Here is a 144,179-nt window from a genome sequence, read left to right as displayed (position 1 = left end):
TTCGCACATCCAACCAATCACATAAACAAACAGTGATTGGCATTCGCACAATCGGGTTTACACCGTTCATCTCGTATAGCGCCATCCCCTTTTATCCGCGGTGAAGCTGTTTATTTCTAGGTGCGACGAGGATTCCCCTGGTACAGACATTACGTACACTCTGCGCGCATTCAAAATTGAACTTATGATTCGTTCAGAAATCAAGTTAGAACGTGTTAAAAATTTTCAAAAAACAATAGGGATGCGTTTCAAAATCATATGAATAATCGATAGACCAACGTGCGCTGGATGCTAGGCGCTTTGTGAAACAAGATGACCGATTTCAGCACTCTGAAGGTGCCATCATAGGATCTGTGAAGGTATAACATAACAGGTTTGAGGGAGGGCTTACATGAGTTAACTATATACATTACAATTATTACAGAACCACATACCTGAAACGTGGATTAACATTGATAAAACCATATGGACATCATGGCACAAGAGGCAGACCAATAAAAAATAACAAAACTGCTCTCATGGTCGTTCTTTCCATAAAATATAAAACTTTATCCTGTGCCCTTAGGTTTGCCTCTGACCTGGCATTCCTTAATTCCGTGTACCTATGCAGGTTTTCGTAGTTGATTCTTACCTTGCTCATAACCAATGTATAGATGGTGAGAGACTTTATAGTCAGTTAATACGTTCTTTTTTAGCGCTTAGAATACCTAAGACCATAGTGCATAGACAGGTAACAGCCCAGCATACAGATTTTAATCGCTCGTCGCATTTTACGTAAGTCGTGTTATGAACAGCTTTCTGTGTGCATATTCCTGACGTCCTTAAATGAACAAAGGCAAATTATAATATGTAGTTTTGTAAGGCGCTAATGGATAATGTCTGTGTCTCAGATGCTTTTACTTTGTAATTGACGTACTTTATAGTGATTATAGTATGTACAGGAAATGTATGCGCAAATGTGGGCTTTGCATGGTTTGTGACAAGCAGTTATAGTAAAGTCGTGTTTTAGTAGTAATGAGTGGTCATACCGTGGGACTGTGTGTGCGCTGCTTGGACAGCGCTATCTGGTGACCGGTTGTGAACCGCTAGAATCACAGCAGGTAAGTCTGCGCGGAATAGGGCAGTGATGATGCCGACCGGTGTTAGTCGAGCAGTGGTAGTTTCACCTGGTGACTTCAGTTTTTATATTTTATGGAAAGAACGACCATGAGAGCAGTTTTTTTTCCTGTTGTGACAATGACTTGTATCAGATGGTCTGCCTCATGTGCAATGATGTCCATATGGTTTTATCAATGTTAATCCACGTTTCAGGTATGTGGTTCTGTAATAATTCTAATGTATATAGTTAACTCATCTAAGCCCTCCCTCAAACCTTTTCTGTTATACCTTCACAGATCCGATGATGGCACCTTCAGAGTGCTGAAACCGGTCATCTAGTAAACGATAGTGAAGCGATCGTGGCTTTTCAATTATTTTAGATTTATTTTTGTGGCCGACGTAATTTTGTTGGCATTAATCGTGGATATCGTGTAGATGTGGTTGGCTTGGTTGTTGATCCGAGTTGCTGTCGGTGTCCATGTGTTGGTGCTGTGTTATATCGGGCCAGTTTTGTGTAGGCCCGCTTCCGCTTTTTTCTTGTGAGGGGATGGAGTCTTTATTCCTCCTCTCGCTCTTATTTCCACTTCTGTTACCGATCGTTTCTTTGGCGTCGTTTTGTGTCCTGTCCATTTGTACCTGTGTCTGTTTCCGTTTGTTTTTCTCATCGCTTCTCCTATTAATTGGTTTGGCGGTGACGTCATTATCTTTGCTTGATTACAGGAGTTTCTTGAGCGGGTCGGTTCTGTCTTTTATGGTTAGCTCTCTGGTCATCTGTGTTAGTGTGATGCTCGAGTTTTCCGTCAGTGTCTCCTGGCATTCCACCTTTTCTTCGACTGGCCGCGCCGTTGTAGCTCTCAGCTGCAACTCAGATTCCTCGCAGCTGTTGTCGCTAATCGTTCTTTTGTTGTCGCTGGCCAGTGCCGGAGCGGGCGCTGGGGCGGGGGCCGTTTCCGTCGCAGGTAGCAGCGCGGCCTTGATGACCTTGGCTGCCGCCTCCTCCGCGGCCTCATGCTGTGTGTTCGGCGGCTGTTGCTCCTCCGTGTCTCTCACTGTGAGCGCGGCGAAATCAGCGTTTCAGGTTCGTTTAAGCCCCAGAATATGTTTTCTCTTGGCAGCTGTAGAGGTCGTTTGCGCGAGCAATTGCTACTCGTGTAGCCCGTGGCGTGACATACAGAGTGAAAAGTATTTAAACCGACAAACTCTGGGAGGTTGTAGGGGACATCAAAACAAATAGTTTTCCCTAATGTCTTTTTTTTTTCCTATAAGGATTATTTAAACCGGTGGAGGGCGTGTTACGCTCTTCAGTTGTTAGAGGCCGTATTAGGATCTTCAGCTGTAGGCAACTGCTGTCCACCAGTTTAGTAGTGCATTGTCTCTGTTTACTAATGGAGCGATACACCTGGAGTAAGTACACTGATATGGTTGGTGCGTACTACGTAGCGCACCACAACGGACAAGCTACACAGCGGGTTTATCAACAACGATATCCTAATCGCCGTATCCCGCATCATACGACCTTTGCTGCTGTGTACCAACGTCTGCGTGAGATCGGGTCATTTAGCAGATTGCCTGGACAGCGACGCCGTCGCACGGTAAGAACGCTGCAACTTGAGGAAGCTGTCTTGCAGCATGTGGAGCGGGATCCTTCAATCCGCACTTGTGCAATTGCACGTAACATGGGGACGAATCAGATGAATGTAAGAACAGTCCTTCGAGAGCAGTTACAGCGTGTCCACAACCTGGATCCAGTTGGTTATCCAACCAGAGCACAGTTTTCGCAGTGGTACCTGGAACAGTGTGAAATGCATCCTACATTTCCATCCTCTGTGTTGTTTACCGATGAAGCAACGTTCGGGAGTGATGGAGTCTTCAACATGCACAATTCGCATGTTTGGAGTGAGGATAACCCACATGCCACAGTTACTAGCGCTCATCAAGTGCGGTTCTTCGTTAATGTGTGGGTCAATGTTGTTGGGGACTGTTTAATTGGGCCGTATCTGCTACCTAGGCCATTAAATGGCAGGCACTATTACAATTTTCTCGTCAGAGCGTTGCCAGAATTGCTGGAAGACGTCCCGCTCCCTACAAGACAACGCATGTGGTTCCAACATGACGGGGCGCCGGCACATTTCAGTCGTCGTGTGCGTCGATTCCTGGACCGAAGGTTCCCAGATGCGTGGATTGGCAGAGGTGCTCATGTACCATGGCCCCAGATATGTCCCCTCTGGAATTTTTTGTGTGGGGAGAGATGCGCAACCTTGTTTACGCAACTCCTCTTGCATCAGAAGAGGATCTGGTTGCCCGGATAGTAGCAGCAGCAAGAACAATTCAGCGTACTCCTGGGGTTTTTCTCCGTGTCAGACAGAACATGATCCGACGGTGTAACCTTTGTTTATGTGTCAATGGAGGTATTTTTGAAAATCTACTGCAATTGAAATTGTCTTAATGTGTTGTCTCTTGGTCATAAAAAAATGGAAAAGTGTTTGTTGGTTCAATTAATTTGCCGCCAGAGAAATTTTCCTCTACCGGTTTAAATACCCCTCATAGGAAAAAATGACATTAGGGAAAAATATTTGTTTTGATGTCCACTACAGCCTCCCAGATTTTGTCGCTTTAAATACTTTTCACCCTGTATAGAGTAAGTCTGGGGCTGCCCGTTGTACGTCACGAAAGCTCTGTGTCCGCAGACTGTGACCAACGACTGAATATTTGTTTTCGTAGGTAGAGTTTTCATGATTTCTTCGTCTAGCACTTCAAACGGTGGGTTGTAAACTCTTGCGAACCAGACGCCGTACCCAGAATGCTGTATCGTTACGCTGCTGGTGCTCCCGTCCCTGTGACGGGATTTTCATATTCCGTTGTTTGTTTCCGGTATTATTTCTCCATATTTGTCAGTTTTTACGGAAAGTGAGTTCAGAATAAAGTCTAGCTGTAATCCTGTGATATTTTCCAAAGCAATTTCACGCAGTCTAATATCCAGTCGTTGATTTAAAGCGCCTTTGGTCGTTCAAAATTTCGATCAACCGTACACAGTATATTTTAACTGCGATTAACTGAAGCCATGATTTGCCAAGAAAATACTACAAACAGAGGTCAAAACTAAAGGTTAGTATTCGTCAAGGCAAAGCTTGGAGCGCTCGCTCGGGGTCCACCTCAGATTGAGGGGGAGGGTGTGATAGCGGTCGATCCGTTGGCGACCGGTGAGGGCTCGGCGGCTGGAAAGTCCTCCCGACCTGCGGTCAGACAATAGAGCAGCGGCACACGTGCTCACCTGCGAGAGCCTAACCCACAACTATCTGTAGGTGAAGCTACTATCGTACCCATAACACTATGCAACCAGACTATCCGATGTAACTTTTTTGACGCTGTTGAGTGTCACACAAAGTTCCGAAACTTTTTCGTCAGGGCCCACCAAGATGAATGGCTGCAATGGTGTGGTACCTGGTATCTTAACCTACAAAACGGTAACGATGGTTATAAACAGTGGGCAACACTGCAAGGGACTCCTCCTTGTAAGAAGATTACAAAGCTTCCATCGCAATTGTTAAAACGCAGTTCCGCATATCTAGAGAATTCCAGCTCTTAACTTCCTCCCACACAATGTGTGTTTACTTTCGATGCAAATCATGGCTCAATATCCTGACGATCGAATATGAATACACAGTATTCAAAGTACTTTGTTCGCATTACGGACGAGGTCTGACGTAAGCGGTCATTCCGTCCACTAACAGTGCCAGAGTGTTTGTTACCACTCAGCAGATTGACGCTTCGTTTCATGACTTAAAAATGGCATCCATGTCTCATTCTTTGTCACAGTCGATGAAAGGGAAGTCCAGTTCATGTTGTTCAAATGTTCAAATGGCTCTGAGCACAATGGGACTTAACATCTGCGGTCATCAGTCCCCTAGAACATAGAACTACTTAAACCTAACTAACCTAAGGACATCACACACATCCATGCCCGAGGCAGGATTCGAACCTGCGACCGCAGCAGTCGCGCGGCTCCGGACTGGAATGCCTAGAACCGCTCGGCCACCGCGGCCGGCTTTAACTAGCAGAAAACTACCGATTAGAAAGAAATCTAAATCACAGACCTTTAAAAATTTATTCAAGCAAAGCTATGTCAATCCATTTGCAATGAACAGTTTTCTTTTTTAGACGAGTCTGAGGGAGCAACCAAACCGAGTTCTAAAGGAAAATTTTCAGCAGTGGATGGGGCTCATGTTGAATTTTATGGCAAAGAATTTCACATTTTAGGATAAATTTTACTAAATATTGGTAATGAAATCCGGAATGCTGTTGACATACAGGAAGAACTTTTAAGAGGTTGCATCACAATAACACCAGAAACTAAAGAAATACCAAATTCACAGAGGCTACGTCAGATCACATTACTCAGCGCTGATTATAAAATAATCACCCCGTGCATCGCTGGAACATTGAAGCAAACAATGAAAAACTGATTGGTCAGAATCGGATGTGTGCCCTTCCGGAGTGAAGTATCCTGGTTGACTCAGACCTTTTGGGCCACAGGTGGCAGTGGATACACAACCTGTTATACTGAGATAGGGAACCAGTGGCCGGAAATACAAATATTTATTGTGTCATGGACATAGCATACATCGAATGACACCATAATTCATAGTATGTCACTGACGATAGCCAGAATCAATTATATTTACAAAATAATAATAATTGACTAGCACTAGACTACCCCACAATGAATTAATAACACTTATGTAATCATGTATCGATATGTTTCTTTTTACGTACTATTATCAAGCTGTTCCGACTCGTCTATCTTAAGAAAATCTGCATATCAGTTCTTTGACGCCCTGGCACAGCCCAGCGTCCGTAAATATTGCAAATTTCGGTTTCTTACCTTTTAATTTCTTGTGACGCTTAACAGCTCTGTAATGTTGTCACTACTTTCAATAGTTATTCCCGTGTTAGCCATAATGGACGCGCAGCGGACATTTGCGTTGCTAAGTCTTCTTGAGTTAAAGTAGGCTTGTATTGTTGTATGTAATGATTAATACCTCAACATTTGATTACGTCATAATGTATATTTTGCATGTGATTTATATTTCACATACAAATCAAGAGTTTTGCTCAGCTCACACATTCGCTAGTACAAACGAGAATTCCATCTCCGAAAAGAGTAACAGAAAAAGGACCGTAAAGATTAACTTTTTTTCTAGTCATGTTTCTCTGACTTTTTAATGATTGTTTTATAAAATCGCAGCTATGTTTCTCCAATTGATACGTACTTTCTCTTACAAATTTTCAGAATGACAACATTTTTCATCAGCTACAAAGTACCATCAGATGAGTCCCACTGTTTGCTGGAAGGGAATGACAGCAGAAAATAATACATGTTGCCATCATTATGATCGAGAATAATGGTTTTTGAAAACCACAGTTTTTTAACTATGAGTAACGTGTGTTTATGGGCCGGGAAGTACATTTTGTAATGAGACCTGAGGATGGGAAAGAGTGTGGGGGTCTTACTCCATTTTTCTTCTCAGGAGAACCGCGTGTTTGCTCATTTGAAAACTAAAACTTACTTAATATTGTACATATAATTGCTTTCAGTGAAAGAAAATACTTAATACTAGGTAATCATAATTGCTCTTACTTATAATTCGGCTTATAACAGGCTTTTTTTTATTAATCGATGTTCTTTTTCATGTTTGACGAATTGGACGTATTTATGTTTTGGTCGGTTCATGTGAGTCAGACCTCTCCGATAAGAATTTTTAGCCGCAAGGTCGGTCTTAACGTCGCTGGACTGGTGACCATTCCTCTGGAACTCTCAGCGCTGTTAATCCAAGTCTACACTGAGTGAACGCGTGCAGTAGTCCCATCAAGCCGAATACCGTACTTTGTCTCGTATCCTTAAGTCAGATCCACAGGATACCAAGACTGTTGACTTGTGACACAGTGAAACCGAAGATGACACAAGACATGGTGTGTGTGGGAAAGCCATCAATTCAGTAAGTTCGCCACACGATTGTAATACACTATAAAATAGACCGCCTTATAGCATTGACCATCGTCCTCTTGATGCATCGCTTACACTCGGCCTCACTTCCGTCTTCTAATACCTCCTCACAATTTCCCTTTATTACATGAATAAAAGTTCTTTAAATTTGTTCTAAAACATACGTCATAACTCTAACACCTTCTCTTTTCTTATGAGTTGCCTTGTACTTAGATCTTGTTTCCGTATCAGTTAAGTTTGTCACTAGTAGAGAAGTTTGCATTTATTTTTATACATACACTAATTTAATTTGCTCTTAAAAGTTACAATAAGATTTTATCGTGCATTAAATACGCTTCGAGCATTTTCTTTCATTTACATTGGGCATAACAAGTGACCAAAACATGTTACTGACAATTATATTCAACGACGCCTATAGAATAATTCGCTGTGAAGCTACTTCTAAGCTGTGCTTTAATAGGAGATGATTAACAGAAAACCAACATAAGGCAGATGGATGTATTACTATTACATAAAGACTTTGCTCAAGTAGTATGGAAATGTACCATCGTAGACGAACATTCAAGTTGCAATTAACACTTACCTAGGTATTATTCACACTCTGTGCAGGTTTACATACATGTGTGCCCAATAGGAAGCGACACTGTAACCCATATCGGTGTGTCAAAAAAAAAAAAAAATGTTTTTCTCCACTTCTGGTACTGTTTGCACCTCCTGACATAAATATTTCCAATAAATGTGATTGTATGATTCTGACTGCAAGGGTCATTCTATATTTTCAATTACGACAGCAAAAATTTCCCTACTTTTACTTATTCTTTATCAATTATTCTTGTAACAACGAAAATTCATCTCGCTGGTTCATCTTCCTTGTATAACGATTACTGATGCATATATGCAACACTGAATATTTTACTTGATAACTGCTTTGTAAAAATACTTAAAATGTAATTTTACGTAAATATTTCACCATGTGTTAAAGTTTTGTGAAATGTTTATGTCTACATCATTCATACGGAAATGTGAAATGTAACTCTTTTCTTTACAGGCAAATGTGTTTTGCTGCTAATAAGTAAAAGCATAAATTGTGAAACACTGTGTAACTAGATGCTTCAGTTATTGGTACGCAACTCACTGTACACATTTCAGAACTAGTCAGTTTCCTTACGTTCATGGCTAATTTCCTATTCACAGTAATGAGTATTTATGCGTGTTTCACTACTCTACATATCTAATGACATCACACACGTCTTACACATTTATACACAATTGTATTCTCACGGTACCTGCCGTTGCGTTCATATATCCTCTCTTATCAGCAGGGATGTGCACTAGGATCAGTCCCATGTAACTAATACCAAATAAACTATTTAAACGACAGACTAATCGAAGTACAATCAGCTCGCCACTCACGCTTCAGCACAACATTTGCAGAGCAGTTTAAGAGCGCACTATTCTCCATTTTTACGAAACATTATTCTCATGACTTGTACAGTTCAAAGGTACTAAAACTGAGTTCATTCAGAAGCAGTTCTGTCTAGTGAAACTAGTATTTGTCTTTTGTGTGATGGTAGCTTTGCATTAAACACGTTGCGCATGCAGCCAATAAAAACTTAGCTTTTAAGCATTTTACTTTTTGGGTAGCATAACGAGCGTTTCAAGAGAGTTTCAGTTGATGTTAACTTCTTGAAAATCTCTCTTATTTATCCCCACTTCACTTTTAGTATTTAGTCATATTACATTTTGTTGATCGTAATTACTCATTAGTGGTTAGTGTGAATATTGTAAATCGTAATATTTTAGATAGGTAGTAGTGAAACGAAGTTACTCTCTTGTAGATGCTTGTTTTTCTTCTTTCTTTCTTTCTCGTTTACTTCCTTAAACTAAGTCTAAAATTAATATTTATATACGTAAAAAAAATTTTCCTTTTGTAATTACTAATTTTTTATTATTTGAACCAGGGAATAGAATATTGTGTCCAACCTCCGTTGGCTTTATCGTACAAACTTCTTTACGTCTTTGTGTGGGTGTAAAACCCGTACTTTTTCCTGAGTTAAGTTTTCCTCGTAACATCCAGGGTAAGGTACGTCAACCATCATGTATACTCCTGCATGTAGTAGTTGCCACTTATGGTTTACTTTCGTTAATTTGATGATTTGGGAAGCGCGTGCATGAGTGCCTCCACTCTGACTTGAAAAGTGCACTTACATCCTAATCTTTTATCATACGTTTCTTTTCTCTTTTCTGCTCGTGCGTTAAGGGTTGTTAATGTCTGCCTTATCTTTTCTTCTAAATTTCGTTTTGGGGCACTCACGGTTGTGGTTTGACCCACTCGTCAATTTGAGTGTTTCCAGATGTCAAATCGGCCGGTGTGAATCCCATGGAGGCATGTCGAAGATCATTTACTATTTGCTGAAATGGTGTCAAATATTTCATCCACTTTCTTTTGTCTGTGAAGAGCAAGTGTCCTAATGAACCAGTTGAACTCTTCAAATACTCTCTCCACCGGAACTGCTTCTGGGATGAAGCGTGAAACTGGAATCTGTTTTAGCTTTTGTTCCTTCATAAAATCTCTTCTCTTAGTGGTCGTAAGTTTGGAAGCGTTATCAGTTAATATTGCTACCGGCTTACCAACTCTCGGCTAATAATCATATGTAATTCTTCTGATACCAGGTGTGGAAGACACATCTTTAATCGCATAATGGAAAGGTACCTAGCAAAATCATCATATAATACAATTATATACTTTGCCCCATCCCTAGTTTGTAGCAGAGGACAGCCTAGTAACACCAACTACAGTTGCATAGTAGAAACTGGATGCACACAGAGATGACAAAAGTCAAGGGTCATCTGTTATCGTGTCGGACCTGCTTTTAGTGCAACAGCTCGACGTGGCATGGACTCAACAAGTCGTCGCAAGGCCCTGCAGAAAAATTGAGCCTACACAGTCTTCCATAACTGCGAAAGTGTTGACAGTGCAGGATTTTGTGCACGAACAGACCTCTCGATCCTGTGCTATGTTCGATGGGTAGCCATGTCACTCGCTCGAACTGTCCAGAATGTTCTTCAAAACAATAACAAACAATTGTGGCCCAGTGAGATGACGCACCGCCTTTCTCAATAATTCCTTCGTTGTTAGGGAACAAGAAGTCCGTGAATGGCTGCATAAAGTCTCCAAGTAGCCAAACATAGTCATTTCCAGTCAGTGATCGGTTCAGACGGCCCAGCGGACCCAATTGCATTTAAACACGGCACACACCGCTGTGGAGCCGCCACGTTAGACTCCAACCGTACTAGCACCTCCTACCAACTGAAACAAGGTCTCATTTGATCAGTCCACCGTTTTCATGTCGTCTGGGGTCCAACCGATGTGGTCACGAGCCCAGGACAGGCGGTGCTGACGATGTAGTGCTGTTAGCAAAGGCATTCGCATCCGTCGTCGGCTGCAGTAGCCCATTAACGCCAAATTTCGCCGCAGTGCTCTGACGGATACGCTCGCTGTACGTCTCCCATGATTCCTGCGGTTATTTCACGTAGTGATTCTCGTCTGTTAGCACTGACGGCTCTGAATGCTCTCGGCCACTGCGTTGTCCGTGGTGAATCTGCTATTCTTGGTGCACTATTGATGCTGTCGGTCTTGGTGTATAGAATTCCTAACGATTTCCGAAATGCAATGATCCACGCGTCTAGCTCCAGCTACCGTTCCGCGACCATAGTCTGCTCCGACAATGCATTGCCCTTTTTTTATACCTTATGTACGCGATTATACCGAGATCTGTGTATGTACATATTGCTATCTTATGACGCAAGTCACCTCAGTATAGTTCTAATAATCTGTATCGATTTGGATGTTACACCTTTTGACGAATGACACATTTTCTGATGTCTCCGTGTACCCTGCGTCGTACGTTAGGAAAATGACAGCACGGAATGATCTTGTCCGTGCACCTTGACACCCCACAATGCCCTCAAGCGTGCTGGGTGTATTTGATAAAGTCATCGATGTATACTTCAGGTGGACATACGCACCACAGGGGCGAAACTTGTGTGCGATGATAAAACAGCACTCCTTGATGCTGAGTGTAATACTTATTCAGTTCACCACTGTTGTCTTCTTGGCGCCTCCGTTTTGTTATATTGTGTGTCGGGAAGAGGGACTTAGAAATACGGAAAAGCCACAAAATAATAACACAGGGCATTTCGGAAATTATTAAAGAAATTGACAAGGTGCACCGAATTTTGAGATGGAACCACCGACACGACGTAACAATGACCGATATGCGACTCGCCACACGAAGACTTTGACTATAAGCTGTTCATTACTACACGTAAATTAAAAACATTTAAGAATCCTGGCAGGATCGACATATGAAATATCCCCTGACTGTGCTGGTAAACCTCTACGTTATTTGATTTTCAAACAGCTGAGCAAAACTGAACGTACTCAGACATTTCTCTCTTTTCTTATTCTGATCAACACTAAACTGACACACACTATTTTTAGCGAAACGTAATCTTACTTTCAATAATCCCTACAAAAGAATGGCCCTGACTAAAATAACCTATACCTTTCATGAATCACTTACCTCACAAAAATCTTCGTTACTCGAACTACTGCAATGCAGCGAGCGCCAATACTGCCAGCTAAATAAAAGATTCTAACTACTGAAGGCACTAAGAACTGATAGGCATAGTTAACAAATGAAAGATTTTGATGGAGAACAAACAATGTATTTACCTTAATAGTGTTCAAAAGTCAACATACACTCCTGGAAATTGAAATAAGAACACCGTGAATTCATTGTCCCAGGAAGGGGAAACTTTATTGACACATTCCTGGGGTCAGATACATCACATGATCACACTGACAGAACCACAGGCACATAGACACAGGCAACAGAGCATGCACGATGTCGGCACTAGTACAGTGTATATCCACCTTTCGCAGCAATGCAGGCTGCTATTCTCTCATGGAGACGATCGTAGAGATGCTGGATGTAGTCCTGTGGAACGGCTTGCCATGCCATTTCCACCTGGCGCCTCAGTTGGACCAGCGTTCGTGCTGGACGTGCAGACCACGTGAGACGACGCTTCATCCAGTCCCAAACATGCTCAATGGGGGACAGATCCGGAGATCTTGCTGGCCAGGGTAGTTGACTTACACCTAGAGCACGTTGGGTGGCACGGGATACATGCGGACGTGCATTGTCCTGTTGGAACAGCAAGTTCCCTTGCCGGTCTAGGAATGGTAGAACGATGGGTTCGATGACGGTTTGGATGTACCGTGCACTATTCAGTGTCCCCTCGACGATCACCAGTGGTGTACGGCCAGTGTAGGAGATCGCTCCCCACACCATGATGCCGGGTGTTGGCCCTGTGTGCCTCGGTCGTATGCAGTCCTGATTGTGGCGCTCACCTGCACGGCGCCAAACACGCATACGACCATCATTGGCACTAAGGCAGAAGCGACTCTCATCGCTGAAGACGACACGTCTCCATTCGTCCCTCCATTCACGCCTGTCGCGACACCACTGGAGGCGGGCTGCACGATGTTGGGGCGTGAGCGGAAGACGGCCTAACGGTGTGCGGGACCGTAGCCCAGCTTCATGGAGACTGTTGCGAATGGTCCTCGCCGATACCCCAGGAGCAACAGTGTCCCTAATTTGCTGGGAAGTGGCGGTGCGGTCCCCTACGGCACTGCGTAGGATCCTACGGTCTTGGCGTGCATCCGTGCGTCGCTGCGGTCCGGTCCCAGGTCGACGGGCACGTGCACCTTCCGCCGACCACTGGCGACAACATCGATGTACTGTGGAGACCTCACGCCCCACGTGTTGAGCAATTCGGCGGTACGTCCACGCGGCCTCCCGCATGCCCACTATACGCCCTCGCTCAAAGTCCGTCAACTGCACATACGGTTCACGTCCACGCTGTCGCGGCATGCTACCAGTGTTAAAGACTGCGATGGAGCTCCGTATGCCACGGCAAACTGTTTGACACTGACGGCGGCGGTGCACAAATGCTGCGCAGCTAGCGCCATTCGACGGCCAACACCGCGGTTCCTGGTGTGTCCGCTGTGCCGTGCGTGTGATCATTGCTTGTACAGCCCTCTCGCAGTGTCCGGAGCAAGTATGGTGGGTCTGACACACCGGTGTCAATGTGTTATTTTTTCCATTTCCAGGAGTGTATATATATATCAGTTCATGACACCCAGACTTAAAAATTTCCTTTTTCTGACGGACACACGTCAAGATCGTCCGCTCTCAAAACTTTGCCATCTCTCTCCCCACATCCACCACTGCTGGCGGCTCACCTCCAACTGCGCAACGCTACGCGCTGTTCACATCCAACTGCCCAACACTACAATAGCGAATATTCCAACAATGCCAACCAGCCACAGATTGCACACAGTAGTCAGTGATTTTCATACAGAGCCCTATGTGGCGTTACCAACACAAAAAGCTAAACAGCCTACTTACACTTGTAGTCAGTATTTATCTTTCACCTAGTGGTATTTGGTTCTAATTCCTTACATCTGACCTCCAGCCACTCTTGCTTAGTCAGTTTGCACTTTCTGTCAGTCTCAGGTTGTAGATGTTTCTATTCTCTTTCGAATTTTTTATTTACTGCATTTTTATATCTTCTCCCTTCATCAGTTAAATTCAATACATAGTGTGTTATCCAAGGATTTCTACTAGGCCTTGTCTGTTAACCTGTTTGATCTTCTGGTGCCTTCACTATTTCATTTCTCAAAGCTACCCATTCGTCTTTTTTTTATTCCTTTCTTCTAGTCAATCGTTGTGTAATGCTCGCTCGAAACTCTCAGCAACCTCTGGTTCTTTCAACTTATCCAGGTCCCATCTCCTTAATTTCTTACGTTTTTGCGATTTCTTCGGTTTTAATCTACAGTTCGTAAGGAATAAAATGTGCTCCGAATCCATAACTGCCCCTGGAAATATCTTACAATGTAAAATCTGGTTCAACGACCTCTGACTTACAATCAAATAATCAACCTGAAACCATTCTGTGTCTCTAGGTCTCTTCTGCGTATACAACCTTCAACCTTCTTTCATGATTCTTAAACTATTATTGATGGTTAAATTATGCTCTGCACAAAAATTTATCAATCTGTTCCCTCTTTCATTCCTTGCCCCCCCCCCATACCACCGTCCATAGTCTGTTGCTATTTTTCCTTACCTTCCTCTTGGTACTATCGAATTCTAAGCGCTTTCTCAAGACCCCCCAAGAAAGAACACTGGACGAAGTTCTGCGAATGGCCATCTGTGCACACTTCACACGGACATATTTATTCGATGGTGAATTTTCTCAATCGGAAACCGGTACCCCCAAGCGGTTGAAGATCTTGGTAGATGAGTGTGCCACCATTGTCGTACAGCCCCGTATCTACGATATATCCGAACTGAGGCAAAAATTTGATGGTGCGGCCCCTTCCCCCGCTTCTAGCGTTTGAGACAGGACATCAAAAATTTAAAAAAAATTCATTTTTCAAAAATAATTGTTTTTGTATAGCTCATTTTTCTGAAGAGTTTCATATATTAAACCCTTTATGTTCGAGGAAATGTAAGACATGTTACTTGGTCTTAAGTGTGCCAAAGTGTAGTACCATGTCTCTTCACACAGCATTATTCTATCGCACGTCACTGCGTTTCACTCTGTGGAATTCAAATGTGTATATTTTTTAAGGGAAACCATCAAACCTATATTCAGGACAATGGAAATTGAAATGTCTTGTGATGCCTCTCCTACTCCCAGTCGGTCAGTTTGACATCCCACTGCCTTAAGAAAAAAACTCACAGTTAATACTGGGAGGGGGGGGGGTATTTAAAACCATTATGAACTCTTCAGAAATTTTGCACTCTTTTTTGCCTATTAGCTAATAACTTTACGTTTTGTGTGACATATAAGTTAAATATAAGAAACATAAACCAAGTAAAGACAAGAGACTAGCAAGACAGTACACACTTCTTCAATTCTTCGTTCCCTGCATTTTTTCCGTCTAATCTTGCTACAGCTTTACACGGCGTGCTTTTCTTTCTGTGAAAGAATTTATCAAATTTTGTCAAACGTTTTAACGTTATGCTACATGAAAAGTCAAAATGTCGTTGTCTAATACCGAAAAAACTGTTAATACGAATAGTACCCAAGATTGGTGTGGTTTCACGAATTGATTAAATCTATTTTGTCACTGTCCGCTGAATAAAACGAACAGGCCTTTCTAATATTGCAGCAGTTGCAACACATGCCAAATAAGCGAGACTGCTTTGGCACAAATGGTCATTTTTTATCCACCTCATTTACATAAGTAACACGACAAAATATAACTCATGAAGTATCAATACCAAATGCCTATTAGGCTACTGCAACCAACAAGTTTTGTGTTAGAAAATGGTTTCACATTTCATTCACACGCTCCAATTTCTCAAGCATGAGATCGAAAAATAGTAGTACTAAATGTTTATATAAATTTGGAATGGTCATATTGTTTCAAATAATTTTTGTGATGCCCCTGTTTCTTCTCCTTCCTCGTTCTAACAAACAATCTTGTCGTCACTAATTTTGTACCTATTCCTGCCATTGTCAAAACTTATTCTACATTTAGCTTCGCTGACCCTGCCACAACCACCAGTTTAGTTATCCCGCGTTTATTCTCTAGTCAGGTGATATTATGTGCTCGTAAAACTCGTTTTCCGCGCTATTGCGAGAATAGAACTAAAGCGGCTGCAAAACAGGGTCTGTACAACTGGCCCTTAACGATCTGGCAAAAATTTTCCGTCAAGCTTTAATTCTCTTGGATACACAGAGAAGATTAATATGCAATCTTTCTTACCTGTTTTTCCTGTTAGTCGTTTATTTCCACTGTAGCAGTCTGAATCTACGGATTTTTCTAATAATTATAAGAACGCTGATCATTCGCACATCCAACCAATCACATAAACAAACAGTAATTGGCATTCGCACAATAGGGTTTACACCGTTCATCTCGTATAGCCTCATCCCGTTTTATCCGCGGTGAAGTTGTTTATTTCTAGGTGCGACGAGGATTCCCCTGGTAAAGACATTACGTACACTCTGCACTCATTCAAAACTGAACTTATGATTCGTTCAGAAATCAAGTTAGAATGTGTTAAAAATTTTCAAAAAACAATAGGGATGCGTTTCAAAATCATATGAATAATCGATAGACCAACGTGCGCTGGATGCTAGGCGCTTTGTGAAAGAAGTTTTTTTTTTTTTTTTCATTAAGTACCTACCAAAGCGAAACGACTGATCAATAGAAAGTATATATGCAAAGTAGAAGCCCTTAACGCCATGAAACCTGAATGGAAGCTGTTTCCCCAAGGAAAGCGATTCGCAGCAACGTGAATCGTGGCACAAACAGTTTAAACAACTAACGGAAAAACTCTAGTATCTGCTATAGTCATGTGATGAACACGAGAAACTAAATCATCATCCAAAATTACGGGATTAAATAAGCGAATTTTCTCAAAATTCCAGTTCGTAAAGTTTATGAGAATATTTTTCATTAAACCATACGTAAAAAGAAAGAGCTGTGATGTGCGTTATACAAGAGCCTCACCTAAGAAATAAACTGATGCACCGAAGTCACGTAATAATTCCTAATACCGTTTCGGACCTTCTTTGGCCGTTCTTAGTGCAGCAACTGGATGTGGCATGGGCTTAACAAGTCCTGCCTCGTGATGGCTGGGTGTTGTGTGCTGTCCTTAGGTTAGTTAGGTTTAAGTAGTTCTAAGTTCTAGGGGAATGATGACCATAGATGTTAAGTCCCGTAGTGCTCAGAGCCATTTGAACCATTTGAACTTAAAAAGTGGTTGGAAGTCCCCTGCAGAAATATTGAGCCATGCTGCATCTATAGCCGTCCATAGTTGCGCTAGTTTTGCCGGTGCAGGATAATGTGAAGGAACTGATCCCTCGATTATGTCCCGTAAATGTTCGATGAGATCCATGTCGGGTGATCTGAGTGGCCAAACCACTTGCTATAATTGTCCAGAATGTTCTCAAAACGAACAATTGTGGCCTAGTGACAGGGTGCAACGTGATCTGTAAAAGTTTCAGCGTTCTTTGGGAACATGAAGCCCATGAAAGGTTGCAAATGATCTTCAAGTAATCGACGTCCAGGGGCACCAGTCCATTCCGTGTAAACACAGCCTACACCAATATGGAACCACCACCAGCTTGCGCAGAGCCTTGTTGACAACTTGGCTCCATGGCTTCGTGGGGTCTTCGCCACACTCGCAACCTACCATTAGCTCTTACGAACTGAAATGGTAATTCATCTGATCAGATTCCGGTCGTTTTAGCTCCAACTGCTGTGCTCACGAGCCCAGGAGAAACGCTGCAGGCGGTGTCGTGCTTTTATCAAAGACACCTGCGTCGGTCGTCTCTGCAGCAGCATGGATTATCAGCTTGGAGACCATGGCTGTGGTTACCCTTGACGCTGCATCACAGACAGGAGCGCCTGCAATGGTGTACTTGAAAGGGTACAGTACTGCCCGACATTGAAAATAGGTTCAACATTCTTCGTTATTCTTGTCAGAACAACATTTTTTTTCTAATAATAACTCAATTTCAATTAATACAGCGAAGCCAGATACCAGTGTGGGAAAGAATGACAATTTATTTATTTAATTGATCACATGTGCACTCCCACAAAATAAATACCTACATCCAGTTTGGTGAGATCTGTGAAATGAATGAATGTATGGTCGTCTGATAACTGCAGATAGTGAATGTGAATATATGATCATCTTTGAGATGGTACTTGAGTCACTTTTGGTGGGACCAAAGAGATGAAATTTACCTGAGCTTTGAGCGCCTGAAATGTGGCTGATCAATACGGTAGCAAGGTGCTCCCCCATTTCGGCAGAGGTGCGAGAGGACCTGAAGAACGGCCATGTTTCAGCACTCTGCCGCTGGATCTAGTGTTGGTAAGACTTGTCTTAGGCGTGCTCTGTAAGGACAAGAGTGGAGACATGGCATGCATGTGAAATACTTAAGAGTAGTTTAGAATAATAATATCTCTATTTCAGGAACTTTTGTGGGGAGAATTAAATGTCAGGCAGGTAGTAATAATGGGATCGTAGTAATCTTCGGAAGTGACCAACGGTCACAATGAAACCATGTGTAGCAATAAGTTGAAATACTTCCAAGTGCTTAAGTTAAGCTGAATTACTAGCGTGTGTACTATAAGTTGGGGATATTTAAGAAATGGCGTGTGCAGGACTTGAAATTAGAGACGAGTACTTCCACGTGGTGAGTACTGTGTGAGTCTCAGTCTGTGTATGAGACAAAGGATAAAGAGAAGTACTCGTGCATGGTATCAGTTGAGGACTCGCGTGTGTGACGAATATGTTCTTAATATTGCTTTGCGTGTTATGTTTCCGTGTGGCGCTTGATTCAAACTATAATACTCTGAGAGAGAAGCAAGGTGAGTCAGCCGTCTATCCAGCAACGCCACTTGGCTTGCATTGCATAGGAAGACGTGCATATATCGTCCAGAGTTCGTAGTAGGAAAGAAAAGTTACGAAGTGGGGCAGTGTCGTGTGAAACTGGGATGAATACTAATTGAAGTGGGAAAGCTGAAAGTGATGTGATTATAATGTTGTGACTATTCCTTATGTTGTATTCCATGTTGCAGTGTGGTGTATGCCATGTAATTTAAGTATGTGTGGTTTGCATGGGAGAGTAGCAAGGTAGTTTCAGAGATAGTGGGTTATGCATGTTCCTTTTGTACCGCTCGGTCTGGAGGAAAGTTTCGTGATGATGGTTGTGAGAGTCGAAGTGTGATAGATATATATATAAAGATCCACCATCCTATCCAGAAAGTGCACTGTAGCAATAAATAATTACGAGACCAATGTAAATCCATGCCCACTGGGCGGAATTTCTCATGTGTTACTGTTGTAGGTTATAGAATTTGTGTGTTTAGGTTAGCCGGCCGAAGTGGCCGTGCGGTTAAAGGCGCTGCAGTCTGGAACCGCATGACCGCTACGGTCGCAGGTTCGAATCCTGCCTCGGGCATGGATGTTTGTGATGTCCTTAGGTTCGTTAGGTTTAACTAGTTCTAAGTTCTAGGGGACTAATGACCTCAGCAGTTGAGTCCCATAGTGCTCAGAGCCATTTGAACCATTTTTTTTTTTTGTGTTTAGGTTATAGAATTTATCGGAATAAATAAGATAGTGAAAAGAAAAAGTTTGGTGGCCTTTTCCTTCGAATAGTGTGTTGCCATGATACCCAGAATTTATAATGTGTGCGCCATTCATATTCAGTGCGATGGCCACGTGCTGATCAAAGCCGTTAAATAAAAAAGAAAATGTGGTATTGCCAGTGTGTAGTGAACGGTCAGAGTTGTGTAAATTACTAATAGTCAGATGTGCGTTTCCGTTGCGTAATATTCATACAGAAGAATAATTTGTAACTTAATTGTGAGTACTAGAGTTCATGTTACTCGATAAATAAGAATGAATCCACTCGCATGGCAGACCACTCATCTTGCAGGCCTGACTGCTTGATGCCACAGTATGAGCAAGGCATGTGGGTGCCTCTCATACTCAACGACGAACCTGGGTGCACGAATGGTAAAACGTCAATTTTTTCGAATGAATCCAGGTTCTGTTTACAGCATCATGATGATCGCATCCGTGTTTGGCGACATCACGGTAAACGCACATTGGAAGCGTGTATTCGTCATCGTCATACTGGCGTATCACCCGGCGGGATGGTATGGGGTGCCATTGGTTACACGTCTCGGTCACATCTTGTTCGCATTAACGGCACTTTGAACAGTGGACATTACATTTCAGATGTGTTACGACCCGTGGTTCTACCCTTCATTCAATCCCTGCGAAACCCTACATTTCTGCAGGATAATGCACGACCGCATATTGCAGGTCTTGTACTGGCCTTTCTGGGTACATAAAATGTTCGAGTGCTGCCCTGGCCAGCACATTCTCCAGATCTCTCACCAATTGAAACGTCTGGTCAATGGTGGCCTAGCAACTGGCTCATCACAATGCGCCAGTCACTACTCTTGATGAGCTGTGGTATCGTGTTGAAGCTGCATGGGCAGCTGTACCTGTACACACCATCCAAGATCTGTTTGACTCAATGCCCAGGCGTATCAAGACCGTTATTACGGCCAGACGTAGTTGTTCTGGGTACTGATTTCTCAGGATCTATGCACGCAAATTGCGTCAAAATGTAATCACATGTCAGTTCCAGTATAATATATTTGTCCAATGAGCACCCGTTTATCATCCGCATTTCTTCTTAGTGTAGCTATTTTAACGGCCAGTAGTGTACATTCAAGGTGTGGAATAGTCGTAAAAATTCGTCTAAACTCTCCAGCCCGTTTGTCTGCGGCATAATAATTGTATTCATCTGCCTGGAGTCTAAGACTAGTAATGCAGGTACATATCATTTCAGAACTACCAACAGAGCAACGGAGATGAATTATAAGAACCCACTGCCCAGTTTATTATGCCTTGATCCAGTATATACCCTACCTATTTTTCCATTTGTACCTTGTATGCCATAGGAATGGGGTACCGACAAAAAATTCCTGGTGCTCTCATGCCCTAAACTGATAGACAAAGCCTTTAATAGCACCAGGCCTGTCCAAAAACAGCTGTACGTTATACCTAAGAATGTGGATTAATCTCATTCTGACGGTATCCGACGTTCCAAAACCAGTAGTGCTATTTTTTCAATATCAGTGAAGATAGCATCTCTGTAACGCTCGTCAGGCGAAGAAATCAACTCACTAGCCCAGTTAACAAGGACTTCAAGTTTAGGTCACTACCAGGGTCGAGTATGAAACTTCAAGCGGCTCACTTCCGACTCATCGTGCAAAATACATTAATCAATTATTAGTTTTACAAGGTTTCCTTCGACTTTCAGCTTCATGATTCCTCCAGGAAAGTCAATCACCACCTGGTCACTCATAACGTTGGTCCCCACTGGAGCCTCTGTATTCATCAGGGGAACTAAAAAAAAAAAGAATATTAAATTCATATTCACTTCCCTGGCATTTAAAAACAATGCAAGCCTGCCTTCCAATTCAACATTCTTCCGTGCACTTTCGTTTCTCGCATCTGGAAGGTGGGCCATGTCCCTATCTCGTCACATCTTTAAAATGCCGCCTCACTGAAAGTACCAAGAGGATTCCCAACGTCCAGAACACAATTAATAAAATGTTCCGTGCTATTATACCGTGGTCGAATGGATTTCACCCTAAAACTCAACGGTTCGTCGCCATCTGCGGAGGACATTTTCATGATGGATCGTGACCATCAATCCTGATAAGTTTCTCGCTGTTCTCATTTCCACTACTTCTCATTACCTTCGTCTTTCTCCGATTTATTCTCAAACCATACTGTGTACTCATTAGACTGTTCATTCCGTTCAGCGGATCATTTAATTCTTCTTCACTTTCACTCAGGATAGCAATGTCATCAGCGAATCGTATCATTGATATCCTTTCACCTTGTATTTTAATTCCACTCCTGAACCTTTCTTTTATTTCCATCATTGCTTCCTCGATGTACAGATTGAAGAGTAGGGGCGAAAGGCTACAGCCTTGTCTTACACCCTTCTTAATATGAGCACTTCGTTCTCGATCGTCCACTCTTATTATTCCCTCTTGGTTGTTGTACATATTGTATATGACCCGTCTCTCCCTATAGCTTACCCCTACTTTTTTCAGAATCTCGAACAGCTTGCACCATTTTATATTGTCGAACGCTTTTTCCAGGTCGACAAATCCTATGAAAGTGTCTTGATTTTTCTTTAGCCTTGCTTCCATTATTAGCCGCAACGTCAGAATTGCCTCTCTCGTCCCTTTACTTCTCCTAAAGCCAAACTGATCGTCACCTAGCGCATTCTCAATTTTCTTTTCCATTCTTCTGTATATTATTCTTGTAAGCAGCTTCGATGCATGAGCTGTTAAGCTGATTGTGCGATAATTCTCGCACTTGTCAGCTCTTGCCGTCTTCGGAATTGTGTGGATGATGCTTTTCCGAAAGTCAGATGGTATATCGCCAGACTCATATATTCTACACACCAACGTGAATAGTCGTTTTGTTGCCACTTCCCCCAATGATTTTAGAAATTCTGATGGAATGTTATCCATCCCTTCTGTCTTATTTGACCGTAAGTCCTCCAAAGCTCTTTTAAATTCCGATTCTAATACTGGATCCCCTATCTCTTCTAAATCGACTCCTGTTTCTTCTTCTATCACATCAGGCAAATCTTCACCCTCATAGAGGCTTTCAATGTATTCTTTCCACCTATCTGCTCTTTCCTCTGCATTTAACAGTAGAATTCCCGTTGCACTCTTAATTTTACCACCGTTGCTTTTAATGTCACCAAAGGTTGTTTTGACTTTCCTGTATGCTGAGCCTGTCCTTCCGACAATCATATCTTTTTCGATGTCTTCAAATTTTTCCTGCAGCCATTTCGTCTTAGCTTCCCTGCACTTCCTATTTATTTCATTCCTCAGCGACGTATTTCTGTATTCCTGATTTTCCCGGAACATGTTTGTACTTCCTCCTTTCATCAATCAACTGAAGTATTTCTTCTGTTACCCATGGTTTCTTCGCAGCTACCTTCTTTGTACCTATGTTTTTCTTCCCAACTTCTGTGATGGCCCTTTTTAGAGATGTCTATTCTCTTCCACTGTACTGCCTACTGCGCTATTCCTTATTGCTGTATCTATAGCGTTAGAGAACTTCAAACGTATCTCGTCATTCCTTAGTACTTCCGTATCCCACTTCTTTGCGTATTGATTCTTCCTGACTAATGTCTTGAACTTCAGCCTACTCTTCATCACTACTATATTGTGATCTGAGTCTATATCTGCTCCTGGGTACGCCTTACAATCCAGTATCTGATTTCGGAATCTCTGTCTGACCATGATGTAATCTAATTGAAATCTTCCCGTATCTCCCGGCCTTTTCCAAGTATACCTCCTCCTCTTGTGATTGTTGAACAGGGTATTCGCTATTACTAGCTGAAACTTGTTACACAACTCAATTAGTCTTTCTCCTCTTTCATTCCTTGTCCCAAGCCCATATTCTCCTGTAACCTTTTCTTCTACTCCTTCCCCTACAACTACATTCCAGTCGCCCATGACTATTAGATTTTCGTCCCCCTTTACATACTGCATTACCCTTTCAATATCCTCATACACTTTCTCTATCTGTTCATCTTCCGCTTGCGACGTCGGCATGTATACCTGAACTATCGTTGTCGGTGTTGGTCTGCTGTCGATTCTGATTACAACAACCCGGTTACTGAAATGTTCACAGTAACACACCCTCTGCCCTACCTTCCTATTCATAACGTATGTCATACGAAACTAATTATTTGTATTTGGCGGATCTCATTCAAAAAAGTACGCTTTTAACGGTATTTCTAAAGTTCTAATACAAAAAAATGGTTCAAATGGCTCTGAGCACTATGGGACTTAACTTCTAAGGTCATCAGTCCCCTAGAACTTAGAACTACTTAAACCTAACTAACCTAAGGACATCACACACATCCATGCCCGAGGCAGGATTCGAACCTGCGACCGTAGCGGTCGCGCGGTTCCAGACTGTAGCGCCTTTAACCGCTTGGCCACCACGGCCGGCGTTCTAATACACAATCTGCTTTTTATTGAATTGTTATCTCAAAATAATTGATTTTAACTTCGTAAATTTCTTACATAACATGGTCATTCGTCCTGTGAAGCTTCCAGAATTTTTGGTGAGGAAGGCGGAATGAGGACTGAAGACAGCTGGTTGCCCACTTTTCTGTCAGAGACTTTTAAACACGATCATGTTTGTCTTTATTGTGCTCCAACAGGAGCATTTTTCAGCTGATTATTATGTAGTTCATTTTATAAAGATGAAATTCCAACTTCGGTGGAGTCATCTACATTAAGCAACGAATTTTATCATCTGTAGACATCAAGGACAACACTCTAGTTATCGAGACTTCATGCGCCGCATCTAACCATAGGGAAATATTCTGTAATTTCTTTCAGATGAACACGCCCATTGTCGCGTAAATCTTTATCTAATTACTAACTGTAAACCCGGCGTTGCCCGGATACTTATTCATCCCAGTTTTATGTCAGTTCATCCCCTCTTCCCTCATCTCTCTTGTCCATTTAGTCCTATCTCGTTTCTCTATCTACCTCCTCCTTCCGCCCATCCGTCTCTCTTTCCATCTTCTCCCTCTCTCACTTCATCCTCCTCTCCATCCTTCTTCCCGTCTCTGTCCACCTCCTCCTCCGCTTTTTCTAATAGTACAACAACTTCACAATAACACCCCTAATTTATGTATTTATTACAGTGTTCCATTAGTCATTCGTCACCTTCCACCTTTCTCTGTTTACCTGCTGCTCCCTCTCGTTTTTAATCTGCTTCTCTCAGTTCTCTGGATGCACCTCCTCCCCCCTCCCCGCCCCCATCACGTTCTCCTCTCTCCGTAAATCTCCTCCTCCGCCTCCATCATGCCATCTCCTCTTTCCCCGTCTATGAAAAAATACGTATGTCTGTCAACTTTCATGCTGATTGACGAGACGATGCTGACTTTATTTCAAGGTAGGCCAACCATCAGCCATCCAGCATACGTTGGTTTGTCTAAATGCCTACACCACGAAAACATACATACATGAGCCAACTCCCAAGCTGATCAGTCAAATGGTGTGTAATTCTGTTGTAAGGCACCCTCCGCCATACACCGTATGAAATTTCACGTAGACGGTGAGGTTCCCCTTGTTTTGAAGGTCAAATGTACAAAATTTCATCAAGATCGGTGCAACACTGTGGCTTTTGTTGAAATCCGTAAGTAAAGTACCCTCCACCACGCACTGAACGAAGTTTTATGTAGACACTGACCTTCCTCTTGGTTTGAGAAATAGGAATTCATTTTTATACACCCCGCTCTCTCTATGCCGACATAGTTGCGAAACATAAATAATAGATTCGAACAACAGTATAAGGGGCAACATAGCTATTAAATAATAGTAACGAGATTACGAGAGCAGTCACTTTCAGTGTTACGTTCAAAATGGTTCTGAGCACTATGGGACTTAACATCCATGGGCATCAGTCCCCTAGAACTTCTTAAACCTAACTAACCTAAGGACATCACACAACACCCAGCCATCACGAGGCAGAGAAAATCCCTGACCCCGCCGGGAATCGAATCCAGGAACCCGGGCGTGGGAAGCGATAACGCTACCGCACGACCACGAGATGCGGGCAGTGTTACGTAAAATAACGTTATACCTTGTAAATTCTCAAGACACAAAATGAAGATGATAAGTAATGTGGGACTTCCTTCCGTTTGCGTTTCAACCTCTCGGAGAAATCCTGTGTGGTGAGGAGGGAGGGAGTGGGCAGCAAGGTGAGCCTCGATTTGTTTTGCCGGCCCCGACCTCTGACAGGTATAGTGTGCCACTGCTCGTAGGGAACCACACGGTAGGAAACCCCACGGTAGGAAACCCCACGACACCGTTCTGTATACGCGAGCGCAATTGGTCATTGTCGACTGCCGTTATCCGCTGTTGCTATCATTCCATGGTGGAAGACTAGTACACATCATCTTCAGCACTGGAATCCAAATGTCCTTCAGTTTCGCACTGTCCTCCTTCCTACTGATATTTGTGAGGTGTTTTGCAATCTCTATGTTCTCTCTGTATAGCCTTTCATGGTATCCGCTTGTGTCCTGCTTGAGTCTTATCAAATAAGATGTGTCTGTCTCATGGCTGCAAAGCATGTTCCGCAACAGCTGATCTCTCAGTCATTCCTCTTCTGCAATTGCCGTTGTGCTTCTCTAGTCGATTTTTGACTGTCCTTTTTGTAGTACCCACAACTACGCGGAATCCTACAAAATCCAGTTTTTTCCATTGGTTGGCGGGCATCCTTGGCCGATCACGTATCTTCGGTGTGGCTGTGTAGATTACCGCGATGTTCTGCTTCCTCAAGATTTTTCCTACGCGGTCAGTGACGTCCTTAATGAATGGCAGGAAATCTTTCGATTTCGCAGGCGCCTGAGCATCGATATGATTTCCATGCGGTGGTCTTCACGATGTTTTCACCTCAGCGAACAAATAACCATTCTTCAGCAATGCATTGGTGGGACGTTACAGTTCTGCATCAAGATGATCTGGTTCGCAGATTTTCCTTTGCTCTAATCGCCAATTCTTATGACGCCTCGCTTTTCTTGTGGGTGGTATTTCGAATCCCGATGTAGCTAACGGACTGTTGCGTGAGCTTTCGGTAAACCGTGTGGACCAAACTAGTATCTGCTTTCTTGAAAAGTAGCTCATCAAAAAAATTTAATCTTCCATCTGCCTCCTCCTCCATGGTAAACTTGAATCTTCGGATTGATCCCGTTCTGGTCGCGGCGGAGGTTCGAGTCCTCTCACGGGCATGGGTGTGTGTGTGTTTGTCCTTAGGATAATTTAGGGACTGATAACCTTAGCATTTAAGTCCCATAAGATTTCACACACATTCGAATATTTTTTGATCCCGTTCAGATGTTCGTGTAAACGATCCAGTTCCTCCCTGCCATGCCGCCATAAATCCAACGTATCATCCACGTACCGGATAAAGAAGTTCGCTATAACAGGGCTTAAGTTGTTCGCCATAGCGACGCCATCCGTCTGTTCATAGAGCTCATCGTTCCATTTGAATTACGTCGTTCTGAGGCATTATTTAAACAGTTCTGCAACATCGGGGAGAAAAAATCGATTCGGCAATTTCAACACTTTGAGTGGAACCATAGTGAATAGCGACACCACATCAAAACTAACTGATATGTCCTGCTGTTCGACTATGGCATTTACTTTAGAAATAAAATGCGCCGGGTTCTTGATACACGAATCCAATTGGCCCACATACTATCGTAATAATGCTGTCAAGATCTTGGCAATCGAATAGATGGGCGAATAGGTAGCACTCACTTCTTATAGGAATATGTTACTTTGTGCACCTTCGGCAATCCATGGAGTCTTGGTGCTAGCGCAACTGAACTGAGCAGACTTTTCTGAACACTCTGTCCGGTAAAAAGACTTCCATATCAACCGCAAACAGTTCTAAAAACTTTATCAGTGGGTTCTTTACTTACTTCCCTATATGTTTGCAAATCTAATAAGTCGGTAATCTTATTATAATAGTCGGTCACATTCAAAACAACGGTTGCATTTCCCTTGTCAGAGGGGAGAATGATAATACTATTGTCCTCATTCAGGCGTTTTATAGCATTCCTCTCACCCTCAGTTACATTATGTTTTGCTTGCTTTGTGCGAGACAATATTGTTACAGTTTCTATACGGATTTTATAGCTGTAACGTGTCCACGCTAGGAATGCCTGCTTCTACACTGGATATTATTTCTTCCGTGGGCATCCCGGTGGCTAATTTCAAAATTTCCACCCGTGGTAGTCACAGATCACTCATCGGCAGACAACGATGCGTCTGTTTCCTCTGCACAGGTGATGATCTCAGAGAAAACCGATTACTGTACAGTTAGCAATAAGGTAAGCACCCGGAAACTGTATGCACTCACTGCAAGGATGTGACATTTCAGACATGAAGTGTAGACAGCTGAACCATCAAGATGTCTGCAGGATAGGCTACCTGTGATGTTGGTGATGTTGGCCTGTTGTCCGTCCTGCAGCCCTTGTGGAACTGTACTGTTCACTAGCATTCAGCGAATTTTGCTGTAACATAACGGTGTACTGCGTAATTTGTTGCACTCTTGCTGTAACATAAGGCACTTTGTTAATATTTCACGGTATTTTCGACAACTGTCATTGCGGAAACATTAACAAGCCTTTACATCAGTTCAAGAGCCTCGGAATGTGTTTTGGAGTAAATGGTGTATTTGTTGTATGGAGCCATGAAGTAATCATACATTATTTCATCCGCAGCGAGAGCCTTGTCTACAATGTTTTCAATGATGTTTCACGAATGTAGGTCCGTACCATGTCAGTGTACATACGTAATGGTACCACAGCATGTCTAGTGATCCCCCGAAAGTTCTTGGCGCTGAGGCTCTGTGCTTGCCATGGCTCGACAATCAAACCCGTTCAAATGGCTCTGAGCACTATGGGACTTAACTTCTGAGGTCATCAGTCCCCTAGAACTTAGAACTACTTAAACCTAACTAACCTAAGGACATCACAAACATCCATGCCCGAGGCAGGATTCGAACCTGCGACCGTACCGGTCGCGTGGTTCCAGACTGTAGCGCCTATAACCGCTCGGCCAACCCGAAACTCACCCGTCAGTGCACTGACGTGGACCATGTAGACGATACATTCGCCTGGCTGGCAAGCTGCTCTCGTGTCATTTCCCATTACTTAGCTGCTACTATGGTCTCATGGCTACATCTAACATCCACTAGATAGTTTTGTAATATTCTGATGATGATGGGAAGGTTACTTCGTCTCGAAAGATGGTGCAAAAATACGGTATTCTCATCTTCACGTACAATTGTGCTGCTCTTTCCGTAGCAATATCTCTACCACTTTTGGTGATTGCAATTCACTTGCACACTTCGTATAAACTCGTTTAGCTCTCAAACATTGTTGATAAATGTCTAGTGCCTATAAATTGTCGTGTTTTAGGATATCTGTGGGGAGTTGCCGATGATCAAAGTAGATTACTGCTTATTGGTGTCACCCATTCCACACGTCAATTTTTGTGGTGAATTTTATAAACTTTTTTCTTCCTGATCCATTGGCCCACTGTCTTCCAAAGAACAAGTGTGCTTTAACTGTCGAATTTCCCTGTAGAAGTCTGTGTGGGCAATTAGACATTTTCTACTCAGGACAATTTCGTTTTAAACACTATTCTACAATCTGGATTAAAGCTTAAGTGTGCTGCTTGCATTTTCAAACTTTCTCCTCATTCTAAGTTACGTCTGTGAGATGTGACTCAGCACTTTCACAAATAACATACTAATGGTGGAAATCTTGACCACTATCCTGCACTTCGAATCACGTGATGTAGTTAGCAGCACATGCCCAGTGTCCTTCACTGGTGTGATGAGGCAGTTGATGGAGAGGCAGCTGCCGGCGGCTGGCCCTTCCCTGTCTGGCCAATGGCTCTGTGCATCTGAGGTGGCTGGAGACCCTGCTGCAGACAATACCACTTGTGAATACATCACTGGAGAGTATCTTGCACACATACCACTGAAGGGACTCTCCACACTTCTTTGCCTTAAACAAAAATGAAGCTGTCTCCAGTCTATCGTAAATGTTTAAACGTTAAATATGAGTATAGCACAAGTGGCTTAAAACTTAGGGAAAGTTATCTTTCAGGTCCCAAACGTAGGGTGGTAACCTGTTATAACAGAAAGGTGTGGGATATAGTTTAAATATGATAGTTACATGTTTTTAAGTTACATTGAATTTCCTGACATTTCATAGTTTAGATTGGATTCTAAACTTCTAACACATTAAATCTGACAACCATGCAGTGTATGTCCGTATCCGACTAGTAAATCATCTTAAATTCTGCCATCATAGGTCTGGGTAACGTCTGGCAACAAAACAGCTTTTCCAGTATCCTCACGTCCACCACTGAAAATTTTGACGACATGTGGCTGGAAAAAACCCTGTTGGTCAAGTTGTGGCTTAAATAGGCTATCTTGCATTAAATATTTAGTATAATGGGCTCAGATCAACCATCTTGGATTTTTTAAAATTTACAGCCAGTTTATACATACAGGGCAACGTCCTTGCCACAGTGGATACACCGGTTCCCGTCAGATCAACGAAGTTAAGCGCTGTCGGGCGTGGCCGGCACTTGGATGGGTGACCATCCTGGCCGCCATGAGCTGTTGCCATTTTTCGGGGTGCACTCAACCTCGTGATGCCAACTGAAGAGTTACTCGACAGTAGTGGCTCCGGTCAAATAAAACCATCGTAACGAATGAGAGAGTGGTGTGCTGACCACACGCCCCTCCTATCCTCATCCTCACCTGAGGAAGACACGGCGGTCGGATGGTCCCGATGGGCCACTTGTGGCCTGAAGGCTGAGTGCTTATACATAAAGCAGTCCATTTATGTCAGAGGCGGCCTACTCTGGCAACCATACATGATGGCGCCGTTGAAGGTGCCATAGGAAACCTGTCAACAATGCAGGCTGTCCCAGACATTTCGTAGCCCCACTATTCTTTTAATTTCCCGCCATTCCATTCTTAGCGCAACTTGGGACAGGTCTGCTGTGACCCCTGATGATGTGGTGGGTGCTGATCATTAAAATTGCTACCACACCGTTGCCCTTACGATACAGTTGTCCTTAGCTTGTAGTGAAGGTTGGTTACCAACATTGTCCCTGTGCCTGTGCTACTATTAATGTCCCCGAAAATGTGTCTGTATACTTTTGATCACGTAGCATACAGCCACCAATAAACCAACACCAGTTGAAATGATTCATTGTTTTCCAATGATTGTTTGTAGCAGTTTTACAAAAAAAGGTAAAACTGCTCTGAAGTTTCAACAATCACTTTTCTTCAGTAATATGTTTATTTACATGTTCAGATCCATATTGAGCAGAGAGTCAAGTGGATTAACTAAAAACTTCCGGGCTGACAGGTTGCGGTCGATGCATAAAACCACGGCCTATCAGCTCGGAAATTTTAATTGAAGATAATATCGGCCGGCGAAGCCTACATTTTATAATCAAGTGGATTTAGTTTGACAGCATAAACTAGATGACTGGGATCCAATAAACGAGCACAAAAAGCTTTTTGCCATAAATTACAGTTTTTTAACCGTTGCAACATAACAGCACATCTTTTCAGAATGATGAGTATTTATTGGATACAGTTCTCTAGTTCTCAAGATCACTGATGATTATTTAGCTGACGAAACGTTTGAGTGTTTCAGTGGCACACAAGCCGAAAATATGTGCGCACTCACATTTTATAAAATTGTACACAGGCAAAGGAAATTCATGAAACCAACAGTGAAGGAAGATTATGGCTTAACGCCTCGCCGACAAAATCGTTACAATCTGTCAAATGAACAAGGATATGTGAGAGAAAGGTTCTGCTTTTTAAGAAACATTTTAGCGATTTCCATCTTGTTCAGTATGCATAGGTGACGTTGTTGTAGGTGACCGCCAATAAGTACGTATCACAATTGTCCCATCGTCAGTTAAAATACAGTGATGGACTCTAGTTCATTGTAATCCATCACTCTTCCCAAAGATAAAAGGTTACCCACTACACTGAAAACATCAATTAAATCCATATTCCCTACCGATGATAGCTTGACACGGTTCTTCCGTCGATGTGAAAGCTCTGCAGTGAACATAAACCCTTTCACAGACGTTCCCTTTTTCCAGTATCGCTCGTTGGAAGGAGGAATAACGTGGCAGATCAGATTCATTCACCTCTTCCAGCTTGTTGTATCCCTTCGATCACTTTCCCTCCCACTCAAATGAGACTTTGGCAATCAGCAGACAGTTAAATATTCACCGTTTGGCATTACATTCTTTAACAGTGTAACTGGTCCAAAATCTCGTAAACGGAGAGCAAATGACTGCAACAATGTTGCTTCGTAAACAGAAATACTGTACTGTAAAAGGAATAAGGGCAGAATTTAACGTTATGTTGACACAAGAATAAAAACAGGCTATCAGTCTCAAGCGATTTATGATAAGAAATGAACACCAAAACTACTCTAATTGGACGAGAGCCAGAAGTCTGCTTCTCCAGTGGCATAGAGTTGTTACATGCGACCAGCCATGATGCTAATCGAACCGTTTCAGAGAATTACTGCTGTCGATAATTTTCAGCCTCTCTTGAGCTGTGCATACCGTTGCTACAAGGGTCTTCCGTCCTTCTTTTGCTGATAACATGGGCCATTCATCGTAATCTGTGCCTACGAAAAACAGGTGTTTTTGAATAGTCTTTCAAGTATCTGATTTTCCCAGTGATTATCAGTGATAGTCAAGTTTGTTTGCTCAGCGCTGAGTACTGTGAGGAGGTACTTTACAGCCTATGTCTATATACATACACACACATAAGTTAAAAAGGCTGCGAGTCATTACTGACCTTCCGAAACGCTGCAAGTATCACTTTTGGCAGCACTATTTGCTGTTGCTAAGGTACAGTTAGCAGTCAACCACTTCCCGGGAGGTTTCCTTCTAGGAACCGCCACCGTGTCTTCCCGGTTCGAAGGGGCGTGGAATGAGGATGGTGTTCTAAATAAATTTCATTCGAGGACAGAAAGTAGTCTGGAAGAAAAATTTGTGAATTCACTTCATTATAAGTGTGCTCAGTTCCTATTCTCATTTCATCTACAAGGACCGCTCACGCTGAATGGATCTTATTTAACAGTGTCTCCGAACACACGCGTATTATCTGGACTGTCGTCCAAATGTTGGGTTCAATACAAATTAACAACTGCTAAAATGAATGCAGATTTGATTAAAGCCGATAGCAGACTCCTTTCACTAGGAGCGTTCGCATCTTCTTAAGGGGGGGCATTGATAAAAAACACACATTATTTCAAAAATGCACCAAATCCAAAGTTTTGGAGATATGGCAATGAAATTTTGTACCACGCTTTACATGAAAGTAACACATTTACATATAAAATCCTTTGATTATATATATTCAACTAATTTTTGAATGAAATTTGAAGTTTTATTTTCAAAAAATAATCTATTTTCCAGTTTCTCAGAAAGTATTCAAAAGATTTCTACAAAAATTGCTCTGTTTCATCTCTTTATATGTTGTAAGCTTCTCTCATGAGGTTTTTGGAATAGGTCAAATAGGAGAATTTTCAAAATTTTTTTTAATTTTAATTACACAAGTACAATTCATGCAAAATTACAAGCACTTTGCCCCATATCTCACCTTGCAATCAGAATTTATCCTCCCTACATTTCCATCATTAAATATAATAACGCCATCATAAGGTGCAATTTTAACAACTGTAGATGATGCAAATGTGTTTTTAGGGTATCGTTTCCATACGAGTGAATGTAGAGACTCATTTGGATTTGGGTTTTGCCATGAATACACTTTTTGGAGAAGTGCAAGGTCGACCAAAGATGATCTATAAAACCAAAGAGTATGTATCACGGCCTTCTAGATGCATCCCGCACACGTTTTGTTGAAGGTAATACACAGAATCGTTGTTCACTGAACTGGTATTGAAGTGCTGCTTCAAATATGGGCGTGGCAGGGAGGCCGCGTCAAACGTTTAGTTAATTTTCAGGCACCTCGGATGCGATTTCAACATTGAAACTTTGGGAACTTATTGTCCATGAGCTGTACTAACAAATAAAAAATAAATCAAAAATTGACATTTTTGGTCAATTTCATCAACCCCTTAAACTTACCCTGCCATGTAGCGGGAAAGATATTCCAACATGACAATATTTTCTTTCGAAATGCGTTACCTAATACTTAACTACTAATTTATTAGAAATATTTTAATCATCATCATCATCATCATCATCATCATTTAAGACTGATTATGCCTTTCAGCGTTCAGTCTGGAGCATAGTCCCCTTATAAAATTCCTCCATGATCCCATATTCAGTGCTAACATTGGTGCCTCTTCTGATGTTAAACCTATTACTTCAAAATCATTCTTAACCGAATCCAGGTACCTTCTCCTTGGTCTGCCTCGACTCCTCCTACCCTCTACTGCTGAACCCATGAGTCTCTTGGGTAACCTTGCTTCTCCCATGCGTGTAACATGACCCCACCATCTAAGCCTGTTCGCCCTGACTGCTACATCTATAGAGTTCATTCCCAGTTTTTCTTTGATTTCCTCATTGTGGACACCCTCCCGCCATTCTTCCCATCTACTAGTACCCGCAATCATCCTAGCTACTTTCATATCCGTAACCTCAACCTTGTTGATAAGGTAACCTGAATCCACCCAGCTTTCGCTCCCATACAACAATGTTGGTCGAAAGACTGAACGGTGCACAGATAACTTAGTCTTGGTACTGACTTCCTTCTCGCAGAAGAGAGTAGATCGTAGCTGAGCGCTCACTGCATTAGCTTTACTACACCTCGCTTCCAGTTCTTTCACTATGTTGCCATCCTGTGAGAATGTGCATCCTAAGTACTTGAAACTGTCCACCTGTTCTAACTTTGTTCCTCCTATTTGGCACTCAATCCGTTTATATTTCTTTCCCACTGACATTACTTTCGTTTTGGAGATGCTAATCTTCATACCATAGTCCTTACATTTCTGATCTAGCTATGAAATATTACTTTGCAAACTTTCAGTCGATTCTGCCATCACAACTAAGTCATCCGCATATGCAAGACTGCTTATTTTGTGTTCACATATCTTGATCTCACCCAGCCAGTCTATTGTTTTCAACATATGATCCATAAACAATATGAACAACAGTGGAGACAGGTTGCAGCCTTGTCTTACACCTGAAACTACTCTGAACCATGAACTCAATTTACCGTCAACTCTAACTGCTGCCTGACTATCCATGTAAAGACCTTTAATTGCTTGCAAAAGTTTGCCTCCTATTCCATAATCTCGTAGAACAGACAATAACTTCCTCCTAGGAACCCGGTCATATGCCTTTTCTGGATCTATAAAGCATAGATACAATTCCCTGTTCCACTCATAACACATCTCCATTATTTGCCGTAAGCTAAAGATCTGGCCCTGACAACCTCTAAGGGGCCTAAACCCACACTGATTTTTATCCAATTGGTCCTCAACTAGTACTCGCACATTCCGTTCAACAATACCTGAGAAGATTTTACCCACAACGCTGATTAAAGAGATACCTCTGTAGTTGTCACAATCTTTACTGTTTCCATGTTTAAAGATTGGTGTGATTACTGCTTTTGTCCAGTCTGATGGAACCTGTCCCGACTCCCAGGCCGTTTCAATTATCCTGTGTAGCCATTTAAGACCTGACATTCCACTGTATTTGATGAGTTCCGACTTACTTTCATCCACCCCAACTCTTTATTGCACTGCAATTGACCATTTTCTCCACTTCCTCAAATGTGATCCTATTTCCATCATCATTCCTATCCCATTCTACCTCGAAATCTGAAACATTGCTGATCGTATTTTCACCTACTTCTACTCTTCAACAGCAACTCTTCAAAATATTCCCTCCATCTGCCCAAGTCATGAGCCGTTTAGGAAAGCTGATCCAGTTGCTGTAGAGACATTTGTAAACCTCATCAAGGAACAAGAGTGGCAAGATGTTTATAGCGCTGATACAGTAGACAATAAATATAACGCTTTTCTCAAGACTTTTATCATGTTCTTTGAAAGTTGCTTTCCGTTAGAACGTTCAAAACAGGGTACTAGCACAAACAGGCAGCCTGGGTGGCTGACTAGAGGGATAAGAATATCTTGTAGAACAAAGTGGCAATTATATCAAAACGTTAGAAACAGTCAAAATCTAAATACAGCAGCCCATTACAAACAGTATTGTAAGGTGCTTAAAAATGTTATTAGGAAGGCAAAAAGTATGTGGTATGCAGATAGAATAGCTAAGTCTCAGGATAAAATTAAAACCATATGGTCAGTCGTAAAGGAAGCGGCTGGTCTGCAGAGACAGGTAGAGGATATAGAATCAGTGCATAGTGGGAATGTCCGTGTTACTGGTAAGTCGCATATATGTACAGTATTTAATAATCATTTTCTGAATATAGCAGGTGAACTAAATAGAAACCTAGTCCCAACAGGGAATCATATAGCGCTCTTAGAAAAAAGTGTTCCGAGACTGTTACCTGAAATGCTCCTCCATGATACTGACAAGAGGGAGATTGAGTTAATAATTAAATCACTAAAGACCAAGAACTCTCATGGATATGACGTGGTATCTAGCAGAATACTGAAGTATTGTTCTATGTATGTTAGCCCAGTACTTAGCCATATCTGTAACTTTTCCTTTAGGAGTGGTCGGTTTCCTGACCGATTAAAGTACTCGGTAGTGAAGCCACTTTATAAAAAGGGAGGCAGGGACAATGCTGACAATTTTAGACCTATTTCTATGCCATCGGTGTTTGCTAAAGTTATCGAGAAGGTTGTATATACAAGGTTACTGGAGCATTTAAATTCACATAATTTGCTGTCAAATGTAAAGTTTGGTTTTAGAAATGGTTTAACAACTGAAAATGCTATATTCTCTTTTCTCTGTGAGGTTTTGGACGGATTAAATAAGACGTTGCGAACGCTAGGTGTTTTCTTTGATTTAACGAAGGCTTTTGACTGTGTTGACCACAAAATATTACTGCAGAAGTTGGACCATTATGGAATAAGGGGAGTAGCTTACAATTGGTTCGCCTCTTACTTTAAGAACAGAAAGCAGAAGGTAATTCTCCGCAATATTGAGAGTGGTAGTGATGTTCAGTCCCAATGGGGCACTGTTAAGTGGGGCGTTCCCCAAGGGTCGGTGCTGGGGCCACTGCTGTTTCCTATTTTTATAAATGATATGCCTTCTAGTATTACAGGTGATTCAAAAATATTTCTGTTTGCTGATGACACCAGCTTGATAGTGAAGGATCTTGTGTGTAATATTGAAACAGTATCAAATAATGTAGTTCATGAAATAAGTTCGTGGCTTGTGGAAAAGAATTTGATGCTAAATCACAGTAAGACTCAGTTTTTACAGTTTCTAACTCACAATTCAACAAGAACCGATATTTTGATCAGACTGGATGGGCATATTATAAGCGAGACGGAACAGTTCAAGTTCCTAGGCGTTCGGATAGATAGTAAGCTGTTGTGGAAAGCCCATGTCCAGGATCTTGTTCAGAAACTAAATGCTGCTTTATTTACCATTAGAACAGTATCTGAAATAAATGACAGTTCAACACGAAAAGTAGTCTACGTCGCATATTTTCATACGCTTATGTCGTATGGTATTATTTTTTGGGGTAATTCTTCTGATTCATAAAGGGTATTTTTGGCTCAAAAACGGGCTGTTCGAGCTATATGTGGTGTAAATTCGAGAACCTCTTGTCGACCCCTATACAATAGTCTGGGAATTCTGACATTGCCCTCACAGTATATATTTTCTTTAATGTCGTTTGTTGTTAGCAATATTAGCCTATTCCCAAGAGTTAGCAGCTTTCACTCAGTTAATACTCGGCAGAAATCCAGTCTACATGTGGAATGCACTTCCTTGACTCTTGTGCAGAAAGGAGTGCAGTATTCTGCTGCATCCATTTTAAATAAGCTACCACAAGAACTCAAAAATCTTAGCAGTAGCCCAAACTCTTTTAAGTCGAAACTGAAGAGTTTCCTCATGGCTCACTCCTTCTATTCTGTCGAGGAGCTCCTGGAAGAGCTAAAAAATTAAGCAAATTCCAGTATTACATTGTTGATTTTCTTTATTTAAACATACGACTTGTCACCTGAATATGTTTTTTTTTATATTTCATTTTATCTGTTTCTGACATCGTGTTATAATTTCATGTATTGACTCGTTCCATGACCATGGAGACTTCTCCTTAATTTGGTTCCACGGGACAATAAATAAATAAATAAAAATAAAGGCATCCACAGGATTCACCAGCAGTTTTCCTGACCTGTCCAAAATACTTGTCATTTCCTTCTTACCTCCCTTTCGAAGACTGCTAATTACACTCCAGAATGGTTTTCCAGCAGCTTGACCATAGTCTCCAACCTGTTTCCAAAGTCTTCCCAGGATTTCTTCTTGGATGCTGCAATTATCTGTTTGGCTTTGTTTCTTTCTTCAACATAACTTTCTCTGTCTACCTGAGTTCTGGTATGTAGCCATTTTTGATACGCCTTCTTTTTCCTTTTACAGGCTGCCTTGACTGTGTCATTCCACCAAGCTGTTTGCTTCATCCTACTTTTACACACTACTGTTCCAAGACATTCTTTAGCTACTTCTAGTACTGTGTCCCTGTACCTTGTCCATTCCTTTTCCAATGACTGTAATTGACTACATTCAACTAACTGGTACCTTTCTGAGATCTCTGTTATGTACTTGTGCCTGATTTCCTTATCCTGAAGTTTCTCCACTCTTATCCTCCTACATATGGACCTGACCTCCTGCACTTTCCGCCTCACAATCCCAATTTCACTGCAGATTAAATAATGATCAGTGTCATCAAAGAATCCCCTGAATACACGTGTGTCCCTCACAGCCTTCCTGAATTCCTGATCTGTTATTATATAGTCAATGACAGATCTAGTTCCCCTGTCTTCCTAAGTATACCGGTGAATGTTCTAATGTTTAAATAAGGAGTTTGTGATTACTAAGCCCATACTGGCACAGAAATCCAAGAGTTGTTTCCCGTTCCTGTTGGCCTCTATATACTCTCCAAATTTACCCATAACCTTTTCATACCCTTCTGTTCGATTTCCAATCCTGGCATTAAAATCACCCATGAGCAGAACACTGTCCTTGTCCTTTACTCTAACAACTACATCACTGAGTGCCTCATAAAAACTATCCATCTTATTTTGATCTGTCCCTTCACAATGCGAATATACTGACACAATCCTAATTTTCTTGCTAGACACTGTCAAATCTATCCACATCAGTCGTTCGTTTACATACCTTATTGCAACTAAACTGGGTTCCATTTCTTTCCTGATGTAAAGCCCTACACCCCATTGTGCTATTCCTGCTTTGACTCCTGACAGGTAGACCTTGTATTCTCCCACTTCCTCTTCTTTCTCACCCCTTACCCGAATGTCACTAACAGCTAAAACGTCCAGCCCCATCTTACTTGCAGCCTCTGCCAGCTCTACCTTCTTCCCAGAGTAGCCCCCATTGATATTAATAGCTCCCCATCTCATTACAATTTGTTTGCCAAGTCGTATCTTAGGAGTCCATGGTTTGTCAGTTAGAGGTGGGACTCCGTCACCTCCAAAGGTCCGAGGCATTTTGCTCTGATTGTTGCCAGCATCATATTTAACGTACCAGGGAAGCAGGTTGCTAGCCTTACTTGCCCCGAGTCCCATTGAGTTTTACCCCTAACGGTTGAGGGACTAACCGGTGGATTTGGTAGTCTGTGCCGTATGAGCACAAAGGTGACCACGACTCAGAATATGTCCGAGATGCCCAGCCTTATTCCAAAGTAACTGGTATCCACTTACTTGGCCACTCATACGTTGCCCGTGGTTCATGAACTAGGACATGACTACAGGAACCCACACCATGAACCATCATGTAATATTATCTACTAACAACAGATTTCAGCGAAGTAGGTTCATTCAGTAAACAAGTTTTTATTCAGAACACTTAAACCACTAACTGTAACACTTTGTGGTGTATTTCCCACTTTTCTCTCTAAATTATAAAGTAGATATTAGGAATGTTCGGATTAAAACGTGATATAAATTTTGACGTGATGTCAAAGCTTTTGTGAGGACATTGTAGCACTTTGTGGAGGTAAAAAGAGAAGAAAAATGGCTACAGTATATGAATGTAAAAATTTACAGCAATTTGGATTATTAAATTTCTGAGATAAGAGGCAATAAAAAGAGTTTACAGTAATTATGAGCACCTTTTCAGAAAGTTTAGCGCATTTACTTCTGACAAACACATTTGATTTTAGTACACCATTTTTTAAATGCGAGTTCCTGTGTATTCATTCCTGTTCTGACAACATTTTATCAGTACTGGAAGCTGTTAAATATACTTTACAAGATATAGATTACTCTGGCACTTCTATGCATATTCAGCGCTCTTTCTTAAGATGGAAAGGCCTGTGACAGCAAGAGTACATTTCCTGTCATACAAGGTTTTCAAGCAGGTGCTCGTCTCTCTGGTACTTCTGTTGTTGGCGCAGTCTACTCGCAGTACACAACGCTTTCATGGCCACTGGCAGTGCGATCGTTCCTCGTCATGCCTTGAAGTCATGGAAGCTATCTTACAGTCTGTATTTCGATGATCAGTCGTCGCCTGCAGTCATCTGGACCTATAGTGACCTCTTCATAACCCCATGCACACCACCACTCATTTATGAAATCGAAGTTCAGTGCAAATCGTTCAGCTGCCAACATGACTCGAATAGTTTTCAGTTTGGTACATTAGCAGAACAGGACTGTTTCTGAGACAAACATGCTGTGACAAGTGAATCCTAGGGCCTCAAATTCGGCAAAGCAAATATAATGTAGTTATAAGAAACTGTTATGTAGTGTATTTTCAGTGCTTCATTTTGCGCAAGCTAAACGTGGGGCACATAATAGAATGGGGACTGCACTTGTGTAGCTGGGAAATAATAATAGTAATAATTTCGTGTTTCTGAATAGCCTGGTGCAAGTCTTTCAATTGGACGCCATTTCTGCTTTTTGCCTGTCGATAATCTACCCCAGTTATCAAACCGGGGGAAGGAGACCTACAGTTCAACGAGGAAATCGAACGACATGTTTTTGTCTTTTCCGCACATCGACGAGAATTGAAGGCGACTTTAAAACGGTTTCCATGCGCGATCTTTACTGCTAGCAGCACCAGACCCGAGGCTGCAACTTCATAATGAGGTGCTGTCAATGTGGTCTCTCACACAAGAGTTCCTGCTACGAGAAGAACTGGAAACCCACAACGTCGGTCGTGATAATACCAAATCCACTGCTAACAACGCTCCTGAGCTGACAGCGATCGTGTCAGGAGCGAATACAAAGAGTGGGGTCCTCTGACGTGCACTTGTTCCTCACTCGACCCAAGAACACTGTATGTGCTCCAACCTGAGTCTGGGGAATACTACATTAGCACGCACAGTTTCGGCTCACTTTCATAGGAGGGCGATGGAACGACATGGCCACATTTAAAATACTGATAGCTCCGCTTGTTCACAACAAACCCTAATAGCGGTGAAAGGCTGTATCCCATGCGTCAGATTGTTCTTACTCCTCGCGCTCTCCACATTAAGCAAACAAGCGACCCGCTGCCTAAAATTCTGCCTTTCATTGTCATAACTTTGGATCGTTCTCCATCAATAGTAACTGCCCCTATTTACACCACTAGCCATTAAAATTGCTACTTCACTAAGATGACGTGCTACAGACGCTAAATTTAATCGACAGGAAGAAGATGCTTTGATTAGCTTTTCAGAGCACACAAGGTTGGCGCCGGTGGCGACACTTACAACGTGCTGACATCACGAAAGATTCCAACCGATTTCTCATACACAAACAGCAGTTGACCAGCGTTGCCTAGTGAAACGTTGATGTGATGCCTCGTATAAGGAGGAGAAATGAGTACCATCACGTTGCCGACTTAGATAAAGGTCCAATTATAGTCTATCGCGATTGCGGTGTATCGTATCGCGACATTGCTGCTCGCTTTGATCGAGATCCAATGACTGTTAGCAGAATATGGAATCGGTGGGTTCAGAAGGGTTATACGGAACGCCGTGCTCGATCCCAACGGCCTAGTATCACTAGCAGTCGAGATGACAGACATCTTATCCGCATGGCTGTAACGGATCGTGCAGCCACGTCTCGATGAAAATGGTTCAAATGGCTCTGAGCACTATGGGACTTAACTTCTCAGGTCATCAGTCCCCTAGAACTTAGAACTACTTAAACCTAACTAACCTAAGGACATCACACACATCCATGCCCGAGGCAGCATTAGAACCTGCGACCGTAGCTGTCACGCGGCTCCAGACTGTAGCGCCTAGAACCGCTCGGCCACTCCGGCCGGCACGTCTCGATCCCTGAGTCAACAGACAACAACCATCTGCACGAACAGTTCGATGACGTTTGCAGCAGCAAGGACTATCAGCTCGGAGACCATGGCTGCGGTTACCCTTGACGCTGCATCACAGGCAGGACCGCCTGCGATGGTGCACGAATGGCAAAACGTCATTTTTTCGGATGAATCCAGGTTCTGTTTACAGCATGATGATGGTCGCATCCGTGTTTGGCGACATCGGGTGAACGCACATTGGAAGCGTGTATTCGTCATCGCCATACTAACGTCTCACCAGGCGTGGTGGTATGGGGTGCCATTGGTTACACGTCTCGGTTACCTCTTGTTCGCATTGACGGCACTTTGAACAGTGGACGTTACATTTCAGATGTGTTACGACCCGTGGCTCTACCCTTCATTCGATCCCTGCGAAACCCTACATTTCAGCAGGATAATGCACCACCACATGTTGCAGATCCTGTACGGGCCTTTCTGGATACAGAAAATGTTCGACTGCTGCCTTGGCCAGCACATTCTCCAGATCTCTCACCAATTGAAAACGTCTGGTCAATGGTGGCCGAGCAACTGGCTCGTCACAATACGCCAGTCACTACTCTTGATGAACTGTGGTATCGTGTTGAAGCTGCATGGGCCATCCAAGCTCTGTTTGACTCAATGCCCAGGCGTATTAAGGCCGTCATTACGGCCAGAGGTGGTTGTTCTGGGTACTGATTTCTCAGGATCTATGCACCCAAATTGTGTGAAAATGTAATCACATGTCAGTTCTAGTATAATATATTTGTCCAATGAGTACCCGTTTATCATCTGCATTTCTTCTTAGTGTAGCAATTTTAATGGCCAGTAGTGTATATATGAGGCTGTTGCCTCCCACTTTCTGTACCTGTCAATGTTCGGTCCCCTTGATGTGGCTGATTTGTTTAGAAACTTCCGCAAAATCCACTGGCCTCAGCCTGTTATTTTACATCTACTTTCCAGCTGTGTTCGAGTGCATTTCCGAAAGGACAGTGTAGGTAGAGAACTTCGTCGTCCAACGGGTCTTCTGTCATTTCATGCAAAACTGCACCACTTCTTGCCATGACACACCGCTGTGTATGCACGCAAGGGCGAGAACATCTGGGACCACATTCTGCACGAACACCCAGAGTGCGGCACGAATGGCGACAACGGCAACGTGGCCTGCGACTCGTACCACAAGTATCAGGAAGACGTGCAGATGCCGAAGGCGCTCAACGTCAGTACTCGTTGGCGTTACGCAGGTGTGGTACTCGGTGAATCTACCGTGTTATGACGTAACTCACATGTAGCACAGATTTTGCTGTCTCACATCAATGAAGTACACAGTTTCTCAGAAAAACTGCAACATCAGAACAAGGCATGCAACAAACCGCAAACTTCCTGGCAGATTAAAACTGTGTGCCCGACCGAGACTCGAACTCGGGACCTCTGCCTTTCGCGGGCAAGTGCTCTACCAACTGAGCTACCGAAGTACGACTCACGCCCGGTACTCACAGCTTTACTTCTGCCAGTATCTCGTCTCCTACCTTCCAAACTTTACAGAAGCTCTCCTGCGAACCTTGCAGAACTAGCACTCCTGAAAGAAAGGATATAGCGGAGACATGGCTGAGCCACAGCCTGGGGGATGTTTCCAGAATGAGATTTTCACTCTGCAGCGGAGTGTGCGCTGATATGAAACTTCCTGGCAGATTAAAACTGTGTGCCCGACGGAGACTCGAACTCGGGACCTCTGCCTTTTGCGGGCAAGTGCTAGTTCTGCATGGTTCGCAGGAGAGCTTCTGTAAAGTTTGGAAGGTAGGAGACGAGATACTGGCAGAAGTAAAGTTGTGAGTACCGGGCGTGAGTCGTGCTTCGGTAGCTCAGATGGTAGAGCACTTGCCCGCGAAAGGCAGAGGTCCCGAGTTCGAGTCTCGGTCGGGCACACAGTTTTAATCTGCCAGGAAGTTTCATATCAGCGCACACTCCGCTGCAGAGTGAAAATCTCATTCAACAAACCTCAAATTTGCGTGAAGTGTACTACGGGTTGGGCACAATAGAACGCCAGGAAAACGTATCATGCGCCTAAGGATAAGCAAAGCAGTTAACATTATTTGTCGCCAGGTGCGTTTTGATTAAGATGGATTATCTGCCTTATGGTGCATGAAGTATCTTCCCGGCCAGTTTCACTTTGCCCACCCTGTACATTTTTGGATATTCAAATGATTAGAATTTAAAAGCAACTACACAAAACAGGTAAAAGTAACACCATCTACATTCTGTATATAACTAAGAAATACACAGGACGTCTCTCATTTGAAAGTTATTTGCTTGTGAGGAAATTATGATGTTTGGTTTTGTAGGGGGGCTCAACTGCGCTATCATCAATGCCGATAGACAGTCCCAGTTTTAACACAGTCCAATTTTTACACAACCCAATCCAGCCACTGTCACGAATGATGATGATCATGATGATAAAATGACGAGGAGAACACAAACACCCAGACCCTGTGCAGAGAAAATCCCCAGTCCGGCAGGGAATCGAACCCGAGACCCCGTGATCCTGAGGTAGCAATGTTAGCCACTAGATCATGGGCTGCGGACTTGGTGAGTAAATGATCTCGTGCGTCGTTCAAGGACGGATGTCTACCGTTTCCTGACTGTGACACGATCTAGGCTGTTTAGACTGTGGAGTGTGGTTTGTAGTCTGCAATATCCCTGCTCTCATCGACTGAATCCTTCGATTGTCAAGCGAATGGGGAATGTACGAGTTCAGGTGCACCGTCGCAACTGGAGTCCCAGAGGAGAGAGATACAGTTTACGAGGGCGTACTGGATCGTACAGCCATTTAGCATATCTTGATTCAGGAAATGGGACCGTTTCTAGCAGGACAAGTATCCACGACGGCAGTGTGACGACGTCGGGAATACCGTAGAGTGATGGTACAGCGACCATATTGTAGCTTCCCATGACTCTAAAGCAAAGAGAAGTGGCCCTATAGCAGTGCGAGCAACGACAAGACTAGGTACATGACGAGCGTCAGTTCGTCTTTTCAAACAAATCCAAGCTATGTATATAAAATCACGATGGACGCATCCCTGTGTGGAGTCCCTGACTAGAATGAACGTTTCTAGACTGCATTCATAATCGTTTTATCAACCCCGCACCTAGTATGACGGTTTGAGGTATTGGTACACGATCACTTCTGGTTTGCATAGGTGCTATGGATAGTAGCCTTTACATGCCGACGTGTTAGGACATTAGTTTTGGGCTGTTTTTGAGGACCATGTGACATATTTCAACTAGATAATACAGGACTGCATGTTCCTCAAACTATCATTACTTACCTCCTGTTGCAGCAACTACCCTCTAGACAGCTTTGAAAGCCATGATCAGGTTGGAATTCTACCTGCTAATCTAAATTCGCTGGAAACCACAGTGGCGAGCATAATTACCTCAGGCTGTGGTCTGATGTCGCATTGCTGTGACCTCTACGTACTAAAACAGGTGGGGATTGACCATAATAAATTTGGGAAAACCTACCACAAACCCTCGCAGCCCACACCTAGCAGTATGTTGCCTTCGACTGCTACCAACTCCAGGACATACTCTGTACCAGCTGATAGATCACCCAGCATCGTCTACATATACCGTCTCTGCAACCTGCTGGTTTATGGGCTGCAGCTAGATGTGGTACTGTGGGGCTTGCACTAGTACCATCAAGCCGAGGACACCTAACGAGTGACACCAGCTGACCTCTGTGTGTCTTCATGGATCTTGGGTGTGGGTCCATTGCACCAAACATGTGATTTCCCACAGAAGGGTCCGGCTGTGCTGCGCCAGTGCCTGCGGTTTGGCAGGTGCCTGATATCAGTCAAGACACAGCAAGGCTTCTTGCTACTGTTCTTCACTGAGGTAGCGCACAGGCATGCCGTCTTCATCTGCAGCATGCCAGTCACCTGGCATCGTAGTTTTCTGTTGTTACCTTGGCCACCTGGGCTTAAGCACATGAGTTCAAGTTACCACCAGCTGCCATTGTGCAAGAGTCACAGTGAATAATGACTTTAATTCCTAATGGAGTATTTCCGAGAAACGTAGTACGTACCTTACATCTTGCATGGTGTCCTTAGTCCAACATCCTCCAAAAAAACAGCGTCCACAACTCTGACACAACAACAGTGCTTCCAGAAATAGCCAGTTACTGCCAGCAACATGTGCGTCAGCATTCACCATCATTGTCTCAGTGGAGTGAATGAAAGCAAACTGATTTTCTTTGCACCAGTGATTGACAATGGAGAAGCAATTACATGGGAGAGTTGTCTTGAAGGAGCAATTCGTGAAATTTTGCTCAGCGTTGATTTGAATGGGTGGATAATACTAGATGAATGTTTAATGGTATGTGCCTAGATAAGTGTGGAAATGAAATTTGCTGGAGCATAATGCCCCATGCACTCAACCTCCACCATTGTCCTGTTTTAAATGTAAAGGCCTGGCCAGTTTGCTGGAGAATGCAGAGAGTGTGCATGATTAACACACACACATGTAAGGATTAAGAAACATTAGTAGGAAAAATTATGATATGATATTAGTTTAAGTCTTTTTCTGTGTTTTTCTTTTTATTTTGTCCAGGCCACCACGCCTGGTGAGTCGCCAGTATGGCGATGACGTACATTCAGGCTTTGCAATGAGTAAACCTGGGGAACGATACGTTACACTACAGACGCGGTTCATTCTTTACTTTTGCAGTGGCTCACATGAGGAAAGATAACGCGGACAGCATAAGCTGTTAGAGCAATTACGAGAAACCAGAGCCTTGTCCAAATTATCAGGATCCATCCCAGAAACTAATGCACCTACGTCAGTTTTTTGTGTAAACCAGGAGAGGCCATGATGACTTTTGTGGACAACATTTTGACAGCTCTGAAGCTGAGTTGTTGATCAGAGGTACAGTTGTTACGTACGGCTAAATTACGTTACAAAGGAGATGCAAAAACGTACGTGATGTATCATGCAGAATGAAGGAATGTTCATACATCTGACAGCCTGGGGAGAGTCTTATTGCAGCGTTATAGGAGAAAGAATAGCTGTGGATAATCGTATTATTGGGTGAATATAAACAGTGTGTGAGAAAGATAGGGTGAGTCCATCCGCATCTGCATGGAGAGAAATAGGAAACTTAATGTCAATACATATGACTTGTGTTATGAAAGATATGGCCAAAATTTCCGAAAGACTTAACAAGAGTCACATGAATGTCATTACTATCAGAAGAGTTGCCTGCAGTTATCCAATCCCGTGAAAGAAAGCGTTTCTTTTTTCCGTCGACGTCAGATGTTAGTGATGTAGCTGATCGGGCCACATATAGAGGTATTGTTGTAAGATGGCTACCTATTGTTAAACGATAGTCCCTACAAAATTCCGAGTGGAGCTTCTAGTTAACTTTAGCCTAACAGAAACACGTTGTCAGGCAGAATTTTGCTTAACTGGTTTCGTAGGTGGAGGGAAACACCAGTTTTTTTGGATACAAGAGTGCACTTGTTTTTCGTAAGTTTAACGACAGTATTATGGAAATGATAGATTGCTATTCACCATATAGAGAAGAAGTTGACTCGCAGACAGGGGCGAAAAGCAAGTACTACACACGTGAGCTCGCAATCAAAAGGTCTTCTACTAACATAGAAACACACACAATCACGAAAGCACAGCTCACACTCACATAACAACTGTATCTCGCCTCTGACGGCGTTTTAACCTGGAGAAAACTGTTGTGAGTGGTATGTTTCCACAAGGTTCATCCTTGGTGCAAGGGGGAGCAACTGAACTGTATTTAAAACCACTGAGAATTAATTTGCCTGATAAAGCACTGAAAGCTATGGGAAAACTGCTGTGGATGTGTGTAGGAGCTCATCTGTTGGCAAACAGGTTATGTGTTATTGATGCACTGAGAGAAAAATGACGAATTAGGTAAACCATGAAGTTTTGTACAGAGGAATATTGTATATGTGCAGCAGGTGGAGGATGAACAGGTGGTGCCCTTCAGAATAGATAACTTGGGGTCTGAAGACATTAACGTGTCTACGGATTTGTTGTTCACCAGTTAGGAGATTCTGGAGAGAGATTTTCTTGATAAGATGAGCTCGGACCCTACATATAAACAAGCCACCAGTATATAATTATAGGAGAAGATAAAACATTCAGAAGGAACGGAAAAATTATCCAAGGAGGAATTGTTGTTGGAGTTTGAAGACCAGTTTAATCTTTCTTGGGCTTTCCTAGCACACCCTGTAGCACAACACAGATTCCGAATTGGGAATGGGCCAATGTGTATCAGGGTAATGTCTGGACTTCATAATGTGCAGCTGGTGACTTCGTTAAACAACATTTATGGAACAGCATTATTGAGGAAAGTAGCAGTCTTTAGCGAACACCAACAGAAAAGGTATTGATCGAACCAAAGCTTATCGTTTTTGCTGTCACTACAGATATCTTACCAGTCATCTGATTATAGTACCAAACATAAGTGAAAGTTTGCACAATTTGGGGACAGTGCTGATACTTTTCGGGCATGAATCTAGTGAGTTGGAAGTAGCAGTGGAGGAATGACGTAAAACGGCATTTATACATCTTTGAGCACCACCAAAACCACCATATGCTGTTTGGTTTGGAAAATGCGTCAGTCACATTTCAACCGTCAGATGAAGTTTCGCAAGAGTTAAGACCAAGGCATTATATTGGATGGCGTAGCGGTCTTTGCAAAGGATATAGAGGAGCATGTGCAATGACTAAAATAGATGTCCCGGAGGCTGCATGCAGCACACTTAACACTAAAGTAGTCTTGCTTCACACTACAAGAGGTATAGTATTTGGGTCACATTTTTAGTTGTAATGGAGTCTGGACAAATCCAACATTAATGAAGACCATATGAGATTTTCGTACATTTTGTAGAGAGAAAATTTTACAGTCATGTTTGGGTTTAGCGAATTACTAAACAAAGCTTATCCCAAAATTTGCAGAAATAGCATGACATCTCACTTACTTATTGAAAAATGGTGAAAGAATTAAAAGAACTGTTGACAGCCAGTCAGGTGTAAATTATTACAAACTGTGGAAAAAATCGATAATGTTTTGTGATGCAAATAACTGCATGGTTGCTATGTATTAAGAAGCAAACGTGGAATGGAAACCGACATCCTGTGCCACACACTAGCTACATAGAATGGAAAAGAAGAATCCGCCCATGAAGAAGCCAACTGTTAAGCCCCATTTGTGTTGTACCAAATTTATGATGATCTCTATATCGTAGCAAATTTATTATAGTAACGCATCATGTCACACAAAAGTGGCTACTGCGGTTGCAAGATCTATCAGGCAAAAACACATAGAGCACTGAAGCATAGCGAATACGAGTTTTGAGGTAATCCATCGACCTGGAAAGATCCACAGGAATGCAAAATATCATCAGTAGGAAGGATTATTTATTACAAAGATTGGGTCACACCAGTACTGAACGTCTGGCGGAGAAAACAGCTGACGAAGACTGTAAACTATCTACAATGCAACGACAATTTCACAGTGTGTTAAGTGAGAAGACAAAACTTAAGCCACATGTTATGGTTCCAGCAATGATGGATGGGGAAGCTTTGAGTGAGGCACGTGATCAAGGCCTATCAAGGCATGGGGGTCGGAGCAGCATGGAAATGGAGGTAGCCAAACAGTACTGGTACTGTACTTGTTAACAGGATGTGGCAAAGTGTGCGAGGACCTGTGAGTACATTGAGCTGAGTTGAGCTACCAACTATTCCACTTCAGAGGTTAATGGAGGCAAATAACCTTTTGAAATTATTCGCAGGGAAATGCTATGTGCTGACTATAGCGGAACATTTTTCGTGCAATGTGCAACTGGTGGCTATCCCAAAACAGCAAGGTGACACTGTAGCTCACACCACGGTAAATAATTTCTTGTTCAAGTTTGGCGTTCCTGAAACGTTAATATTGGACGAGGGCACTAATTTTATGGCAGAACTGATGAAACACCTTTGCCATTTATTGTGTATTCGTTATTTAAGTACCACACCCAGTTTGATGAATAGTGGTGTGAGCGTAGTACAGGTCTGGTTAGACCTGTTAAATACTTGTTTGGCCCTGGCAAGGCTGTTCTGCACTTGTCCCGTCCGTATAGGGGATACATTCATATTGGCTGATTTACAGACCATGGACAGCTAACTTCTACCCTGTTACCACCGACTCATTTTCTGGGTGGTCTACAATAAGCGTGGGAGGAGCTGTCAACTAGAGTGGGAATGATTATACCTCTCGAGGTAAATATCTAGTCAAGATACCACCAGATATGCCAGATATGAGTGTCCTGCAATCCCATAAAACGGAGTAATTTTGGAAAGCTTGTGAAGGTCAGGATGAATAAATTTCGGTAAGAGCACCAGATGAGAAGAAACATTTAGTAATGTGAAGAGACAATGTGCAGCGATTCCAAAGAGAGGAAATTACAGCGTGCCCATCCACAGCAGTCCAAACTGTCAAAGAGACAAATGAGTCACTTCTAGAAGAACAGTTGCATTACGATGCCCACGATATATACCTGCAACACGACCTTATTTTCAGAAGGCTGGACACGACTTGGTGTACTCTGTATATGGTACAGTTATAATAAAGTGTTTTGAACAAGAGCAATCAAAGGAAACAGAATGTGTAAATCTGTGATACAACGGATTACTACCAAATGGTACGCGAAGTGCTATCTCAGTAACTACTTCTCGGCTTCTGGCAACAACAACCAGGGTCATAGCTCCAAACCGAATATATCCACTACTTTACATGTTTGACAATCCTTTGGAAGTATTACTACAAACCTTACCTTCCTGAATGCTACCTTAAATAATACCTTACTCAGCTCTCGGCATGGGCTCATAGCCATTCAAGCAGGGAGCATTATCACCAAACGAATGTTCCAACATCTTCAGCATTATCACAGTACATACCAACGCCAAGCCATAGGATCCGCGTCTTCAGGTACCATCATAATCGTTGTCCTCACATAGAACCATCAGCCATTTTATACCAACTGCGTTGTGGGGGAGGGGCACGGGGGGAGGTACACTCCCCTAGCATTTATGTAGACTTGAGTGTACATGTGCCCATAGAATATTAGCTTTATTGGACTAAGAGGAAGGTTATATGCTATGAAAGTGTCAATAAGTACTTGAAAAAATGTAAATAGTATACATTTTTCAAATAGATCCACAGGTTTAGCAACTAATTTGGTATTTGATGGACCCGATCTTCTAAAGGAGGGAGGGATGTTGTACGAACACGCCTGACATACTTCACAACTCGTGGCCACATGGGTCAGCTACCTGCCTGAGTAATTTCGCTGCCATGGCTGGAAAATTGCTGAGGCGGCATGGTACAATTTCAGGCCACTCGTGAGGTCACACTGCCTCGGTCCCTTTGTACCAGAAGAGGGATGTAGTCTTAGTAGAACTGGGCAAACTCACCTTATATACTCCAGCCCAGTCCTAGCAGTATGTTGTCGCCGACCGCTATCGACACTGAGACATACTTCACACCAGCTGAAAAGTCACCCAGCCTCATTTACATCTAGCCACTCGCTCCTCTAGTTGCTGGTTTACATGCCGCTGCGTGATCCCGTGCTACCAGCGCTTCAACTAATGCCTCCCGGGTGATTCCAGCTGGTCTATGGGCATCTACAAGGTGTTTCAAAAATGACCGGTATATTTGAAACGGCAATAAAAACTAAACGAGCAGCGATAGAAATACACCGTTTGTTGCAATATGCTTGGGACAACAGTACATTTTCAGGCAGACAAACTTTCGAAATTACAGTAGTTACAATTTTCAACAACAGATGCCGCTGCGGTCTGGGAAACTCTATAGTACGATATTTTCCACATATCCACCATGCGTAGCAATAATATAGCGTAGTCTCTGAATGAAATTACCCGAAACCTTTGACAACGTGTCTGGCGGAATGGCTTCACGTGCAAATGAGATGTACTGCTTCAGCTGTTCAGCTGTTTCTGGATTCTGGCGGTACACCTGGTCTTTCAAGTGTCCCCACAGAAAGAAGTCACAGGGGTTCATGTCTGGCGAATAGGGAGGCCAATCCACGCCGCCTCCTGTATGTTTCGGATAGCCCAAAGCAATCACACGATCATCGAAATATTCATTCAGGAAATTAAAGACGTCGGCCGTGCGATGTGGCCGGGCACCATCTTGCATAAACCACGAGGTGTTCGCAGTGTCGTCTAAGGCAGTTTGTACCGCCACAAATTCACGAAGGATGTCCAGATAGCGTGATGCAGTAATCGTTTCGGATCTGAAAAATGGGCCAATGATTCCTTTGGAAGACATGGCGGCCCAGACCAGTACTTTTTGAGGATCCAGGGACGATGGGACTGCAACATGGGGCTTTTCGGTTCCCCATATGCGCCAGTTCTGTTTATTGACGAAGCCGTCCAGGTAAAAATAAGCTTCGTCAGTAAACCAAATGCTGCCCACATGCATATCGCCGTCATCAATCCTGTGCACTATATCGTTAGCGAATGTCTCTCGTGCAGCAATGGTAGCGGCGCTGAGGGGTTGCCGCGTTTGAATTTTGTATGGATAGAGGTGTAAACTCTGGCGCATGAGACGATACGTGGACGTTGGCGTCATTTGGACCGCAGCTGCAACACGGCGAACGGAAACCCGAGGCCGCTGTTGGATCACCTGCTGCACTAGCTGCGCGTTGTCCTCTGTGGTTGCCGTACGCGGTCGCCCTACCTTTCCAGCACGTTCATCCGTCACGTTCCCAGTCCGTTGAAATTTTTCAAACAGATCCTTTATTGTATCGCTTTTCGGGCCTTTGGTTACATTAAACCTCCGTTGAAAACGTCGTCTTGTTGCAACAACACTGTGTTCTAGGCGGTGGAATTCCAACACCAGAAAAATCCTCTGTTCTAAGGAATAAACCATGTTGTCTACAGCACACTTGCACGTTGTGAACAGCACACGCTTACAGCAGAAAGATGACGTACAGAATGGCGCACCCACAGACTGCGTTGTCTTCTATATCTTTCACATCACTTGCAGCGCCATCTGTTGTTGAAAATTGTAACTACTGTAATTTCGAAAGTTTGTCCGCCTGAAAATGTACTGTTGTCCCAAGCATATTGCAACAAACGGTGTATTTCTATCGCTGCTCGTTTAGTTTTTATTGCCGTTTCAAATATACCGGTCATTTTTGAAACACCCTGTATAAGCAGTCATTAGTTCGAGACCAGCGCACCATGTGCCTGACTGTCCAAGTATCAACTGGTTGTTCCATACCTGAGCATGCAGCTTATCTGGCACCTGATCTGACTTCGCTCGTGATTCAGCAAGGTTTCTTGCCACTGTTCTTCACTGAGTCCTCGCCCAGCACAAGCCGAGCATACTACTTGCTGGGGATCAATGCATGAATTCGACTCACTACCAGTAGCCGTTGCACAAGAGCCTCTGACCATAGCTCTGACACTATTACATTCCATACAGACGTTGTTCAATTTTGCCCTGGTCAGCACATTCCTAACATCTCTCACTCGCTGAAAACACCTCATCTTGCGTTACTGAGAAACTCTCGAACCACTATGATTGATGAAATGGAGCATAAGGTTGGGACATTATGGAATGACGTCATCCAAACTCTTTTCAGCTGGATGCCCAACCAGGCTAGAAGTAATGTTGCTGGCTGAATGTCAGCTTAGCGAACAAATTTTCGCGTACTGTGGTCCTCCAGTTCACCTGCGTAATACCATTTCTCTTAATATTACTGTAGAATTTTGAAAAATTCTTTTCATTTTTGGAAAAAATAGCTCAGTTTCGTGAAATTTCGACAAATTTACTACTCGAATTCAAACTACGCCCATTCACTAAAAACCTCTACACGACACTTTCACATTCATATAATGTTTATCTGTTAGTCTCATTACAGTATTTGTTGTACTTTTCACTTATTATGGTTTGTTCTGAAAATAGTAAATCATTGTAGAAGAACTCTTCAAGAAGACTTACAATGTAGTTAACACACCGTTCCCGTACGCTTATAATTCAGTATTCAAGAAGAGAGATACTGGTTTCACAATGTGGCTTACATGATTCTCCTTGTTTTCGAACAACGGGCATGTACCGTTTCTCCATCTCTGGATACCTTGACGTCATCAACCAGCCAGGCATCGAGTACAACAACCTCGTCGACGAGCTGTTCGCAAGCGGAATCCAGCCCATGGTAAGAGACAATGTGTAGGTCCGAGCAAATAAAACGTTATCGATGTGTGAATACGAATTGATAAATGGAGCAGAATGTTTCTTTCTTCATGCAGAGGCATGAGTCACCTTGCACTGAAAATGAAAGACGGTTACTTCAGTTTCGTAAGCAACTAGTCTCAGCAACTCTTACATGAAGTGTCGAGGGAAGTCATGCAAACAAAGTAATAAATAAGTTAACTTATATTTCGTTTTTTTATTTGCTGGTCATTCGTGACATGTCGGGATATCTATAAGCACTAAAGTCATTCCACAAAACCTAGTCCTAAAAGTAATACAATACCCTCAAGCTGTAGAAACAGTTGGGCATTTTAGTAATAGTTCGACAGTAAAAAAATTTCGATGCCATTTTTTCTTAATAAATTAGCACCGATCAAAGGATGTAATAATATGATTAATTACAAAGATGTACCTAAAGAGACGTTTGTTAGTGTTCACTGCAGATGATTTTAGTTCATAATCGCGCTGATAACAATGGGTTTTATTTACGTTATATAATGGTAATACAGAGATTTCTAAACCAGATTTTAAAATATAAAACAGTTTCAGCGGAACGTGACGATTCCGATCATAAATGTTGCAGATTTAATTTGGAAAACTATAAAGTTAAACCTGGACGAATTGAAAGATACGGTTTGTTTCTAGTTTCAAAGGGAGCACTGCGCAACGATCAGTTTAAATAGGGGAAATAAATATAATATAAAACTAATTGGTAGCTCTGAGCAATGATATTTTGCCTGAAGGTGAGAACCAAAAAGAGAAAAATGACCCAGCATAACGCACGAAGTGTTGAATTTCATAGGGAAAAGTTGAGATATAAAAATGCAGTCTCTGAAGTCGACAGATGGGAGAGTGCAAGAAATATGATCGATAGTTGAAAAAGACAAATTGGGAATGGAAAGAGGAAAATGCAAGGCAGAAGCATGCATGACCATAGAAAAGATAGGTGCGCCTGAAGAAAAATCAAAGAAATCCTTGAAGGAAAGGTAAAGCTGCAACAGCATCAAGAGCTCGGATGGCACTCGAGTAGTAAGGGAAGAAGGGAAAACAGGAAGGTGGCATAAATATACGCAAAGGCTACACGGAGGAAACGAGATGCAAGGCAATACTGTGGAAAAGGAAATGGCAGGAAATAATGATGCAGGTGATATGATATTGCGAGAAAAAAAAAGTGACCGAACACTGAAATACGTAAGTCGAAACAAGGCACTTTAAGGTAACGGCATTAGCTCAGAATTACTGAGATCCTTGAGAAAACACGTTTCAAGACTGTTTCATTTGTGATGCAAAATATATGAGACGGATGAGATCCCCTCGGACTTACAGACGTATGTAATAATAGCACTTCCAGAGAAAGCAGGTGGCGACGTGTTTGAGTATTACAGATTAATCGGTTTAGTAAAGTAAAGCAGCAAAATTTCACAATTATTTAATTATTTACTAAAGCATAAGAAACATTGTTGAAGCTGACGAAGGGGAAGGTCGGTTTGGGTTCGGGAGAAATGTATGAATACGCAGCGTTAAATTTACTGTACAGTTCATCTTAGACGGTGGAATGAAGTAAAGCGAACCTACGATTATAGTCCTTGTAAATTTGGAGAAAATTGAACAATGTTGACTGGAATACACGATTTTAATTAATGTACGAGCGGTCTAAGGCGCTGCAGTCATGGGCTGTGCGCCTGGTCCCGGCGGAGGTTCGAGTCCTCCCTCGGGCATGGGTGTGCATGTTTGTCCTTAGGATAATTTAGGTTAAGTAGTGTGTAAGCTTGGGGACTGATGACCTTAGCAGTTAAGTCCAATAATATTTCACACACATTTGAACAATTAATGTAGAATCCTGGAATAACATACCGAGGATGGAACCTATAAGAACCGAATGACGTGAAAGAAAGACATTAGTTGAGAATGGTGTCAGACAGGATTTTACCATATCCGCGTTGTTATTCAGTGTGTACATTGACCATCATTAATGGAATTCAAGGAGAAATTTGGGAATGGAATGAAACTACGGGAAGAGGAAGTGAATAATTTGGCGTGTGCCGATAACCTTGTAATTGTGTTAGAGACGGCGTAGTACCTGCAAGAGCAGTCGAAAATGATGAATAGTGATTTGAAAACATGTTATAAGAAGCCTCCGACAAAAGTGAAGAAGGGTAATGTGATGCAGTCGAATGGAATCAGGCGACGCTGTGGGAATTAAATTAGAAAATCTGATACAAAAAGTAGTAGACAAGTATTGCTGTATTGGCCGCAAAACATATGACGATAGTCGAAGTAGAGCGGATATGAAACGCATACTGGCATCAGTGAGAAAAGCCTTTCTGAAAAACATAGATACAAATATAAGTGATAGTAATGTTTTTCTGAGTGTATTAGTCTGAACTGTAAACTCATACTGAAGTGTAAAGTTGTTAATACTTCCTACAACAGGAACAGAAGCATCTGAAACGAGGTACCAGAGAAGGATGCTGAAGAATACATTTGTAGAGTTAATAATTAATGAAGAGGTACTAAGCTGGTTTTGGGAGATGAGTAACGTACGGCGTAACTTGATTGAAAGCTGAGTTGGTAGAACACATCCTGATACGTGAAGGAATAGTCATTTTGGTAATGGGAGAGTCGGACAAACTGTCGAGAGGGAAAAATTATGGAGTCACACCAAGGCTTGACTACTGCAAGCAGGTTCAAATGGATGTAGATTGCGGTAGTTAAGTGAACAAACAGGTTTGCACAGCATAGACTAACGCTGGAAACTGTAGCAAAACACACTTCGAACTGAAGAACAAAACAACAAAGCAACGATAAAGCTATTTTTCTCCGCAGATGAATGTGTAAGTCAGAGAAGTTATGAGTGACATAAGAGAAATCCTCGGAGGTATGATTCAAATTGTGGGTGAATGGAGACCAATGGTAGGATTCATTGATAACGTTGCCACCCGTAGCGAATCGGCGGATAAATCAGGACCTTTTGCAAGGAATAACAGGCAACTGATCACAGATATTGATTGTGTGTAAGTCAAAGAAAGCCAATAGTTTTAAGAAGCAACAGAATTGAGATAAGTAACTAAATTATCATCAGAACTAGAGACTATTTCACAGGCGACATGAAGGTGAAATACCTTGGAAACAAAGCTACGTATGATGGACGGAGAAAGAGGCGGGTTACCGTAGGCAAAGGCAGTACTCAGTCCTTAAGCAAGGCTACTGCAGAGAAGAACAGCCATTACTTAACAAAGAAATTTCTGAGAATGCCGGTTTGGGAGTGAAACATGGGTTGTGAAGAAACTGGAAAAGAATAGAATCAAAGAGTGTTGAAATGTCACGTTGGAAAAGGCCGTTGAAAATTAAGTGTGGTGATAATCAATGTGAATGATTACTGTAGAATCGGCGACAAAGAAGAATACGTAGAACAGTAACTAGGAGGACAGACAGGAGAAGTGTTACGACATTTGTTAATAACTCCAGTGGCACTAGAAGGATTTATAAACCGAAAAATAGCAGGGTAAAGCAAAAGACAACATATATTTGACGTTGTTGAGTTACGTGTTGCTCTGATAGGAGGAGATTGGCACGAGAGAGGAATCCATCACGTGCCTCATCAGACCAGTCAGGAGTTTAGGTAAGCGTCAGATACAGACAAATGAAAAAGATCGCATGCATGCAGTATCTAGTAAATGAACAGTCACAAATGCCAGTAGATTTCCAATTCATGAGGTAAGCACATAGTGGGTTAGCAATAAAACACGTCGATAATAAATCTAGTCTGTAGCACAAGTTACTCTCAATAATCGTAAAACACGCTGTAGAAAAGGCACTGAATTATACAGCGTGAAGTTGAGGACCACTGCAATCCAGCATTAAGGCCCATATCCGAGTCTCTGAACTGGCTATGCGACCACATCGTGTGGCATTGCCCTCATTACACAATGCTAACCTCGTATCTTTTTTGCTGGGAAATCGAAATATCTGCCATGCCATAACACAATAGCAACGGTAGCATGATCAGCCAGTCTGTCTTGAGACACGATCATTTCGTTACATTCCATGGACTGTATAATTCCCGCTGTGAGACATTTGTGTAGAATGCATGATTTTAGTTTTAACAGAGAATCGTCAAATTTATGACTGGGAAAACATAATCAAAGTAAGATACGGTATGAGACTGAGAATATGGGGACCCACCTCAAGCACTGCAGTACATCGGCAGATGGCCCAACCCAATCCTCGCCGACTACCTCGTGGAGTACGTTAGGGTGTTGTTTGAGAACTTTGGTGTCAGAGTGAGTACAGATGCCTCCACTATTTCTCACATGGGTTTCTGTCAGCCGTGGTCTTTCAGGTGAAGCGATGGATCACTTTCAACGAGCCAGCAGCCTCTGCTGGTGGTCGGGCGCCCTCGCAGAATGCGTCAGGCATCGGCGACTACCTGGCCTCCCACACCGTGATCAGGGCCCATGGACTCGTCTATCGCCTGTACGACGAACAGTACAGGGCCACGCAAAATGGTATGCTTTTAAACATCGCTATACTTTACCTGATACATTCAATTAGGTTAGATGAACATTTTGTTTCAATACATCCATACCGAGGGGATCCTTCAGCATGCAGAACATGTCAGAAAACAATATTACACAATAAATATTTTCGAATTCACCTAAAAAACATCGCAAGTTAAACAGTCCTCATGGATGTGGAATAGGTCAAAAATCATCATTATCATGGTACGCTCCACTGTATAGTGAAAGTTTTACTCTATAAAGGGGAACGTCTTTACCAAAAAAATCGGAAGACCCTCATTGAGGGAAATGGCGACCCCACATTCATCATTGTCTTTAAAAATTCCAGTCTCCCACAGTCAAGTTTGAGACATGAGATTTACACCAGCTTCCAACTCAGAATCCGTCACAGACATGAGGACCGGTAAAGTGGTTTCTATGTAGTGGAAAATATGTGTGGTTAAAGTGCAGTCGAATAGTAGTAGGAATCCTTGACAGGTTCAAGTGTGTGCCCGCAAGTAATGGGCTTGAAGAAATTTGAGGTTCTAACGCTGCATTACATCCACCTTAAGTTTGTTCGAACATATTCCATTCCCAGTTGGTCATTTTCAACTGTCGATCACATTTCTTGGACACTCCCCTCTGTCGACTTCCGCGCTTGCAGTTTTATATCTCGCCTTTTCCCAATGAAATTCAGTACTTCGTGCGCTATGTAGGGATTTCCACAGGGCCACGCAAAATGGTATGCTTTTAAACATCGCTACACTTTACCTGATACATTCAATTAGGTTAGATGAACATTTTGTTTCAATACATCCATACCGAGGGGATCCTTCAGCATGCAGAACATGTCAGAAAACAATATTACACAATAAATATTTTCGAATTCACCTAAAAAACATCGCAAGTTAAACAGTCCTCATGGATGTGGAATAGGTCAAAAATCATCATTATCATGGTACGCTCCACTGTATAGTGAAAGTTTTACTCTATAAAGGGGAACGTCTTTACCAAAAAAATCGGAAGACCCTCATTGAGGGAAATGGCGACCCCACATTCATCATTGTCTTTAAAAATTCCAGTCTCCCACAGTCAAGTTTGAGACATGAGATTTACACCAGCTTCCAACTCAGAATCCGTCATAGACATGAGGACCGGTAAAGTGGTTTCTATGTAGTGGAAAATATGTGTGGTTAAAGTGCAGTCGAATAGTAGTAGGAATCCTTGACAGGTTCAAGTGTGTGCCCGCAAGTAATGGGCTTGAAGAAATTTGAGGTTCTAACGCTGCATTACATCCACCTTAAGTTTGTTCGAACATATTCCATTCCCAGTTGGTCATTTTCAACTGTCGATCACATTTCTTGGACACTCCCCTCTGTCGACTTCCGCGCTTGCAGTTTTATATCTCGCCTTTTCCCAATGAAATTCAGTACTTCGTGCGCTATGTAGGGATTTCCACAGGGCCACGCAAAATGGTATGCTTTTAAACATCGCTACACTTTACCTGATACATTCAATTAGGTTAGATGAACATTTTGTTTCAATACATCCATACCGAGGGGATCCTTCAGCATGCAGAACATGTCAGAAAACAATATTACACAATAAATATTTTCGAATTCACCTAAAAAACATCGCAAGTTAAACAGTCCTCATGGATGTGGAATAGGTCAAAAATCATCATTATCATGGTACGCTCCACTGTATAGTGAAAGTTTTACTCTATAAAGGGGAACGTCTTTACCAAAAAAATCGGAAGACCCTCATTGAGGGAAATGGCGACCCCACATTCATCATTGTCTTTAAAAATTCCAGTCTCCCACAGTCAAGTTTGAGACATGAGATTTACACCAGCTTCCAACTCAGAATCCGTCACAGACATGAGGACCGGTAAAGTGGTTTCTATGTAGTGGAAAATATGTGTGGTTAAAGTGCAGTCGAATAGTAGTAGGAATCCTTGACAGGTTCAAGTGTGTGCCCGCAAGTAATGGGCTTGAAGAAATTTGAGGTTCTAATGCTGCATTACATCCACCTTAAGTTTGTTCGAACATATTCCATTCCCAGTTGGTCATTTTCAACTGTCGATCACATTTCTTGGACACTCCCCTCTGTCGACTTCCGCGCTTGCAGTTTTATATCTCGCCTTTTCCCAATGAAATTCAGTACTTCGTGCGCTATGTAGGGATTTCCACAGGGCCATTTTTCTCTTTTTCGTTCTCACCTGCCGGCAGAATATCATTTGTCAGAGCCATCAATTAGTTTTATATTATATTTCTTTCCCCTGTTTAAACTGATCGTTGCACAATGCTCTCTTTGAAACTAGAAACAAACTGTATCTTTCAATCTGTCCAAGTTTTATTTTCTACTTTTACAAATTAAATTTGCAACATTTATGATCGGAATCGATACGTGCCCCTGAGACTGCTTTATATTTTAAAATCTGGTTTAGAAATCTCTGTATCACTATTATATAATGTCAATGAAACCCAGTGTTATTAGCGCGATTATGATCTAAAGTCATCTGCAATGAAAACTAACAAACGTGTCTTTAGGTATATCTTCCATGGCTTCTGACATCACAAGCCATCAAGTAGTTCGTATATGGAAATTTCAAATCGAAGGCAGTTCCTATATCACAATTTCCAATCGAAGACAGTTCCTACAGATACAACTGAACATATTCCATCAACACTGTAAGCGAGGGTTGGTGGTGAAGGTCTCTGGGAGCCGAACTGCATTAACGTCTTTTAAAAAGGGAGTTGAAGATGCACACCCTAGTGCTTGCCTCTGTCTCTGCCGTAAGAAGCGAAGCGTGTATTGGTAGTGTGAAGGCTTTATTGATTTGTATCTGAGGGCCTACAAAAGCAGATTCAGTATACTCCTAATAGGTAATTTGAATCCAAATCTATATATTTATATTTAAACAGACCACTGAGCGTCAATGAGAAGGTTAAATCTGCAATTTATATTTATAGTTTCTGATCTTTTCGCTTTAAAATAATAGTCTGGGATCTGGAAGCTGAGTGGGTAGAGGTCACATTGGACTAAAGGATGCATCTTAAGGATGCAAGATAGGAGGCAATAGCTGTTGGAGGCAGTCCGTGATTGGTGAATGCAGCCAACACTTTTACAAACAGGACTATACATGAAATCCATGCCATGGATAAAAAAAATTGTGTGTTCTTCCACCTTGGACCATATGTCGACGTGTTCTGCACAAGTCTAAGCTTTACTCGGAGCACCGGATAGTGGATTCGTCTATTGAGCTCGTAAAGAGTAAATTGCGTTTCTAGCCAGTGGGACACAAAATATGCCGTTGACTTCCTCCGATTCTTGAACTGACAAACCCAATCAGTTGTAGGGAGACTTATATTTTATTGTGGAATCTAGCCGCCACACAGCTGGGCATTTTTCAGTATTAAAAATACTGAGAGATGAGAAAGGGCAGGATAAAAAATCCTGGTATTAACCCGAGATCGAAGCCGACTCTTTCTGCATAGTACATTTAAGTGATGATCTGTTTGAGGCAGCGTAGGAATCACGCTGAGTATGCTGGGAAGTGAACCACATCAAATTCGACAGAAGACTTGGAAGGTGCTGAGTGACAGCTACTGTTTACTGTAAGTGCGGTAACTACAGCAGCTTATTGCTAACTTTTAACCTCTACCAGTCAAATTCTAACTATGGACTACCATATGATACATCTACACTTCGCAAGCCACCTTGGGATGTGTACGTTGTTTACTACTATCGGTGACCACTCTCCCCCTTCACCACCTTTCATCAAATTGCGAATGTTTCATCGAAGGAACGATTATTGAAAATGTTGTGTCTAGACCATACAGCCTAGACACAATGCTGTAGCCGATAGGGCACGCAATGCTAACGCAGACGGGCGTGAAGTCTGGAACATGAGACTTATAAATGAATAAGAAGAAAAGTACGTAGATGCTTGTTACTTAACTTTTAATTAGTCCTTGGAATACATCTCTCTTGAATATTAGTAAGCTATAGGCACTGATACAAATGGCGCCTTGCTAGGTGGTCGCCAGTTAACTTAGCAGAGGGCTATTCTACTGTCTCTCGGCAAATGAGAGCAAGGCTTAGCACGTCCAATCGCTAGCTATGTTGTCCGTACAACTGGGGCTGAGGTCTCCTCAGTCTCTCGAGACCTGCCTTGTGGTGGCGCTAGGTTTGCGATCCCACAGTGGCGACACGCGGGTCCGACATGTACTACAGGACCGCGACCGATTTAAGTTACCACCTAGCAAGTGTGGTGTCTAGCGGTGACACCACAGAAAAGACTTCGTCTGAGCTTGAATCTCTTTTCGCGACATACACGTGGGAGGATCGATATATTGGTTAACTCTTCTAGGAATAGCATACCTGAAAACACTCCGAAGTACCAAGCAAAGATAACCAAGAGTCTCGAATCAGAAGACCCTGTTGGCCGCCGTCTTGCTGAGCCTCTACCTATCCATCTGCAGGTGAATCTTTTATTTAGGTACTCGCTTACAGTGAGAGCAAAATAAGGGGTTGCTGCATCCTATTGGAACACAACCATGTTAGCAATGCTTTCTTGCTGAAACTGTGGTTCCAGGAGTTGTTACAGCGTATCAAGATAAATGAATCCCGTAACTGTCTCTTGTGCAAAAATGAATGCTTCGTAAATTCAAACCACGCGTTCACTTTCCTTGTGACACTTTGCCGTTTACTGGTAATGTGAGGTGGCTCGTTACACATTAGCTTCAGTTATATTTGTTACCTGTTCCGGAGATGTGGAATGTGGCATAATTAGTAAACGAACTTTGAACCATGAGACGTTCATTGTGTGCAGCTTTGTGGGCTGCATAATCTTCACAATCTAATTTGTGAAGCACTTGAATGTTGTACGCATTTTTCTTTGGGTGTAAAACTTCCGAATTCCTTGAATATGACATGTTTAACTAGTTGCTTAAACGAGGACTTATTTCGATTGCTTTTCACATTATCTTCAGTACATCGGAGTCTGAGCCATTGGGAAAGTTTCCATTTCTTTGGAATTTACTGACAAGTAACTGGATGTTTGCTCTTGTTTTTGTGTCCTTAAACCTCCAGCTAAGATAAACTGCACAATCAAAAATGTCACAGTCATGCACTAAAAACAGCCACACGTTGTTCAATCGTAAGTAGTCTCCTTGATTAGCCTGTAAAAAAAAAAAAAAAAAAAAAAAAAAAAAAAAAAAAAAAAAAAACCAGAACTCTTTGTGTTATCGTCAGTTAAATTTCGTTATCATCATATCGCAGCTGAATTTTTGTTATCTGGAAACGAACAAGGAGAAAGAACGTAATAGCATTACAAGATCAGCAGTGAACGTCTTGAGTGCGTTGCACTACATAAGAATTTCTGAGCAATACAATGAAATGATATGATTTTGGACCAACGCGTGAGAGCAATATTACGAAATGTGAAAAGAACAGTTAAACTTATTGAAAGGACCTTACGAAAATGTAGTTCATCTATAAATGAATTCGTCAGTGAGAGCAGTTCTACAGTTTGGAACGAACGTTTGGACTCGCTATCAAGCGGGTAAGGACTACAGACACTCATATGAAAACGTAACAGATATGCTCAGGGAACTTCAAGGTAACTTTGATGCAAAGTTGACTTACTTCTCATGAACGCCTCTCGGGTAACTGTAGAGACCAGGTACTGTAGGATGCCTGTGTGAGCAGTGCTGACAATATGGTAAATCTCTCGTAGGGACGATGATAATAAGATAAAGAGAGTTTCAGTACTGCACAGAGGCGTGTAGGCAAACACGTTCCTCTTGCCCAATACACGAGTGGAATAGGAAAGAAAATCACTAATAGTGATTCAAAATAGGCTCCAACATGCGACGTGTAGCGACTTGCGAAGCGTAGGCACAAGTATAAACGTATATATAGAGAAACCAGTGTCGGGGCTATACTATCAAGATTCTCCTCACCTCTAACATTTCCTGCTTCTTTTTATCCCCTGTCGAAACTCGATTTCCTCTCTTTGTCTCTTCAACTACCGATTCTCTGTTATTTCTCACATTTTCTCTTACTGGTTAACAAGTTTGTGGCAACTGACATTTTAGAAACTGTATGAGGATTCATTTGAACAGTTCACGTTTCTTCTTTCACTGTTACTTTTATTTCAGCTGATTTTGTTCGTATTTTTGACGACGCACCCTGGCTTTATTCTATTAAGACATGTTTTAAACAGAACTGAAAATGGCCACCACCCACTGAAATACATAGTCTAAGGACAAAAAAATTCTGACCATCTACTGGAATGAACGAAACAAATTCTTCACCTCCGGGATCTCTGTTTTTATCCGCGAATATGTCACAGCTTGTGCTTACTAATTTTATCTCTTTCCAGAGTAAAATTTGGGCTGTACGAGGTGGATTTCGACAGCCCGAACAGAACCAGGACACCGAAGGCTTCTGCAGGTGTCATATCGCAGATCTACGAGAGCAGGGAGGTACCTCAGGAACACTTCCGCTACAGTGTTGTCTGGAGTTGTTACTGCCACTTTAAACGACTGTCTGTAATGTGAAATAAATGACTCTGGCTAACTCTGTCAATCATTTAAATACTTACTTTGAATACTAATAAACTATTAGCATAATTCACAGACGTTTTTTATTCAGATTTTCACGTTCCTTTGTAACATTTGCATCACCTGTATTACAAGTTATAACAAAAGCAAGTGAGATGTTTAAGTATCAAGATACCTTCATGAGTAACCAAGTGATTCTTCATATATAACTTAGAGGCTGTCTAGTTTTTTATTCATTTACATCTAGACATACATCTCCATCCACATCGACATACAGCATTTACTCCGCAATTCTCAATTATGTGCCTAGCAGAGGAGTCATCGAGCCACCTTTAAGCTATATCTCTACCGTTCCACTGTCCAACAGTGCGCGGACAAAGCGAACACTGAAATCTTTGCGTGCGAGCCCTGACTTATTTTATTATCATTATCGTTTCTTCCTATGTAGGTGGGTGTCAACAAAATGTTTTCACAGTCTGAGGAGAAAGAGGTGATTCAATTTTCATGCGAAGATACTGCCGCAGCACAAAATACCCTTGTTCTAATGACCACCAATCCAATTTGTATATCATATCCGTGGCACCCTCTCCGATTTTGCTATCATACAAAACGATCTGCTCTTCTCTGAACTTCTTCAGTGTCTTCCGTCAACCCTACTAGATGCGGTTCGCATATTCCACAGCAGTACTCCAAAAAAGGGTAGACAAGCATAATACAAGCAGTGTGCCCGACCGAGACTCGAACTCGGGACCTTTGCCTTTCGCGGGAAAGTGCTCTACCAACTGAGCTACCGAAGCACGACTCACTACCGGTACTCACAGCTTTACTTCTGCCAGTACCTCGTCTCCTACCTTCCAAACTTTACAGAAGCTCTCCTGCGAAACTTGCAGAACTAGCACTCCCGAAAGAAAGGATATTGCGGAGACATGGCTTAGCCACAACCTGGGGGATGTTTCCAGAATGAGATTTTCACTCTGCAGCGGAGTGTGCGCTGATATGAAACTTCCTGGCAGATTAAAACTGTGTGCCCGACCGAGACTCGAACGCGGGACCTTTGCCTTTCGCTTCGGTAGCTCAGTTGGTAGAGCACTTGCCCGCGAAAGGCAAAGGTCCCGAGTTCGAGTCTCGGTCGGGCACACAGTTTTAATCTGCCAGGAAGTTTCATATCAGCGCACACTCCGCTGCAGAGTGAAAATCTCATTCTGGAAACATCCCCCAGGCTGTGGCTAAGCCATGTCTCCGCAATATCCTTTCTTTCAGGAGTGCTAGTTCTGCAAGTTTCGCAGGAGAGCTTCTGTAAAGTTTGGAAGGTAGGAGACGAGGTACTGGCAGAAGTAAAGCTGTGAGTACCGGTCGTGAGTCATGCTTCGGTAGCTCAGTTGGTAGAGCACTTGCCCGCGGAAGGCAAAGGTCCCGAGTTCGAGTCTCGGTCGGGCACACAGTTTTAATCCGCCAGGAAGTTTCATATCAGCGCACACTCCGCTGCAGAGTGAAAATGTCATTCTGGATAATACAAGCAGTCTCTTTACTAAACCTGTTACATTTTCTAAGTGCTGTGCTGATAAATAGCAGTCTTCGGATTGCCTTGCACACAACATTATCTATGTAATCGTTCCAATTTAAGTTATTCGCTGCTGTAAACCTTAAGAATTTAGTTGATTTTATAGGCTTTAGATTTTTCTAGTTTATCATGTTATTGAAACCTGGCCGATTCATTTTAGTGTTCATGCAGATGACTCCACACTTTTCATGATTTAAATTCAGTTTCCACTTTTTGCACCATACAGATATCTTCTATAAATCATTTTTCAATTGCTCTTGATCATCTGACGACGTGACATTGTAGTGTAACGATGTAAATGATTTTCTTTGGACATATGACCACGTGCAGACTTCGTCACCTACGTCAGTTACAACACACTTCAAAATTATTTAAATTCTTTTTTAAATTGTCTCTGAATGGTTCTTGAACGAAACTATAATTAAAACATCATCATTTGAGTCGTATGCGCAGAATTACGTCACTCAGTCCAATCAGTTTGCGTAAACTTTTTCAATTTAGATGTCGTTTGTTTCTCCTCAGAAATTATATTAATGCAGGTTATCTGCTTTAATAGATATTAGAGCCACATTGAATAAACTTTCAAGACTCAAACTCGCGATGAACGCTGTCAAAAATTAATAATCTTGTCAAATGAATTACTTAACATAATTCTTCATAAATAAATTCTCCGAACACGTATTTAAACTTTTGTAGCATCCACTAGTTTATTATCTTCCTACATATAGACGTGAAACTGAGCCTTGACAAGACAGAACTGAAAATTTACAACATGATTAAACTTTCTATGACGTCATTGTTGTAGTAACATTACAAATTATTATTTTTTCAATTTTTAGAAGCACGACGCAACAACTTGGTTTCAGGATCTTCTGTTGCTCTTTGGCTGTCGACCCGCGACGTATAGTGGCCAGCAATTTTCTCTCTGGTCCCGCCAGCGAAGATGCTGTCTCCGTTCGTTGCGCCGCCCTCTCCGTACATGAAACATAAAAAATAAATACAAAACTTTAGATAATTCACAGCCATTACAAATATTACAAAATATACATAAACAAAAACTAAATTAAACTTATGTTCACCTGCAAACTGGGCTGACACTAGTGGATGGGTGACGCTACAATTTCGCGTCCCACTACAACATGACGGAAAATTACAGCATCATCTGCAGACAATCTGAGACTGCTTAGATTGTCTCCTAACTCGTTTATGTAGCTCAGGAACAACAGAGGGCCTATAACACTTCCTTGGAGAGCGCCAGACATTACTTCTGCTTTATCCAATGACTTTCCGTCAGTTATTAGCAGCTGTGACCTTTCTGACAAGAAATCACGAATCCAATCACACAACTAATTGTGAGACGACTATCCATACACGTGCAATTTAATCATAAGACCGTTTTATTCGAGCTGATTCCTAATGTTCGAGCAAAGTATATGTTGCAAAATCCTACTGCATATCGACGTTAGTGATAATTGTAATTCAGCGGATTTCTACTGTTTCCTTTCTTGGGTGCTGGTGTGAAACTATATAGCCTCCGGTTTCGGTTCTTTCTACGAGCGAGCGACTGCATATGATTGCTAATTACGGTGCTATTGTATCAGTATATTCTGAAAGGAACCTCTTCTCCGTCCGAACAGGCCTCGGAAGGCCCAACGTAACTGACCGACCGCCGTGTCATCCTCTGCCCACAGACATCACTGGCTGCGGATATGGAGGGACATGTGGTCAGCACACCGCACTCCCTGCCGTTGTCAGTTTTCGTGGCCGGAGCCGCTACTTCTCGATCTGGTAGCTCCTCAATTTGATTCACAAGGGTTGGGTGCACCCCGCTTGCCAACAGCGTTTGGCAGACCCAGACGGTCACCCATCCAAGTGCTAGCCGAGGCCCGACAGCGCTTAACTTCGGTGATCTGACGGGAACCGGTTTTACCATTGCGACAAGTATGTCTTTTAAGGTGCTTCGCTACAGGGAGGACATCTGCTCGCCGGCCGCGGTGGTCTCGCAGTTCTAGGCGCTCAGTCCGGAGCCGCGCGACCGCTACGGTCGCAGGTTCGAATCCTGCCTCGGGCATGGATGTGTGTGATGTCCTTAGGTTAGTTAGGTTTAAGTAGTTCTAAGTTCTAGGGGACTGGTGATCAAAGATGTTAAGTCCCATAGTGCTCAGAGCGATTTGAACCATTTGACATCTGCTCCTTATTTACTCATGTCGGCAGTTGTTGTTGATTCTAATTTTGGAATATTTACTTCGTCTTCCTTTGTCAAGGAATTTCGGAATACATCGTTCAGTAAACTCTGCTTTGGTTGCGCTGTCATCAATAACATCACCCTTGTTATCACGCAGTGAAGGTAGTGATTGCATCTTACCACTGCCGTACATTACATATGACCAGAACCTTTTTGGATTTTCTACCATTTTTCGAGGCAAGTTTTATTTTGGAAACTATTAAAAGCATCTCGAATTGAATTTCACGCTAAATTTCGAGCTTTCGTAACACTTCGGCATTCTTCGGAATCTTGCACTCTTTTAAATTTGGCATGTTTATCCGTTGCTTCTGCAATAATGTTTTGTCCTCTGGGGTCACCACCCGTTATTAATTTATTTAATATGTATCTCTGAATTGCCGCCGATATTATTTATTGGAATCCAAACGACATCTCGTCTACTCTTACATAGTCAGATTGGAAGGAGGGGAGACTGTGTATTAGAAAGGCATCAAGTTCCTTTTTATCTGCTTTTACTAAATACATGTATTTTACGATTATTTTTTATGGGTTTGGATATCACGATATTCAGTCTACCTAGAACAACCTTTTGGTTTCTTATCCCTGAACCTGTCGTTCAATGGTTCAAATGGCTCTGAGCACTATGGGACTCAACTGCTGCGGTCATCAGTCCCCTAGAACTGCGTAAACCTAACTAATCTAAGGACATCACACACATCCATGCCCGAAGCAGGATTCGAACCTGTGACCGTGTACCTATCGTGATGCTGCATTGTCTGGTGATGATTATTTATTGCTAAGAGATCAAGCGTGTTTTTGGAACCATTTACACTTCGAGTGGGTCCCCGTTGTTGTTCAAAGTACTACTTTTCGAATGTTTAAGGTTATGGTAGACCACTTCTTTGGACTTAAGATGCGGCTCATTTTATTAGACATAGAACAAATTTGTATTCTGCTGAGGCCGAAATTCAGAGGCAGTGGTCCTCCCACTTGTAATTATCTGCCCAACAGACATTAAATTTCGAGGATCTCCAGGGTGTTTTAGTTTATACGTAGAAAGGAAATGGGCGAGCAGAGGACAATGAAACAAGCAAATAATCATTATAAAAACAGACCCGCAAAGGAAATCATTTCCTAGATACGACATATTACAATATAGTGGAGGTATGTCATTTCTGGGACAAAACATCCACTCTAATTTTAGCAAACTGGCCACCTCCCCTAGATCAGTTTAATGACCCTAATGTAAATGAACCTATCATCTGGGCTCTTCGTTTTGTTTTTAGGCTGTAATTAATAGCTCGTAAATGTCAGTAATTACCATTATTTATGATTCAAAGATCTCGGTCTTCACTCCCCCACTCGTATAGTGAATTCCTATTGGTTCCTCATCAACAGTCCTCCCACCACCACCACTCTTCTCATACGCAGCATCAAGAGATGGGACTCAGCTGATCATTAGCAGCAGCAGAAGCAGCAAATTCAGTTGGTATACGCAATTCCGCTTTTCTGATTTTCGCAGTTTTCATTAGGATACCACACCCAGTATTATTTTTGGCATGCACGTCAACGTATTAAATTGTTTTTGGTTTTGAGGCTCCTTGCTACGGTTCTCCTAATTTCCTCCCAGTCTTTAAGAAGACAACATTTCCAAAGTGTGATATTTTAACATATACTCAAATGGATGTCTGCAATTTAATATTTAACAACAAATTTACTCCTGTTACGTAACTTCCCCAAGCACAGCACCTACCTCTATTGCTATTTACAATGTCAGGGTACTTCATAAAAATTTTGTTGCTTTTATCCCAGTATTACAAACACATATGATACTTGTAACGTCAGTCAGTTACCACAGTGCAATATTTAAACAGATTACATGAATATTCCGCATTAAACAATTTCTGCAATGCACTATTTAACAACAAATACGCTCTTGCTACGCACAAAGTCCATGTTTCACTATAAGGAGTGGCCCCCGCATGTGTTATAAAACAATGACATCACTAACAGATTACCGAGGAGGAGCCTAAAACTATTACATTGTACTGAACTTCTCAATAAGTTGGGAAGCTATATACGTCGCTAAATTACATTAACATCCCACGCTTGTGGCGCTATACTGGGATAGGATGTGGGAGACAATCACACCTTTACGTAAAACAACACATAGAAATGTTTCTCATCCCAGTACTGCCCTTAACTGGGGCTGCTCTTTATCCATAGGATTTGGTGCAGCAGACCCCGTGGTCACGATGCCTATCACTCCACATCTACAGAGGTGACACAATCTCAGCTGATGACCACCAGCAACAGTCAAGTCTAAAATAAAAAGATTAGAAACTTTCCCTCCACTGGACAGATGTGTGTGCGCTGCTGGAACAATGATCATCTATGCTCTATGATCGCCTCCCAAACTCATTCTCCCACCAACCAACCCAGCCATGGGCGTCTTCACGAGCGCTGGCGATCTACAGCGGGGAGGAGATAACACTGACATTCATCCTCGTGCCGACCACTAGTGCCATTACAAAAAACACACCAGAAAATTGGCTTCCATTTCACAGATTTCCAATCTGGTCCAAAGGTCCAGACACTAGTAGTGGACATTAATATGAGATGTGCTTACCCCTCGAATTTCATGGCACATTTATACCGAAAACCGTGACAGACATGTTTGAAAAGTGCACATGGGATTTGCGATAGGCTCTAAGTGCCCTTTTTTCGAGGTATTGTAATACCCTCTAGGAATCAAGAGTACGATTTCGACATAGGTTAGCGTGTTTTGTCAACTAAATGCATGGAAACGGAGAGAAAATAAATTCATCAGAGCACCGTTTACATCCGGTGAGAGGGTGAGGGAACAGTGTATTTTATTCCCACAACACTTCGATGTAGCAAAATCCATAAAAGAAAAGAGTTTTCCTTACTCCACGCTTGTACAGCCGTCTTCTTGACTCTACCTGCATGGTACAGTATCATCACCAAATAGGACTGACAGATGACACCAAACAAAATATTCAAAGAACAGTCAATTATTTTTGCATTATCGCAGAATGGATAAGATAGTTCCAGGGATGACGATCTTTCCACACCAGTAACAACAATTTGCTTAGTTAGTGTGATTCGCTTTACTGATTAGAGCATATGAGCTTCAGGCCAGATTCGCAAATGGCTTTAGTAACCTCCTAGTACATGGAACTCCAACATGCGGACGAAATTGACACATGCATTAGTAAAGCTGTCTGATCAAGAGAATTCATGTTGTGGATACTATGTATGTGGCTTTTAACATACGATTTGAAATGTGTACCTCAGTGACTGTAGTTCAAACGAAGCATTTCTTAACGATGAGAAAATAGCAAAAGCCGGATTAATAGTTCCCACTGAGCAATGGCCAAGTAAATTTTGCTTTACATCAGCATCGTAATCGAATAGTAATGATCTCTCCATCTATTTACACGCAATGAGTTACGTTTATTTAGAGTCAGAGGTAACTCCCAGTCCCTACACTATTTTATGGCAGTTAATGTTTCTGGTGGTGGTGTACAAGAAAATCACTCTCAAGTGCATGGCGGAGAGTACAGGACCGCAGTCTTATTGGTTTCCTTTGCTGTCCCACTGTAACATATAAAATGAGAAAAAACACTATATATCTTTGTGTGTACCCTAACATTGTTTATCATTGTTTTACAATTAGTTATTATCATCGCTTCGTCAGATATATGATGTTGGTGTTCTCAAATTTGTTCCTACAGCAAATGCAGAATATCGTAGCCCTACTTCAGTGTTGTTCACAGATGAGACCATGTTTACAAGATAGTGCATATAAAACAGTACATCTACGGAACAATGAAACCCCATACGAACCCAATATATACATTACAATTTGCTTGTGATTACGCAGTGTAAATGGGTGCAGTGGTAGCTATTTTTTCAAACAAAGCAGTTCTTTGCAAACATGGAAGCAAATTGTAGTTTAGAATCTCTAAGTGGCCTGTGTATGGTATGACACAGGTCTATTATCGACATGTGAAATCTGCATTCATGGTCTTAGCTTTTTTAAACTTACCCAGCTGTGCAGGCTATTCTACTTTCTTAAACAAAAAAATTTCATGCTTCTATGCTGGCCAGTGCAATCATAGCCCTCATATTAACAGAGGACTTCCAAGTATGGTTGATGTAGGAAAAAAACTGACTATATTTTAACGGTATTGCTTTATTTTCCACAACGTACAAAAATATTTCTTACAATAGCGCTTCTTTCGTCAAAAACGATATTACTGCAGCGGAAATAGGTCTACAACGCACATCACACAAGCAAAGATGAGGGCCGCATTTAACGCAAGTAGCAATATGTCTGTATAGAAGAAATAGCACTCCCATTTCTTTCCAAAAGCAGATTTTGCACAGTAACACTGTGTTCCGATGCTGCTTTCAGGATAACACTTTGTAATCTTTCAGAAGATTTGATGGAAATTTAATATTAGATGTATACTGTGTGGGATAACTGCATCTTTGTTCTGACAAGTATCATCCACAAAGAAAGACTTTTGGAACCACACAACGCATTCAGTCAATAGTGTTCATTTGAAGGGCTTATTTCAATAGACGTACAAATCCATTTTTGTTCATTCTGAGATACAGAGTACTAAAGTTAAATGATCGCTGAAAAATCTGCAGTTGAGATACCAGAAATATTCAAGTATATGGCTTGTTGCTAGATGTGAACCTTTCTTTCTATTTGTTGGGATAATTAATTTCAGCAGCACTATAGGCATAAAAGTGGAGGTAATGGAGATGTACCACTATTGAAATAAAATAAATTGAACACTGTACTTGGGCTACATGTGTATACTTTTACGTCTATAGTTTCAATAAAGTATTTGTTAATGGTGAACATAAAAATGAAAGCTGGATTAATATTTCCTCCAGAGCAATGGCCAAAAAAGATCTACTCCTACATCTATATCATAATGAAACTGTTATGGATGTGTCCGACTATTTATTTATACGTGGTACGTTACATTTATTTACATTCGCAACCAACTGCCAGTCCCTGCACTATTTTACGACAGTTAATGTTTCTGGTGATGGTATAATTGTACTATAGAGGAATTCCAGACCTATGTAGGTAAAGTAGCTACATTTATTTAAATTCAGGTCAGCTACTCCAGCAATTCACTGTTATTTTCTTATAGACAATGCATTATCTTACATCTACATATAAAGAAATGCCCTGCAAGCCTTTGTACAGTGCATGGCGTAGGGTACAATGTGGTAGTATTAAGCTTTTCTTTACTTACATACTGAACAAGTAAAGAAAGAAAGAAAGGATTATATCTCTCTGGATGCACCCTAATCTCATTATTGTTTTTTTTCTATCATCGTTATGTCGGATATATGATGGTAGAAATCAGCACAATAAAGTGATCTGTGATGATTCGTATGTCAAGCCTCACTCTGTTTTTTGTACGATACCTCTAATAGAGTGGAAACACATGTGCATTTATTCCTAGAATGAGCATTGCTGTGCAGATCAGTGCATGATGTGTGAGACATTGCATTAGATCATCATAAATATAGAACATATGATGTATGGCTGACATCCTCTTATGGCTGGCCGTTAGCTATTACGCACTGTCCTGACAAACTGAGAAAAGCTTAATTCTTTTATACCAGTAACAGAGTTCAGACAGTATGGTTCCATTGTGGTGGACCATTGAAGGGTTGAGATTGAATGAATGACTTATTTCAACAGTGGTACAAGTCCACTTTTCAAAAACATGGAGTTATCCTCACGTAATTTATTTGCATTGTGTGACAGCTCCAGCTTTGTCCTGCTGTCAACAGAAAGCACCTCAGTGCTGACGCATTAGACAAAGCAAGCGGTAATTTAATTCAGTAGTGGTAAAAGCCTGTGTGCTTTTGAATTGCAGCGTGTAGCTATTTCTTGCGAAGATGATGGATTCAGGAGCATTATCAAGTGACTGTGATACAATAGATGATCAAGATTATCAAACGATTGGAGGTGAAAAGAATTTACTTACTTTTCTCTCAGCATTATAGACATTTTGTTACAAAAAAGGAAAATGCGAGAATGGAGGTCATGTTGGCAATAACAATGGAAAATGAGGGTCTCCATCTTAATGTATTTCAGATATACATATGTTTTAAATCATCTGGTGCTGTATAAATCATAACTTCTGTTACTTTCTATGTAGATGACGATGAAACTTCCAATGAAGCAAAAATGACGAAACAGGAGACACTGTTACTGATGCCTGTGGGAACGGTGCAGCCGCAAGTATGCAGACTAAAAGGAAGCTTACTCGAAGCAAGAAGGGTGCAAGGAAAACGGACACATATGAAAAGCATATTCGAAAGAAAGAAGGAACACTGGGGAGTTATACGTCACAGCAACTGACAAAATAATTCCTCCAAAAACATTTCGCAATGTGGACTGCAGGTGTGCACGTAAATGTTTCAATAAAATTTCAGAGGATGAGGAAGACATTATCTGACAATTTCTGGGCTATGAGTGATATTAATCGCCAAAATAGTTATCTGAATGGTTTATGCAAGTATCATACAGTTCAAACGGTTCAAATGGCTCTGAGCACTATGGGACTTAACTTCTGAGGTCATCAGTCCCCTAGAACTTAGAACTACTTAAATCTAACTAACCTAAGGACATCACACACATCCATGCCCGAGGCAGGATTCGAACCTGCAATCGTAGCGGTCGCGCGATTCCAGACTGTAGCGCCTAGAACCGCTCGACCACTCCGTCCGGCATCATTCAGTTAACCGCCGACAACCAAGAGATGGCTCTGCTTCTCACGAAAGATGTATTTATAAATATCCATTACATATGAACAGAAACTGTGCAGTAGTATGCAAGAAATTTTTCTTGAGCGCTTTTGCCACTTCTAATGGACGACTCTCTATGCTTTTAACAAAAAGAAAGGAAGAAGATACACCTCACCTTGATGGAAGAGGCAAACATCAGAACAAATTCTCTGTACCGGAAGGTCTGTTCAATGATGTAAAGGAACACATGAAAATCTTTCCAGTTTCCGAGAGCCATTCTGCAAGGAAGGATAATCCCCACAAAAGGATTTTAAATCCTGAGTTGTGTGTGGCCAAAATGTACGATTTGTACAAAGATAAATGCAAATCTGAGAAAGAAATTGTGGGGGAGCACATCTATCGAAAAATCTTTAAGAAAGACTTCAACCGGTCATTTCGACAACCAAGTAAACACGCTTGCTCTTTTTGTGGCAAACTGAGCTTTGAAATGGACGTTGCTACCAATGCAGAAGAAAAAAGAAAGCTTCAAGCTGAAAAGAAGCTTCACCTTTGGAGGGCTGAAGCTGCAGGAACAGCAATGGCTACAGACACAGCATGTAGCGAAGAGGTAGTTTCCCAAGTGGTCAACATTGATATCGTTCTACGAAAGAAACATGTTCGTGTATAATTTTGGTTACCATAATTTAACTGATCCACATGTATTTTTGGGATGGAAAATCTGGATCAAGGGGTTCATAGGAAATTGGTACCTGTTTATTGAAACATATTGAAAAGTGTGTCACTTCTCAAAAACAAGTAGTTGCGTACAGTGACACGTGTGGTGGGCAAAACAGGAACATAAACATTGCCCTAACACTAATGAAAGTGACGCATAAGGAGGAGAAATGCTTACCATCACGTTTCCGACTTCGATAAAGGTCGGATTGTAGCCTATCGCGATTGCGGTTTATCGTATCTCAACATTGTTGCTCGCGTTGGTCGAGATCCAATGACTGTTAGCAGAATATGGAATCGGTGGGTTCAGTAGGGTAATACGAAACGGCGTGCTGGATCCCAACGGCCTCGTATCACTAGCAGTCGAGATGACAGGCATCTTATCCGCATGGCTGTAACGGATCGTGCAGCCACGTCTCGATCCCTGAGTCAACAGATGGGGACGTTTGCAAGACAACAACCATCTGCACGAACAGTTCGACGACGTTTGCAGCAGCAAGCACTATCAGCTCGGAGACCATGGCTGCGGTTACCCTTGACGCTGCATCACAGGCAGGAGCCCCTGCGATGGTGCACGAATGGCAAAACGTCATTTTTTTGGATGAATGCAGGTTCTGTTTTCAGCATCCAGCAGCCACGTCTCGATCCCTGAGTCAACAGATGGGGACGTTTGCAAGACAACAACCATCTGCACGAACAGTTCGACGACGTTTGCAGCAGCAAGGACTATCAGCTCGGAGACCATGGCTGCGGTTACTCTTGACGCTGCATCACAGGCAGGAGCCCCTGCGATGGTGCACGAATGGCAAAACGTCATTTATTTGGATGAATCCAGGTTCTGTTTTCAGCATCATGATGGTCGCATCCGTGTTTGGCGACATCGCGGTGAACGCACATTGGAAGCGTGTATTCGTCATCGCCATACTGGCGTATCACCCAGGGTGATGGTATGAGGCGCCATTGGTTACACGTCTCGGTCACCACTTTTTTGCATTGGCGGCACTGTGAACAGTGGACGTTACATTTCAGAAGTGTTACGACCCGTGGCTCCACCCTTCATTCGATCCCTGCGAAACCCTACGTTTCAGCAGGATAATGCACGACTGCATGTTGCAGGTCCCGTACCGTCCTTTCTGGACTGTTTGACTGCTGCCCTGGCCAGCACATTCTCCAGATCTCTCACCGATTGAAAACGTCTGGTCAATGGTGGCCGAGCAACTGGCTCGTCACAATACGCCAGTCACTACTCTTGATGAACTGTGTATCGTGTTGAAGCTGCATGGGCAGCTGTACCTGTGCTCGCCATCCAAGCTCTGTTAATGCGCAGGCGTATCAGGGCCGTTATTACGGCCAGAGGTGGTTGTTCTGGGTACTGATTTCTCAGGATCTATGCACCCAAATTGCGTGAAAATGTAATCACAAGTCAGTTCTAGTATAATATATTTGTGCAATGAATACCCGTTTATCATCTGAATTTCTTCTTGACGTAGCAATTTTAATGGCCAGTAGTGTATTTTACAAAACAAGTTTGAATGAGACACATATTTGACACTTATATGAAGTTCGATTTTCTGGGTTTGACCATATGGTTGCTTACACGCTTGTTGTAATATGTTCAGATATCTTACGATGTAATATGCACTGATTTCCAGGACTTAATATTGTACTGTGCTTTATTTAATGTAACCTATTGCATGTGTGAAAATAATTTTTGCAGAAACATTTTGAAACAGTTTAGTAGCTGTACCTCTCCACGCTTCGGCTTTCTTGAAAATGTTTTTAGAATCTCCATCACCTGTAGAATCTCCATCACCTGTATCGAAAAAGAAGTTGTACTTCCTCACCTGTTCGGTAAGTTCTTCCGTTTGCATTATTTCTCCTGCGTGTGGACTGCATGCTCACCTGTTCGATAGACCTGCCTCCCGCCGCCTCAGGCTCGGTCGTCAGTGTGAGCAGAGGCAGGCGCTCACAGCCGCGAACCGCGGCGACGAATCTGTGTATTTTGAGACAGACTGGCGCTCGCCGCGGCCACAGGCCAGCCGCCGGGGCGAAAGATCGCCCTCTGTGTGACAGACACGATGCGACAACACTCGTTTCAAGGACGCGGGCAGCCCGCCGCTACTCAAGGTCGCACACCGCGTGGGCAGACCCCGTTCCGAGTGGTCAGACCTTGGACCATTGATCGTATCTCTATAACTATAAAAATTAGATATTTTAGAACAGTCTTTCAATTATCTGATAATCAGTGATAGCCAAGGTTGTTTGCTCAGCGCTGAGTACTGTACACAAGTACTTCGAATCCCATATATATAAACACACACACAAGTTCCAAAAACTGAATGACATTGTTGACTTTCCATAATGCAGCAGCTAACACTGTTTGTAGCACTATTCGCTGCTGCTGCGGCACAGACAGCAGTCAACCAGTTCCCGGAAGGTTTCCTGCTAGGGACCGCCACCGCGGCTTACCAGATTGAAGGAGCTTGGAATGAGGATGGTGAGTGCGAATTAACATCTACAGTACCATATTTTTTATCATTATTTGTTCTAAATAAATTTCTTGAGATGTGTCATCATTTGAGGATTGAAACTGGTCTGGATAAGACATTTGTAAATACACTTCACCATGCATATGCTCAGTTCCTATTCTCATTTCATCTATAAGGACTGTACATGCTGAAGGAATCTTACTTAACAGTGTCTCCGAACACACATATTCCTTTCTTTTAAAATTGTCTAAATTGCTGTCCAAATATGGGGTTCAATAGGAGTTTACAGGTGCTGAAATTAATGCAGATTTGAAAATTACTGGCAGATTAAAACTGTGTGCTGGACCGAGACTCGAACTCGAGAGCTTTGCCTTTCGCGGGCACGTGCTCTACCAACTGCGCTACCCAAGCACGATCAGTTTGGCGCTAGGTGACGATCAGTTTGGCTTTAGGAAAAGTAAAGGGACGAGAGAGGCAATTCTGACGTTACGGCTAATAATGGAAGCAAGGCTAAAGAAAAATCAAGACACTTTCATAGGATTTGTCGACCTGGAAAAAGCGTTCGACAATATAAAATGGTGCAAGCTGTTCGATATTCTGAAAAAAGTAGGGGTAAGCTATAGGGAGAGACGGGTCATATACAATATGTACAACAACCAAGAGGGAATAATAAGAGTGGACTATCAAGAACGAAGTGCTCGTATTAAGAAGCGTGTAAGACAAGGCTGTAGCCTTTCGCCCCTACTCTTCAATCTAATGAGTATACAGTATGGTTTGAGAGTAAATCGGAGAAAGACGAAGGTAATGAGAAGTAGTAGAAATGAGAACAGCGAGAAACTTAACATCAGGATTGATGGTCACGAAGTCAATGAAGTTAAGGAACTCTGCTACCTAGGCAGTAAAATAACCAATGACGGACGGAGCAAGGAGGACATCAAAAGCAGACTCGCTATGGCAAAAAAGGCATTTCTGGCCAAGAGAAGTCTACTAATATCAAATACTGGCCTCAATTTGAGGAATAAATTTCTGAGGATGTACGTCTGGAGTACAGCATTGTATGGTAGTGAAACATGGACCGTGGGAAAACCGGAACAGAAGAGAATTGAAGCATTTGAGATGTGGTACTATAGACGAATGTTGAAAATTAGGTGGACTGATAAGGTAAGTAATGAGGAGGTTCTATGCAGAATGGGAGAGGAAAGGAATATGTGGAAAACACTGATAAGGAGAAGGGACAGGATGATAGGTCATCTGCTAAGACATGAGGGAATGACTTCCATGGTACTAGAGGGAGCTGTAGAGGGCAAAAACTGTAGAGGAAGACAGAGATTGGAATACGTCAAGCAAATAATTGAGGACGTAGGCTGCAAGTGCTACTCTGAGATGAAGAGGTTAGCACAGGAACGGATTTCGTGGCGGGCCGCATCAAACCAGTCAGTAGACTGATGACCAAAAAAAAAAAAAAAACCCAAGCACGACTCACGACCCGTCCTCACAGCTTCAATTCTGCCAGTACCTCGTCTCCTACCTTCCAAACTTCACAGAAGCTCTTCTGAGAACCTTGCAGAAATAGCACTCCTGGAAGAAACGATACTGCGGAGACATGGTTTAGCGACAGCCTATGGGATGTTTCCAGAGGAGCTGTGAGGACGGGTCGTGAGTCGTGCTTGGGTAGCTCAGTTGGTAGAGCACTTGCCCACGAGAGGCAAAGGTTCTAAGTTCGAGTCTCGGTCCGGCACACAGTTTTAAACTGTCAGGAAGTTTCATATCATCGCACACTCCGCTGCAGAGTGAAAATCTCATTCTGGAAACATCCCCTACGCTGTGGCTAAGCCATGTCTCTGCAATACGGTCTGAGGCGCTGCAGTCATGGACTGTCTCACTGATCCCGGCGGAGGTTCGAAAATGGTTCAAATGGCTCTGAGCACTATGGGACTTAACATCTGTGGTCATCAGTCCCCTAGAACTTAGAACTACTTAAACCTAACTAACCTAAGGACATCACACACATCCATGCTCGAGGCAGGATTCGAACCTGCGACCGTAGCAGTCAAGCGGTTCCGGACTGAGCGCCTAGAACCGCTAGACCACCGCGGCCAGCGGCGGCGGTTCGAGTCCCCCCTCGGGCATGGGTGTGTGTGTTTGTCCTTAGGATAATTTAGGTTAAGTAGTGTGTAAGTTTAGCGACTGATGAACTTAGCTGTTAAGTCCCATAAGATTTCACACAAATTTGAATTTGATCTCCACAATATCCTTTCTTCCACGAGTGCTAGTTCTGCAAGGTTCGCAGAAGAGCTTCTGTGTAATTTAGAAGGTAGTAGACGAGCTACTGTCAGAATTGAAGCTTTGAGGACGGGTCGTGAGTCATGCTTGGGTAGCTCAGTTGGTAGAGCACTTGCCCACGAAAGGCAAAGGTCCAGAGTTCGAATCTCGGTCCGGCACACAGTATTCATCTGTCAGGAAGTTTCATATCAGCGCACACTCCGCTGCAGAATGAAAATCTCATTCTGGTTAAGGCAGATTTGATGAAAATCGATAACAGACGTCGTTCACTGGTAGAGCTCGTACCTTCTTAAACTTCCCGTGCGATATAGCAGAAAAGATATTTCGCAACGGCAATATTTCATTTCGAATTGCGTTGCCTAGTACTTGGCTACTAATGTATTGAAAGTACTTTAAAAATCATGTAATACTATCCAGCAACAAAAGATTTCGCTGAAGCATGTTCATTGACTAAAAAAGTTTTTATTCAGAATACTTAAACCACTGACTGCAACACTCTGCGATATATTTGCCGCTTTTCTCTTTGTTCCTCACGTCGTCGAGAGGTGAACGCTGCTTTAAAACCCTTTCCATGCACGGTCTTTAGTGCTGGAGCACCAGGCCCGAGCCCTGCGGAGTGGCCGTGCGGTTTGAGGCGCCATGTCACGGGTTGCGCGGCCCCTCCCGCCGGAGGTTCGAGTCCTCCCTCGGGCGTGTGTGTGTGTGTGTGTTGTTCTTAGCAAAGTTAGTTTAAGTAGTGTGTAAGTCTAGGGACCGATGACCTCAGCGGTTTGGCTCGTTAGCAATTCACACTCATTTGGACATTTGCAATAGGCCCGAGACCGAAACTTGTTAATGAGGTACTGTCAGTGAGCTCTTTCACACAAGAGTTCCTGCAATGAGAAGAGCTGAGGATTCATGTACACGTCGGCCGTGATGATACGAAATCCACTGCCAACGCCCCTGGGCTGAGAGCATTCATGTAACGAGCGAATACAAACAGTGGGGTGCTCTGACGTGTACTTGTTCCTTACACACCCCAAGTACACTGTAAGTGCTCCGGCCCGAACCTATGAAAGTGAGCTTCGACTTTCATAGGAGGGCGATTAAACGACGTGGTTCAAAATACTGATAGCTCCTTTTGAATACATTATGGGAGTGACAGTGATCGATGTATTACAAATATTTACTATCAAACAGTTTTGATCACAATTTATTTATTATGGTGACTGGTTTCAACCACTACTGTCGTCATCTTCAGACCGAAATGTCGTATACAAAGCTTTAATTAGAGGGCTACATACATTAAAGAAAATAAAGAAAGTTATAAAGCTATAAATCGATGAATTACCAATGGGTAAGAACCTCCTTCCGCTGGAGAATCACTACTGGAGAAACCAGTGCACGTCTTACTATATATAATGGAGGCTCCGCCCACTTCTGATAGAATGATGTCATTACTAACCAATGGGCTTCTTTCCACTGAAATTGTTGTAAGCTGTCTCATCTTTGGAACGGCGTCCAACTTCACCATGGCAACCAGTGGTTCCAAATGGTTCACTAACAGGCCTTGAGAGGGCAACCCATGTACTGTCAAAACGAAGTTCGTTGATCCTACATGTTTAAATATTTTTAACGCTTCTTAATTGACAATAGCTGTTATATAAGCTTAATGTGTGTTTATTTTTAATTCTTGACAATGTTCTTTTAACTAAGAAATTTTATATTGTTATTCGACTTATAACCCATTGGTTAGTAATGACATCACTCCATCAGAAGTGGGCGGAGCTTCCATTATATATAGTAAGACGGGCACTGGTTTCTCCCATCTCCGCCAGCACCGCCTCCTTCCCGTTACCCAGTGTGGCTTTCGGCCATCCTTCTCTACCGATGACCTTCTCCTTCACCTCACTCATCTCCTTTCCGAACAACTTAATTCCCGTCATTCCACTGTCTTCCTCTCCCTTGACCTCGAACGCATGACCGTGTGTGGCATTCCGGGCTCCTCTTCAAGCTCCAAACCTTCGCCCTTCCTATTAACTACGTCCGTCTGATTGGGTCCTTTCTTTCCCAACGTCCTTCCTACGTCACCATCCATAACACGGATTCCTACACATTCTTCCCCTCCACCGGTGTGCCCCAAGGTTCCGTCTTTTCCCCTCTTCTGTACCTTTTGTATACGGTGGACATGCCACCGCCTTCACCCCCCATCCACCTTCTCCAGTACGCCGATGACACCGCCTTCCTTGCCGTCGCCCCCACCCTGCAGCGCTCCCAACACCTTCTCCAATCCCATCTTGACCGATTCACCACTTGGTGCAACCAGTGGTTGCTTAAGGTCAATCCTTCCAAAACACAGGCGATCATAGTAGGCAAAACCACACCTTCCTTCCGCCTCTTCGATTTCTATGTCACCGTCTATGGCCGTCCTATCGCCCTCACCTCCACCCTTAAGTACCTTGGCGTCACCCTTGACCGCCGCCTCTCCTGGACCCCCCACCTCCAAACAATCCAAGGCACGCTCCCGCCTCCATCTCCTCAAGCTCCTTTCTGGCCGTAAATGGGGTCTGGACCCCTCCACCATCCTCCATACCCATAAATCCCTCATCTGCCCTATCCTTTGCTACGCCCAACCTGCCTGGATCTCCGCTCCCCCTACCTTTTACAAATCCCTTCAGATCCTAGAACGCCATGGTCTTCGCCTCGCCTACAGCATCTTCCCCTCCCCCACGTGGATCCTGTACGACCTTATTCCATTCACCCACCTCCTCCTTTTCCTCGAACGGATACGGATCCTCTACGCCTCCCATAAACTCGATCCTCCTCACCCGCTTGTCGCTCCCATCCTCTCCCGCCCCCATCTGCTGCCGCACCTGTATTTCCACATCCCACCTGCTCTCCATCTTTCCACTCTCCATACCCTCTCCCAAGGTGGCTTCTGCCAGCTCCCTGATGATGCCCTTCTCCCCTCCATCTACCCCTCCTACCAACTTTGATACTCCCTCCTTCTTCCTGTGTTTGTTCCTATAGGCACCTTCTCTCCCTTCTCTCCCCCTTCCCTCCCTCCTCCCTCTCTCCCCCCTCCTCCCCCAGGCTTCCCCTACCCCCATACCTTCATTCCTCCCTCCCTCTGCCCTTGGCATCTTTGCTCTCCCCTCTCCCTCCCCCACCACCTTCTTCCCCTCTTGGCAGGTCCCCGGACTCACACACGTAAAGTTGACATTCGCGCGCCGGAGATCATCGCCATCGTTAAAGTGTGTGTGCCGTCGTATTTGTGCCTCAGTGCTATTCTCCGCCCACGCTCCATAGTTCACGTGTCGTCTCCGTCACCAGTGTCCGTGTGCAGTGCCAACAGTTTCCTTAGGTGTCTTCATGTGTGAACGGCTACGTGTTCTGTGTCTATTGTTTTTTGCCCCGCACTTTGTTCTGTATATTCTGTGTCTCCATTGTATTTTCTCTGTAAAACTTGTGGCTGAAGAGCAGCGTAGTGTGCTGCTGCCAGCCCACCTTATTGCAAGGTGTCAAATAACAATAAAGGAAAGAAAAATAGTTTCTCCAGTAGTGATTATCCAGCAGGAGGAGGTTCTTACTCATTGGTAATTCATCGTTTTATAGCTTTATAAATTTATATATTTTCTTTAATGTATGTTGCCCTCTAATTAAAGCTTTGTATACGACATGTAGGTCTGAAGATGACCACAATAGTGGTTGAAACCGATTACCATAATAAATAAATTGTGATAAAGACTGTTTTTGATAGTAAATACTGACAGCTTCGGTTGTTCACAACAAGCCATAATCGCAGTAAAAGGCGGTGTTCCACACGTCAGATTTTGCTGACACCTCGCAATCTCCACCTTAAGCACGCAAGAGATCCTCTGCCTGAACGTTTGGTTTTCATTGACATAACTTTTGATCGTTCTCCACCACGGATACGAGCCACTATTTGTACCTCAGGCTTTTGCCTCCCACTTTCTCTATCTGTCACTGCGCTATCCCTTTCATTTGTCTGACTTGATTAAAAACATTCGTAAATTCCACTAATCTCAATCAGTTATTTTACATGTACTTTTCAGATGTGTCGAGTCCATTTCCAAAAGGCTAGTGGTATTGCAGGTATTAAACTTCCTCGCCCAACGGGTTTTCTGTCATTTCATGCAAAACTACACTGCACTACTTGCAATAACATACCGTTGTGTACGCAGGCAAGGGCGAGAACATCTGGGACCACATGCTGCACGAACACCCAGAGTACGGCACGAATGGTGCCAACGGCGACGTGGCCTGCGACTCGTACCACAAGTACCAGGAGGACGTGCAGATGCTCAAGGCGCTCAATGTAAGTACTCGCTGCCGCTGCACAGGTGTGGTACTCGGTGAATCTACCGTGTTATGTTGTGACTCAGTCGTAGTCTCCACTCTCACGTTAATGAACTACAACGCTGCTTAGAAGGACTGCAATATCAAGGCGAGGCACGCAACAATCAAATTCGAATGAAATGTACTACAGAATGGGCACGATAAAGCTCCAGGAAAACGCTTCGTGCACCTTACGATAAGCAAAACTGTTTACATTATTTACCACCAGGTGCGTTTTGATTAAGATGGATTATCTGTCTTCAGGTGCTTGAAGTACTTTCCTGGTCAGTTTCACTTTGCCCACCCTGTACATTTCCAGTTAAATTAATGATTACAGTTTAACAACAACAGCAAAAAACACGTGAAAGTAACACCATCTTTTTTTCTTTCTTTCACTTACGCCATAGTCCCACAGCGGTCGCAGGGTCGGCGTGGTTACAAAGGATTTGGCAGTGTTAGTGTTAGGGATGGCCGGATGCCCTTCATGCTGCCACCCCGAACCGGCCCAGGACGGAATCAGTGTAACCCAACTGTCTGCGTCCAGTGTAAATCGTGAAATAGTGCGGATGCGTTTCAAATGTCTGCGACGCCTGTAACTGAGGTGGAACGTGGGGACCAGCCCGGTATTCACCTAGCGGGATGTGGAAAACCGCCTAAAAACCACATCAAGACTGGCTGGCACACCGGCCCTCGCCGTTAATCCGCCGGGCGGATTCGATCCGGGGCCGGCGCGCCTACCCGAGTCCAGGAAGCAGCGCGTTAGCGCGCTCGCTACCCTGGCGGGTTGAAAGTAACACCATCTACATACTCTATATAATGAAGAAATACAACGTATGTTCCTCACTTAAACGTTGTTTGCTTGTGAGTAAATAGCGTTGTGCCACGTCTAAGGACGAATGTCTACCAATTCCTGGCGGTATTCGACTGTGACACGAACATGGCTGTTGAGATTGTGTACTGTGGTTTGTTGTCTGCAATATTCCTACTTTTCTGGACAGTAACCTACGAACGTCATGCTAATGTGGAATCTAGGGGTTCAGGTGCACCGTACTTTATACTGTGCAGTATCTCAGCTACCTCTTACAACTGCTGCCCCAGAGCAGAGACGCATAGCTTGCGAGGGCGTGCTAGATCATAGGATCGTACAGCCATTTAGTGTACCCATATTCAGGAAACGGGACTGTTTCCAGCAGGACAAGTATCCACGAGGGCAGTGTGAGGACCTCAGGAACGCCGTGGAGTTTTCGCTGCAGCCACCATGTTGTGGCTTCCCATGACTCTACAGCAATGAGAAGTGGGCCAACAGTGGTGCGAGCAATGGAAAGAGGGGGTACATGCCGAGCATGAGTTTGTCTTCTCTGACAAATCCAAGCTTCTGTGTATACAACCATAATGGACGTATCTCTGTGTGGAGTCTCTGATGAGAATGAAGGTTTCCAGACAATATTCATAATTATCTTATCAACCCAGCGCAAGATGGTATGAGGTTCAAAATGGTTCGAATGGCTCTGAGCACTATGGGACTTAACTTCTGTGGTCATCAGTCCCCTAGAACTTAGAACTACTTAGACCTAACTAACGTAAGGACATCACACACATGGATGCCTGAGGCAGGATTCGAACCTGCGACTGTAGCCGTCGCGCGGTTCCAGACTGTAGCGCCTAGAACCGCTCGGCTACACCAACCGGCTGGTATGAGGTATTGATAGACAACATGATCACTTCTGGTTCGTATATGGTACTACGGATAGTAGCTTTTACATTCCGACGCGATAAGGCCGGTAGTATTGGGATACTTTCGAGGAATATATGTCATATTTGAACTAGATAATACAAGACTCCATGTCCCTCAAACTATTGTGACTTAACTACAGCCGCACCAACTACCCTCCAGACAGCTTTTCAAGCCATGATCAGATTGGCTAGCTAGCTGATAATCTAATTTCGCTTCGGTGCTGCAATAGTGCTGAGGCAAGACGTTAGGCACAGTGGCGAGCGTAATTACCTCAGACTGTGGTCTGATGTTCCAGTGCTGTGATCAATACGTACTACAACAAGAGGGGATTGGCCTTAACAAATTTGTGGAAAACCTACCATAAACTCTCGCAACCCAGACCTAACAGTAAGTTGTCTTCGACTACTACCAACTCCAGGACATACTCCGCACCAGCTGACAGATCACCCAGCATCGTCGACATCTACCAACTATCTCTGCTAGCTGCTGGTCTATGGGCTGCTGCTAGATGTGGTATTGTGGGGCTTGAATCAGCATCATACAGCCGAGGCCATCTCCCGGGTGACACGAGCTGGCCCGTGCATGTCTCGATGGATCTTGGGTTTTCGTCCAACGCACCACAAACATGATTCCCCAGAGAAGTGGTTCGTTGCTCTACGCCTGTTCCTGCGGTTTACCAGGTGTGTCAGTCAAGACTCAGCAAGGCTTCTTGCCACTGTTCTTCACTGAGGTAGCGCACAGACATGCCGTCCTCATCTGCTGCGAGGTAAGAATGTAGCATTGTGATTTTCTGAGGTTACCATGACTATCTGGGCCTTAGTGCATGAATTCGAGTTGCCACCAGCAGCCATTGAACGGGAGTCACAGTGCAATTGCTAATGGAGTATTACCGATAAACTGGTAGTATGCACCTGAACCTTGTATAGCATCCTCAGTCGATCATCCTGACAAATAGTAGCGTCCACAACACTGACACTACTACAGTGTTGCCAGAAATAGACAATTACTGCCAGCAATGTGTGCGTCAGCAATTAGCATCGTCATCTCAGTGGAGTGAATGAGGGTAAACTGACTTTCTTTGCTCAACTGATTGACAATGGAGAAGCAATTACATAGGAGACCTGTGTTGAAGGAGCGATTCGCGAAAATGGATTCAGCATTGATTGCACTGGGTAGATAACAATAGATGAACATATGACAGAATATGCCTAGTGAGGTGTGGAAGTGCAACTTGCTGTAGCATAATGTCCCATGAACTCAATCTTCAGCAGTGTTTTGAATGTAAAGGTCCTGGGCAGTTTGCTGGATAATACAGAGAGCTGCATGATTAGCATTCAGATGTAAGGATTAAAAAACATTAGTAGGAAAAATTGTAATGTGATGTAAGTATGAAGTTTTTACTGTATTTTTCCTTTTCTTTTGTCCTTTTGTCGTACAATCGGGGTTTGCAATGAGTAAACCTGCGGAACAACAGGTTACCATTACAGAGTTATTACGTACCGCTAAATTACGTTAAATAGGAGATGAGAAAACATATGTGATGTATCTTGAAGAATTAAGGAATTCTCATACATCTGACAGTCTGGGGAGAGTTTTATTGCAGCGTTATAGGAGAAAGAATAGTTGTAGATATTATTGGGCGAATTTAAACACTGTGTCAGAAAGCACCATCCACAGCTGATTGGAGAGAAATAGGAAACTTAATGTCAATACATGTGACTTGTATTAAGACAGATATGATCAAAATTTCCGAAAGGCTTAACAGGAGTCACAGGAATGTCATTAGTGCCAGATGAGTTGGATTCACTTACCTAAGTCTGTGAAAGAAAGCGTTTCTTTTTACCACCGGCGTCAAATGCTAACGATGTGGCTCATCATGCCAGATACGGAAATATTGTTGAAAGATGGCAACCTACTGTTAAACGTCAGTCTGTCCAGGATTCTGAGTAGAGCTTGTTAATTTAGCATAACAGAAACACGTGCAGAGGCGGAATTTCGCTTAACTCACTTAGTAGATGGCGGAAAACACAAGTTTTTATTGAACACAGGAGTGCACTAACCTTTCGTAAGTTTAACGACAATATTTTGGAAACGATAGATTGCTATTAACCGTACAGAGGAGAAGTTGACTCGCAGACAGGGACGACAATAAAAGTGATACACACGTGGGCTTTCGGCTAAAAGTCATTCTTCTAACGTAGAAAACACACACAGTATCACAGAAACACAGCTCACACTCACATAGCCACTGACGGCGTTTTAATCTGGAGAAAACTGTTGTCTATGCTACATTTCCACAAGGTTTATCCTTGGTGCAATGGGGAGCAACTGAACTGTCTTCAAGTCCACTGAGAATTAATTCGCCTGATAAAGCATTGAAAGCTATAGGAAAACTGCTATGCATGAGTGAAGGAGCTGATCCGTTGGCACACAGGTTATGGGTGATTGATCCACTGAGAGAAAAATGATGAATTAGGTAAATCACACAGTTTTGTTCAGAGGAATATTTTACATGTACAGGAGATGGAGGATGAGCAGGTGGTGCCCATCAGAATAGATAACTTGTGGACTGAGGACATTCACTTGTCTACAGATCTATTGATCTCCAGTTAAGAGATTCTGGAGAGAGATATTCTTGATAAGAAGAGTTCGGACACTACATATAAACAAGCCACCAGTATGTAATTATAGGAGAAGATAAAACATTCGGAAAGAACAGAAAAATTATCCAAGGAGGAATTGTTAATGGAGTTTGAAGACTAGTTTAATCTTTCTTGGGCTTTCCTAGCACCCCCTGTAGCACAACACAGTGTCCGAATTAGGAATGGGCCAATGTGTATGAGAGCCATGGCTGTACCTCATGACGTGCAGCTGGTAACGGAGTTCTTTAAACAACATTTATGGAACAGCATTATTGAGGAAATTAGCAGTCTGTGGCGAAAACCAGGAAAAAAAGGTACTGGTCGAACTGAAGCTTATCACTTTTGCTGTGACTACAGATATCTTGTCATCTGGTTACAGACACATATCCGGTACAAAACGTAACTGAAAGTTTGAACAGTTTGGGGGCAGTACTGATATTTTTCCCGCATGAATGTGGGGAGTTGGAAGTAGCATTGGAGGAATGACAGTAAACGGCAGTTACACATCTTTGAGCACGACCAATACCACAATATGCTGCTTGGTTTGTAAAATGCGCCAGTAACATTTCATCGATTGATAGATGAAATTTCGAGAGAGTTAAGACCAAGCGTAGTGGATGGCATAACAATCTTTGCAGACGATGTAGAGGAGGAAGTGCAATGACTAAAATCGTTTCCAGAATGAGATTTTCACTCTGCAGCGGAGTCTCAGTCCGGCACACAGTTTTAATCAGCCAGGAAGTTTCACTAAAATCGTTGTTCCACAGGCTGTATGCAACACAGGTAACACTAAAGCAGTCTCGCTTCACACTACAAGAGATGTAGTATTTGGGGCATATTATTAGTTGTGATGGAGTCTGTACAAATCCTACATTAATGAAGACTATATGAGATTTCCCTGTGCTTTGAACAGGGACAAATTTACTCTCATATTTGGGTTTAGGGAATTACTATAAAAAGCTTATCGCGAAATTTGCAGTAATAGCATGACCTCTCACTTACTTATTGAAAACAGGTATACGATGAAATTCCAGTGGAAATCGGAGTATGAAGACATGTTAAAAGGATTAAAAGAACTGTTGTCCACCAGTCAGGTGCTCCATACTTGTTTGTGACGCAAATAATTACATGTTTGGATAAGTATTAAGTCAAGAAGTAAATGGACAAGGGCAACTATGAATCACACTAATTACAGAAAATGCATAAGAAAAATTCGGGTACAAATAAGCCAACTGTTAAGCCCCATTTATGCTATAACGTATTTCTGATGATACCTATACGGCAGAAAATTTATTCTAGTGACGAATCATGTCACATAAATGTGACTATTGCGGTTGAAAGATCCATCAGGTAAAAGCACATAGAGAACTGAAGTGTAGTGAATAGGAATTTGGAGGTAATCGATCGACCTGAAAAGAAACAAAGAAATGCAGATGGCTTCAGTAGGTAGGTTTATTTATTACAAAGACTGGGTCACACTTGTATAGAACGTCATGCGGAGCAACCAGCTGACGAAGACTGTAAACTGTCTACAATGCAATGACAATTTCACAGTGTGTTAAGTCAGAAGACAAAATTTAAGCCACATGTTATGGTTCCAGCAATTATGCATGGTGAAGTGTTGAGTAAGGCACGTGATCACGGGTTATCAAGGCATGGGGGTCGGAGAACCATGGAAAATGGAAGTAGCCAAACAGTACTGGTACTGTACTTGCAACAGGATGCGGCAAAGTGTCTGAGGACCTGTGTACAGTGTGCACATTGAGCTGAGTTGAGCTATCAAGTATTCCACTTCAGAGATTAATGGAGGCTAATACGCCTTTTGAAATTATTGCCAGGGAAATGATATGTACTGACTACAGCAGAACATTTTTCATCCAATGTGCAACTGGTATCTATTCCAAATCAGCAAGGTGACACTGAAGCTCACAGCACGGTAAATAATTCCTTGTTCAAGTGTAGTTCCAGAAACTTTAATCTGGACGAGGGCACTAGTTTTATGGTAGAACTGATGAAACACCTTTGCCATTTATTGTGTATTCGTTATTTAAGTACCACACCCAGTTTGATAAATAGTGGTTTGAACGTAATACAAGTCTGGTTAGACCTGTTAAATACTTGTTTGGCCCTGGCAAGGCTGTTGTGCAGTTTTGCCGACTGTGTAGGTGATACTTCCACACAAGTAGCTGATTTACAGAACATGTACAGCTAACTTCTACCCTGTTACCACCGATTCAGTCTCTGGGTGGTCTACAACAAGCGTGGAAGGAACTGTCAAGTAGAGTGGAAATGATTGTACTTCTGGAAATAAATATCTTGTCAAGGTACCACCAGATATGCCAGATATGAGTCTCATGCAATCCCATAAAATGAAGTAATTGTGGAAAGTTTGTGAAACTCATGATGAAGAAATTTTGGTAAGAGCAACAGATGGGAAGAAACATTCAGTAATATCAAGAGACAAAGTGCAGCGCTGCCAGAGAGAGGAAATTACATCGTGCCCATCCACAGTACTCCCAACTGTCACAGAGACAAGTGAGTCACTTCTAAGAGGACAGGTGCAGAACGAAGCCGACGATATATGCCTGCAACACGACATTATTTTCTGAAGGCGGGACATGACTTGGTATACTCTGTATATGGTACAGTTATTGTTATAATAAATTGCAGGGAACAAGAGCAATCAAAGGAAACACAAGGTGTAGATCTGTGAGGCAACGGATTACTACCAAAAGGTACGCAGTGTGGTATGTCAGTAACTACTTTCTGGCTTCTGGCAAGAATAACAGGGGATACAGCTACAAACCAAACATTTCCACTGTTGCAGCTGCTTGACAATCCTATGGAAGTTTTAACCATTAAGAACCTGACCTTCCTGAATGCACCTTAAATCACACTTTACCTTGATCTTGGCATGGGCTCATACCCATACAGTCTTCGAGTATTAGCACAGAACAAATGTTCCAACATCTTCAGCAATATCACAATACATACCAGCACCAAGTCATAGTGACAGAAACCTCTTCTTCGGGTACCATAGTAATCCTTTTCCTCGTTTGTACAGTGTTTGTCTATCTACAGCTTGGAATCACCACTGTTTCGAACTACCAGTCCGCTGTAGACCAACTGGTGGGTCACACCTAGTGTTCAACTAGAATTCAGTGTACATCTATCCATAGAAATATTAGCTGTATTGGACTAAAATGAAAGACTTTTGCTATGTAGCGTCATTAAATACATGAAAAAATTGTAAATAGTACAGTGTTGTTTCTAATAGGTCCACAAATTAGCAGCGAACTGGGATTTGATAGACCGGATCTTCTTAGGGTTGGTGGAGGGGGTGGTGTGGGGGGGGGGGGGGCGTTGGCGTTGTGCCAACACCACTCTGACAGACTTCACAACTCGTGGCAGAGGGTCAGCTAGCTGTCTGAGTAATTGCGCTGCCACGGCCTGAAAATCGCTGAGGTGGCATGTTACAAAATTTCAGTCTGTTGCAGAGGCGAATTCAATTACATCAGGCCACACCTGCCGTGGCACTGCCTCGGTGGTCTCTATGTACCATATACACTCCAGCCCAGTCCTGGCAGTATGATGTCGCCGACCACTACGGACACCCAGACGTACTTCGCACCAGCTGAAAAGTCACCCAGCCTCATCTACATCTGCGGGCTCCCCCACTTTCTGGTCTACATGCCGCTGCGTGATCTGATGCTGCCAGTGCTTCAACTAGTGCCATACGGATGGAGCTGCCTCCTAGATGATTCAAGCTCGTCTCTGGGCATCTATAAGTTGTTAATTTGAGGCAACGCACCATGTGCCTGGCTGTCAGGGTACCAATGGTTGTTCTACACTTGCTCCTGCGGCTTGTCTGGCACCTCAACTGACTTCGCTCGTGACTCAGCAGGGTTTATTGCCACTGTCTTTCGCTGAGGCAGGGTGCAGCCGCCCTGGACTCCTCGCCTAGGACAAGCATGCTACTTTGTACTTTGCTGAGGTAAACACAGCCACCTGGGGATCAATTCATGACTTCGACTCATCACCAGCGGCCACCGTACAAGAGCCTAAGACCATAGGTCCGAAACACATTCCACACAGAGGTTGTTCAGCTGTTGCCCTGGCCAGAACATTCCTAAGATCTCTGACCCACCAAAAACATCTGATCATGGGTCGCTGAAAACTAGCAGGCTAGCACTCGCGAACCACTATGATTGATGAAAGTGAACAGAAGGTTGGGACAGAATGGAATGACGTCATCGTACTTCATTTCAACTGGATGCTCCAACAGGCTAGAAGCAATGTTACTGTCTGAAGCGTCAGCTTAGCGAACAAATTTTCGCGTCCTGTTGTCCTCCAAATCACCGGCGCAATTAATGTTATTCCTGCTATACTGTATATTCACAAAAGAGAAATTTAGTTTTTTTGCTGTTCTTGCGGGTGTTTCAATGTTAAGGGTCAGCAGCAAACTTATTAGTTATCTTGATTTGACTGTAGAAGTTTAAAAATTATTTTCTTTTCTTCTTTGGAATAAAATAGTTCAGTCTGGTGAAATTTCAATAAGTTCACTAGTCGAATTCAGGCTACTCCCATTGATTAGAAACCTATATAAGACATTTTAACATACATATGATGTGTATCTGTTGCTCCCATCACTGTTAACTGTACTCTTCACTCAAATGGTTCAAATGAGTCTGAGCACTATGGGACTTAACATCTGAGGTCATCAGTCCCCTAGAACTTAGAACTACTTAAGCCTAACTAACACTAGGACATCACATACATCCATGTCCGAGGCAGGATTCGAACCTGTGACCGTAGCGGTCGCGCGGTTCCAGACTGAAGCGCCTCGAACCGCTCGGCCTCACCGTCCGGCACTCTTCACTCATTATGGTTTTTTCTGAACGTAAGAAATCTTTGTAGAAGAACGCTTCAAGAAGACGTACAATGCAGTTAATACACCGTTCCCGTACTCTTACAATTAGGTATTGAAGAACAGAGATGCTGGTGGCTTACATGATTCTCCTTGTTTTCGAACAGGTGGACGTGTACCGCTTCTCCATCTCCTGGGCGCGCGTCCTGCCCAATGGAGACGTTGACGTCATCAACCAGCCAGGCATCGACTACTACAACAACCTCATCAACGAGCTGCTCGCGAACGGAATCCAGCCCATGGTAAGAGGGTCACACATGATGTGTAGGTCTGAGCGAATAAAACGTTATCGATGTGTAATCACGAATTGATAAATGGAGCAGGATGTTTTGTTCTTCATGTATAAACGTGCGTCAACTTGCACTGAAAGTAAAAGAAGCAAAAAACAGTCAATACTGTCACTGCGCGATAGCGATGGAAATATTACCGATGATGGTTCCACTAAAGCGGAATTACTAAATAAAGTTTTCCGTAATTCCTTCACGAAAGAAGATGAAGTAAATATTCCAGAATTTGAAACCAGAACAGCTGTTAGCATGAGTGACATAAAAGTAGATATCTTAGGTGTTGCGAAACAACTCAAATCATTTAAGAAAGGCAAGTATTCCGGTTCAGATGGTATACCAGTCTGGTTCCTTTCGAAGTATGCATACACAATAGCGCCTTTCTTAGCAATCATATACAACTTGACGAAAGGCCTGTTCCTAAAGACACGAAAGTAGCACAGGTCACACCAATATTCAGGAAAGGAAATAGGAATAACTCATTGAATTACAGACCCATATCACTGATCTCAATTTGCAGTAGGATTTTGGAGCATATACTGTACTCGAACATATGAATCACCTTGAAGAAAATGACTTATTTATACATAACCAACACGGATTCAAAAAATATGGTTCTTGTGCTACACAGCTAGCTCTTTATTCCCATGAAGTAATGAATGCTGTCGACAAGGGGTCTCAGATCGATTCCATATTCCTAGATTTCCAGAAGGCTTCTGATACCGTTCCTCACGAGCGACTATTAATCAAACTGCGTGCATATGAGTATCGTCTCAGTTGTATGACTGGATTCGTGATTTCCCCTCACAGAGGTCACAGTTCGTAGTGATAGACGGTAAATCATCGAGTAGAAAAGAAGTGATATCTGGCGTTTCGCAAGGTAGTGTCATAGGCCCTCTGCTGTTCCTGATTTACATAAATGATCTAGGTGATAATCTGAGCAGACCCCTTAGACTGTTTGCAGATGACGCTGTAATTTACTGCTAGTCAAATCATCAGACCATCAATTCCAATTACAAAATGATCTAGAGAGAATTTCTGTATGGTGTGGAAAGTGGCAATTGGCACTAAGCAAAGAAAAGTGCGATGTCATCCACATGGGTACTAAAAGAAATCCGATAAATTTTGGGTGTACGATAAATCGCATAAATCTAAGGGCTGTCAATTCGACTTAATACCTAGGAATTACAATTACGAACAACTTAAATTGGGAAGACCACATAGGTAATATTGTGGGGAAGGCGAAACAAAGACTGCGTTTTGTTGACAGAACACTTAGAAGATGCGACAAATCCACTAAAGAGACAACCTGCATTACACTTGTCCGTCCTCTGCTGGAATATTGCTGCGCGGTGTGGGATCTCTACCAGGTAGGATTGACGGAGGACATCGAAAAAGTGTAAAGAAGGGCAGCTCGTTTCGTGTTATTGCGCAATAGGGGTGATAGTGTCACTGATATGATACGCGAGTTGGGGTGGCAGTCACTGAAACAAAGGCGGTTTTCTTTGCAGCGAGATCTATTTACGAAATTTCAATCACAAACTTTCTCTTCCGAATGCAAAAATATTTTGTTGACACCCACCTACGTAGGGAGAAATGATCATCATAATAAAATAAGAGAAATCAGAGCTCGAACGGAAAGATTTAGCTGTTCCTTTTTTCCACGCGCCATTCGAGAGTGGAATGGTAGAGAAGTAGTATGAATATAGTTCGATAGGCATGTAAGTGTGAATTGCAGAGTAACCATGTATATGTAGATGTAGATGTAGAAGCTTAGTTCACTTTGTTGAGCAACTAGACTCAGCAAATTCTTGCATGTAGTGTCATGGGAAGTCTTGGAAACAAAGTCATTCATGAGATGTGCGGTTATCTATACTTAATTATGTCATTTCGCAAATTCTTGTCCTAAGAGTAATACAAGACCTTCATCTTGTAGAAAGACTTAGGTATTTTAACATTAGTTCGACAGTACAAACATTCCAATGTCATCTGTTGTTAATAAACTAGCATTGTTCACTGAGTGTGAGGACATGAATAATTACATCGCCATACCTAAAGAGACGTTCGCTAGTGTTCATTGCAGATGTATTTAGTTCATAATCGCCCTAATAGTACTGTGAATCCACCTGGAAGAATTTTGCATATAGCACAAATATGAAACAATTTGTTTAAGAATCGTGAAAGAAAGTCCTGTACATGGAAGGGAACTGGAGGTACTATTGTGTTTTTCTTACGTTATATAATGGTAATACAGATATTTCGAAACCATATTTTAAATTATAAAAGAATGTCGATTCCGATCATAAATGATGCAGATTTAATTTGAAAAAGTAGGAAATTAAGACTTTGGTGAATTGAAGATACAGTTTGTTTCTAGTTTCAAAGGGAGCAGTGTCCAACGATCAACTGAAACAGGAGAAAGAAATAAAATGTAAAGTGAATTGTAGGTCTGAGCAATGATATTCCAACGGCAGGTGAGGACCAAAAAGATGTAAATGACCTTGTAGAAATCGCTGCATAACGCACGAAGTATTGAGTTTAATTGGTGAAATGGAAGATTTAAAATACAGGCTCTGATATCGACAGAGAGGAGTATGCGAAAAATATGATCGACAGTTGAACATGGCAAAATAGGAATGGGTGGAGGAAAATGCAAGGTTGCAGAAGTATGCATGACCATGGGAAAGATAGGTCCCATCTAAAGGAAAATCAATGAAAGCCTTGAGGGAAAGGAAAAGCTGCACGAGTATCAAGAGCTCGCATGGCAGTCCAGTAGTAAGGAAAGAAGGGAAAACAGAAAGGTTACAGAAATGTACACAAGGACTATTCAAGGGAAACGAGATGCAAAGCAGTATTGTGGAAAGGGAAGAGGCAGCAAATAACTATGATGTAGGTGATGTAATACAGACAGAAAAATGTGCCAGAACACTGAAATACGTAAGGCATCCTAAGTTAACCGCGTCCGTTCAGAATTATTGGGGTCCCAGAGAGAATACATTTCAAGACTGTTTCACTTGGCATGCAAAATATGTGAGACAGATGAGATTCTCTCGGACTTCTAGACGAATGTAATAACAGCACTTCCGAAGACAACAGCTGACGTCAGGTTTTAGTATTACAGATTAATCCGTCAGATAAAGTATAGCAGCAATATTTCACAAGAATTATTTACTGAAGCATAGAAAACATTGTTGAAGCTGACCATGGGGAATGTCGGATTGCGTTCAGGAGAAATGTATGAACACGTAGCGTAATATTGACGCAACGAGTCATCTTAGACGGTGGAATGCAGAAAACCAAACCTACGATTATAGTATTAGTAAATTTGGAGAAAAATGGACAGTGTTGACTGGAATACACGATTTTAAATAATGTAGAACCCAGGAATAAGTTCTTGTATAATAGTTATAAGAGCCGAATGACGTGAAAGAAAGACAGTAGCTGAGAATGGAATCAGAAAGGACTCAATCCTATCCGCGTTATTATTCAGTGTACATTGAGCAAACATTAAAAGAAGCCAAGGAGAAATTTGGGAACGGAATTAAAGTACTGGAAGAGGAAATGAATACTTTGAGGTATGCCGATAACGCTGTAATTGTGTCTGAGACGGCACAGGTCTTGCAATGGCAGTCAACCATAACGAATAGTGTCTTGAAGTTATAAGAAGACTATCGACAAAAGTGAAAGAAGGGTAATGGGATGCAGTCGAATGTAATCAGGCGACGCTATGGGAATTAAATTAGAAAATCAAATACTAAAAGTTACAGACAAGCATTTCTAAAAAACATACATTTCTTAGCATCGAATACAAATTTAAGTTTTACTAGTTTTTTCATACTCTATTAGTCTGAACCCTTCCTGCAAGGAGAATAGAAACATTCGAAACGATGTGCCAGAGAAGGATGCTGAAGCTTACATGTGTAGACTGAATAACTAATGGAGAGGTACTAAATTGTTTTTGGCGTACGGCGCAACTTGACTGAAAACTCAGTTGATAGAGCACACCCTGAGACGTGGAAGAATAGTCGTTTGGGTAATGGGAGGAGGAGGGGTTGGGGAGGAAGAGTCGAGAGGTAAAAATTATGAAGGCACACCAAGCGTTGACCACAGCAAGCAAGTGCAAATGGATGAAGGTTGCGGTAGTTAAGTGAACAAACAGGCTTGCACAGCATAGACTAACACTGCAAGTTTCATCAAAACAGAACTGGAGACCAGAACAACAAAGCAACGTTGAAGCTATTCTTCTTCACAGATGAATGTGTACGTCGAAGAAGTAATGAGTGACATACGAGAAATCTTCAGAGGTGTGATTGAAATAGTGGGCGAATGGATGCCAACGGTAAGAATCAGTGATAAAGTTGCCACCGGTAGCCAATCAGCGGATAAATCAGGGCCTTTTGCAAGGAATGAACAGGCTACTGATCACAGATATTGATTTTGAGTAAGCCAAAGAAAGCCAAAAGTTTTAAGAAGCAACAGAAATGAGTTTAGTAACTAAATTAACATCAGAACTAGAGACTGTTTATCAGGCGAAATGAAGGTATTCATATAACTTGAAAGAAAGCAATGCAAGATGGACAGAGCAAGAAGCGGGTTACCATAGGCAATGGCAGTATTCATTCCATAAAGAAGGCTACTATAGTAAAGTACAGCCGTTAATTGACAAAGAAATTTGAGAGAATGCAAGTCTGGATGTGAAACATGGGTTGTGAGGAAATTGCAAAAGAATAGAATCAAAGAGTGCTGAAATGTGATGTTGGAAAAGGACGCTGAAAGTTAAATATAGCGATAAGCAATGAGGATGATTTCCGTACAATCGGCGAGAAAGAGTAATACGTAGAACAGTAACTAGAAGGAGGGGCAGGAGGGGTGTTAAGACATTAGTTAATAACTCCAGTGGCACTAGAAGGATTTATAAACCGAAAAATTGCAGGGTAAAGCAAAAGACAACACAACATATATTTGATGTTATGTGCTACTGATAGGAGGAGATTGGCACGAGAGAGGAATCCATCATGTGCCGCATCAGACCAGTCAGGAGCTTGGGTAAGGGTTGGATACGGACAAATTAACAAGCTCGCTTGGATGCAGTGTCCAGTTGGAAGACGTTTATTTTTCTATTAGCTATTGTCAAACCACAATTTATGAAAGATTTTTATATTTTATTAATAGGATTAAGTAGGAATAATTAATATTTGTCATGTTGGAAATAATTGTGGTAGTAGGGAATGTCTGCACCAAAGTATTGTTGGCAAGAGATACCGCAAATTGATATAATTGTAAAAAGGGCGGGAGAGGCCGCGTATGGATACATTTTAAGAAAAGAGCGGGAAAGACCGCGCATAGATACATTTTGTAATGGTAGCAGGGATTGTCTGCACCAGAAAGCATTGTTGGTAAGAGAGACCGCACTTTAGCGTTCGTAGGAAGTCAGTAGTAAGCGAGATGTGAAGCGAGTTGGTAGCAGGTCTGAAGCGAGAGGTTGAGAGGAGCAGTGTGCCTGCCAGCCACCAGCTATGATTTACAAGAGATTATAAACGGATGTACAGAGACATCAACTAACTATTATCATAAGAGGAACTAATATTATTGAATTATTTGCGAAACTCAAGACTACTGAAGGAATGTTTGCGCAATGTTAGTTGTAAGATTATTGTAAGAAGTAAGTCCCATTTGAACGTTTGTAAAATCATTTCATTCCCAACAGTAAATAGCTGAAGAAACGTTTTAGAATATAATTAATTTTTGCAAGCAATGTTGCATTACTGATTATAATCCATCCCAAAAACCATCAACGTAAAACTCTGCAAAAATTTTATTGTTGTCAAGAAAAAGTGTAACTATGAATTACGTAACTTCAGTCAAATTAATTAAAGAATAACGTCAGCTTTGCTATTAAAGAATAACGTCAGGTTTGGTAATAAATACAGCCACTTATTATGACAGCCCACCAGCAGTTAATAGAGTATAGTAAACCAGAGTAAGCATATTCTTGTCGCAGTTCGATGTAGCAGTCAGATGGCGATCCGGTAGCACTTAAAAAGGTAAGGAACAGTTTTGGGTTATTGTAGATAACGACTGAGGGCCACGACGACGACACATTCTATGTTTCGTCGAAATAATCAGAAAATCCTTTTTAATAAGCAGCAATTAAATTTGTATGCGAAGATTGAGAAAGAGAATAAATTGCAAAGGGAAGATTTCATTTGTTATTATCAAGCAAGAGATAGATATCCTAAGGAAAGGTTTCATAGATTACTGCAGAAGGGAATGTTGTGAAACAAAAGAGATATAGAGGAGACGGTTATTGCGTAACAAAAGAGATATAGAGGAGACGGGAAGGTTTCGCAGTTAATGAACTGTGACATATGCCAGTAGCTAAGCACATAATGGTTTAAAGCAGCGTCCATAATAAATCTAGTCTGTAGCACAAGTTACTCTCAGGGATCATAAAACACGTTGTAGAAAAGGCACTGAAGTATACAGCGTGAAGTTGAGGACCACAGCAATCCAGCATTAAGGCCCATATCCGAGTCTCTGAACTGGCTATGCGACCACATCGTGTGGTAGTGCCCTCATTACACAATGATAACCTCGTATCTTTTTTTGCTGGGAAATCGAAATTTCTGTCATGCCATAACTCTATAGTAATTATAGCATGATTATCCAGCCAGTCTTGAGACATGATCATTCTGTTACATTCCGTACACTATATATATTCCCGCTGTAGCGCAGAATGCATGATTGTAGTTTTAACAGAGAATCACCAAATTTATGCTAGAGAAACATAATCGAAATATGATATGGTATGAGATTGAAAATATAAACTTAATGATGAATCATATGTTGTACAGGTGACGATGTACCACTGGGACCTACCGCAAGCACTGCAGTACATCGGAGGTTGGCCCAACCCAATCCTCGCTGACTATTTCGTGGAGTACGCTAGGGTGTTGTTTGAGAACTTTGGCGACAGAGTGAGTACCGATGCCTCCACTATTTCTCACATGAGCCTCTGCCTGTTGTGACACACCTCTGACAGCCGTGGTTCTTCAGGTCAAGTGGTGGATCACGTTCAACGAGCCGGCAGCCTTCACCCCTGGCTACGCCTCTTCTGGTGGTCGGGCGCCCTCGCAGAATGCGTCAGGCATCGGCGACTACCTGGCCTCACACACCTTGATCAGGGCCCACGGACTCGTGTATCGCCTCTACGACGAACAGTACAGGGCAGCGCAAAATGGTATGCTTTTAAACATTTAATTAGGTTGTTGAGCCGGCCGCGGTGGCCGTGAGGTTCTAGGCGCTACAGTCAGGAACCGCGGGACTGCTACGGTCGAAGGTTCGAATCCTGCCTCGGGCATGGAAGTGTGTGATGTCCTTAGGTTAGTAAAGTTTAAGTAGTTCTTAGGGGACTGATGACCTAAGATGTTAAGTCCCATAGTGCTCAGAGCCACAGCCAATTAGGTTGTTGTGGTCTTCATTCCTGAGACTGGTTTGATGCAGCTCTCCATGCTACTCTATCCTGAGCAAGCTTCTTCATCTCCCAGTACTTACTGCAACCTACACCCTTCTGAATCTATTTAGTGTATTCATCTCTTGGTCTCCCTCTACGATTTTTACCCTCCACGCTGCCCTCCAATGCTAAATTTGTGATCCTCTGATGCCTCAGAACATGTCCTACCAACCGGGCCCTTCCTATTGTTAAGTTGTGCCTCAAACTCCTCTTCTCCTCAATTCTGTTCAATACCTCCTCATTAGTTATGTGATCTACCCATCTAATCTTCACCATTCTTCTGCAGCGCCACGTTTCGAAAGCTTCTATTCTCTTCTTGTCTAAACTACTTATCGTCCACGTTTCACTTCCATACATGGCTACACTCCATATTAATACTTTCAGAAACGACTTCCTAACACTTAAATCAATACTCGATGTTAAGAAATTTCTCTTCTTCAGAAACGCTTTCCTTGCCATTGCCAGTCTACATTTTATATCCTCTCTACTTCGACCATCATCAATTATTTTGCTCCCCAAACAGTAAAACTCCTTCACTACTTTAAGTGTGTCATTTCCTAATCTAATTCCCTCAGCATCACCCGACTTAATTCGACTACATTCCATTATCCTTGTTTTGCTTTTGATGTTCGTCTTATACCCTCCTTTCAAGACACTGTCCATTCCGTTCAACTGCTCTTCCAAGTCCTTTGCTGTTTCTGACAGAATTACAATGTCATCGGCGAACCTCAAAGTTTTTATTTCTTCTCCATGGATCTTAATACCTACTCCGAACTTTTCTTTTGTTTCCTTCACTGCTTGCTCAATATACAGATTGAATAGTAACGGGGAGAGGCTACAACCCTGTCTCACTCCCTTCCCAACTACTGCTTCCCTTTCATGTCCCTCGATTCTTATAACTGCCATCTGTTTTCTGTACAAATTGTAAATAGCCTTTCCCTCTCTGTATTTTACCCCTGCCACCTTCAGAATTTGAAAGAGGGTATTCCAGTCAACATTGTCAAAAGCTTTCTCTTAGTCTAAAAATGCTAGAAACGTAGGTATGCCTTTCCTTAATCTTTCTTCTAAGATAAGTCGTAGGGTCAGTATTGCCTCACGTGTTCCAACATTTCTACGGAATCCAAACTGATCTTCCCCGAGATCCCCTTCTACCAGTTTTTCCATTCGTCTGTAAAGAATTCGCGTTAGTATTTTGCAGCTGTGACTTATCAAACTGATAGTTCGGTAATTTTCACATCTGTCAACACCTACTTTCTTTGGCATTAGAATTATTATATTCTTCTTGAAGTCTGAGGGAATTTCGCCTGTCTCATACATCTTGCTCACCAGATGGTAGAGTTTTGTCAGGACTGGCTCTCCCAAGGCTGTCAGTAGTTCTAATGGAATGTTGTCTACTACCGGGGCCTTGTTTCGACTTAGGTCTTTCAGTGCTCTGTCAAACTCTTCACGCAGTATCATATGTCCCATTTCATCTTCATCTACATCCTCTTCCATTTCCATGATATTGTCCTGAAGTACATCGCCCCTGTATAGTCCCTCTATACACTCCTTCCACCTTTCTGCTTTCCCTTCTTTGCTTAGAACTGGATTTCCATCTGAGCTCTTGATATTCATGCAAGTCGTTCTCTTTTCTCCAAAGGTCTCTTTAATTTTCCTGTAGGTAGTATCTATCTTACCCCTCGTGAGATAAGCCCCTTCATCCTTACATTTGTCCTCTAGCGATCCCTGCTTAGCAGTTTTGCTCTTCCTGTCGATCTCATTTTTGAGACGTTTGTATTCCTTAATTAGGTTAGATGTACATTTTGTTTCAATACATCCATACCGAGGGGATCCTTCAGCATGCAGAACATGTCAGAAAACAATATTACACAATAAATAACGTACATGTTAATGCACCTAACATATATCTCAAATGGTGCAGTCCTCATGGATGTGGAATAGGTCAAAAATCATAAATATGATTACTATTAAAAACAGTCTTGATCACTATAGTAGTGATTCTTCAGCAGAAAGAGGTTCCTACTCAATGGTCTGAAGATGACCACAGCAGTGGTCGAAACCGGTCACCTTAATAAATAAATTGTGATCGAGACTGTTTTTAATAGTAAATATTTCTAACACATTTATCACTGTCACTCCCATAATGTATTAAAAAGTAATAAATATGTTTCATTTCAAAGGTAATGTCAAATTTCTACAACCCTTGTAAATGTACAATACACTGAGCTGCACATTATAATTCTTAGGCCATTGTAGCCACGTATCATCAATCACAAAAATCATTTTACAACACATATTTAAAGTGACGGCATTACTGCTCTGATTTTGAAGAGAATTCAGATTGGAGATACATAGCACTCGTATTATTTGATATAATTATTAACATACACACATCAGTCAGTTCGGCTAAGAAATTCATCAGTGCATAAATCTGGATTTATGTCACTGATACTGATGAGGTATTTTCCAGGTTGTCGTCTGTTAACGTTGTATGTGTGTTGTATTTATTTGTTTTCATAAGATAAAAAAGTTGTTCAAACTTTTATGTGCTTCCAAAAGATAAACTTTTCTTCTTGCAAATGATTTCAGTTGCGGATGTTTCTCTTCGGTCAAATAAGTTTTATAAAATGCAAGGTGGGAGATCAAATTCGAAAGCTGTTGGAGGCAATCCGTGATCAGTAAACGCAGCCTCCAATTTTACAGGTAGGATTATCCATGAAATCTGTGCCTTGGACAAAGAATTTATCTGTTCTCCCAGTTTGTGCCATATGTCGACTTGTTCTCCACCAGTCTGAGCTTTGCCCCGAGCACCTAGTAGCGGATTCTTCTGTCGAGCTCGTAAAGAGCAACTTGTGTTTGTAACCAGTGGGATACAAGGGTATGGTGTTGCCTTCCTGCGAACGTCGAACTTATTTGTCCAGTCAGATGTTGACAGACATTCAGTTTAATGTGTACTCCATCCGCTGCACAGCTAGGCATTTTTCATGTTAACAAATATTGCGAGAGGAGAAAGAAGTGAAAACGGAAGGATAAAAAATTCTGGTGCTATCCTGAGATCGAAGCCGAGTATTTCTGCATAGTATATTTCAGTGATGATCCAAATGGCAATCTGTTTCAGGCAGCGTAGGAATCACGCTGAGTATGCAGGGAAATGAACCGGCAACAAATTCGACAGAAGACTTGGAAGCCGCAGACCGACAGCAGCAGTTTGAAGTAAGTACGGTATCTGCTACAGCTGTGTTGCTAACTTTTAACCTGAACCAGCCAAGTTCTAACTATCGACTACCATACCATACATCTACATCTATACTCCTCAGGACACCTTGCAGTGTGTGACAGTGTATCCTTTGTTTACTACTGTCGCTTCCCCCCGCGCCCATACACACACCTTTTCACGTTCCAGTCGCGAATGTTTCACGGATAGAATGATTGTTGGTAAGACTTCGTCTGAGATTAAATCTCTCTTATTTTACGTTGATGATCATTTCGTGACATACACGTCCAAGGAAATTTGTTAACTCTTCTAGAAATAACATACATGAATACACTCTGTAGTATCAAGGGAAGAAGTCCAAGAGTCTCGTATCGGAACAACGTGTTGGCCACAGCCTTGCTGAGCCTTGCTGAACCTCCGATTTAGGTATTCGCTTACTCTGAGAGCCAAATTAGAAGTTAGAATTGGAAGGAAAATCAGCATTGGCCGTTTTTTGTTGTTTTATTGTCAGCAGAATCGATTTTCAGTCACTTAATGACCATCCTCAGTGCTGTAATATACAAATAAAATTGGTAAGCACTGGTATCAAGCTATAACCACAATTTTACAGAGATCATATAAGTTTATGTGATCGCTCTAAGCTAAATTTTACCTGTAACTGTCCCTTCTGCAAAAATGAAGGGTCCATGAACTGCAACCTTTGTGAATTCAAACGATACATGCACCTTCCTTGTGTCTCTTTGCCACTCAATGGTAACGTGAGGTGGCTCGTTTCTCATAGCGGCAGCTATATACACTCCTGGAAATGGAAAAAAGAACACATTGACACCGGTGTGTCAGACCCACCATACTTGCTCCGGACACTGCGAGAGGGCTGTACAAGCAATGATCACACGCACGGCACAGCGGACACACCAGGAACCGCGGTGTTGGCCGTCGAATGGCGCTAGCTGCGCAGCATTTGTGCACCGCCGCCGTCAGTGTCAGCCAGTTTGCCGTGGCATACGGAGCTCCATCGCAGTCTTTAACACTGGTAGCATGCCGCGACAGCGTGGACGTGAACCGTATGTGCAGTTGACGGACTTTGAGCGAGGGCGTATAGTGGGCATGCGGGAGGCCGGGTGGACGTACCGCCGAATTGCTCAACACGTGGGGCGTGAGGTCTCCACAGTACATCGATGTTGTCGCCAGTGGTCGGCGGAAGGTGCACGTGCCCGTCGACCTGGGACCGGACCGCAGGGACGCACGGATGCACGCCAAGACCGTAGAATCCTACGCAGTGCCGTAGGGGACCGCACCGCCACTTCCCAGCAAATTAGGGACACTGTTGCTCCTGGGGTATCGGCGAGGACCATTCGCAACCGTCTCCATGAAGCTGGGCTACGGTCCCGCACACCGTTAGGCCGTCTTCCGCTCACGCCCCAACATCGTGCAGCCCGCCTCCAGTGGTGTCGCGACAGGCGTGAATGGAGGGACGAATGGAGACGTGTCGTCTTCAGCGATGAGAGTCGCTTCTGCCTTGGTGCCAATGATGGTCGTATGCGTGTTTGGCGCCGTGCAGGTGAGCGCCACAATCAGGACTGCATACGACCGAGGCACACAGGGCCAACACCCGGCATCATGGTGTGGGGAGCGATCTCCTACACTGGCCGTACACCACTATTGATCGTCGAGGGGACACTGAATAGTGCACGGTACATCCAAACCGTCATCGAACCCATCGTTCTACCATTCCTAGACCGGCAAGGGAACTTGCTGTTCCAACAGGACAATGCACGTCCGCATGTATCCCGTGCCACCCAACGTGCTCTAGAAGGTGTAAGTCAACTACCCTGGCCAGCAAGATCTCCGGATCTGTCCCCCATTGAGCATGTTTGGGACTGGATGAAGCGTCGTCTCACGCGGTCTGCACGTCCAGCACGAACGCTGGTCCAACTGAGGCGCCAGGTGGAAATGGCATGGCAAGCCGTTCACAGGACTACATCCAGCATCTCTACGATCGTCTCCATGGGAGAATAGCAGCCTGCATTGCTGCGAAAGGTGGATATACACTGTACTAGTGCCGACATTGTGCATGCTCTGTTGCCTGTGTCTATGTGCCTGTGGTTCTGTCAGTGTGATCATGTGATGTATCTGACCCCAGGAATGTGTCAATAAAGTTTCCCCTTCCTGGGACAATGAATTCACGGTGTTCTTATTTCAATTTCTAGGAGTGTATCTTACCTTATTCGGAGGTGTTGAATGTGATATCTTTTATTGGTTGCTTAAACGACGTTTTCATGTATTAGGACTTATTTCGATTGCTTTTCTGATGAACTGCGTAGTCTGCTCGGGTGCAAGAGGTCTCCAAGAGTGCGGTTCATTGGGAACCTTTCTATTTCTTTGTAATTTGTTGACAGATAACTGGATGTCTGCTTATGAAATTGTCTCCAGATTCACCCCTATAGTCTCCTTGATTTTCCTGAAAAAAAAAAAAACAAGAGCCCATGTTATCACATAAAATGATTATAAACATATATTATGTAAATGCATCCGTTACTCTTTACAATCAGAAATGATTCGGGACATTATAGCCACCTTTTAAATTGTGATTTCGTAAGCTTTCCCAGCTTACTGGCGTCTCCGACTCAATATTTCGATTGCCCATTTGGCCGTCGTCTTCAAGTGAGAAGCTGCTGTTACTGAGTCTCGTCCACGTAATGCTGTTCTGGAGCCAGCGCCCCATATACACGCCAGCAGGGAGTGCTCACCGCATGCATCGTGGGAATTTGTGGATGGCAGCACTGGACGCACAAGGTCGTTGTCGTTAGAGAATCCGCAAAATCTCAGTGGCATTTTTTTTATTTTTTTTATTTTATTTTATTTTTATTTTATTTCTTTTTTTTTTTTGGCTGCAGGCTTCGCTGCTGAAAGGGCAGTAATGATTTAGTAGTTTTGCCACAGCCCTCATTGGGGGGGGGGGGGGGGTTGCTAGTAAATAGTTTCCTTACTCAGTGATCACGGCTGCCCTTCTGAAATGACAACATGGTAGATCTTTTCACTCTCAAAAAAGAACTTCATGTCTAGAGATGTTGTTATAAGATCTTGGCCTGGTCCTGTTCTTCTGCCAAGATTGCACGATTTGCCCCAAATTCACAAGGAAAGAGTGCCATTACTGATAGTAATTTGCGCCTACCCAACTACACATGGCGAAATGTCTATGGGTGTTCTTCGTCCATTACTGATAGTAATTTGCGCCTACCCAACTACAACATGGCGAAATGTCTATGGGTGTTCTTCGTCCATTACTGATAGTAATTTGCGCCTACCCAACTACAACATGGCGAAATGTCTATGGGTGTTCTTCGTCCATTACTGATAGTAATTTGCGCCTACCCAACTACAACATGGCGAAATGTCTATGGGTGTTCTTCGTCCATTACTGATAGTAATTTGCGCCTACCCAACTACAACATGGCGAAATGTCTATGGGTGTTCTTCGTCCATTACTGATAGTAATTTGCGCCTACCCAACTACAACATGGCGAAATGTCTATGGGTGTTCTTCGTCCATTACTGATGGTAATTTGCGCCTACCCAACTACAACATGGCGAAATGTCTATGGGTGTTCTTCGTCCATTACTGATAGTAATTTGCGCCTACCCAACTACAACATGGCGAAATGTCTATGGGTGTTCTTCGTCCATTACTGATAGTAATTTGCGCCTACCCAACTACAACATGGCGAAATGTCTATGGGTGTTCTTCGTCCATTACTGATGGTAATTTGCGCCTACCCAACTACAACATGGCGAAATGTCTATGGGTGTTCTTCGTCCATTACTGATAGTAATTTGGGCCTACCCAGCTACAACATGGCGAAATGTCTATGGGTGTACTTCGTCCCTTCGTCGGCAAACACGTACATCACATCTACAGCTCAACTTAATGTATTTGGCATTTAAATGCATTATACCCGGGTCTCTCGGATCTGCATCGTTGTCCCATTGGTTACATGTGCTCCACTTGAAGAATAGTTTAATCAGTGAAATGCTGAATATGGAAATGTTGGAATTTTGTTATTATGTGGTTACATCAACTTACTTTTTATTTTATTATAAACTTTATAAACAAACTAACCGGTTAGCTATGTGTAGTCCCTTATGCCCCTCCACTGATAATTAATTTATGGAGGGCAGCATCCTGAAAAACAAGATATTTCTAGAGAAATGACGACGACGTCTTTCAGTTTGGCCACATAGACCCGATGTCCTTCATTGTTCCTTCGAACACTTTATTTCCCTTCACCTTGGATGTGGAAACTGATGGGAAGCTCCCATCTCTGCAAACAGAATGATGGCACTCTGAGACGTAGTATTTATTGCAAACCTGTACATACTGACCGCTACCTGAATGAGTATAGGTATCACACACCATTCCAACGCAAAGGAATTCTGAGGTCGCTCCTCCAAACAGCATATACCACATCTCACACGAAAAGCTTTACACAGGAAATTGAACTCCTAAATTCTGTATTTAAGCGGAAGAGCTTCTCTGAGAGGCAGATCCACCATGCCTCCATGTTCGTATCTTCACTGTAGCCAGGTGAGACGACGTCAGCTGCTTTCATACTATGTACTGGGAGCTTACCAGCTAAAAGAGGGTGAATTTCAAGAAATCTAAAAACAAATCTTTCGCCCACCTGCCATGATTAATGCCTTTTTGGGTTCTGACACGGATGATCTGGTGTTAAAGTTTTTGTAAGATTCCATGCCACTGTGGTTAGACGTACGTTTGTGAAACTATTCCTACTGTTGAGTACAAGTGTCATTACCACTAACACCACTCAATGTTGCAAGAATACAAAAAAATCCACATGGTGGAGCATTGGTTACCCAAGGGAAGGGCAAAGAAACTTAATGTGACACAGATGATTGCTGCCGCTTCTCTTAGCTCGGACTGTGTTCTGCAACAATCTATTGAAATTAGTATGACTAGTGATTACGAGGACTTCCGACAGGTGGAGCGCTGTACGGAGCTGTTAAAATGGCGTCTGTAACGGATGTGCGTTGCAAACAACGGGCAGTGATCGAGTTTCTTTTGGCGGAAAACCAGGGCATCTCAGATATTCATAGGCGCTTGCAGAATGTCTACGGTGATCTGGCAGTGGACAAAAGCACGGTGAGTCGTTGGGCAAAGCGTGTGTCATCATCGCCGCAAGGTCAAGCAAGACTGTCTGATCTCCCGCGTGCGGGCCGGCCGTGCACAGCTGTGACTCCTGCAATGGCGGAGCGTGCGAACACACTCCTTCGAGATGATCGACGGATCACCATCAAACAACTCAGTGCTCAACTTGACATCTCTGTTGGTAGTGCTGTCACAATTGTTCACCAGTTGGGATATTCAAAGGTTTGTTCCCGCTGGGTCCCTCGTTGTCTAACCGAACACCATAAAGAGCAAAGGAGAACCATCTGTGCGGAATTGCTTACTCGTCATGTGGCTGAGGGTGACAATTTCTTGTCAAAGATTGTTACAGGCGATGAAACATGGGTTCATCACTTCGAACCTGAAACAAAACGGCAATCAATGGAGTGGCGCCACACCCACTCCCCTACCAAGAAAAAGTTTAAAGCCATACCCTCAGCCGGTAAAGTCATGGTTACAGTCTTCTGGGACGCTGAAGGGGTTATTCTGTTCGATGTCCTTCCCCATGGTCAAACGATCAACTCTGAAGTGTATTGTGCTACTCTTCAGAAATTGAAGAAACGACTTCAGCGTGTTCGTAGGCACAAAAATCTGAACGAACTTCTCCTTCTTCATGACAACGCAAGACCTCACACAAGTCTTCGCACCCGAGAGGAGCTCACAGAACTTCAGTGGACTGTTCTTCCTCATGTACCCTACAACCCCGATCTCGCACCGTCGGATTACCATATGTTTGGCCCAAGGGAGGCACTACGCGGATGATGAAGAAGTTATTGATGCAGTACGACGTTGGCTCCGACATCGACCAGTGGAATGGTACCGTGCAGGCATACAGGCCCTCATTTCAAGGTGGCGTAAGGCCGTAGCATTGAATGGAGATTACGTTGAAAAATAGTGTTGTGTAGCTAAAAGATTGGGGAATAACCTGGTGTATTTCAATGCTGAATAAAACAACCCCTGTTTCAGAAAAAAAAAAGTGTTGCATTACCTATTGAACTGCCCTCGTATATTAATTGGGTCAAGGGCTGTATACTCACAGCAAGTCGTGGGATATAGTGCTGACGTACATTAAAACACAACGCTCTTCATTGGCAGAAGAATCTAAAGATGACTTGTGGTAGTGATATCTCGTCTTCGTTTCCCTTCACGATTAGCAACACTGCAATAGACGAATTGGCGTAAGAGAATCGCTGGCAGCTGCTGCAATTGGGTGTGCTAAAGTCAACCAGTAACGTAAGGCAACTTTTCAAAGGTTCAAATGCTCTGAGCACTATGGGACTTAACTGCTGAGGTCATCAGTTGCCTAGAACATAGAACTACTTAAACCTAACTAACCTAATGACATCACACACATCCATGCCCGAGGCAGGATTCGAACCTGCGACCGTAGCTTCAGAGCGGTTCCGGATGGAAGCGCCTAGAACCGCTCGGCCACACCGGCCGGCGCAAGGCAATTTTGTAAACGTCTCTATGGAGCTCCTCAGTGTCATCGTAGTTCTACAGACGACTATTGTTTTCATCTTCAGCCGTCAGCATCACGCAGCTGAAAGTCAGCAATAGCGCTTCCAACTGTCAGGTATACGCTTAATTTGACTGGACTACTTTATGTTTTGCAGTGGGGGCAGCACTAACAGCATTTGGCAAATGTGCAGATTACTCTCTGCTGGTCTATGTAGGGACACCGGCTGCACAGCAGATTTCAGCAGCATCTCACCTGAAGATGACAGCATGGTGAAGCATAGAAATATTGTCTCAGCTTGACTTGAAGATCTGGCTACGTACCCAAGAAGAATATTACAGCATAATGTAATAACATGTTTCCAGTTGAAAATCCTGGCATCCTCATTCAGTTAAGAAAACCACACTAACTGCCAATAGTTGATATCCACCGAATTCTTCAGGGCCTCCAACATGTTACACATAAACTATCATGCCACATAAAATTCTTTCCCGATGTCGTAGCATTTCGTTTTTTCACATGCAAATCCTTTTCTGTGGTTGAAATAATACATGATAATATCTGGCATGTTTACAAAATATGAAAATTATATATATTCCTGGGTGTTGATCAGGCTGGAATCTACGCACACCCCATCTACACTGAAGACGGCGACTACCCTGCCGTAGTGCGTCAGAGGGTAGATGCAAACAGTGCAGCAGAGGGGCGACCCCGATCACGGTTGCCAACTTTCACTCAAGACGAGATCGCATACATCAGGGGTAAGCACGTGCCGTTGTACAGCTACATTTTTCATGGATGCTCAATACAGAACTTCTAACGTTGTTATTTCTTCAACAGAGCATCAGATACAATAATGTAAGTAATATTTTTACAGTTCAGATTCATCTTCTTTAGTTTAGAAATGAAGAAACAAATTTTTCATGTAGTTCAACCATTTATCACGCTTAACATTTGGCACGTCTGGATCTTTATTGCACGTAATGCCACATCCCGTATATCGGAGGTCCGTAACCTCCAACTCTCTTTTTTCCATTTACAGTCAGGTGGTATCAGTTGGATGAAATTGTAATTGCCAGTAGTTGTTTGACAAGGACAAAAAGTGAGAGATAGCCGACCTAAATATCAGTTCCTCTTGTTAGCTTACAAGACTAAGTCCGTAGCGCGCCGTCGAGCGTAATGTGGAAGATGCCCTGAATAATTTGTGGTTAGTGAACTTTGCTTTGTGTAGAGGGTTGCAAGAGTATATCATGATGTCAATATGAGTTTCTGAGACCAGCTGAACAGCAGTATGAAGTCTCAAATGATAACGAACAGATGAAATCATTACCTTTTTTGTCAGAAACCAGTTATTGTTGGACAAATACTATTCTTTTGCTAAAAAATATACATAGTAGTTATTGTGAAAGTCACAGTACCAACAAAAAAGTCTGTGTGTTAGTAAGTTGTCATTTTTCAGGCTTTGTAAATCAAGTATGAAAGTGAAATATGTAATGGCGTTTCGTAATAAAATTCGTGACGCAGTAAATAATCTACAAGAAAATGGAAACTCTACGTAGCCTTGAGGCATTTTCAAAGTCGCAACTGTCCTGAGAATTTTGGAATGGACAGGATACAAGTTAGATATACTTGATGTCTATAAGGCTCTGGACTGACTGTCACGAAAAATATGTCTAAAGAATATGCACCAGCAAATACAAACTTTGTTTTATTTATGCTATATGGTACGTGAATGAATTCGTTATTACTAGTGGCACTGTTCATAGAATCATCTAGCCTTCATAGTCGTCAATGATTAGTTCTCAATTTGTACCGCTGTTGTTATGCGTGCGGAAATGATAACATTGCTAATACTACATGCCATGTTTCAAAATGGTATTAAGAGAAAATGCTCCCTCCTCTACCGTCAATTTCTCGCTGATTGTCCGGAGAACCTAAGGCATAGTCGACATGTAAGACGATGAACCCTTATCTCTGTTGTAAACTTCACAAATCTGTTATGTACGATAAGTGATGACATCACGTGAATTGAAATTATGTAGCCCTTTTACTTTATCGACTTTTGATCCACGTACAACAGCAACGGTGACTTAGCCGTTACCGTGTTCCTTCGTATCCTTGTTAGCGAGAGTGAAGTTCAAAACTCCACCGCAAAACAATGATGGCGCATGCAAGACGACTTGGGCGCCTACGTAATCCTTGGTAGTAATAGAAATGTTGTCTCGCTGATTGTTGTAGCAAGAAAGCGTGGCATGCAGGTTGAATAAGGAGCGGGTCGTTCCATTCCATAAGAAGGATGACGACCGGTGTGCAGAACTATGCACTATTTCAGTGGTGTCACTTTCATGTCCAAGGGCTGGAGACGGAACAACTCCCGTGTAGAAATCAATGTTGCTTCTGCAGGCACAAATGGTATAGAACTCAACTTCCTCTGGCCACGCGTGAGACGTAGGAGGCAGCAGACAGTGCGTCTCTTCAGTGTAGTGTCCGGAAGACATTGAAGACATTCGTCCTATGCCCTCCCGTGATGTAAGCAGGCCACTAAGCTTTAGCGCTGCAGTCTATTGCATGCTACCGTATTTGATGTCTCGTGTAAGTCTAGGCAGGGAAGGGTCCTTCACGACTGAGCTGCTTCACCACGTCATGCCAGTCTCCTAAAGTTGAATATTATTTCGTAGAGCTCACAGTGTGTAGTTTCCTCCCAGAAGCCCATCTTTTAAGGGTTATTTCCAATTTTATACCTGGTGGAATTTTGGATGGTACACAATATCTCGACGAAAACTCAAAATAGTTCATAGTTACAATGTTTCTTGGCTGTTGGACTTTGCTTCATCCTCAGATTAATCAGGGTAACAGCAAGAGTACTGCACCAAGTGGCGAATGTGACAACATTTGAAAACAATAAGTTCAGTTACGACTTCGTCTACTGCAGAGTCGGCGAAAAGCTATCCTTGATGGTTACCTTGGGTGATGTGGCTACTTCGCACTTCCACCCAAATCTATCACGTAACGCTATTTTGTGTGCGGTTCTATGGATACCCCTCAGTTTCATTGCAACTCTGCAATGATGAGCCAAAACATTATTACCGCCTGCTTAATAGCCTTTTTTGTCCATATTTGGAACGAAGTACAACACTGACTCTGCATATCAAGGATCCGACAGTTTGTGTGAGATTTGTGGAGGTATGTGGTGTTGTGACTTGGCGAGACAGCCAAGCCACTATGATGTATCCGAAAGGCACGCGTTTAAGCTCACGCAGGCTGGCGTGAGGTCTGGAACAGTTAAAGGAGTTGAGCCTAGTAAAAAAAGTACGTAGCTTCTTTTATCCATAATTGGTGAACATCGGTCTGACGGTACATGCATCACAAGATAAATAGCAAATGATAATGGCGCCTTGCTAGGTCGTAGCAAATGATGTAGCTGAAGGCTATGCTAACTATCGTCTCGGCAAATGAGAGCGTAATTTGTCAGTGAACCATCGCTAGCAAAGTCGGCTGTACAACTGGGGCGAGTGCTAGGAAGTCTCTCTAGACCTGCCGTGTGGCGGCGCTCGGTCTGCAATCACTGACAGTGGCGACACGCGGGTCCGACGTATACTACCGGACCGCGGCCGATTTAAAGGCTACCACCTAGCAAGTGTGCTGTCTGGCGGTGACACCACATGTGGCGCTAGATGTCTGTGCACAGGTCATGTAATCCGCATAACGGGCAGCTGATTAGTGTACGTGTTCGCCGGATAGCACCCCAAATGGGTTCCATAGGAATTACATAAGGCGAATTTGGTCGCCGAGACATCAACGTGAGTCCACTATAACGCTCTTGAAAACACTGCGGCATGGTTCTGGCTCAGAGACACAGTCGGTCATACTGCTGAAAGATGACATCGCCGTCGGGGAAGACATGAAGCATGAAGGGACGCAGGTAGTTTGCAGCTGTCAGCGTGTCTTCGATTACTACCGCAGGTCCCATGCAAGTACAGGAGATGTCTCCCATAGCATCATATTGCGCCCATCAGCCTGTGACAGTGGCGCTCCGCACATTTCGAGCCGCCGTTCACCTCGATGACGGCGTTTGTGGAGACGACCAGCGAACTAATGTAGCAAAGCCCTGATCCTCCCAAAGAGACGACGGCTGAATCCCGATGGTGCCGAGCCCTCTGCAATCGTAACTGACGATGTCGTTCTGTCAACGTGTGAACACGTGGGGTGGTCAGTTGCAAAACTCCGTATTCAACGATGAATGGTGTGCTCCAAAACACTTGTGCATGCAGCTGCAGAGATGCCGGGGATCGCCATGTACCCTACTTCACTGAGCAGACAAGCCTCCGAATCCCACCTTCTGTGAAGTGTCGTGGTCGTCCACCCATTTAGCGCCTGGTGGTAGTGTCACTATCCTTCTACCTCTTTTCGTAGATGCTCGCGACAGTAGCACGTGAACATTCGACCAGCTTCGCTGTTTTCGAGATAGTCATTCACACACAGGCTCTGCGTAATAATAATCTGCCCTTCGTCGAAGTGGCTTATCTCAATGAATTTCCCAATTTGTGGCCCATTTCTTCCCCAGTGTGATCCCCCGACCGTGTCTACTCAGATTACACACATTTATTACACCGTCAAGTGCCCGCACCGCCAGCAGGCGGGGTACAATGTGGCCGTGGGCAGCGATCATAATGTTTTGCTTACCAGTGTACAGGCGGCTATTGTGTTTCACCTGCAACGTTTGCGCTTCATAGTTCAAACCTGGCAACAGTGCTGCAACTTGTCACGGATCTTCCTTCAAAAAAAATGGTCCAAATGGCTCTGAGCACTATGGGACTCAACTGCTGAGGTCATTAGTCCCCTAGAACTTAGAGCTAGTTAAACCTACCTAACCTAAGGACATCACAAACATCCATGCCCGAGGCAGGATTCGAACCTGCGACCGTAGCGGTCTTGCGGTTCCAGACTGCAGCGCCTTTAACCGCACGGCCACTTCGGCCGGCGATCTTCCTTCTCCGACACTACTACAGTGCTATGTTAGATATGTTTTGCAGCATTCTAGGGATTTTGAGAAGCAGGTTAGCGCAGCTTATTTACGTAGAAACAAGTCATTGCAAATATGTCTGCCGCTGGTTAATTGAAATATAATTTAAGGTGATTGAGGATCAACTGTAATTACCATATCAATCACCTCTGAATTCAGCGAACATACTAAGCAAAAGATGGTGTGAAAGTAAATTCTGAATTAACTTCATGTGTTGGGTGTGTTTGTTACACATATTTTTGATCAACGTTTAGTATTATTCATGTTATTTTAAAGCCAGCGTGCTTCAACGTCTTTATGTGAGCTGAGACTGTAGTACTGAATCTACCTAATACTATAAGAGCACTAAGCGTTAACGAACTAGATTTTAATTGTATTAAATTTCAGCCTCCAGTTGCATAAGTAAAGAGACGACTCAGCGCCCGCGGCCCACCTGTCTGGCCCGTTGGTGTGACCTACCGGCAAAACATTAGTAGAAGTGACGCAGTCTCATTGTACGGTAGAACTAACATTTTAGGTTTGACAAGGCCAATATCTGGCATGTTTTAATTTAATGTTACATTGTGACATTTCTGAAGAAGGCTACATTATTATAGCCGAAACCTAGGTACAGTTTCTTTGCTTATGCAACAAAGGAGGCTGAAATGTAATATAATTACGTTTTACAGATTCTGACTCTGCTGCACCATGCTAAAAATATTCAAACTAGATTTTAGCTTTAACTGAATGTTAATATGTGAACCCCTCAAGGAAATGATCTCTTCCGAACTGTTTATATATAGCACAAATAAAAATCTGTTGCAGGTTCAGCCGACTTCTTCGGACTCAATACTTACGTCACTAGTTTTATAACGTCAGGTGAAACTGGAATATCTCCATCCAAGAGCAGAGACTCGGGCGTCTTCACGGTCGGTGGTGGGGTAAGTAAGCTGTACAAGTCCGTCACATCATCTTCCGCCAGATGTGATACTTTCAATAATTGTAACTGAGGTTAGATCAAGTAATATGAATCCCTTATTGGATTTTTGCATATATATCAATTACCATATATTTATAAAATGAAAGAACTGCTTAGATCACTCGTTATTTGTTCACACCAGCTGCAAGTTATACGTTTCGGTAGACTTCCATCGTCAGACTCTTGCTGGAAAAAAATAACAATCAGCACGGATAATTTATGTTAAAACGTCCTGGCATGAAACTATACACATTCGTTTCATCCTCTAATGCGAGGAACTTCTGAGATGAAACACTGGCAGCTACGAAGAAAGCTCATTGGGACCCAGAAATTTTGTAATACGGTCTTTATGCGCTGTATACAGGGTGGTTAGAAAATCTCTGAAACGCTTGCAGGGATTTTGCAGGGCAGGTTGCTCTGAGACATAAAAGTGAAGGAAAAAGTCCGGTATGTTGCGCCGTTTCCGAGTTATTTATCATTGAAATCAGCCAGCCGGGGCGTAGCGCGCTCGCCTTCGAGCGGTGTTGCCCACAGAGTGCTTTGCTTGGTCAGCTGGAAATTTAATTTTCGTCTGCGACTACTGATTGTCTAAATTAAATTCTAAATAACTCGGAAAGGGTGCAATGTATCGAATTTTTTTCTTAACACTTATGCCTCAATACAACCTGTCCTGCAACATTCCTACATGCACCTCAACTACTCGGATGATCTGTTGACAGATGTGTCCTTTCCAGTTAATAACCATACTTACCTGCTCTGCTGCAAGTAATCGGTCATTGGAGTCCTTCTCGTTGCGCAAAGTGCGCATCCAAAATTATTTGCTATAGCTCAGTCACCATTTCTGTTAAACTTATTATAGTGTGCATACATTTCTGTTGCTTTAATACAAGCACGTACGACAATTAGTCGCTTTAGCTAAAATGCTAGTCTCGTGAAATTTGCAAAACTTGTTCCAATACGGTCGCCCTATCACACTGTTCAAAGCGACGGCTCCTCTAGAGTCCAGCTGAACGAGTGTTTCGGTGCATACCACTCTAAACAGCTGTAAAACCCTTGGTTTCATCTATAACAAAATCGTCGAACGCAGAAGTGTTACAAAAAAAAATCGACATCGTTGTGGGGAGCTGCTGTGTTTTTAAGATGAGAGGGAACGGGGAAGTCTGCTGTTCGGAGACTTCTTTTGGTTGGGTAAACATTAATAAATGCAGGCCAGTCTGTGTGAAAAAAACTGTGCAGCAATACCCGTGGTGGCACTGCTGTTCTCGGGAAACAGTATTCAAGAACTATTCCCACAAAAAAGTAGCGTTTTAGTGTTTCGTATCAAACTGCCCCTCGGGTTATACGGTTAGGGAAGTCGGGCTTAACTTCCGCATCCGACGGAGGGATCGCCATACACTTACCATCTGCCCTCACTTCATCAGATACTGTGAGAGGTTTCAAAACGAATCCATGACGTTGCTACAACGTCTGCTTATCAGCATCAAACAGTGCCTCCTCTCGCTGGGAATATACCGCTGCTGAAAGTATCTTCCACAATGACGATCGAAGTGGCTGCTTCGAAGTCCATTTTCTCCTACTGATGTCTGAAATGCTGACCAATATAGGGTGCTAGAATTTTATTTTGAAATGGTGGTCGTGGGCACAGGCTACTTAAGGTAATCTTCATTAGTCTGAAATCGAAGTTCAGATAACGTTAAGTGCTAAAGGAGCTACAAAAATAAGCAAATATTCACTTCAGCGTGATTAAAAATTACTCAAAGTTCCAGATTCGTTGAAGCTGTTTCAAATTCGGTAGTCCAGTCAGTTCGACCCTCCAATATAATGATGAAGTCCTAGCATTATATAAGTACTAAAAGGAAAGTTCAGTGTTCCAGATACTCGTGGAATATACCCAAGTCGCCAGTGTACTGTGCAAGGAAAATTTAAAGTCCTACGCTGACGTCCACTGAAAATTTCACACGTCATGCACGCTCGATGCCACCTACAACAGCGTTCTGAATCGATCGTACAGAGACCCTCCTACCCGCCGACACAGCTTGGTAGTACGCCAGCCAGAGGCACACATGGAGGAATACTCCCAACCCATGATCAACAGAGTACAAAATTTACCCGACAGGAAGAACTTGATAAATTACCATATAGCCGGCCGAAGTGGCCGTGCGGTTATAGGCGCTGCAGTCTGGAACCGCGAGACCGCTACGGTCGCAGGTTCGAATCCTGCCTCGGGCATGGATGTGTGTGATGTCCTTAGGTTAGTTAGGTTTAACTAGTTCTAAGTTCTAGGGGACTAATGACAGCAGTTGAGTCCCATAGTGCTCAGACCCATTTGAACCATTTGAATTACCATATATAGCACAATAAAATGGTTCCAGTCCAGATACAGTAAAGCAGCTATACAAAAGAAAAACTACCTCTACGCAACCACTAATTCACAAAGACAAAAAATTATGCAGAGAAACATAACAAAGATTATATCAACATACATACCTGTAACTAGTATACACAAACCCATGTACACTCCTGGAAATGGAAAAAAGAACACATTGACACCGGTGTGTCAGACCCACCATACTTGCTCCGGACACTGCGAGAGGGCTGTACAAGCAATGATCACACGCACGGCACAGCGGACACACCAGGAACCGCGGTGTTGGCCGTCGAATGGCGCTAGCTGCGCAGCATTTGTGCACCGCCGCCGTCAGTGTCAGCCAGTTGGCCGTGGCATACGGAGCTCCATCGCAGTCTTTAACACTGGTAGCATGCCGCGACAGCGTGGACGTGAACCGTATGTGCAGTTGACGGACTTTGAGCGAGGGCGTATAGTGGGCATGCGGGAGGCCGGGTGGACGTACCGCCGAATTGCTCAACACGTGGGGCGTGAGGTCTCCACAGTACATCGATGTTGTCGCCAGTGGTCGGCGGAAGGTGCACGTGCCCGTCGACCTGGGACCGGACCGCAGCGACGCACGGATGCACGCCAAGACCGTAGGATCCTACGCAGTGCCGTAGGGGACCGCACCGCCACTTCCCAGCAAATTAGGGACACTGTTGCTCCTGGGGTATCGGCGAGGACCATTCGCAACCGTCTCCATGAAGCTGGGCTACGGTCCCGCACACCGTTACGCCGTCTTCCGCTCACGCCCCAACATCGTGCAGCCCGCCTCCAGTGGTATCGCGACAGGCGTGAATGGAGGGACGAATGGAGACGTGTCGTCTTCAGCGATGAGAGTCGCTTCTGCCTTGGTGCCAATGATGGTCGTATGCGTGTTTGGCGCCGTGCAGGTGAGCGCCACAATCAGGACTGCATACGACCGAGGCACACAGGGCCAACACCCGGCATCATGGTGTGGGGAGCGATCTCCTACACTGGCCGTACACCACTGGTGATCGTCGAGGGGACACTGAATAGTGCACGGTACATCCAAACCGTCATCGAACCCATCGTTCTACCATTCCTAGACCGGCAAGGGAACTTGCTGTTCCAACAGGACAATGCACGTCCGCATGTATCCCGTGCCACCCAACGTGCTCTACAAGGTGTAAGTCAACTACCCTGGCCAGCAAGATCTCCGGATCTGTCCCCCATTGAGCATGTTTGGGACTGGATGAAGCGTCGTCTCACGCGGTCTGCACGTCCAGCACGAACGCTGGTCCAACTGAGGCGCCAGGTGGAAATGGCATGGCAAGCCGTTCCACAGGACTACATCCAGCATCTCTACGATCGTCTCCATGGGAGAATATCAGCCTGCATTGCTGCGAAAGGTGGATATACACTGTACTAGTGCCGACATTGTGCATGCTCTGTTGCCTGTGTCTATGTGCCTGTGGTTCTGTCAGTGTGATCATGTGATGTATCTGACCCCAGGAATGTGTCAATAAAGTTTCCCCTTCCTGGGACAATGAATTCACGGTGTTCTTATTTCAATTTCCAGGAGTGTATATACGAAACCGAATGTCAGGATTGCAACAAATTTTACATGGACAGAGAGCACAACTTCAGTATATCAAGAGCATTCGAAAATTTGCGAAGACATACCGTCTACATTCTTCACCCACTTAAAGAACGCTAACATCAATATAATCTAAAATATCTAGAAACTAAAGTTAATGAGATACAGAGCTTCCTGGTACATCAAAATGCGCAGTTTTTGAATCCTTTAACTGCATGACTGTGTGTTACTTCTCCAGCTAGTATTACAGGAGATTCACCTTGACAATTGAATAGCACTTTGTGATTAATGCAAACAAAAAGACAATTTCCTAATTCTAGTTAAATGCCTGCATCTAAATGTAGTAACTTAGAAATTATTTTTCGTACTCGTAATACTGCTGTGTGTGTCCGTCTGTGTGATAGTATACTGTAATTAGTAAAGTCTTTCGTTCTGCCAGGTAATACGTATGTGGACAATAACGGCCCTTATGTATTCTGGTTGCTAATACTGTGTGCTATGCTATGACACTTCACAAGGTCTTGTGTGGCAGTGTGTTAATTTTCATATAATTAATGCATTTATTTCAGTCGCTTTCTTCATAACTAGTTTCTAACAGATCAAATACTGGCTAAATGAAGAAATGTATGCCAAGGGGCAGAAACTTCATGTAATACTTGTATTTGCTGTTGGCCAATTTCAGTCTCATCGTCATTATCAAGCATTTGCATCTAAGTCAACATTAGCACTCCGTCTTCAGGCCACGAGTGGCCACCGGGATCATCCGACCGCCGTGTCATCCTCAGAGGGGGATGCAGATAGGAGGGGCGTGGTCAGCACACCACTCTCCCTGTCGTTATGATGGTATTCTTGACCGAAGCCGCTTTTATTCGGTCGAGTAGCTCCTCAATTGGCATCAAGGGGCTGAGAGCACCCCGAAAAATGGCAAGAGCGCATGGCAGCTGGATGGTCACCCATCCAAGTGCCAGCCACGCCCAACAGCGCTTAACTTCGGTGATCTCACGGGAACCGGTGTATCCACTGCGGCAAGGTCGCTGCCGCATCTAAGTCAACATACAGCTTCTTTTGTAAAACAAACATGAAGGCAGAAAATAAAACCTGGTGAAGAATGTCGAGGTATGTTATAGCCAACGTTGTCGGACCTATTTATTATGGGGACATGATCAATGTCAATGAGTATGAATTAACACTGTTTATGACTGCGTTATAAAGGGACTCGACTGCGATGGCTGGAGCTCATAAATAGCTTGATATACTGGCTTCTAATGGCATTCTTACTGTCAAAGTCCACGGACTGTCCTCGACTAAATTTTTTTTTTCAATAGTTACTGTTCCAACTGTGTTATATCAAGTGTGTAATGGGTTACAAAGGACAAGCGAAGTACAGTGAAGCGTCTTAACTGAAGTTTCTTACTGCAGAAGAACTAAACCTATGTTGAAAATTGGACGTACGAGAAGACAGTCACGTTGGAAAAAGTTGAAGAAATTCACGAATCACTTTACAGTAGTCTATGATGAGAGACCACAACAGAAAATTAAAAGCTATATATAAGTAAGATACCGAGGCAATTTAAAAGACGATGTGTTTTGAAACAGTCGTTTTCTAATAACATGGTGATGCTGGTTGTAGTCTTGTTTGTTGTTGTATTTTGCTTAATTCTGTTGCTACACATTTCATAGAGAATGGACGGTGGCAGTGAACAGATGATAAGCAGAGGTGGAAAGAAAGGTGACCACACTTCTACAGCATTTATTACATTATTTCAGTTGGTTGGTAACCGTAACCTACTTGGTGTGCATCGCTTGCTAAATATTTCATAACCTCACAGGACAAAAAATTAGTCACGGCTAAAGAAATCATTACAAGCATCATTTAATACTTTGTAGTTCCGCCCCAGGACTTGATAACTGCCTGGGTTCGGACAGGAAGTGACTCCACAATGTTTTGCAGGTATGCTGCATCCAGGTTACGGCACTCGCTTAGAATTTGATCGCGTAATTCCTCCAAACTGCGGGAATGCTGATGTCCGCGTTTTAGCTGGTGTTCCAATATGTCCCACTTATTTTCTGTGGTGTCCAAGCCAGATTATTTTTCCGGCCAACCGAGATGTAATAGGGTGGGGGAGTGTTCACAATATGAAGCACATGTTGTTATAGCCTGACGAACTTTGGTGTTGTTGTCTTTATGCACCGATGTGAGCACTGGGACGTCGTGTTTCGTGGCTCCGTGTGTAGACACGATGAACGGTCCACTGCGAAGCAGCAACAAATCCAACAGCTTCACACAACGTACGTGCATGGCACGGCCAAGCAGACAAGCCCCTTTTGCCACTCTATCAGGTCCTTACATTCATGCATGTTTACATACAATGTCCGTTTAAAACATAAATTGCCCCCCGGTCGCTACTGCCTTGTACTCGTGTAGAGGCAGTGCGCGTGCGGTTTTAGCGCGTGACCCGACCGCTGCGCCACGTGTGAAGGCTCAACGCATCATCAGTGTGTGCGCACTGGAACGACTAATTTTTTGTCCAGGGAGCTTACCATTTCAGAGTCCCTTCTCTCATGTTCGTGTTTACGTTAAATGAGGCTTCATTTTTTATGGTTCCAGCAATATCCATGGGGATTCCGCAACCTGCTGAACTGGATCGTTAACGAATACCCAGGTTATCCAATCTTTGTGACAGAAAACGGCCTGGGAAATAATGGTGGTCTCAATGACACCGACAGAATCAATTACTTTACGGTAAGTTCCTTACTTTCTGTCACAGTTAACATTAGCAGTTTACCTCCGTAAAATGAACCTTTTAAATATGTTGGACGTACATTACAGTCTTACTTAACGGCTCTTCTACAAGCTGTTCACATAGACGGCGTTCCAGTAATCGGCTACACTGCATGGAGTCTTATGGACAACCTGGAATGGAACGAGGGATTCACGTGAGTGCTTATGCATTCTTTTTTCCCTTTGCATTTGCTCACAATGGAAATTGGGAGAAAGTAGTAGCGCTTTTGTCATCTTAAGAATCTCTTCTTCGGCAATAGGCAATGACTGAGTTACCATAGGCACTGCCGAAACTGTTCTCCTAGGTCTTCTACAGAACTTTCTCTCTGGTCAGCGGTACATGCTTCTGAGTGTGAATGGTAATAACCAAAAACGATCATGTGATTGAAACTTCCTGGCAGATTAAAACTGTGTGCCCGACCAAGACTCGAACTCGGGACCTTTGCCTTTCGCGGGCAAGTGCTCTATCATCTGAGCTACCGAAGCACGACTCACGCCCGGTACTCACAGCTTTACTTCTGCCAGTACCGGGCGTGAGTCGTGCTTCGGTAGCTCAGATGGTAGAGCACTTGCCCGCGAAAGGCAAAGGTCCCGAGTTCGGGTCTCGATCGGGCACACAGTTTTAATCTGCCAGGAAGTTTCATATCAGCGCACACTCCGCTGCTGAGTGAAAATCTCATTCTGGATCATGTGATCGACACTTTCTCCGCAGTATATAATTCTTCTGATCACATGGTTCGTCAACAACAGGAGTACTACCATAATACCTATAACTTCGACAGTAAATATCAGTCAGGATCCTAAAAAATTACAATAAATTCTTGCATTTATCAAACTGACAGACAACTTCAAACAAGCCACGAAATACATTAAATATTCTTCTTCACACTGTGATTTAGCAAAATGTTTGATATTGCTGAGTTCCACATCTTATTTACGGAAACACAATAGTTACATTTCTTACACACTTCACTGATAAACTCTACAGATGCCTGAGAGAGAACGTCGAGTCATTTGTTGTTTCAGAAAAATACTCATAAACAAGATTGCTCTAAGGGCTGGCCCAGGGCACGTTCATGAGTTCTCTCTTTTGTTTTTGTGTATTAGATTAGATTAGATTAGTTTTTCGTTCCATAGATTCGTGCTGAGGAGATCCTCGTGGATGTGGAACATATCATTTTTTAAGCTGAAATAACAATACTAATAGTATCAATATAGACAATATATCATTTGTTTCTATTAAAAAATTCGTCAATGGAGTAGAAGGAGTTGGCCACTAGTAAGTCTTTCAGACTCCTTTTAAACTGATCTTTATTTGTATCTAAATTTTTTATGTTCGCTGGAAAATTATTGATGATGAGTGTTCCTGAGTAGTGGACCCCTTTTTGAACTAAAGTAGGTGCTTTTAAGTCCTTGTGCAGATCATTTATGTTCCTGGTATTGTATGTATGAAGTGAGCTGTTTGTTGGAAAAAAGAGATATATTATTTACGACAAATTTCATTAAGGAGTAAATATACTGAGAGGCAGTAGTTAGTATACCCAGTTCTTTGAAGACGTTTCTACAGGACGTCCGTGAATTTACTCCACAACTAATACGTATTACACGCTTTTGGACTCTGAAAACTTTTGTTTGACTTGAAGAGTTACCCCAAAATATTATACCATATGACATTATGGAATGAAAGTAGGCAAAGTATGGAAGCTTTTTCATTTGTATGTCGCCTATGTCTGCTAACACTGGATCTGCAAATACAGATTTGTTAAGGCGTTTGTGCAGTTCTGTGGTGTGCTCTTCCCAAGTGAATTTATTATCAAGTTGTAATCCCAGGAATTTAAGACTGTCAACCTCTTCTATCTGCTCTTCTATCAATCTCATGTGTTATCTTACGTGTTTGATTTCTTGTAAATATGATTTGTACATTGAACTGTATCTGAATTCCTGCCGTAAGAAGATCGCTTATTCTCTACCGTTAATGAATTATCTGCGATAAACATCAAGAGACTCAAATCCCGGATTTCAAAGTATTCCTAAAACTCATGGGAGATGCTTACACATAAACGAAAGTTGAACATTGAATGTTTTCACTAAGCTGTTTCATCCATACTCCTTGATAATGAGAGATAATAATATTAAAGAGGGCTTTGAATAGTCAAGAATGGACTGCCACAACATGCAAGATGTTCCTCTATTGCCTACATACAATTAAACAATTTTATAAAATATTTCCGTATTCAATAACACTAAACCAGTCTAATTATTAGTCCTGCTACGTCTCTGTACCTCTGATGTACAGAGTGATTATAATTATACTTCCAAAACTCTGTAGAAATAACACCATTGGTCAGAATAACGTCAAAATGCAACTGAATATTATCGGAGAAGGGGAAAAAGTATGACACAAGAAAAAAATAGTGTGGAAATTGATCAATAGATGGCGCTATGTGTGTCACAATACGTAAATTAAAGCACCTGTCATGCGCACGACCCATTGAAGTTGGTATAAACAGGCTGGGTACATGGCTGTTCCTCCTTTCGCGTGTACGACGTTCGCCATGTCTGTCCCAATGCAGGATCGCGCTCTGCTTGTAAAGCTGTATTACAAGAATGATGACTGTGCACACGTCGCTCTGTAGATGTTCTGGACACTGAAGGGTTTGGAAAAAGGCGTTGGTCCGATGACTGCCGTGGCGCCCTCTACGATCTCCATATAAGCGGCAGCCCCAGCTCCTAGCAGCCAGTCGTCGACTCACCTCGGAAGATGTTCTCCGTAGTTGAGAACGAAACGTCAGGGAGAAGAATTTCTACGGATCGACCACGGCAACTTAGCCCGGAAGTGTTTACCGATAAAGATTTGCTTTAGAATTTCTTGCTCGCATGGAAGTGGATAATGACTGACCGTGGAAGTTTTTGTGGCAGGCGAAACCCACTTCCATCTGACAGGATATGTCAATACACAGAATTGTCGAGTATGGGCAACGGAAAATCTACACGCAAATCAACCAGTGCCACTTCATCCTGAACAAGTCACTGTGTGGTGCGGGTTTCCGGCATCATTTATCATACGGCCATATTTTTTCGAAGAGACGGTTGCATCTGGTTCTGTTACCTATACCGTCACTGGTAAGGGCTAGGAGTGCCTTTTGCGCAACCACGTCATTCCAGCTCTCCAGCAGCGTGTATGGGATCATTTTTATGCACCGGCCTGTGTGGCCGAGCGGTTCTAGGCGCTTCAGTCTGGAACCGAGCGACCGCTACGGTCGCAGGTTCGAATCCTGCCTCGGGCATGGATGTGTGTGATGTCCTTAGTTAGGTTTAACTAGTTCTAAGTTCTAGGGGATTGATGACCTCAGATGTTAAGTCCCATAGTGCTCAGAGCCATTTGAACCATTTTTATGCAAGATGGCGCACCTTCGCACATTGCAGATCCAGTTAAGCAGCTGCTGAAGCGCCGTTTCGGAAATTCTAGAATTATCAGCCGCCATTTCCCTACAGCCTGGCCGTCCCGGTCATCTGATCTTAATCCGTTTGACTTCTGACTGTGGAGCTATCTGAAAGATGTTATGTTCAGTGTTCCGACTGCAAACATAGCTGCATTACGCAACACATTCTGAACATGACCCGGGATACACTTCGATCAGTTGTGGAACATGCTGTTTCTCGATTTCGACTTGTTGCAGAAAACGGTGGACAGCATGTTGAACACGTTTTGCGCCAGTCACACGGAAATTATGAATCGGATTTGACTTTGACTCATGATTTTTATGAGGTTTTTGGCCTCAGGGCAATTGAAAACCGGTGTGAGTGATACTTTTTATGCGGGTTTTGTCCTCAGGACAAAAACCGATTTTTCCCATCCGATGTGATATGACCTGCCGTTGTGGATGGGCATACGTAACTAACAGTAGCACATCTGTACCCAGATGCACACCGGGTAGTACAGGTTGTTTAACGTCAAACATACACCTTAGCATCGTTGTATGATTCATTTGTCATTTGTAGTCGACCACTATTAAATTATGATGCCTACAGCGTCATTTATTGGTACATTTTGTAAATATTTATTTTTCTTCTGCCATACGTTTTCCCCTTTCTCCAATAATATTCCGATGCAACCTGCCGTCATTCTGACCAGTGGTATTATTTTTCCAGCGGTTTGAAAGTTTAACTTTAATTATAATCACCCTGTGCTATAAATAGTTACACTACAAAGTCGAGTTAGTAATAAATGCTTGCATAAAATATCTCAGTAACTTTCTCTTGTAAGATCATCATTTTCTTTTGCATGTTCGGTTAGGGCAGAACTGAGTAGTTATTTCCCACACCCGCTGATTTCTTCAAATGCATCTTAATCCGTGGTTCTCAATACGTATACCCTCTTATGACATATCTATCGTCATTCAATAATTAGAACCCAAGACCTGGCATATACAGCACCTCATCTACACCTGTGCATACACAATAAAATCAACAGCACCTCGACGCCTACTACTGGGCATTAATGTGGAGTGTGTCCACCCTGAGTCTTTATTTCGGTTTGAACTTGTAAGCTACCGCTCTGTTTTGTTCTTTTCTGCTGAGGGGTAAGCCTGCGAGCCGAACGTATAAGTGAAAAATTTTGCACAACGGATTTTATAACGCTAATTTGTCGCCCTGACACTTATACGCTCTCGAGAAGGGTAAGCTTATCCTTTGCTCTATATGTGACGTTAACTAGTCGTAGGCAAATCTGGTTAGTTTCTAGCCATATCCTCAGTATAAGCTAGAATGTTCAGACGTGCTGACCTACAAACACTGCCTCCACCAGGTGGCTGCAAACATGAAATACACAAATAAGGAGATAATAAAATGACCAAGGAAAGTACTAGCTATGAAATGATACACTCAGTAGTGTTAAATTCTTTACTCTTCTGCAATTTACTCTATACGAGATTACACAGTACGAGCAACATTTTAGTTCTGCCTATTCACATTTGGCAATCGCTCTGTCTGGCACTGTCCTGTGATATATTCGCGGTCATTAATTCAAGCGCGGAATACTGACATCAGCTAGGGCAATTGCAATTATATTTAGAACTACACTCGCTTCTAGCAACGTGAAGCCTCAGTATAGAACGAAAAAGAAGACACGTGATCAGCCATTTACTTTACTTCCCTAACCGCCGTTGCGAACGTACGACCACTACTGTGATCTGACGCCTATCGCTGCAAAGGTTCTCGCCTCAGCGAGATAACATTGATTCTGCCTCGCCAAAAGCTTCCGTAGGCACCTCCACGGCTGCCGTGGAACACCAGACGATCCTCAGGCTCTCGCTACTAGTACTCTGTCCTAGCAACGAGGTCGCACACCTCGCCAGGACCAACCTCTCTCCTCGACGCCCCAGGAACAAGTGCTTCTCAGTCGCTATGCTTTTTCGTAGCTCCTGTTCTTTTTTCTTCCCCCTTTTAATGTGCGTGGCCAATCATGTTGCTGGAAGGCGTTCGTTTCCGAGCGCCGACCAATCTCATTTTTGCAAGCGACCGAAGCTTGTAGAAGCTTCCAGACTGTTCCAGAAGCTTCCGCTCCGGCCGTTGGGAAAACCACCTACACGCCGCCACGCTTTCTGTGAGCGAGCCCCTGTGTCTTCTCCTTGTCCTCGGCCACGTGGCTCCCGCTAAGCCGCGGTCCACCCGCCTGGGGTTTCCAGAGTACCTTACGGGCGCTGTAGTCTTCAGTTCTCAGGCCTGCCTGCCTACCTAGCTTGTGTCTTTCCCGTTCTCCTGCCAGCCTCCCGTCTCCGTCCGCTTTACTATCGCCCAACGTGCAGACATTCTGCTACAAATTAAAATACCTAGCCGATGTCAGTATCGTTTATGGTTTCCTGTCTCGATGTTTATACCATTAACAGGTCTTCTTTCCGGAGTGGTAGTTGTAATGTGGCTCAAAATGATGCCACCTTACAAACTCAGCGCAGGGACACATTCAACGAGATGTCTGATGTGTGTGGAGAGATGGCAGAGCATTCTCCTCTAGAGCCAAAACCAGAAAATGTATTCGTGTTGGATGCAAAGTCTGGAACGAAGTCGACGTTCTAACGTATCCCAAAGGTGCTGAATTCGGTTCAAGACGGGACTCTAAGCGGACCAGTCTGTTTTAGGGATGTTTTTGACATTAACTCAGTGACATACAGATGCTGCTTTATGGCAGGGTTGGTTATAGTGCTGATAGAGCCATCTTCTCGGAATTTTTTCTACTGCATTTATCGTTTTTTTAAGCGCAATAAGGGGACCACACCTTGACCACGAAAGGCTCCCCCATACTGTAACACTACGTCCGCTCCCATTGCCTGTTGGTACTATGTACGATGGCGGGTATCGCTTTCCACGAATTCACCAAAAAAATCCTCCAACCGAGGGACACAGTTTACAGCGTGATTCTTCACTCCGAATCACTTGATTCGAGTCACGCACTGACCGGTAGCGTTACTCTGTATGCCACTTCAGGCGTCTCATAACACTGACTACAGAGACACGTGGCATATGAGCAGTTGTTCAACCATTATAATCAACTTTCTAAGCTCATTGTGCTAGTTGGACAGCTGGCAGCACATCTGTACTCACGAATGATTCTTCCAAGCTGATTTCATTCGATTTCTTTACAGCCACCCTGCGGAGTGGTTGTTCCTTCCACATTCCACTTCACTGACGTATCGCCAATAGTCCAGCTTCAGAAGGCTTGAAACGTCCCCAATGGATTTGTTACTCTGGTGACACCCAGTGACTAGTTTATATTCTGGGTCACTGAGGTGGTCTGACGGACCAGTTCGGCTGTAACTATTTCTCTACCAACAATGCAACACTTCCCGGCTCACCGAGCGGGGTGGCGCAGTGGTTAGACACTGGACTCGCATTCGGGAGGACGACGGTTCAATCCCGCGTCCGGCCATCCTGATTTAGGTTTTCCGTGATTTCCCTAAATCACTCCAGGCAAATGCCGGGATGGTTCCTCTGAAAGGGCACGGCCGACTTCCTTCCCCATCCTTCCGTAATCCGATGAGACCGATGTCCACGCTGTCTGGTCTCCTTCCCCAAAACCAACCAACTTCCCGGCTCCTTATATGAGGGCGGCTCCCCCTCTTATGGAATCTAGCGGTCAATGTCATATTTCATAGGGTTGTCTGGATACTTGTGATCAGCTACTGTAACTATAAATCCTTTTGCATACTTATCTATTTCACGAACAGGCGCGTGGAAGGGACTAGATAATAACTTGCGTCTGATACAAACACGCTTCGTTTTAGACGCAACCAGAGCTCTCTGCGCTATCATCAGTTTAATTTTGTTATCGCCATACCACAGATGAATTGTTGTTATCTGGAAACGAACAAGGAGAAAGAACGTAATAGCAGCCGATTTTGGACGAATGCGTAAAAACAGTATTACGAAATGCGAATAGAACACTTAAGTTTGCTGGAAGGATCTAATCAAAATCCAGTTCATCTATAAATGAATTCGTTAGTGAGAGCAGTTCTACATTTTGGAACCAGCGTTTTGAACTCGTTATCAAGCACGTAGGACGACAGACATCGAGCGACCTCAGAGACGCGCCTTTAGGATCGTAACAAGTCTGTACAGTTCATTTGAAAACGTGACAGAGATGATCAGGGAACTTAAATGGGAACTTTGGAGAAAATTCGACTTACTTCTGACGAAAACGTGTTGGGTAACTGTAGAGACCAGGTACTGCAGGAAGCCTGTGCGAGTATTATGCTGCCAGTATGGAATATTTCACGTAGTAGTGAGGAGAATACGGTAAAGAGAGATAAAGAGGGGCGTAGGCAGACATATTCCCCTCGCCCAATACACGAATGGAGCAGGAAAGAAAATCACTAATACTGATTCAAAGTACCCTCCACTCTGCAATGTGCCGCTGCTTGCGGAGTGTAGGCCTATGTATAACCATAGGTATAGAGAAACCAGTATCGGGGTCACACTATCAAGATTCCCCTTACACCTACCACTTTCTGTTTATTTTGTCCCCTGCCAAGGTTGCATTTCCTTTCGTTGTTTCTTCAACTGCTGTTTCTCTGTTATTTCTCACTCTTCCTCCTTCTGGTTAACAAATTTGTGATAAGTGACATTTTGCAACATCAGGATTCATTTGTATGGACTACATTTCCCTTTCATTTTTTCGTTTATTTCAGCTGATTTTGCTCGTATTTCTGACGACGACACACTGGCTTTGTCGTCTTACGACATATTTTAAACAGAACCGAAAATGGTCCTTGCTGACCGAAATCCATAGTGTAAGGAGAAAAAATGTCTGATCATAAACTGGAATGGACGAAACTAATTATAGACGTCATGGGTCTCTGTTTTTATTTGTGACTATGTCGCAGTTTGTGCTTACTAATTTTATCTCTTTCCAGAGTGAAATACGGCCTGTATCAGGTGGATTTCGACAGCCCGAACAGAACGAGGACGCCGAAGGCTTCTGCAGGTGTCATATCGCAGATCTACGAGAGCAGGGAGGTGCCTCAGGAATACTTCCGCTACAGTCTTGTCTGAACTTGTTACTAACACTTTACGTTACTGTCTGTAATGGTGAAATAAATGACTCTGGCTAACTCTGTTAATCATTTAAATACGTTCTTTGAATACTAATAAACATTAGCATATATCACAGACGATTTTTATTCAGATTTTCATGTTCCTTTGTAACGTTTGCATCATCCGTATTACAAATTATGACAAAAACATGTGATCTGATAACTCGTGAAGTTAGCTTGATACTTAAACAAGTGACCCTTCATACATAATTGAGAGGCTGTCAAGCTTTTATTCATCTACATCTACAACTACATCTTGCCGTGATTTCATGAAATTATTTTGTGACAGTATATACCGTGAACATTACCAATGAGGTCGAACAACGTTGGGAGCCAAAAATGTTGTGAACTCGAGAAATTATTTTGTGACATCAGATACCATGAAAATTACTAATGAGGTGGCCTCATGCTGGTAGCCAAAAATGTACTGAACTCGAGAAATCAAATGAACTCAAGGGTACAAAATTAAGGGATTCATGCATGAATGTAAAACATTGCTTATGTGATCAAAACGTGAAAGAAATATACCAGGTGATCAAAAAGTCAGTATAAATTTGTAAACTGAATAAATCACGGAATAATGTAGATAGAGAGGTACAAATTGACACACATGCTTGGAATGGCATGCGTTTTATTAGAACCAAAAAAAAATACAAAAGTTCAAAAAATGTCCGACAGATGGCGCTTCATCTGATCTGAATACCAATAATTAGCATAACAAAGTAAGACAAAGCAAAGATGATGTTCTTTACAGGAAATGCTCAATATGTCCACCATCATTCCTCAACAATAGCTGTAGTCGAGCAATAATGTTGTGAACAGCACTGTAAAGCATGTCCGGAGTTATGGTGAGGCATTGGCGAGGGATGTTGTCTTTCAGCATCCCTAGAGATGTCGGTCGATCACGATACACTTGCGACTTCAGGTAACCCCAGAGCCAATAATCGCACGGACTGAGGTCTGGGGACCTGGGAGGCCAAGCATGGCGAAAGTGGCGGCTGAGCACACGATCATCACCAAACGACACGCGCAGAGATCTTTCACGCAATATGGGGTGGAGCGCCATCCTGCATAAACATCCTACGTTCCAGCAGGTGTTTATCAGCCAGACTGGGGGTGATGCGATTCTGTAACATATCGGCGTACCTCTCACCCGTCACGGTAGCTGATACAAAACCAGAATCACGCATTTCCTCGAAGAAAAAAGGCCCGATAACGGTAGATGTGGTAAATCCAACCCATACCGTGACTTTCTCGTCATGCTATGGAGTTTCCACGACAGTTGTAGGATTTTTGTTAGCCCAAATTCTGCAGTTGTGGGCGTTGACAGACCCTCGAAGCGTGAAATGAGCTTCGTCGGTCCACAACACGTTACTCAACCAATCGTCAACTTCCGCCATCTTTTGAAATGCCCACACCGCAAATGCCCTCCGCTTCACTAAATCGCCATGTAACAGTTCATGACGCCGATGGATTTTGTACGGATAGCATCGGAGGGTACGCCTAAGTGCCAACCACATAGTAGTGTATGGAATGCCGGTGCGACGTGCGACTGCACGAGCGCTGACTTCCCCGTACATAGACGAACCCGCTACAGTCTCCATTTCTTCCTGAACTGTCTCAGCAGCATTACGCCTTGTGCTCGGTCGGCCACTACGGAGTGTACTGTCTAAACAACCCGTGGCTTCGAACTTCGAAATCATTCTCGCCACAGCTGCATTTGTCATCGGACCTTTACCCGTTCGAATCCCCTTCCTATGGCGATAGGATCGTAACGCTGAAGTAGCACATTGCCCAGTCTGATAATACAGCTTCACTAAAAGCGCCTTTTCAGGTAACGTCAACACGCTGCGACTGCTGGCGCATCTGATTCTCTCTCTCATTACAGCTCCTTTTATACACGATAGTCAGTCGCTGACGTTTTGCTGTCCAGCGCCATCGGACGTTTGGGAACTTTTTTTTTTATTCTAATAAAACCCCATGTCATTCGAAGCATGTGTGTCAATTTTTACCTCTCTATCTACATTATTCCGTGGTTTATTAAGTTTTCAAATTTATACTGACTTTTTGATCACCCGGTATTTTCGTGCTGTTTACACAAACCAAAACAAAATTTTAAATCTCAGGGCCGATTGATTGGGCGTAGACACGACTCAGTTATTAAGGGGAAGGAGGAGGGAACGAATCGCCTCACCATTCTTCGTTATCGTTCGTCGTGTACCGCTGTCGGCGGCAGGCGCTGCGTCGGTACGGCGCGTCGCCTCAGAGCTGTGCTGCGCGATGCGACTGCCCTCATCAGCAATCGCGGCGTTGCGCTGGGTCCCAGGTACGATCTCCGCGTTGTCTACCCGTTGTCTGCTGCGTGGCTGAAGCTGTGCTTCCACGGTGTCGGAAGGCGGATGTTGGTGGTAGAACGCCCATCTCCCCCCGCTTCTGCGTATCTCCACAACTCCACTTTCTCGCTTTTCATCTCTCAGCTCAACTCCTCTTCGAAATATTCTTCCTTTCCGCGTTGTCATTGGCGAACGAAATTTTCATTGCAGCCCAATGACAGATCACCGTTTCATCGCCACGCCTCTCCGTGCGGGGTGGAAATTTTCTGTCTGGGCTGGCGTGTGCCTCGTGAATTGGCATCTTTCTCACGATTTCACAGTCTTCAGATGTTTTCCTGAATTCCGAGGCTGTTGGGAGAGCGGCTACACAGCACTTCTTTATAACTGCTCTCTCTGCATGAGCCCTGGACAGAGTCACGTTTGGGCACCATCTCAAAATCTGCTGGCGTCCGTGAGTTATGAGGAATGTCCTCACTGTAGAGAATAACATCTTCGGAAGAACGCTGACTTCTTTAACACGCCTCCTTGCGCCAATTCCCTGCGCTTTGTGTACGCTCCTCGGTGTGCCCGTGGGGTGCTGGAAATCTCTCCACATTCCAGCTTTCTAAGGCAGGTAAATAGACTGCCACACAGGCGGAAGAAACTCAGATGCTTTCGCTTGTACATTCTTGGCGTTCCGTCCTAATGGCTGCAGGTTTCCATCAGTCCTCGCCAAGGCACATTTCTCGTTGTCAGACAGGCCCTTCGCGTCGTGACCCTCCTCGAGCCAGGCGGGGGCGTCTGCCCCGGTTTCTCGCTGGTTCCCGGCAGAATGACTGCACCCGGGGGCTCGCTAAAGGCTGTCCGGTTCGTCCGCTCGCGGCGCGTTGGCGACAGTGGCCGCTGTCAGACATATTACACAGCTCCTTGTCAGGACAATTAAACTTTTGATACAGATGGTTGAAAGTCATGGCTATGTGGCCCATCTGTGTTCACTTGGCCCGTCGCGCACTCACTTCAAAGAAAACAAAAATCTTCACTCCCTAACACTTAGTTCACTGATGTCTGATACTGTGGGGATATTCCGTTTTCAGTCGTGCCCTTACATATAAATAAATTTCAGTACAAATAAACTATTCATGAAGAACACCATTACATTAAACTTGACGATAACGTCACATATGTACACAAGACAAGACATGCACAAATAAATGAAGATCAAAACAAGTAAACAATACATCAGTGACACAAATAACATTGAACGCGATGTTAACGTCACAGACGTACGCAAGACGTACGAAAAATAAGCATCTATTCAGTACGAGTATAAATCAAAATAAAATGCTCACAATAATACCAGTTTCATCGTAGATGGGAATCTCTACAACACATAGAGTTAAGACATGTGAAACAAAAATTCCCTTAACATTGCAATAATGTTTATAAAAACTTGTTGTTGTTGTGGTCTTCAGTCCTGACACTGGTTAGATGCAGCTCTCCATGCCAATCTATCCTGTGCAAGCTCCTTCATCTCCCAGTACCTACTGCAACCCACATTCTTCTGAATCTGCTTTGTGTATTCATCTCTTGGTCTCCCTCTACGATTTTTACCCTCCACGCTGCCCTCCAATACTAAATTGGTGATCCCTTGATGCCTCAGGACATGTCCTACCAACCGATCCCTCCTTCTAGTCAAGTCGTGCCACAAACTTCTCTTCTGCCCAATCCTATTCAATACCTCCTCATTAGTTACGTGATCTAACCACGTAATCTTCAACATTCTTCTGTAGCACCACATTTCGAAAGCTTCTATTCTCTTCTTCTCTAAACTATTTATCGTCCATGTTTCACTTTCATACACGGCTACACTCCATACAAATGCTTTCAGAAACGACTTCATGACACTTAAATCTATACTCGATGTTAACAAATTTGTCTTCTACAGAAGCGCTTTCCTTGCCATTGCCAGTCTACATTTTATATTCTCTCTACTTCGACCATCATCAGTTATTTTGCCCCCCAAATAGCGAAACACCTTCACTACTTTAAGTACCTTATTTCGTAATCTAATTCCCTCAGCATCACCCGACTTAATTCGACTACATTCCATTATCCTCGTTTTGCTTTTGTTGATGTTCATTTTATACCCTCCTTTCAAGACACTGTCCATTCCGTTCAACTGCTCTTCCAAGTCCTTTGCTGTCTCTGAGAGCCGGCCGCGGTGGTCTAGCGGTTCTAGGCGCTCATTCCGGAGGCGCGCGACTGCTACGGTCGCAGGTTCGAATCCTGCCTCGGGCATGGATGTGTGTGATGTCCTTCGGTTAGTTAGGTTTAAGTAGTTCTAAGTTCTAGGGGACTGATGACCACAGATGTTAAGTCCCATAGTGCTCAGAGCCAGTTGTCTCTGAGAGAATTACAATGTCATCGGCGAACTCAAAGTTTTTATTCCTTCTGCATGGATTTTAATTCCTACTCCGAATTTTTCTTTTGTTTCCTTTACTGCCTGCTCAATATACAGATTGAATAACATCGGTGGGAGGCTACAACCCTGTCTCACTCCCTTCCCAACCACTGCTTCCCTTTCATGTCCCTCGACTCTTATAACTGCCATCTGGTTTCTGTACAAATTGTAAATAGCCTTTCGCTCCCTGTATTTTACCGCTGCCACCTTCAGAATTAATATATGAGGAACAAAAATAACATTGAATCGAATCAATGTGATGATAATGTCACATATGTACATTAGACGAGACCTGCAGAAATATATGAAGATTAGAACAAGTTAACAACACGAGTAACAGAAATACCATTGAACACAATGAACATGATGATAGCGTCACAGACGTATGCAAGATCTATGCAGAATAAACCTGTATTCAGTACGAGTATAAATCAAAATAAACTTCTCACAATAATACTGTCCAATGACATAACAGAGTTAAGACATGTGAAACAAAAATGCACTTAACACAGCAATAATGTTTATAAAAGACTTATTTGTCAGAAATGTCAACATGGAAAATACATAAGACAGAATTAAGGTAAGTGACATAAGAGTTGACCTTAAGTGGCATTGTTCATCGATGAGCTGTATAAAATCGATAAAGAATAGATATCAGTTCAAATATCTGGCGTCACAAAACAATAAATTTTCCGATGACACACTTTATTGAACTGATAAGGATATGATAGATAGGATGGGAGGGGTAGCACCTTCACGTTTTCGTCAACCATGCGCATGTTTTGTTACCTTAGAAGATGTACAAAAATAAGAGTTGTACCTTTTCTTCTTCCACAGAACCCACAATAAATATATGCAAAGTACTCATCAGTGATCTTTGGGAAGCCTCCTCCTCATTTATTAGGTTGCATAGTGTCAGCTGTGGGAGCCGCGTGGACGGACTCAAATGTCAGAAAAAAATTGTTTGTGTTGCTAACTTTATATATATATATATATATATATATATATATATATATATATATATATATATATATATATACTGGAAATGGAAAAAAGAACACATTGACACCGGTGTGTCAGACCCACCATACTTGCTCCGGACACTGCGAGAGGGCTGTACAAGCAATGATCACACGCACGGCACAGCGGACACACCAGGAACCGCGGTGTTGGCCGTCGAATGGCGCTAGCTGCGCAGCATTTGTGCACCGCCGCCGTCAGTGTCAGCCAGTTTGCCGTGGCATACGGAGCTCCATCGCAGTCTTTAACACTGGTAGCATGCCGCGACAGCGTGGACGTGAACCGTATGTGCAGTTGACGGACTTTGAGCGAGGGCGTATAGTGGGCATGCGGGAGGCCGGGTGGACGTACCGCCGAATTGCTCAACACGTGGGGCGTGAGGTCTCCACAGTACATCGATGTTGTCGCCAGTGGTCGGCGGAAGGTGCACGTGCCCGTCGACCTGGGACCGGACCGCAGCGACGCACGGATGCACGCCAAGACCGTAGGATCCTACGCAGTGCCGTAGGGGACCGCACCGCCACTTCCCAGCAAATTAGGGACACTGTTGCTCCTGGGGTATCGGCGAGGACCATTCGCAACCGTCTCCATGAAGCTGGGCTACGGTCCCGCACACCGTTAGGCCGTCTTCCGCTCACGCCCCAACATCGTGCAGCCTGCCTCCAGTGGTGTCGCGACAGGCGTGAATGGAGGGACGAATGGAGACGTGTCGTCTTCAGCGATGAGAGTCGCTTCTGCCTTGGTGCCAATGATGGTCGTATGCGTGTTTGGCGCCGTGCAGGTGAGCGCCACAATCAGGACTGCATACGACCGAGGCACACAGGGCCAACACCCGGCATCATGGTGTGGGGAGCGATCTCCTACACTGGCCGTACACCACTGGTGATCGTCGAGGGGACACTGAATAGTGCACGGTACATCCAAACCGTCATCGAACCCATCGTTCTACCATTCCTAGACCGGCAAGGGAACTTGCTGTTCGCCCGCATCTCGTGGTCGTGCGGTAGCGTTCTTGCTTCCCACGCCCGGGTTCCCGGGTTCGATTCCCGGCGGGGTCAGGGATTTTCTCTGCCTCGTGATGGCTGGGTGTTGTGTGCTGTCCTTAGGTTAGTTAGGTTTAAGTAGTTCTAAGTTCTAGGGGACTTATGACCACAGCAGTTGAGTCCCATAGTGCTCAGAACCCACCAACTTGCTGTTCCAACAGGACAATGCACGTCCGCATGTATCCCGTGCCACCCAACGTGCTCTAGAAGGTGTAAGTCAACTACCCTGGCCAGTAAGATCTCCGGATCTGTCCCCCATTGAGCATGTTTGGGACTGGATGAAGCGTCGTCTCACGCGGTCTGCACGTCCAGCACGAACGCTGGTCCAACTGAGGCGCCGGGTGGAAATGGCATGGCAAGCCGTTCCACAGGACTACATCCAGCATCTCTACGATCGTCTCCATGGGAGAATAGCAGCCTGCATTGCTGCGAAAGGTGGATATACACTGTACTAGTGCCGACATTGTGCATGCTCTGTTGCCTGTGTCTATGTGCCTGTGGTTCTGTCAGTGTGATCATGTGATGTATCTGACCCCAGGAATGTGTCAATAAAGTTTCCCCTTCCTGGGACAATGAATTCACGGTGTTCTTATTTCAATTTCCAGGAGTGTATATATATATATATATATATATATATATATATATATATATATATATATATATATATATTCTACGGTGTCAGCTCTGCATCGGTGTCGACGCCTACTACAATGTGAATAATCTAAAAACAGATCTTGTGTATACTTTACTTTGTACATTCGTGATATTTCACCCAACCCTTGAATTCTAACATGCGAAATAATTCTAACATGCTTCCATCAATGTTTCATGCACCACTTTGCAAAGGTAAAATGTCTTCTCTGCCAACTGCAAGGTACTTTGTGATGCCTCTGTATGCTGCAAAAGAAATCGCAGCAAGTATTAGTGCGTGTCTGATTTTCACCTTTCACACTAAATTCATTACCCTGAAGACCACGCATGGTAACACAATAAAACATGGATCCATCGCACTGCATTAAATTTAAATACATACAACGAATAAACAATCAAAAATTGAATGACATGGAAATGGCAGTGCGCTTGTGTGAGCTGCGTGACAACCCCGCGCTATGGGGAGTATCATTGTGTGAAAAGCGAGCGGCTCCCCTCAGCCTTGTGCTGTGCGTCGTGATGCCGCACAGAACCCAGGCCCACACACACAGCCAGCCGTCATGTCATCTCTCCATATTCACACCAAGTGGCACACAGTAGAGGCACACTCAAAAACGACTATCTAAGCACAGAAACTAAGTATAAGTTGTAACAACAGGAAGTCTATTCACAAGATACAGCGTGCTGTCAACAGACATCGACAATTTTCTGCGTCACTACTGCCGTACAATGGGGGAATGGGGGAAAGAAATACAGTAGAAGAAGAATGGGTAGCTTTGAGGGACGAAATAGTGAAGGCAGCAGAGGATCAAGTAGGTAAAAAGACGAGGGTTAGTAGAAAACCCTGGGTAACAGAAGAGATACTGAATTTAATTGATGAAAGAAGAAAATACAAAAATGCAGTAAATGAAGCAGGCAAAAAGGAATACAAACGTCTCAAAAATTAGATCGACAGGAAGTGCAAAATGGCTAAGCAGGGATGGCTAGAGGACAAATGTAAGGATGTAGAGGCTTATCTCACGAGGGATAAGATAGATACTACCTACAGGGAAATTAAAGAGACCTTTGGAGAAAAGAGAAACACTTGTATGAATATCAAGAGCTCAGATGGAAACCCAGTTCTAAGCAAAGAAGGGAAGGCAGAAAGGTGGAAGGAGTATATAGACGTTCTATACAGGCGCGATGTTCTTGAGGACAATATTATGGAAATGGAAGAGGATGTAGATGAAGATGAAATGGGAGATACGTTACTGCGTGAAGAGTTTGACAGAGCACTGAAAGACCTGTCGAAACAAGGCCCCGGGAGTAGACAACATTCCATTGGAACTACTGACAGCCTTCGGAGAGCCAGTCCTGACAAAACTCTACCATACGGTGAGCAAGATGTATGAGACAGGCGAAATTCCCTCAGACTTCAAGAAGAATATAATAATCCCAATCCCAAGGAAAGCAGGTGTTTACAGATGTGAAAATTACCGAACTATCAGTTTAATAAGTCACAGCTGCAAAATACAAATGCGAATTCTTTACAGACGAATGGAAAAACTGGTAGAAGCCGACCTCGGGGAAGATCAGTTTGGATTCCGTAGAAATGTTGGAACACGTGAGGCAATACTGACCCTACGACTTATCTTAGAAGAAAGATTAAGGAAAGGCAAACCTACGTTACTAGCATTTGTAAACTTAGAGAAAGCTTTTGACAATGTTGACTGGAATACACTCTTTCAAATTCTGAAGGTGGCAGGGGTAAAATACAGGGAGCGAAAGGTTATTTACAATTTTTACAGAAAACAGATGGCAGTTATAAGAGTCAAGGGACATGAAGGGAAGGGAGTGAGACAGGATTGCAGCCTCTCCCCGATGCTATTCAATCTGTATATTGAGCAAGCAGTAAAGGAAACAAAAGAAAAGTTCGGAGTAGGCATTAAAATCCATGGAGAAGAAATAAAAACTTTGAGGTTCGCCGATGACATTGTAATTCTGTCAGAGACAGCAAAGGACTTGAAAGAGCAGTTGAAATGAATGGACAGTGTCTTGAAAGGAGGGTAATGGAATGTAGTCGAATTAAGTCGGGTGATGCTGAGGGAATTAGATTAGGAAATGAGACACTTAAAGTAGTAAAGGAGTTTTGCTATTTGGGGAGCAAAATAACTGATGATGGTCGAAGTACAGAGGATATAAAATGTAGACTGGCAATGGCAAGGAAAGCGGCCGAAGAAGAGAAATTTGTTAACATCGAGTATTGATTTAAGTGTCAGGAAGTCGTTTCTGAAAGTATTAATATGGAGTGTGGCCATGTATGGAAGTGAAACATAGACGATAAATAGTTTAGACAAGACAAGAATAGAAACTTTCGAAATATGGTGCTACGGAAGAATGCTGAAGATTAGATGGGTAGATCACATAACTAATGAGGAGGTATTGACTAGAATTGGGGAGAAGAGGAGTTTGTGGCACAACTTGACTAGAAGAAGGGATCGATTGGTGGGGCATACTCTGAGGCATCAATGGATCACCAATTTAGTATTGAAGGGCAGCGTGGAGGGGAAAAATCGTAGAGGGAGGCCAAGAGATGAATACACTAAGCAGATTCAGAAGGATGTAGGTTGCAGTAGGTACTGGGAAATGAAGGAGCTTGCACAGGATAGAGTAGCATGGAGAGCTGCATCAAATAAGTCTCAGGACTGAAGACCACAACAACAACAATAGGCCGTGCAATACTCTAGTGAGTCAGGTACGCCCTCAGGCTGTAGACGCTGAAAATCCCAACATCGTAAGTAACATAAGAAATCGTTGTTGTCTGCAGTCTCCCCTGCTCCCGAGCCAGACGT

At 43.1% G+C, this 144,179-nt stretch overlaps 1 protein-coding gene and 1 non-coding gene across 2 annotated transcripts; both read left to right on the top strand.

The window, feature by feature from the left end:
• Positions 1–66,542: 66,542 nt before the first annotated feature.
• Positions 66,543–66,617, top strand: Trnap-cgg (transfer RNA proline (anticodon CGG)). The gene has a single exon. It is a non-coding gene; the product is annotated as a tRNA-Pro (tRNA).
• Positions 66,618–78,852: 12,235 nt separating this feature from the next.
• LOC126199418 (myrosinase 1-like) lies at positions 78,853–133,820 on the top strand. Its single transcript, XM_049936336.1, has 11 exons — positions 78,853–78,988; positions 85,448–85,581; positions 95,013–95,147; positions 102,044–102,166; positions 102,246–102,429; positions 105,821–105,915; positions 113,174–113,321; positions 118,388–118,503; positions 125,100–125,234; positions 125,322–125,428; positions 133,682–133,820. The coding sequence occupies exons 1-11, from the start codon at positions 78,853–78,855 to the stop codon at positions 133,818–133,820; spliced, it is 1,452 nt and encodes a 483-aa protein (XP_049792293.1).
• Positions 133,821–144,179: the final 10,359 nt, after the last annotated feature.

Source organism: Schistocerca nitens, chromosome 8 (assembly GCF_023898315.1).
Source record: "Schistocerca nitens isolate TAMUIC-IGC-003100 chromosome 8, iqSchNite1.1, whole genome shotgun sequence".
NCBI lineage: Eukaryota > Metazoa > Arthropoda > Insecta > Orthoptera > Acrididae > Schistocerca > Schistocerca nitens.
The sequence above is the reverse complement of the archived record's forward strand: the minus strand, read 5'-3'. Positions and strand labels throughout refer to the sequence as shown.

Excerpts from the sequence above, each read along its gene's own strand:
- LOC126199418 (XM_049936336.1), top strand. The coding sequence starts at position 78,853 with ATGCAGCAGCTAACACTGTTTGTAGCACTATTCGCTGCTGCTGCGGCA. Across the intron at positions 118,504-125,099 it reads TCTTCACGGTCGGTGGTGGG|CAATATCCATGGGGATTCCG; the intron begins GTAAGTAAGCTG and ends TTATGGTTCCAG. Across the intron at positions 125,235-125,321 it reads ACAGAATCAATTACTTTACG|TCTTACTTAACGGCTCTTCT; the intron begins GTAAGTTCCTTA and ends CGTACATTACAG.